Here is a 144,179-nt window from a genome sequence, read left to right on the forward strand (position 1 = left end):
TTTTCTGGATATGACATCAGGAAGTAGAAATGTCTGTAGTTATCCTAGAAGGTGGGTGATGAAGGATATCACCTCTTTGAAGAGGGAAACAATGAGAAAGGCCAGGAGTCCTGCGGGAACCTCAGTTGAAATGTGTAACAAATAAAGAACTAAATGTCTAGGCTCCTTCTTCTCTTTCCCTTTGATATTTCCAAGCCAGACTTCTTAAACAACTTATCTGGATTCATGAGAGAGACTTCAACCTGCATACTTACTGAAACTATTAAAGAGTAGGGATAGAGGGGTGGTTTTTGGAGGATGGTATCGTGGTACACAATGGTTGACAAGGAACTCTGGGTGGTAAATCTTAAGGGAAGGTTGATGCTTCTTGATTCCTTTGCCCTCACCATATTGGAATTCTAATGACAATGCCAAGTTGGAGGCTTCTGGATTTTATTTTTATTAGGAATGTGGCATTTCCCTCTATCAGCGATGATCGTGTTCTGTGGTTTCTCAGGGAATTTGGAGAATGTCTTGCTGTTATCCTTGTCCTGGGCAACTCTGATTTATAGAGCCATGAAAGCATTTGGAATAGCTGACCCAAGAGATGAAGAAAGAATAAAGTGCTTAGACATAACAGAGAAAACCCTCAGTCAACAAAACATAAATTTATTAGAAATCCCAATGAAGTACCATTTCATCTTAGTAATCCTAAAATACCACTCAAAATGGGGCCTCAGTAGGGGACAACCCTCTTTATACTGGTTCCAGAATAAACTCAAGCTCAGTAATTTCATGAGCATATTAGTCCTCAATGTTCTTTGCATTGCTTTTGTGTGTGACTGGTTTCCTCTCCATTCCCATCAATTACATTCACTCACCTGTGTATTCTATGCATCATTCTCTACAGGAAATCACAAAGAAAATAATTTTATGGACAAAACCTATGACCCATCCTGGATAGCTTTGTCCCCTGTCCTCCCTGCCAATAAACATTCTATAGCTACATTATCCTGACCTCCTTTCAATATCCAAGGAAGAGATACTCTAGCATTTGTTCTTGTTAAATTTTTTTTAATTTTATAGAGTAGTTCACAATATTTGATTACATTTACTATTAGAACACCAATCCCACCACCATTACAGCTTCCCACCACCATATTTCAGATGTTTCCATCCTGAACCCCAATCCCTGTCTCAAAGCAGAATTGAAATAATTTATTTCGTATTGTTTGTTATGAAAAACCACTGAAAATGCTACAGAAAAGTTTTCTTAGAGGAAAGAGTGTGAAGACTGTTGGATTTCATAGGGGCCATTAAGTCCCTCCATAAGAGATCACTAACATGTTGTTAAAGGTTGAAACTTGTGTGTTAATATATATATATGTATATGTGCATATATATACATATGTAATATATATAGAGAGACTGGAGTGATAGCACAGCGGGTAGGGCGTTTGCCTTGCACATGGCTGACCCAGGTTTAATTCCTCCATTCCTCTCAGAGAGCCCGGCAAGCTACCGAGAGTATCCCATGTGCATGGCAGAGCCTGGCAAGCAACTTGTAGCATATTCAATATGCCAAAAACAGTAACAACAAGTGTCAAAATGGAGATGGTGCTCACTCCAGCAAATCCATGAACAATGGGACGACAGTGCTACAGTGCTATGGTGCAGATAGATAGATAGATAGATAGATAGATAGATAGATAGATAGATAGATAGATAGAGAGATAGAGAGAGAGAGAGAGAGAGAGAGATCTTTAAAAAAATATTTCCCTCTAAGGTTGGTTGCGTCTTACTTTAAACCCCATGAAATGTTGTGCGGTACTCTTGGAGTATGGGTGCTGTGAGGTATGAGTTGCATTTGCTGCCCCGTGGTCCAGAAATAGGTTCACTCGTGAGTGAGACTCAGCTTGAGCATGTAGATAGCAGTGGTGGCAGTGGTGCTGGACCCGTGCCAGGCTGTTTCATTAGGGGTGCGCTGAAGGGGGCAGTGAGACCCCTCCTTGCCCCAAGGGACCCAACCTCAACAGCTGGAAACCTCCAGAACTCAACTGCTGCCATGCTCAAGGCTGCTCTCCACACGCTCAGGCTCAGCTTCACCCATGAGTGAATCCACAGAAAATCCAGGTGTGTGGGACTTTGTTACTGAAAACTCTTGGTTCAAAGTAACTGGGAACAGAGATCCTTCACTCGTATCCCCCAGCTTCTGGCAACTCAGGAGTCATGCCCATAAGCCACCTCTGGCTGAAGCTAGGTAATCTCGTCATGGGCCACGATCCAGAATCACATCACATGTCCTTCTCTCTCGGCAAGGAGCAAAACAGGACACGCCATAACACTGAGGCCGACCTGAGCCAGGTTGTTTCATTAGGGGAGCCCTGGAGGGTGCAGGTGAGACTCCAGCCCGCCCTAAAGGGCCCAGCCCCGGCAGCTGAAAATCTCCAGAACTCTAGTATTTGCTTTTGACATATACTTCCTTGGTGTTCTTTGATCCTTGCACATCAATGATGGTTCAAATCCTCCTCTACTAGATCTTTCTCCCATGTCTGAGAAACATGATTAGCTCCTAAATTGAATGACCTCTCCCATAGTTACACCTCTAAATCCCTATCTAGTGGGCATTGCTGTCTCCTTCAAAGATAAAAAGCTAGAAATAGATGGCACTTACATTCGATTCAGTGTACTTACTCTATCACTTACTTCTCAATTTAACCCTCTACATGCTCTCACCAAGAATACCTGTGAATTCCACATGGGGCAGCCCAATAAACGCTTTGTTTCTTTTGTGGGGGAGGGGGCTAATATTACATAAGCTAACTATTGTATAACATTATAATTCAACATCATACTTCTTCATGATCAGTATAATTTCCATCCACTATAAAAATACCTTTTCCACCTCAGCCCCACCTCCCACCCCCTACCATTTGCTTTTCACCAATATAACCCCTGTATCTTGATATTGTTTTTTTTTTATTTGTTTGCTTGCCTGTTTGGGGTTCTTAATATTCTATAATGAGTGTAAGCATATGTTACTTATTTCTGTCCATCTGCTTAGCATTAATACTATTAAAGTCCATTATGTTGTTGCAAATGAAAAGATTTAACTTTTCCCACCTTCTCTTCCCTCTGTTGATGCTGCTGCAACCAGGGGTTACACATACATTTGGTGTTTGTGTTGAAACATTTGGCTATGGGATCCAACAGTGGTCACAGTCTCAGTCATGCATGGGTCACCCTTCCTCAGTTCTGGTGCTTGCACATGTGCTCACATGTTTCCTACATGAGTTGTGGCACTCACACATGTATTCACAAGAGGGTCAATCAGAGGGCTTGAGAGAGAGTACAGCGGGTAAGGCATTTGCTTTGCATGCAGCGAAAGTGGATTTTATCCTTGATACCCCACATGTTCCCCCTAGCCCACCAGGAGTGATTCCTAAGCACAGGGCCAGGAGTAAGCCCTGAATTCTGTCAGGTGTGGCCCAAAAGCAAAAAAGGAAAGATCTACGGAGGTCACTCTGCTAACCAAAGGTGCTCACACAAAAATGTTTAGTTGAGTTCCTGCTGGACATCATCTAGTTCATTGCAGTGCCTTCCCCTACCTGGCTGCAGTGTGGCCAGAAGTCACTTGCAGCACCAGAGAGAGCACAGTCAGGAAAGATGACAGGCACTAAGAGCAGAACCACCAGGACTGTGCTTGGTACACGAAGGCAGCGCTAGGTATCAAACCCACAAACTCAGACTTACAAAGCGAGCACTTTAGCTACTGATCCACCTCCTGATCCTCACTGTTTTCCTTCATAGCTGAGTGGTATCCTATTGTACATAGATACAGCACATCTTCTTTGCCCATTCCTCCAGTGCTAATCATTGAAACTGTTTCTGTGTCTTATCTTTGTAAACAGCACGGCCACAAAAATAGCACTGTAGGGGTATATTTTTTAAATGAGTGTTTTCATGTACTCAGATAAATATACAGAAGTAGAATAAGGAGATCACATACTAGTTCTATTCTAGTTTATTAAAATAAGTCCCAAGCCATTTTCTATAATGGATGCACTGAAGATGGAGAGATTGTACAGCTGTCAAGATACCTGCTTTGTACATGCCACACATGGTACCCCATATGGTCCCCCAAACCTTCCAGGTGATTCCTAAGAGCAAATCCAGGAGCAAGCTCTGAGCACAAAAATCAAAATCAAACAAACTAAAAACAAATTATATGTTCATTTAACTTATTCACCAAAAGCATAGGGTTCTTGTTTTATACCGCCTTGCCAATACATCTTGTTTCCTGTCTTTTAAATAATAACATTATAACAGGTCCCAATGAGCACTTTTTAATCTTTATCCCTTTAATCCTCCCCATTTCTCCCAACACCACCACCAGTTCAATTATCAAAATACTTCTATTTATCCTTATGATATGGTTTAAGAATCACACTTTCTTTGACTCTTCCCAGGTCTCTTAAGCCAACAATGACTCCTGTCCCTTGACTTCCATGTCTAACTTCCATGTGTATCTTTCTACTGCACCTCTATTACATGATATTGTGTATGAATTTTTACAACTCTCTCCTCTCCTGACCTGCAAGCTCAGTATTTGGCATTTAGACTTATAGCGATCTTTAGAATTTATTTTAATATATTTTAAGGTATAAGTAGAAGTAAAATTTATTGTTGAAAAAAATCCTATGGAGTGATTTAAACTGGGATCAAGTATCTGTTTATTTTTTCTATAGATAGATATTAAATAAGAATAAAATTCAAGCATACATTTTAAACTAAAAAATGTTTTACATATTCTCGAAGCTGAAAGTAAAGTGACATGTTCTGATTCAAGTTGGTAGTAGTAACATGTCGTGGTCTGTGACCTCACCTGTGGCAGCACACTAATATTGATGGTAAGTCGAGAGTTGACTACTAAGAAAGAAAGATGATGCAACTAAAAGAATCTTAGATGAGTGAAAACGATAACTGTTTCCTGTTCTGTGCTGTTAACTCACTTGACTAGATTCCTTTCTCGGGTCACCTTGTCTAAATAATGGTGAGAGATTGAATTAGTTGATATCTAAGGATACTTCCTGCACTAAATGGTTAAAATTCTACTTTTGCTGAGGTTTAATGAATCTGATATATGGATGAAGGTCACAAATTTCAAGAGGCTGAAGAACTGTGAAACCAACCTGAAGCAAGAATATTGAAATCCCCAAGAAAGTCAAACATGAACAGGAGGTAAAGAAAGTCGTGACTCGCGTTAAAATGATTAATGAAGAAGAGAGCGTAATCTAAAAGTCAGCACATTTCCAAATGGAATCTGGTGAAGGAGAGTGTGGATGGAGCCACAGATGACAAAAGGCAAGGGCCCGGTAAGAAACTGTGAAGGGTAACAGCAAAGAAATAGAACAAAGACTGGGAAGAATTTTTCTGCATTCCATGAGACGATTAGGAAAGCAGGCAGAAAAATCTTCACAGGACAAAATTACAGAGACTGACTTTCTAAAGACAGTCAGTCTTCAGGTAAGTGGAGAAGTGTTTTTATTTTTATATGTGCAACACAGCAGAGAGTCTCTTGCCCACATGCCTGGCTGTATTCCCAGGGGCCCCTCGGAGGGGATGGGCTCCAGCTTCCCTCCCTGCCCCGAGCAGAGCTCCCAGCAGCGGAAGACCTCCAGAACCTAGCCACAACTATGCTCAAGGCCCCTCTCCACACGTTTGGACAAGCCTCATGCATGAAGGTACCGGCAGAGGAACCCAGGTGTGCATAATCCCATCAACGGCCAACATCCCGAGACTTAAAAGCAAGCTCCCAGAAGCAATATTTTATAATCTACTTCTCCCTCTGGGAGAAACTAGCAAGCTACTGAGAGTTTCCTGCCCACATGGGACAGCCTTGCAAGATTCCCATGGCGTATTCATATGCTAAAGCCAGTAACAAGCTGGATCTCTTTTCCCTGACCCTGAAAAAGCCTCCAATGCGGCATCCTTGGGAAGGTTGAGTGGAGAGAGGCTTCTAAAATCTCAGGGATAGGACGAATAGAGAGGTTACTGAGCCTGCTCGAGAAATCGACGACCAACGGGATTTCATGATTCGTGATGTGCAACACATATTCGAGGAACTTCTTCTGTAATCAGATGTTGTGTTGGTGCTGGGGAAGGTATACGAATTAGACAAATGTGGGTCCACATACTTGGTATTCTTTCTGTAACAGAGCTAATAACATTCACACTTTGAGCAGTGATGGAGGACAGCTTTGGTGAAATAAAGCATTTCAGGTTTATTCCTCTGAGGAAAATTTTTTCTGTATCCTAGAATAAAAACAGAGTTTGACATTTGGAGTCTTAAATTACTAGGACTATAGGGACTAAAGTTGATAAGGGACCAAAGTTGCCAATAAAACTCTAAGGAAATGTTCTTATTTTTAGTGATTGTTACAGAGTTTGTCTTCACACTGTGACAGTTCTTTTAGAAGTGAAATTTCACTCCACAACTCTTCTCCTCTTTGAACAAATTTGACTCCATATCCCAAACCCCAACTCTACCTGCTTCATTTTACCCAGAGACGTCCATGACCACCAAAAAAAAAGCCCTTTGGAATTCAGCGTTTTGTTCTTCATTCTCAGAATCAACATAAGGCTACTGAACTATGACTTCAGAATTTTCTCATTCTTCAAATTACACACATTTACTGAATAGTGACATGCACTAAGCATTGGGTTTGAGCAGATAATACCTAGGTCTGGCATAATTCTTGGATAGTCATTTGAGTATCAACAATATGCTCAAATAGGATGCAAACAGGACCCAAAGTCTAGTTAGAACAAAAGTAGCTCCCAAGAAATATAAGTTGGTTTATTAGTGTTTTCTGTGATTTAAAAAAAAAATGGCCTAAGACCTTCGTCCTTTATGACAACACACATTTTAATCTTGCCCTAATTTTATGATGGCTGATGGTTGGTTCTACTGGGCCTATCATAGCCTCAGCGTGCTTCCTGGTTCTTTTACTGGGATCCAGGTTCAGGGAACAATCACAGTTGAAAACATGCTGTCCTCATAGCAAAAGGTAGACCAAATTGCAGAACAAACCCCTGAAAATTCAGTTATAATTTCAGTTTAGAAATGGTTTATGTCACTGTCCAAAACAAGTTAGTTGACTGAGTTTGATATTCTATACATGAAAACATATCAGAGGAAAGGAACAAGGAATGGAGAACAAATTGTGCCATAAATATGAACAAATTATGCAGAGGTATAATAGGAAGAAAGGGGAATTTGGGGTCAGAAACACTTCAACTCAGGGCACTACTCTAATTATTTACTCTCCGAGCTATGAGCTTAGACACAATTTCACCTCTTTGATTTTCTTTCCCCTTGTCTTTCAGAGGGGGAAAATATGGTCATTTAAACTAATCCACATGGTTATTGTGCGGATCCATTTACCAGAAGTGTTTGAAAATGTAGTATCAGTTGTTAAGCCCTTTAAAAAGTTTTGTATTTTTAATAAGTCATTGATAATATAAGCCAGTTACAGGGAAGGAACTAGAGCAGAAATTTTTCTGGAACTCGAACATATAAATAAACAATCTAGTCTAAGAGTCGGTTTCCTTAAGTTCATCTATAGAAAATACTATATTTGTACTGAGGTTGCGGCTCTATGGCAGAGAGCATACCTTGTATGTGTGAAGCCCTAAGTTTAACCCCCAGCACCATATCCTCCCTCTCTCACACATACACACACATACACAGACACTTGCACACACATATGCACACAAATCTGAAAACTCATAAGAACTCATCATAACCATTATAAGGATAGTCTCTAAAAAACTATATTAACATTTGAAATGCATGCAAATTATGTCATTAAAATAACTTTAAAAAAGTAATCATGATGCACTTTATAATTTATAAAACACTCATGCTTTATTCATTGAAACCTTGCACACAGAGTTTAAGTAACTTGCCTAAGCTCTGTAGTCCGGTAATTCAGAAATGTCTAGGTTAGATTTTGGCAAATCAGGTTTCCCAGCTTCCTATGAAACTAGAAGGAAAATTTCTAAAACATACATAAATATATATGCATATACACACAAACAGATACACAGGATAAACTGAAATTTCTTATACTACACAGTTCACAAAACTAATTAGTATATGTATATAAAATTTTTGGTGTTTTTGAATGGAAAAACCTGGCAAAAAAAAAAAAACAGAGAAATGTAATCTTAATCACACAGCTGTATTTTAAAACTCATACCATGACTCCAACTGTGCAATCAGGAGGTTTTTCCAAGGCAGATGACAACCAAGGTTTAATTTTGCAAGCTGACACAACAGGTACTTGTGGACACAGGGAGAAAATGGGACATACACAACTGTCACTGTCACTTTCATCCTGTAGCTCATCGATTTGCTCGAGTGGGCACCAGTTATGTTTCCATGGTGAAATTTATTGTTACTGTTTTTGGCATATCAAATACGCCACAGGTAGCTTGCCAGGTTCTGCCGTGTGGGCAAGATACTCTCGGCAGCTTGCTGGGTTCTCCGAGAGGGGTAGAGGAATCAAACCTGGGTCAGCCATGTGCAAGGGAAACGCCCTACCCACTGTGCTATCGCTCCAGCCTGAGGACACACATTCACTCACATATAAACGCACATACACACAGAAGACTCCTAAACTCTCAGGCCCTCACCCTAGAAGCCCACAGGTGAAGTCCTCACAAATCAAAGGAAATGGCATTTGTCTGAATATTTTTCTTGGGATATGCAACTCACTTTTATTTCATCAATGTGACACTGAAAATTATTGCATTAAGGAGATTCTTTAATCATATCTGAGGCAAAAACTTCATGAATTGAGGGTAGGAACTTCTTAACCGCTGACTTTCACAGACTGATGAGTCTATCATTAAGAGGTACAGTTTGGGAGCTACAGCAAATAAGAAGATTCAGAGAGAGTCTCTCCCTCCTATCTCCCTTGGTCATAGATGGATAAAAAAGAATTTGCACTGGAAATAACCAGAAACTCCCTTTTAAGAAAAAAAATTTCCTAAAACACTGCACCAGCAAGCTACATGGAATGTGAGTTCTTGGTCTCAATTCTGTCCAGTCCATCTCTTAAATGACAACCACAGTACTTTTTGGAAAATGCCTATCTGATCATATTCAGAAAATGTACACACACACACACACACACACACATCAGAGAGAGCACTGGCTGCAATACTTCTGGGTGTTGTCCTGGAGGCTCTGAACAGCATCAGAGTAGCCTAAATACCCCCCAGTAATACGGAGTCCAAGCAGCAAATATTCTCAAGACCCTGCATTGAACCACCATCCTGATTGGCCTAGAATTGCTGGGAGGGATCCCTGGGCTCCTAAATACTGCTTAAATGACCCCCAAAGAATATTTTAACTGCTATTTCACATAATTATATACAAATAACCACTGCCACTGTCAGTCATCCCATTTTTCATCAATTTGCTCAAGCAGGCACCAGTAACGTCTCCATTGTGAGACTTGTTGTTACTGTTTTTGGCATATCGAATATACCACGGGTACCTTGCTAGGCTCTGCCATGTGGGCAAGATATTCTCAGTAGCTTGCTAGGCTCTCCCAGAGGGGCAGAGGAATCGAACCCAGGTCGGCTGTGTGCAAGGCAAATGCCCTACCCGCTGCACTATCGCTCCAGCCCATACAAATAATTAAATATATAAAATCATATAGATTTTACATAGTCTATATAGTTAACTACATAATTAAATACCATAAATCAATTGCCTACAGGACACATCTTTGAGAGCTGAATATAAAATTTTTCATCTCTTTGCTTCACCCTCAACTATGAATATCTTATTGTACGGTTGATTTCTGAACAAAGTTCCATAGGCAGGATATGCTCTCAGGCCCCCTTCTCGTGCTTTTATTTAAACCAGACTTTTTGTGTGAAATGCCCTTTTCCTTTGACCATTAGGCAAACTCTCATAACATTTCAAATCTCCAACTCAAATGTCACCTGGTCTAGACATCACCACTCTACCTCCAACCCCAAGAAAATTAGTTGCTGTGTCTGCAGTGTGCTCCTTCAGCCCATGCTGACCTTTTCCTTAACAATGTCCTTGATACATTACAATAGCCTTTTTTCTCATCTGTCACCTCAACTAGACTGTGATGACAGGGATTGTATCTTGTACACCTGTATATCCCCACGTATCAGGGTGGACTCAAGATACATGTCCAATGCTGATAAGCTGAAAAATGTCTATTGAGCACTTTTGAAGCTTTGTAAGTACACTTTTTAATGTATCAGGAAATAGATTTGTAATGGACTGCAATTCCTTTCTAATTAGCACAAGATTTTCTTTTCTTTAAAAGTGTGAATAAGATTTCATTATAGAGAAAGATATATTTTCTTTATTAATTTATTCATTAGTATGATTTTGAGGAAAACTATCAAAATAACTCCCAAACCTCTTAAAATGGTGTGTAAGTGTATTTCCCTTACATCAGTATGAATGTTGATCCTTATTATAATATTGATGTTGAAGATAACAATCACCATTAAATACCAGTTGAACAAATTGTTAGAGTGGTAAAGTAATGTCGCCTACTTACTTGTAGATAGTGACCATTTCCCACATCTAATTTCCAAGTTCTTACTAGTTTATAATAAAATAAGAGCAAGGTAGTATAGTGAACTTTTTCACAATTATTCCCATCTTCCTTTCTGTTAAGAGATCTTTATTTTAATGAGGTCAATGGAGGAGTAGAAAAGAGAAATTTGGTTTATGTTGGTCTTTATAACAGTCAGGACTCAGCAAGAAACAGAATTCACCCCAGATTGTTCAAAGAAAGTTAAATGAAAGGGCCCCTCACAGAACCGGAAGAACTGGGAGAATTAACAAGGACAGAGAAATACATAGAAGGGTTACAGGAAGAAATAGTGTCACCGTAGCCTGGTGGGAGCCAGAGCCAAAGAGAAAGACACCAAGAAGAAGTTATAACTTTGGATGGGCTTTACTATTCCTGACAATCCAACACAGAAAGAACATTTCTTCCCTTGCCACCCCTCATTCTCCTTGCCAGGGATTCTTTGGTCATTCTCACTGGAAGCCAGCCAACAAGAACATCGAGTGATGTAGCAAGTGGGCATTAGCCTTTTGGGCACAGACTCTACTGAGGGAAGAGAAAAACTGAAGAATGAATTGGAATGAGCACAGATACTCTCAATTTTAAGCAAGCCTATGAAAACTAAACTTTATTTACCACTTATCTAATGAACTGACAACCCAAGAGGCAAAAAAGAATTCTGGAATCTAGATTAATCCTTTCTGGTTATCAAGAAAATTGCATCACCTCTCTGAATTGCATTTTCTTCAACAGTAAAATAAGAATAATAATCTCTATCCTACCAATCCCCCAGGAGTGTTAAAAGTTTTGAGAGAGGCAATGCATATGAAAGAACTCACAAACTGCAAAGTACTCTACAGTTTGATTTAACCAGCTTGCATACATCAGCCAGAATAGCCAAACAGGGAGACTCTGGTGGCATTCTCTCATGATTTTCTCATGGCAAGATCTACACCAATATTGTACTAAATACAGAATCTTGTGTGGTGCTCCAAGATACAGAAAGCAAGAGAAGGACACAAGGAAACTGAGATATCCACCCCAGGATGGGAACACACAGAAACAAAATATTCAGCCCTGAAACAACAAGCAGCAATTCAGCAAATCAGAAGAGAAAAAGACTAAAGAGGTGCACAGCTCTTCTAGTGGAAAGCCTGGAGAAAGCCTGAAGGTTAGACAGAGATGACTAAAATGCTAAGGGATGATGAATTTTGTCCCAGAAAAAACTGGAGAATTAAGTCAAAACCCAGTATCCCAGCCCAATAATTCAATCTCTTAGAACAGAACTGGGATCCAGAGTTGAAAGATTTACTGACACGTGAGTGAATAGCAGCAAACTTCACCACAAAGTTCCTGCAGGCTCTTGGAGATGGCATCCCTGATATCTCTTAGGCTAAATTCCTGAGGAGCGCTCCATTCATCCCAAATGATGTGAAGAACAAGGAGCTACGTGCCATTTTCTTATGTCCATCTAAACAAATCCAGCTCCTCCTCCCAGTTCATCTCTGACTGCTAGCAGGCAGACCACACACCTAGAGTCAGAAATCACCCAGACACCTCCCTAAATATGGCAGGCCAGTGGGGACACCACTGCCCTGCAGTGGCCCCCTTTAACCAGAAGGCATGCTCTGTGACTGAGGGCTCAGCCACTGTATAAATCAGCTATGCCCTCTGGGTTACTGGATAACCCACAGGCCTGTATGATCACAGCAGGGCAGCTTAGACACTGCCAGATACGACAGACATTGAACTTCTAGTTGTTACTCAGATCCCTGCAATACTGGTGCACAAGTACCGCAGAGCACTTGTAATACAAAGTCAAGGTCAAACCACAGCCCGGTGGAGCTAGTTGTGACTGTATATACCTGGTCATCGCCCAGACCAACTCGAATTTCATACCATAGTTGTTGCAAAGGATCCAAGTCATATGACAAAATGCTTCCCAGATGTGATTGAATGTGGCACTCCAGTTGCTGCCAGGCACTGACAAAAACAAATACCTTTGTCTCTGTTCATGTCCTCTACAGTTACTACTGGGCATTAAGGGCCATAAACCCAATCACTGCCCAAATGGCTGGACTTCGACACAATAACCATTCTCACACACCAATAGCTGTGAACTTTGAACCACAGCTCAGGGCTTGTATACCTTAGCACTATAGCAGGAATTGGGCACTAATGACCACAAATTTCCAGTGATGATCTAACTCAACAGAAACCCACAACTACAGTCTTTGTCTGAAATAAGCATGAATCTGGGTCTTCATTAGGGGCTGCTAGAATGCAAGCCCTCCATAACACCAGGCTCAATAAAGAAACAGAGTTCACAAGCATGGGTTGATGAAAACAGAAGCTGGGAAGTACCCCAAGGAATTCAGAACTTTCTAAACTCCCAGATGAAGATTTCTAAACAATAACTCTAAAAGTGCTCACTGAAATTAAAAAAATCAATAAATGAGAATTTTTAAAGAAAATATGGAAGTATGGAGGGAAATTCAAATAGAAATCACTGAGTTACAGAATACAGTAATCAAGTACTTAAAAAAATTAATAAAAGTGGCTCGATTCCTGGTCCAGGACCCTGAGGCGAGATCAGTGGCAGTGGCTGGAATCAAAGACCAGCTTGTCACTCGTGATTGCCATCTTGCTTCCTTGCTTCCAAGCCACAATTTTCTTACCTCTCCATAACTCATCATTAAGTTACAAAGACATCCTAACTTATGTAATCACCTAGCCACAGAAGGGCATTTGCCTTGCATGTGGCTGTCCTGGATTCGATTCCCAGCATCCCATATGGTCCCCAAGCACCACCAGGAGTAATTTCAGAGTGCAGAGCTAGGAGTAACCCCAGTGCATTGCCAGGTGTGACCCAAAAAGCCAAAAAATAAGGAAAAATTAAAAGAAGCAACTCCAACTGCAAATGCCATTATGGGTAAGCAATGCAGAACCCCACCACACTTAGAGAGTAAAAACATAGCCCAGAAGATTAAACTAGAAATAATGAGCTATATAACTTCTCTTGTAAGGAATTTAGAGAGGAATTATTGAGGATGCATAAGGAGCTCAAAGAAACAACGAATAGGTCACCAATAAAATTCAAGAGACCATGGGAACAGAAATGAGGAAACTACAAACAGAAGCGATGGGACTGAAAAACTTGGTAGGTGAAATGAAAAACTCACTGGAAGACTTCAGCAACAGAATAATAGCTGCTAAGGACAGAATTAGTAAGGCAAAATATGAGGTGCAGAAAACCTCCAGACAACAAGAGAAGATGGGAAAAAAACTCAAAATAAATGAACAGCTGATAAGAGAACTTTGGGATAAATTCAAGAGGAGCAACACAAGAGTCATCAGAGTTCCAGAGAACCAGGAAGGCAATACTGATGAGGAGCCACAGTCAAAGATATCATTGCCAAAAGTTCCCAGAGCTGAAGGTGCATGCACCCAGATCCGTGAGGTCCAAAGAGTACCAGCTAATCGAAATCCAAATAAAAATACTTCAAGACATACCCTTATTAGAATGACAAAACCCACAGATAGAATGCTGAAAGAGGAAGATCAAAGAAGAAAATTATATACAAAGAAGACTCCTTAAAATTTACTGTAGATTTATCAGATGAAACCCCCCAAGCCTGAAGACAGTGGTCAGAGATAGCAAAAAAATCAGATCTGAAGGATTAAATAACTCAGGAACTTCATAGACTCAAAACCATCATTGTAAGAACTTAAATGGGCTAGTTAAAAACAAGTTTTGCCCCACAAACATGCCAAATTCCTGCAGAAAGATGACAAAAAAACTTCATAACAATAATCTTTCTCAATATAAATGGGCTAAATGTACCAACTAGGAGAAACTGAGTGGCAGAATAGATTAGAAAATTGAATACAACATCCTGATGCATGCAAGAAACACATTTGAACAATCAGAGCAAATACAGACTCAAACTCAAAGGTTGGAAGACAATTATTCAAGCTAATGACCCCCTCAAAAAGGCTGGGGTGGTTATACTAGTATCAAATGACATAGACTTCATTCTGAAAGAGACAGTGTAGGCTATTTCTTAATGATCAAGGCATATGAACTTATACTCCAAAATGTATATGCAACTAATGAGGAACCAGCAAAATACTTAAAACAACTGTTAATAGGCTTGAAGAAAGATACTGATAGGAACACAAAAGTTAGAAACTTTCACACCACCCTGTCACTCTTGATAGATCAAATAGACTAAAGCTCAGTACAGAAATATTTGCTTTGAAGGAAGAAATAGGAAACAGGATTATATTATCTCATACAATAATATATATGTATATGTGTAAGAGGTTTTTAATCCTCAAAAAGCCAAAAACACATTATTATCCATGGCACATGAGACATTCTCCAGGACAGACACAAGCTGAGACACAAAAAATACCTCCACAAAGTCACAAGGATAGAAATTACATGAACTATATTCTCAAGGTGCACTGAAACTTGAAGTTAATCATAAATAGAAATGGAGAAACTACTCAAATAAAGGAAATTAAGTAGCCCATTACTGAACAAGTAGTGGGTCAGAAAGAAAATTAAAGAGGAAATTAAAAGATCCATGGAAATAAATGAAGATACTACGAACCAGAACTTGTGGAATGCAGCAAAGGCAGTATTAAGATGAAAGTTCATAGCAATCACTTATCAGGTAGGAAGAACGGGATCACATAAAAAAATTTGACTACCCAATTTGAGAAACTGGAAAATGACCAAGAAAAGAAACCCAAACAGGCAGGAGGAAGGAAATAATAAAACTTAGACAAGAAATTTACTGAAATCCAAAAAATGACCCGAAAGATCAATGACACTAAAAGCTGGTTCTTTGGCAAATAAACAAGATCAATAACCACTAGCAACACTATAAAGAGAGAGAGAGAGAGAGAGAGAGAGAGAGAACCTTAATAAACCAAATCAGAAATGGAAAAAGGGATATTATAACAGAACAAAAATTCAAAGGATCATAAGAGATTACTTTGAGAATATTTATGCCACAAAACAAGAGAACCTAGAAGCACTGGACAAATTCCTGGACTTCTATAACATCCAAAGGCTCAACCATTTCTTGGAATGCCTGATAAAAATCTATCAAGGAAATTGAAATAGTAGTCAAAAGTCTTCCCAATTACAAAAGCCCAGGCCCAGATAGATTAGCCAGTGAATTCTTTCAACTCTTTAAAAAAACCTACTGCCAATCCTTTTAAGGCTATTCCAGGAAACTGAGAAACACTCCTAAACAATTTCTATGAAGCAAACAACCCTTTCACCAAAAGCAGAGACACCCCAAAAAAGAGGACTATAGGAAAATATCTTTGATGAACATAGATACCAAGATTATCAACAAAATATTGGAATAAGATACAGCATGGGGCTGGAGCGATAGCACAGCAGGTAGGGCGTTTGCCTTGCACGTGGCCAACCTGGGTTCGATTCCCAGCATCCCATATGGTCCCCTGAGCACCGCCAGGGATAATTCCTGAGTGCAGAGCCAGGAGTGACCCCTGTGCATTGCCGGGTGTGACCCAAAAAAAAAGCAAAAAAAAAAAAAAGATACAGCAATTCATCCAAAAGTTCATACACCACGACCAAGTAGGACTAATACTGGGGATGCAAGGATAGTTTAACGTATGCAAGTCAATCAACATAATACAGTATACAATAAAAGAAAAAGTAAAAACCTTATGATCATACCAATGGATGCAAAGAAATCATTTGTCAAGATTCTGTACATATTCATAAAAAAAACTCTCAATAAAATAGAAATTTAAGGAATTTTCCCCAGTATAATCAAAGCCTACAACAAACTTTACGCCTACAACAAACATTATACTCGTTGGAGAAAAACTAAAAACCTTCCCTCTAAGATCAGGCTCAAACAAGGTTTCTCACTCTCATGACTTCTATTCAGTATAGTACTGGAAGTACTTGCCATAGCAATTAGGCAAGGAAAAATATTAAAAAACAATCCTGTTCACAATCGTGCCTCAGAAAATCAAGTACCTCAGAATTAGCTTAATTAAATAGGTAAATACCTTTACAAAAAATACTACAAAATATTACTTTAATAAATAAAAAAGGACACAAGGAAAATAAAAACATATCCCAGTTCATGGATTGGGAGATATAATATCATTAAAATGGGAATACTTCTCAATTAATTGTACATATTCAATACAGTCCCTATAAGAATGCACATGACACTTTTTAAGGAAATAGATAAACTCATCTGGAAAAATAAACACCCCTTAATAGCTAAAGCAATCCTTGGGAAAAAGAAAATGGCAAGCATCACTTTTCCAATTTTAACTGCACCACAAAACAGTAGCAGTTAAAACAGCATGGGATTGGAATAAAGACAGATCCACAGATTAATGGAAAACACTTGAGTATCCTGAGAAAGACTCTCAAGTATATGATCAGTTCGTTTCCAATAAAGAAGCAAAAAATATGAAATGGAGCAAGGAAAGCCTCATCAACAAGTGGTGATGGGAAAAGTGGGCAGCTGCATGCAAAAAAAAAAATAAATAAACTCAGACCTCCTTCTAATGCCATACACAAAAGTCAAACTAAAATAAGGAACTTGATATTACACCTGAATTCATAAGCTACAAACAGGAAAATACAGGCAAAACACTCCATGACACTGAAGCAAAAGACATCTTTAAGGATAAAATACTACTGAGCAAGCCAAAGGAAGTGAAGATAAATAAATGGGACTACATTAAACTAAGAAGCTTCTACAACACAAAGAAAATGGTGACCAAGATACAAATATTTCCCACAGAATGGGAAAAATTATTTAGTCAATAACCATCTGATAAGGGGTTAATATCAAAAATATGTAAGGTACTAATAAAACTTTATAAGACAAAAAAACACCCAACCAAATCAGAAAATGGGGAGAAGAGATTAACAGAAACTTCCTCAAAGAAGAAATACAAATAGTCAAAAAGACACAGAAAAAAATTCTCTATATCACTAATCACCAGGGAAATGAAAATCAAAACAATAAGATATCATCTCACACCACATAAACTGGTACACATCAAAAATAACAACCAGTGCTGGCTTAGATGCAGACAGAAAGGGAATCGCCTTCATCGTTGGTGGGAATGCTGACTGATCCGCCCTTTTTTGAAAACAATATGGACATTTTTAAAAAAATGAAAAATAGAAGTTGAGCTCTCATATAGTCCAGCAATACCACTTTTGGGAATAAACACTAAGGTCCTAATAACACAATGCAGAAAAGCCATGTGCACACCTACATTCATCACAACACTATTCACAATTGCCAAAATCTGGAATCAATCCAAGTTCCTGAGAACAAGATTACTAAAGAAACTATGGTACATCTACATAATGAAATAATATGCAGCCATTAGGAAAAATTAAGTCATGAATTTTTTTATACATGGATGATCAAGGAGAGCATCACGCTGTGTGAAATGAGTCAGAGGAAGGAAGAGGGACAAACAGAATGATCACACTCATGTGTTGGATTAAAAAAAAAGTTTGAGCCACAACAGCTAATTAGAGAGAGAGAACAGAAGGGAATGCCCTGCCACAGTGGCAGGGTGGGGTCGGGGGAGATGGGATTGGGGAGGGTGGGAGGGATGCTGGGTTTACTGGTGGTGGAGAATGGGCACTGGTGAAGGGATGGGTTCCCGAACTTTGTATGAGGGAAGCATAAGCACAGAAGTGCATAAATCTGTAACTGTACCCTCACGATGATTCACTAATTAAAAATAAATAAATTATAAATAAATAAATAAATAAATAGAAAGAAAGGAAGGAAGGAAGAAAGAAAGAAAGAAAGAAAGAAAGAAAGAAAGAAAGAAAGAAAGAAAGAAAGAAAGAAAGAAAGAAAGAAAGAAAGAAAGAAAGAAAGTAGAAAATGACAATTCTTGACTGATAAATGGATATATTGTAATAATTATTTGTTAATTAAACTCCTCGGTAAACTAGAAAAAAAAAGTTTGAGTTGGGGCTGGAGCAATAACATAGTGAGTAGGGCGTTTGCCTTGCACGCGACCAACCCGGGTTCGATTCCCAGCATCCCATATGATCCATAAGAGCACTGCCAGGAGTAATTACTGAGTGCAGACCCAGGATTAACCCCTGTGCATTGCTGGGTGTGACCCAAAAGCAAAAAAAAAAAAATTGAAAATAATTCCCAAAGACAGTAGAAATGAAGGCCAAAAAAGACTGTCCGTGGTAAGAATTTGTAAATGATCACTCTGGACAAAAACTGAGTGCTGAAAGGATGTAAAATGATATGCATGATACCCTTTCAGAGACAATATTGCAAACCACAGTGCACATACGGAAAATATGAGAGAGGAGAGAAAGAGAGAGAGAACGACAGAGAGAGAGAGAGGGAGAGAGAGAGAGAGAGAGAGAGAGAGAGAGAGAGAGAGAGAAGTACCATAGAGGGAGGCTGGGGGTGGGTGCAGGTGGTCGTGGGAAACTGGGACTTTGGTGGCTGGGAAAGTACACTGGTGAAAGGATGGGAGTTCAAACAATGAATGACTGAAACCTCATCATGAACAACTTTATAACTCTGTATCTCACAGTCATTCAATTTTTTTCTTAAAATAATGCAACTTAATAACAAAATACAAAAATCAGAAGATGGAATCAGTGAGCTCAAGGATGAGGTAGAGAAAAATAACAAAAAACAACCAGAAAAATAATTTTAATAGATGATAAAAACATAAGAGATTTATGGGATAGCATAAATAAATTTTATAAAAAATTATTGTAAGAGTTTCAGAAGAAGGGGAGCAGGGAGAGGGAAGAATCGGTGGTTGAAGAAATAATACCTGAGAATTTCCCCAATCTGAGAAGATACTCAGAGCCAGGAATCAGTCCCAAACAAGGAAAATACAAGATGAATACCAAGACACCAGGCCTTAAAATGACCAAAGTCAGGCAGAGCAATAGTACAGCAGGGAGGGCGCTGGTCTTGTACATGGCTGACCCAGGTTCAATCCCCAACAAAAGGTCCTGAGCACTGCCAGGAGTAATTCCTGAGTGCAGAACCAGGAGTAACCCCTGAGCATCACCTGGTGTGGTCCCCTGAAAAAATGAAATAAAACAAAATGGTCAATGCCAAAACTATAAACACTTAAAAGCAGGAAGAGAAATACATATAAAGAAACCACCACCAAATTTCTCAATTGAACTCCAGAAGATAATGGAAGGATACACCAAAAGTATTAAATGAAAAAGACATCCACCCCAAAATTTCTTATCGTATCATCAGCTTGTCATTCATATTTCTAGGAATAACAAAAATATTTTCAGAAAAATATTTTCAGAAAAATTAATTCAACAAAGAAAAAAAACCAGAAAGCTCATTCAGCAACACACAGCTTAGTAAACCCTCAGACAAAGACTTAACAACACAATGGTGACAATTTTCACAAATTTTCTTTTATTGAAGTACTTTTGATAATTTTATTGGCCATATAGCTGCAACAAGCGATATAAAATAAATTATTGTGTGCCTGCAAAGAAGGCAGGTTTGGGGGTAGTCGGGATAATAGGAACAATGATGAAGGGAAGGTCACTGGTGGTTGGATTGGTGTTGAACATCGAAAGCCTGCAACAACTGCATTGTGAACAACTTTGTAAACCACAAAGTTTAAATACTGTATTTAAAAAAAAAAAAAAAAAGAAAAAGAACTCAATAATTCTTAAGGAAATTAAGGACCTAGAAAAATAACCAAAAAAAAGAGAACCAGGGAAGTAAAGAAAGATAACAACAAATTCAATGTGTAATAAGGGAAATAATAAATATCAGAAGGGAAATAAGTGAAGTAGATAAATGCAACCAAAATCTTGCTCTTTGAAAGAATTAACAAGACTGACAAATCTTTGTTTAGACTCACAAAGAAACAAAATAGAGTAAAACCTAATAAATAGAGTCACAAATAAAAAGGGAGAAGTTACAAGAGACACCACAGGAATATGAAAGATCATGAGAGACAGCCAGGGAACATTTTATGCCACTAAATTAGATCTTAGATAAATATACAAACGTTTAGAATCTAATATACAAACTTTTAGAACCTAACGACTTCCCAAATTGAATCAGAAGGAAAACAAAAAGGTGAACATGCCAATTATAAGAAAATTTAAATAGTAATTAAGTCTCCCCCAAAGTTCCAGCTCCAAGCTAATTCTGACAAATATTAAAATATACCCTATTACCTCTCTTTCCAAAGCTCTTTCAAAAAATTGAATAAATAGAATTATTACAGTGTCTATGAGACTGATATTTCCCTGAAAGAAAAAACAGAGACACCAGAAAAAAATGGAACATTACAGATGAATATCCCTGATGAATACAGAGCAAAAATGCTCAATGAAATCTTAGTTAACTGAATCCAACAACACATTAAGTGGATCATACATCATGACCAGTGGGATTTATTCCAGAGATGCAAGGAGATTCCATATACAGAAGTCAATTAATGTGATGCATAACCTCAACAAATGGAAAGATTAAAAACCTCATGACTACATCATTAGATGCTGAGAAAGCTTTTGACATGGCTTAACATCAATTTATGTTTTAAAAAAAACTTTCAACAAAATGGGGATAAAAGGAATCTTCAATCTTCAATAGATAGAGACCCATAGCTTTAGTCCTAAGAAATAGTACAGTCTGTTAGGCCTTACATGTAGGCTGGAACAGGTTCAAACCCTGACACCTTACAAGGTCCCCTAAACACTGACAGATTTGACCAAAAACAACAAAAAAGACCATGAGAAGAAACATACTTAATAAAGAAACTCTAGAAAGACCAGGCACCAGACAAGGGTATCAACTTTTTTTTTCTTCAGTATTTTTTCACCACACTATTCAACATATTATTGAAACTCCTAACCACAGAAATCAGGCAAGAAAAAACTAAATGAAAGGGATTCAACTTGGAAAAGAAGTAAAACATCACTATATGCAGACATGATAATATATACAGAAAACCCTAAGGACACACAAAAATATACTGTAATCAACGAAGCAATACAGTAAAGTGGTAGTCTACAAAATCAATGACATCCAAGAGTCAAAGAGTTAGTAAATAATTAACACAGGAAGTGAAAAATTTATATAATGAAAATAAGTACATTAAAAGAAATCAAAGAATAAAATAGAAAAAATTCCATGTTTATGAATAAGGATATTAACCATATTAAAATTATCATCTTACACAAGCACTATACAGGGGATTTAATGCAATACCTACCAAAATACCAATAGAATTTTTCAAGGACACAGAACAGAAAATTTAAATGAAACCAGAAATTCCCTGAAATAGCCAAAGCAATTCTAAGGAAAAGAAGATGGGAGGTATCACATTCCCTAAATTTAAAATATACTACTGTGTCATCATATAGGTATCACTGTATCACTGTCATCCCATGGCTCATCTATTTGCTCGGAGGGCACCAGTAACATCTCCATTGTGAGACTTGCTGTTACTGTTTTTGGCATATCAAATATGCCACGGGTAGCTTGCCAGGCTCTGTCATGCAGGCGGGGTACTCTCAGTAGCTTGCCGGGCTCTCTGAGAGGGGTGGAGAAATCGAACCTGGGTCGGCCACATGCAAGGCAAACACCCTACCCGCTGTGCTATCACTCGAGCCCATTATAAATGTATAAAAATCAAAACAATGCAGTATTGAAATAAAAGCACATACTCATACCAGTAGAGTTGAGATAACATACATAAAACTTCACATACATGAACAGTTAATTATGCTCTTGATTAAATAGAACCAAGAGTATAAAATGGATAAAGAAAAACCTCCTCAACAGTAGGGTTAAGAAAATTGATGAGCAGCATGCAAAAGAATGAAATTGAACCACCACTATCTTTCATCATATACAAACTGTAGCACTGCACTGTAGCACTATCGTCCCGTTGTTCATCGATTTGCTCAGACGGCACCAGCAATGTCTCCATTGTAAGACTTGTTGCTGCTGTTTTTGGCATATTGAACACGCCATGGGTAGCTTGCCAGACTCTATCATGTGGGTGGGATACTCCCGGTCGCTTGCCGAGATCTCTAAAAGAATGGAGGAATGGAACCCGGGTTCACCATGTGCAAAGCAAACACCCTACCCGCTGTGCTATCACTCCAGTCCTTTGGGGAAACTCATATACAAACATTAACTCAAAATGTATTAAGACATATATGTATTAAGACATAATACAAAATGTATTAAGACATAAATTTTTCCCAAATACATAGAAAAAAAACAGGCAAAACACATATTGACTTCAAAGGCGGCTTTGATGATACAACTCCATTGGTAAGAAACACAAAAGCAAAATAAACAAATGGGATTAAATCAAACTAAAAAACCTGCATTATCAAGAAACAAAAAGACATCATACTGAACACAAAAAATATTTGTATATGGGACATCTGTCCAGGGGCTGGAGAGATAGCACAGTGATAGGGCATTCGCCTTTCACGCGGCTGACCCGGGTTCGATTCCTTCGCCCCTCTCGGAGAGCGTGACAAGCTACTGAGAGTATCGCACCCACATGGCAGAGTCTGGCAAGCTACCCGTGGTGTATTCAATATGCCAAAAACAGCAACAATGAGTCTCACAATGAGAGACATTACTGGTGCCCGCTCAAACAAATCAATGAGCAACAGGATGACAGTGACAGTGACATCTGTCCAAGGGCTAATATCCAAGATGTATCATCAACTCAAAAATTTAACTCAAAAAAAAAATCAAAGAAAGAAATCAGCCACATTTGTAAATGAGGAGTAGGGGGAGAGAAGTGAACAGACACATCTCCAAAACAGATCTACAGGTAGACAAAAGGCACATAAAATTAAAAAATACTCAGCATCTCTGATTGTCAAATAAATGCAAGTCAAAACAACAATGAGGCCAGTGTGCTCTCTGCCGAGATGTGACCCCAGTGGCCACACATTTGTGTGGCCGCCGGGGGCCAGCTAAACTACTTTGGTACCAGCAGCTGCTTGCAGAAATGTCTCTAGACTGTGAACTAAGCCATAGCCCCACGCTGGCCGAGGAGGGGAAAGGTCTTTCTTTCTCGGCTTTTTTTCCCTTTTCAAGGAAAGACAGCCTGGCATCTGCCATTTTATAATGACCATTAAGGAGGTATAAACTTGGAGGTGCGGGAAGGAAAAAAAAAAATAGGTATGAACTAGCAACAGCGGGATGCGTGTGTGATCTCAGGACGGGGGTGATATCGTCGCACTCTCCGCCGAGATTTGACGTGGGTGGCCACACGTTTGTGTGGATAGACCACAATCCAGAGGCCAGCTAGACTACTTTTGGTACCAGCAGCTGCTTGCAGAAATGTCTCTAGACTGTGAACTAAGCCATAGCCCCATGCTGCCCCAGGAAGGGAAATGAAGCAATTTCTAACATAAATCTCCCTGGACTCAGTTACTAAAATACTAAAATATAGAAATCCCAAACCACGCAGCTGCTATTGGGGCTGCGCAACTTCATATCTCTTCATTCTCAGCAATGGAAAACTAATTATCAAATGCTTCCTTTTCAGCAGGGCTGTTTTTTTTGGGGAAAACTCCAACAACAATGGTGAGTTTTGTGTTGAAACATGGAATGTAATCAAGGTAAAGAGAAAGTGAGGTGAAATTTATTACTACGCAGGCGGGGGTGGGGGCTGGGGGGGTCAGAGGTATACTTGGGTTTTTGGTGGTAGAATATGTGCACTGGTGAAGGGACAGGTGTTCAAGCATTGTATTACTGAGGCATAAGCCTGAAATCTTTGTAACTTTCCACAAAAATTCAACAAAATAAATAAATTTTAAAAAATGAGATGTCACCCTCACATCTGTGAGATAGACAACTGATAATAATGTAAACTGGCCCAGCCTCTATGGAAAACAGTACTAAGAATTCTTCTAAAAAAAGTTTTAACTACAACTATCATAGGATTCAGCAATTCCACTCCTAAGAATCTATCCTAAGAACACAAAACACTAATGAAACACAATTACTGACAGCTTTGTAACTACATACTCCTTGATGATTCAATTAAAATATTTTAAAAATGCAAAAACAAGGTTAATAAACAATAATAAAGAATATGTGCACACCTATGTTCACTTCAGTGTTATTTACAATAGCCACGATCTGAAAACAACTCAAGTACCCAAAGGCAGATGGATGAAAAGAGAAGTAGTATGGAATACTACTCAACTATAAGACAGGATGAAATTTTACTTTTAGCTATAACATGAATGGAACTGGAGGACATCATGATAAATGAAATGTCAGAAGAAAAAAGACACTTATTATCTCACTCGTAGGTGGTATATAAAGAAAGGAAGTGAGGGAATAGACCATGTCCAGTGAAATAAAACCTGAAGTTAATAATACAACTGAGGTTATCAGAGCAGGAGGAGTAGTGGAAGAAAAGGATTCTATGGACAACCATGGAGGGAACTGGCACTCTGGTGGTGAGACTTATAATTACATTATATACCTAAATATATGAAAGTATACTCTCAGAAAATATTTTTACCTTAATATTAAATATGCATGTACATATACATACATGTCTATATAAATGTTTTATTATCCCCAGTACATACCAAATATACCAAATCTGTTATAAGTTCTTCATAATAACTCAAAACTTTCCTGTGTTAAAGTAAAGTGAAATTTATAAGCTACACAAGCAGGGAGGGGGGTTAGGGGGTGGGGGGTGGAGGGGAGGTTTACTGTGGTTCTTGGTGGTGGAATATGTGCACCAGTGAAGGGATGGGTGTTTGAGCATTGTGTAACGGAGACTTAAGCCTGAAAGCTTTGTAACTTTCCACATGGTGATTCAATTAAAAAAATAGTTCTTGTGTTTTGTCCATATGTAATGGGGCACTTCTTTCCCTAAATATTATTCACTCTTTCAAAAGAATAAAATGCTGCCATTTTGATAAGCCTGAAGAACACTGTGCTAAGCTAAATAAGCAGACACAGAGACTCACAAATATATCTCAGAAGAGAACCACAAGTGGCACAGATGCCTCCACACCCTGCACTAGGAAGAGTCCATCTGGGACACCCTGAGGGTGTGAGGGACTGGTGAGACCACCACCCACCACAACAGAGCCCCAGCAGTCAAAAACCTCAGAACCCAATCAGTACCATGCTTATGGCCAATATCCACACGTTTGGGATGAACCTCACACAATAGAATGAATCTGCTGGGAAAAAAGCAGGTATGCAGGATTTATGACCAAAATTTCCAGGCTCGCATGGAGTCGGGGATGGGAGATCTCCCCCCATCTCCCTGTTCTTCTGGGAACCTGGCAGTCATGCCCATGAACTGCCTCTGGCACCATATAAGCTCATTAACAGGCATGATAAAGAGACTCACGAATAAATCTCAGAAGAGAGTAACAAGCTCCCAGGAATATAACACGTTTTTATGGCATTCCTTTAACTTGTTTTTCTAAACACTCAATATTAATGTTCCTGGACACCATAATTGTTTCCACGAACAACCAATAATCAGTGTGTTCTTTACCTGATCGTTGGCTAACCATGACCATATGCAGATATGTGCTAGGAGTTGTACTGGAAGAATTGTTTTCTCTAAGACTTCAGTCAAAAGAAGAGAGGCTCATGCCTCTTTGAGACTAGTGCCCTCATAAAACATGATCACAAATTATCACAGTTTGTGGCCAAAGAGATAATACAGCAGGTAAAACACTCACTTGCATACAACTAATCTGGGGTCAATCCCTTGCTTGATCCCATATGGTCACTCAGTCCACCAGGAGTGATCCGTTAGCACAGAGCCAGGAGTAAAACCTGGACACTGCCAGGTGTGACTCAAAGATGAACAACTAAAATATGAAATTACCATAGTCAAAGAACTTCTAGTAGGGATGTCGGTGGCTATGACTAGAGGTCAAAAGCTTCTGTAAGTAATAAAATGGTCATTATAGATTATTTTTCATACTAAAAATGTACAACATCCTACCTACGGTAAGGTAATAGAAAGATAAGTGCTGAAACTAGAGACTGAAATTAAAATTCCAACATTCCTTTTATGTCATGGTTATAGATACATATATGTGGGTAAATATATGTGCATACCTACACACATCAGGTCACCAAGTATCTATGATGATGATTAACATGACAAATGCCTGTAATGTCCCTAACCATAAAGGGTAATTATGGATGAGGACATCTAAAGTTGATGAATACAACATCTGGCTTTCTCTTCAGGCAGGAATCAACGTTGATCAATGCTCTTCAGTTGCAGAGGACAGCCAGCATTTATCTACCCAACACTCCCTTTTTCTAGGAACAGAATTCCCTTTGTTAAGAGCATGATTTTCCCCCTTCTCCATTCATCTACTCTAGAGGGACAGGACAATCCTACTCCATACCCCACCACAATTCACAAAGAAATCATGTGACTGATCTCCATTAATCAGAGTCCTTCACTAGGATTTTCCGAACTAAAACTAAAAGAAAAAATATTTCCTATGCTGGAATCAAAGTTAAAATGATCAGACCTAGAAATTGACTATGTCCATGGTTGGAATTCATTGATGAAAACAAACAGATATCAGCAAACAGACTGATAAGACTGGGATTCTATCTCAGGCAGGGGAGGTGGAACAGGGAGAGAAGAAAGTGGAGAAAGAGAGAGAGAGGTTTCTGTGGCTGGGGCATTTCTTCTATCTCTTAAGTCTGTCGGTGAACAACCATTCTAGAGTTTTTTTCTATGCCCCATGAAGGAGTCCAAGAGCATTAGCATTGCTCATACCTTAGTGTCTAAATATTGAAGGTAAATACGGAACTGTAATATAAGAAAATAATTTCATTAGTATATACAGTACATATATATGTACATATATATATATAGACTAAACAAACTAAAACATACCAATGAGCACATCTTTAGGGTGTGGGAGAGAGTACGCCGAGGAAAACCCACAGAGACACGGAGAAAACAAAAACTCAGAGTACCCCAAGAAAATCCAAGAGACATGGAAAGAACATAAAAACTCACATATGCAGACTCAGTCAGAAATCAATCTCATCAGCATTATAACCACATCGAAACAAAGCTACTTAAGGACCTGCCATTTATGGGCCAAGTATAGGAAACTTAAGGGATATCTTTCAGAACTTCACAAGAGAGTAAATTCAGACTTGAAAGCTGAGAATTTTCCAGATGGTGCTTTCTCAAAGTAAAAGACCAGTTTTGCTACTCTTTGTTCTTTTATTTCCAGTCCACTGCAGACTTGCCCATGATCCTACCTAGTATAGAGTTTGTTTCACTGTGTCTCATCACACAAGTTCAACAACACTTGAACAAGCCTGTGTCTTAAGGACGACAATCTGCAGATCAGGCTCTTGGAGACTAGAGCAATGTCAAGTTGTCATACAAGTTTCTGAATGCTCATTCTCAATCTCTGTACTTATCTTGTCATGAAGTGAAAACTAACAGTTCTCAGACAACCAGTAGATCCTAGAAGACTAGCACAAAGCAGGCTGAGACAGAGCATCTCAGGCAGCACCACGAGAGCCTCGAAAGTATCCTAAGGAAAATTAAGTTCCTTCTGGGAGTTAAACCATAAATACACATCTTGTTCCAGTCACTTTCACCATGCTTATGAGCTCATAAATGAAAGCAAGATTTCTCTTTACCATATTCGTGTTCCTTCAACCTTGAGGGGTGAAAAAAGGAGAAATCAAAAACAGATTCAGGGGTCAGAGCAATAGTATGGTGGATAAGGCCCTTGCCTTGCATGTGACCAACCCAGGTTTAATCCCGGGCACCCCATACGGTGCTCAAGCATTATCAGGAGCAATGCCTGAGTGCAGAGCCAGGAGTAACCCTTGAGCACTGCTGAGTACAGCCCCCAAACAAAATGAAATATATAAACAGTTCCATAAGAAAGGGAAATAAGGGGCTGGAGTGATAGAACAGCGGGTAGGGCATTTGCCTTGCATGTGGCCGACCCAGGTTTGATTCCCAGCATCCCATATGGTCCCCCGATCACCACCAGGAGTAATTCCTGAGTGCATGAGCCAGGAATAACCCCTGTGTATCGCTGGGTATGATCCCCCCGAAAAATTTTTTTAAAAAAGAAAGGGAAATAAGTGAGGGAGAGAAAGAAAGTGCCTGCCATAGAACCATCGAGGGAGGCAGGGGCAGGGGGAGGGTGACAGGAGGGAAACTGGAGTCATTGGTGGTGGGAAATGGACACTGATGGAGGGATGGGTGTTGGATCATTGTATGACTGAAATCTGAGCATGAACAGCTTTGTAACTGTGTATCTCAAGATGACTCAATTAAAAAAATACTTAAAATTAACAAAAGAAAGGAAAATATGGAAAAATGAAGGGTAGCATCCCGAGTACTTTCCTACACCTTGTTCTGATGCTGGTCCAGGATCTGGAACATACTAACAAGCAGGCTTCTTTGATGTACCTCTCTCTTTCTAACTAAGATTCCAGGTAATTATAAAGATCATACTTGGAATTTCACTGCTGGTATGTCTAACTTGAAATATTCCTATTGCACATAGTTGCATAAGAGTTAAAGGCCATGAACACAAGAATATTCCCTGTGTTCAAAGCCCTAGTGCAAGCTATGTTTGTCCTACAACACCCCATGAATGTCTATGAGAATAGAGATATTGAACTAGTCACTTGGCAGAATTGCTGAGTTTCACTCCATGTATAAATGAAGACCTGAGCATTCTGGTATGTTGGTTCACTGTCAATACTTACAAACTACCCTTAAGCTTACCAGCCTAAAACAAGCTGTGCTTATTGCTCACAAGTCCAAAAGTCAGCTGTGTGGTTCTGCTGATCTGAACCAGGCTTGTCTAATCTTGGCTGGGTTTGTTCATGTGGTCGGAAATCTGTTGACAGACCTCCTGAGGGTTGATCTAAGAGGGTCTCACTCACAGATGAGTGACTGACTGGTTTCTGAAATCTGATTGGCTGTTAGCTATGGTACCAGGACTGATTCCCCATGGAGCAATCTGGCCCAATTCATTCACATGATGGTAGCAAGGATCAGCAAGATAATGTCTCTGGGTCTCAGTTCAAACTGGAACACCGTCATTCCCACCGAATTCTACTTACCAATTAAGGTCACAGGATTAACTCAATTTTCAGATGTGAGGAGCTAGGTTCCAGCCCTTCATAGAAGGAGTTACAAGGGCATATTGCAGGGGCTGGAGCAATAGCACAGTGGGTAGAGCATTTGTCTTGCATGCAACTGACCCGGGTTTAATTCCAAGCATCCCATATGGTACCTTGAGCACCACCAGGAGTAATTCCTGAGTGCAGAACCAGGAGTAACCCCTGTGCATCGCCAGATGTAATCCCAAAAGCAAAAAAAAAAAATTATTTATTTATTTATTCATTTATTTATTCATTTTTTAAATACCAAGGTCATATTGCAAAGAACATGAATTTTGGTGAGTTGGGAATTGAAGTCATTTGCAAGCAGTCTACTTCTTCAGGATTATACTTCTGCATTTCATCTTGGTGAGCTTCTGAACCCTCAGAGTCAAGTGATTTTATTTTATTTTATTTTTTTAATAAAAATTTTATTTTATTAAATCACCATGTGGAAGATTACAATGCTTTCAGGCTTAGGTCTCAGTTATACAATGCTGAAACAACCAACCCTTCACCAGCACCCATATACCACCACAAAAAAAAAACCACACAGTACACCTCCCATCCCGTCCCCCCCCGCCCTTGTAACAGATAAGTTTCATTTTACTTTCTGTTTACTTTGGTTAAATTCAATATTTCAACAAAAACCTCACTATTGTTGTTAGGAGTACCCCACTAGATTCAGACCTACTGTGAAGACAAATGAGGTTTTGAATTTCCGTACTTTAACAACTAAGTCCAGGGAGATTTCTTCCAGATATTGGATCATTGCAGGCTTGAAAATCCAATCTGTGGTCGTCATAATATGGTGGACACCTCGCCCTTCATCCCCGGAGAGAAAGAGGCGAGAGAGAGAAATACCTTTCCCCTCCTGGATGGGCACGGGGCCGAGGCTTAGTTTTCAGGCTAGAGACATTCTTCAAGGAGTTGCCCATACCGAAAGAGGTTTTGCTGGGTCTGGATTCACACTCATGCAGCTGCGGAGAGGTCGCACATGCGTGCGGCCCCCGGGATCACATCTCGGCGGTGGGAGGGGCCGGTGCCTCCCACCTTCCCAAGAGCACCCTCATGTCCTTTTGCTACAGTTTTTGTCGTAAATCCCATCTGTGGTCGTCTTAATATGGCGGACACCGCGCCCTTCATCCCCAGAGAGAAAGAGGCGAGAGAGAGAGAAATACCTTTCCCCTCCTGGGCGGGCATGGGGCCGAGGCTTAGTTCTCAGGCTGGAGACATTCTGCGAGGAGTTGCCCATGCCGAAAGAGGTTTTGCTGGGTCTAGTCAAGTGATTTTAAATGATAGAAAATGCTGAAAAGTGAATGCTACTCTCTGCAGCTTTGTTCAGCAGCAGCCACATCTCATAACTTGATTTCTTCAAAACTCCAACCAGTATCACTCTGAATATCCTTTTCTTTGTGGGAGGAGGACATGAGGAAATATGAAAATTAGCCAAAGGTTCATGAGAAATCCCAACATCCTTAACACATCAGAAAAAGACATACAAAGATAAGAGAATGATATAGTATACAACTCCATTCATTTAGTATCCATTCAACTAATAAAGTTTCTAAAAATGGAAAGTAAAATTGTATATACATATAATTTACACATTCAGAGTGCCCCTAAAGAAACACAATCTCATAATGATTGTTTGAAGTCTCTGTTATAACCCTAAAAGCTACAACTGTTTGTTTACCTGTCTCTTCTGGTGGCTCATGAACTCCTCAAAATCATGCACCTTTTTTTATCTGAATATACCACATATTAAGTGCTCAATGAATGTTTGTAGAAATAAAATTAAACATCTGAAAAATAAAGCTGACACATTTAATTTTAAACTCACACATACTTTACAGACACAGTGTTGTGATTTACCGCTACTCACTTTCAACTGAGTATAAAATATGTGCAAATCACACTTTTTATCCACTAAATAGCTACACTGTCCCCCCCCCAAAAAAAAAGGCTTAATGAGTTTTAAGTCAATAAAAAAAAGCATTTTTATTTTTCCTCTCTCCTTTGCCGGAGTGCTTGGAAGGAAGAAAGAAGATAAACAGCAGACTCTGATTGCTTTTGAAGCTGGGTATCAACAAAAGATCTTCTAAATCAATTCACCAGCAGAGACGGAATGCAGGCAGTGCTCAGAAATGTCTCACAAAGAAGGCTAGAGAAAGGCTCTCTGAAGGCGAAAGAGAATGTTTCCATCCTGAGGAGGAAAATGGAGTAGGGCCGTCGGGCCCACACATTCTTCTATGGGGTCAGCCCTGCCTTGCAGCTCAGCTGCCCTTGCAACACTGGCAATTCAAAAAGAGTCAAAACATTTTCTCCAGGTCATGGGGGGTGAGTGTTCGTTCTGGGGAGGAAAGTCTGATTTCCCTCCTCCCCTGCCCACACACTCTCCATTCATTCTGCTGCACCAGCCTGTCCTACAGTAGCTGCAGGTAGAGAACAAGGTTCAATGATGAGCACAAAGTTGAGCATGTGTCAGCACCTTCTGCAAACTCCAGACAGACCCCAGGAAAACAGAGGCCAACTAAAGCCCCCTGAGCCTAAAGAATAGAAGAGTAGAGGGAGACGGACACCGGCTGGACCTCCCCAGCCAGGGTCAGAGTCTAACCAGGCTCAGTGATTACCTGTCCGTCTCAGGGGTGAGGAGATGGCCCAGTGGGGTGGAGTATGTGCAGGAGGCCTGGGTTCAGTCCCCGCTACCGCATGATCCCCTGAGCACTGAGTCAGCTCTGACTTCTTAGCACCACCAATTGTGGTCCAAAATCATTAGCAAAAACATGACTTTGCCCATGTACCTAGAGAAATAAAGTTCTTAGAAACTAATATTCCAAGGGATTTTCTAAGAAACTGGGGGTAAAACGAACTGGTTTTATTTTGTTGTCCAAAAAAGGGCCCAGAAAGCTAGGGCTATTTCCAGTGATGCTTGAGAAACTATGCAGTGTCAGAGGTGGTGCCCAGGGTCAGGGACATCCGCAATGTGTGTCCCTAACGCCTGTGCTATCACTGGTCTCCTCAGGTCCATTTCTTATGAAGACAGTCAAGCTCAGTCATTCTGCACTTAATGTCTTTCTCAAGACACCTCACAAATTCTGAGCACCTCCTACCAGCACACCCGACAACCTGTCACAATGCCTCTAACATGAGTAATGTGAGGCATTTTGCTAACAATCTTCACAGGTTCCTATTCACCATTCCATTTCATTTTACCCCAGAGTGAGGCAGTTTCTCAAAGCTATCCTGGACTTCTGCCCACCTTAGACCCATCAATTCACACACTGGATTATCCTAGAAATCAGTCTTCTCTCTTCATCTGGATTGTGAGCTCTAAAAAAAGGTAGAAACTACATCTTTAAGACTGCATATGTGTATGCGTACTCATGTATGTGGATATACACACACTCACTGATACAGCAGCCTCTGTAAATTTGAAGGAAATAACAAAATATACCTCAAAGACACACTAGGTACCTTAAAGGAAACGATGGAGAAAATCTCCAGCATGGCCAGTCTGCTATTATTATATCAGTTATCTCTGGGTCTTAGTTCCTTTATTAATGCATGAACAAGGTAAGTACCTCATTGGATTTTGATAAATATGTGATACAATACATATAAGAATCTAACCTGGTGCCTGCCACATAGTAGGCTCTGTATAAATAGAGAAGGTAATACTAATATACTGAGTAGTTGTTATTTGCTTGAATTCCCAAGTGATTTTATACTTTGAAATGGAAAATAAATCACCAGTCTTCTGTTTCATGAAGATTATCTGTGCAGAAGAGTTAGTGAGTTGAATATTTAGTTCTTTCTTTAGTTCACAGGCAATACTAAGCACCTATTAAGTGAGAAGACATAAGTTGGTGGAGTGATGTATTTCTTTGTGGCAACAATTAGAAATATCAGTTCTATTTTTCTGTCTAGATTATTGTATCCAGATCATCAGAGAGTAGATCTAGTGAAGATTTTTCATGGGGGCCTAGGGAGGGTAGGATAAGAATAGGTAAAACTACTCAAAAGAAGTGACTAATCTCATAAATACAAGTGCCAGAGTAACATCATAAAAGCAAGTGGGAAAGAAGACTGGGGTCCCTGGTTTCCTCTAGTACTATGTCAAATGGCCACAAACTGGGTGACTGAAAATATCAGAATGTAGCTTTTTTTGTTGTTTTTCATATTTTGGAGCAGAGTCCAAAATACAGCTATCAGAAAAATCCCTCCAAAGGTGTCAGGGGAGAATCTCTTCTCATCTTCTCCAGTTCCAAGTGGTTGCCATTATCCTTTTCCATCATTCCACCTGCATGTACCTCTCTCTAATCTCTGTGTCTGTCCCCACAGGGCTTTCTTCCCCAAGTACACCCTATCCTTTCTCCATAAGGACGTCACTTGCTTGATTCACAGCCCACCACAGTCCGGTAACAATGGCATTCGAAGTAATTACTTGTGCAAGGAAAAGACTATGTTTCAGTCACAATACTGGGATTTCAATATACCTTTTAGAGAGCCCATACAGAGGGTTCTTCAGAGTCAAAGCAGCTGTGTGGTTGTATGATGATATTTTGGCACTTGGTCCTATTCCTTTCTTCACCTCCTCCTCTCTACTCACAGAGAAGGTAATTCTAAAAACAGGTGCTGGAGCAATAGCACAGGAACAACGGGTAGGGCATTTGTCTTGCACACGACCGACCTGGGTTCGATCCCCAGCAACCCATATGGTCCCCTGAACATCGCCAGGAGCAATTCCTGAGTGTAGAGCCAGGAGAAACCCCTGTGCATTGCTACATATGACCCAAAAAGCAAAAAATAAATAAAAACAGGTGCTACTCAGAGGTGGTTCTGGTGCAACAAATAAGGGTACTCTTCTTCCTGGGATCTCTAGGAACTCTCAGAGATGCTCTGTCCAGAGATGCCTTAGGAGCTATAGCAAGGTTCACCAAATCAGACAGTAGCCTCAGCAGCCCTGCCTCAGAGGTCTTGTGTGTGAGCAGGAGGGAGGGAGCTATCACTGATGAATCCTGTGGAGAGGTGACACAGCACATTCTCCTGGGATCTGTGAATTTTGAAGTCAGGGCAATGAGAAAACTGCTGGAGAGCCTCCCAGAAATTTCTTTTTTCCCTCTGACCCTCTATCCATCCTTGCACTCATTCTTCTATTCATTCATGCCATGGAGTCTCTCCATTCCTTCCCAGTTGCACCCTGACTCCACCGCAAAGAAACAAATTCCCTAAGTCTCAATCTTCCCTCTCTTAAATGGGAATAACATTCGTAATGTCACCAGCTCACTTCACAGGAGACAAACAATCCCTGAGTATAGGGTCTAGTCCAGGGGAGAAATCAATATAAATTAGCAATTCTTATGATAAAGAGAGTGTTGATGATGATCATATGATGAAGAAAGCTTGCACGTAGGTGGGGGATAGATGTGCTGAAACCCAACTGCAAAGAGTGCAAGGCAGTAACACCATCAAAATCAATACTGTCTCATCTAGGAAAGGTTACTACTACTACTGGGTTATTTTAAGATCTGCTGGGTCTTCAAAACCATGGTGCTACATCCCTTCTAGCTCCCAACATCCATGGGTCAGCTGGACTCTTGAATTAAACCTTAAAGGGAGCCAGGAGGCCCTCATTTTCAACAGCTTATTATTTTTCCTTTTCAGCATCTTTTCCCTGGTTTATTCCCTCAGTCTCTTGTCAATGTGTCACTTCCCTTCAACCTTCTTTCTAATGCATTCACTAGAAAACAATTTCCAAACTCTCCTTGTTACCAGGAGAGATGCAGAGAAAGAATGAAAAGCGGGAGCTAGAAAAGCTATAGACACTCTTTGAAGAGTCAAAGATTCTAGCATTTCGCTTTCTTGATGCTCTGCCTTTGACTGACATTGGGGCCTGCTTATAAATCTTTAACATAAGCCAGTGATCCTTCTCCCAAACCTCAAACTGCAGACCAGCATCAACCTTTGAATTGATTACAGTGAATTTGTTTTGGTTGCACATTCTCAGGAGTTTTAATGAGCAGTCTTTTACAAAGTGAAGAAATAGTACAAGTGTTAAGGAACATGTCTTGCATTCGGGCAATCTCCAGAATGGCATGTGGTTCCCTGAGGAAGGTCAGAGGTTAGCCAGCAGCATAGAGCACAGGGTGTAGCAAGCTCTGCTCCCCCAAGAGAACAGGAATTGCCAGTGAAGGAATGGATCGTAGGAGAGGAAGGATGTGAGGAGCTGAGGATTTTCTAGCCTCTTGAGCCCAGTCCTGCATTCCTACCTGGTCTCCTTTCTTTCTCCACTTTTGAAGCTACCCCAGTTCACTCCCTCCTCACTCTCTGCCCAGGTCAAGTTCTGCTTCTGCTTGAGCCAAGTGACATTTTGAGTAGATAAAACTTGAAAAGGGAAGGGGCTAGAGTGATAGCACAGCAGGTAGGGTGTTTGCCTTGCACGCAGCCGACCTGGGTTCGATTCCCAGCATCCCATATGGTCCCCTGAGCACCATATGAGGGCCAGGGGTAATTCCTGAGTGCAGAGCCAGGAGTGACCCCTGAGCATCGCTGGGTGTGACCCAAAAAGAAAAAAAACAAACTTGAAAAGGGAAGGATCATGAAGAACAGACTCAAAATCCTTCAGTGAGCCTTGAAAATTTTGTTCTGCAAAATTAGCAGAATACTGACATAATGGGTACTTGGGGGTGGGGGTGGAATTTGAAAAAAAAAAAAGACTTCATGCAGGTTGGCATATATACTTCCGATGGCTTCTTGACTCACACTGGAAATGAGTAAAAACTATCAGATGCAAAATTACTGAAATAACAGAAACTCAAGGTGGTTACAGCTCCTCACAGTGCCAGATAATAACCGGATCTCTAATAAGATGCAGCCACAAACATCGGGTCTTGAGCCTGCTGGGCTCTCAGCAGCTCATCCTGTTCAGCAAGGCCTTCGCAGCTTGAGGGTGACAGAGTCTACAACTGCAAGGGCAAGGTCAGCGCCAGCGGTCACCCTGGCCCCCTCCAATCACTAAGCTCAGACCTGGCCTCTTTCTGTGGAGACAAGAAACTAGAGAAATCTTTCCACTTGGTCACACCCAGGGGATGTGATCTCGCAACAAAAAATGTGCTCAGAGACATGCCAGCCAGACAAATTAACTAACAAGCACAGAGAGCAAAGGCCAGGGCCACCTACGTAGGCAACCTGTGATTACGCAGGCTCCTGACACATCTGAGCAGAGGGAGCATGGCCCAAGGGGCAGGACCACGAGCACTCTTAGACCAGAATTTGCCCTGTCGGCCCACAGCCTGGGCGAGGCCTCTGCTCCCACTAGCTTAAGCAGAGCTGAGGGAATCGCAGACACCTTCACCCACTGCTGGGAGTAATTGAGCAATAGCCTCCCAGCGGGCTGAATCCTGATGTGTTCCTTGGAAATTATATACTTTTAACCTCTAAAACAATATAATTTGAAGGTGAATGTACTTTTCCTCAATAGTTACAGGGCCTCTTATTTTCTCTAAAGATGTGAGGTGGGAGGTTATTTTGCTGCACCTACATATGTATTTAAAGAGACACTGACAATGAATTCACTTCAATTTAAACAGAAGTTCGGGTAGATAAGTATTTTAAATGCCCCTTTCATTTCCCATTAACCAATTGTGCAACCAAAGTATGTGTACCCACTCTGATTGTCCCTCAGTATTTCATCATGTGACAACAGAATCCTCCAGTCTGGTAAAAAAGATTTGAACTTGTCTCTGACTTATCACACATAACCCTCCAACTCGTTCCCCATAATTTCCTATTAAGTCATCCCATCAGTAAGCTAATGAAGCATCTAATATTAGTTAGAATGCTCCAGAAAATAATAGTATGTGTATGAATATTTAATCAGATAATATTTAGGTATTAAATATATTCTACATATAAATCGACATCAAGAAATTAGCTTATGTGTTTGGAAAATGCTGAGAAATACCACAATCTGCCATCTGCAAGTTTGAGATACATACCCATAAAAGTCAGTGCTTTAAGTTCCAGCCCATATTTGAAGTTCTGAAAACCAAGGTTGTCAATGTTATAGGTCCCAGTCTAAAGGCAGACGATCAATGCCCCAATTCAATCAGTCACACAAAAACCAAAGGCTCCATTCTTAAGACCTTTTAAAAATTTACATACCCATTCATATTGAGGAGACAAACCTAAACTAAGTCTACAAATTCAAATACTATTAATATCTTTGGGGCTGGAGCAATAGCACAGCAGGTAGGGCATTTGCCTTGCGTGTAGCCTACCCAGGTTTGATTCCTCTGCCCCTCTCGGAGAGCCTGGCAAGCTACCTAGAGTATTTCACCCACACAGCAGATCCTGGCAAGCTACCTGTGGCATATTCGATATGCCAAAAACAGAACAACAAGTCTCACAATGGAGATGTTACTGATGCCCGCTTGAGCAAATCGATGAGCCACGGTATGACAGTGCTACAGTGATCTTTGGGAAACACTCTCACACACTCAGAGATAATGTTTAACTAGATACTAGGGCACCTCAAGGCCAATTTTCTTGACACATAAAATTAACCATTACACATTTAATATGGTTTGATCCCACTAAAAGATCCATTCTTGTTTAGTTAGAATGTCCCAACATGACAGCAAGCAAAACTCTCTCATCCAATGCTAGAACCACTGTGTTCATTTCGGAGAAACCTCCTGGATTCCAGCATCTTAGCAGCATGTTTCTTAGCAGAAACCAGGATCTCCCTCTTTCAACACTACTCCTACTAGATCACTCCACTGCTCAAGTCTCCAGTGCCTTTAAATCACAGCAAGACATTCAGAGATAGCATTCTCTATGTCACCTTCCATATCATCCTACAAATAAGCCCCAACCTGTCTCTTCTACTCCATGCTAGCTATTCCCCAGCCCTGTCAAACCAATGTCTTTTGGGGAGATAAAACAAAAAAATCATTTATTCTTGGACATTCATACGTTGACTCATAAACATTCCCATCATTTGGAATTCTTTTCCACTTTCTCAATTTGTGTCTCAATTTTAACCATCCTCCAAAGTATAAGCCATTTATGAAAACTTTCTTGATTATATGCCTTTTTGCTCTCTCCCAAGTACATATGCCTATGTCAAACAAGGTACTTCACTGTAGACTGTAACTAGGTCACTGTTTCATGTTCTTTCAGTGTCCCAGTTTTTTAAATCTGCAAGAATGTGGATATCACTAGTCATCTGTATCATTTTGGGGACAAATTCTAGAACAGATTAGCAAGTAGTTTCTGCAAACTTGGAAAGAAATGACAGTTTCAGCAAGAACAGGGCATATGAGGCTAGCGAATTATTTTTTGTTCAGATATTTTAAAAGACAAAATGGCAAATGGAATAAATACAATGCTCCTATCTTTCATCAAATGTGTTTGCAATAAATTTAAGAGCAATCATAAGCCTGGTGAATGTCTGAAGTAGGGAATGTTTTTTCTGCCAAGGGTTCTTTGAATATCTATAACATCATTTGTGGACCATAGAATATAGGCACACAGGCAGCAGACAGTCAACAAAAATCATATATGCCTGTCGCTTCATGTACCAGGGTCAGGCCACATGATTTCATAGGCCTTACATGGCCCATTGACCAGATGTTCCTTGTCTCCATCTAGATGACCAAATGACTACTTCTAAATTTCATGGGTGTCAAATAGCAAGAAGGGTCCTAATCATGCACTCACAGGTCTATCTCAAGGACATTTGTGTTGACTGAAGGAAAACTGTAATCATGGCCCTCTAGAAAAAAAAATACACAACTTAGGGAAATACAACTCTAATTGGCAAAATAACTAGAAAATGAATAAAAACTAGCAATAAGGAATTTCATAGTGACAAACTCAAAGTGACTAAACCAGGCATAAATACAAGGTGTGCTAGGGGGCTGGCTCTGGGTGAACTGGCCTGAAGCAAGGGTGCTGCCCAAAAAACAAAAGCAACCGGTGTTGGCATGGATGTGGGGAGAAAGGGACTCTCCTTCACTGCTGGTGGGAATGCCGACTGGTTCAGCCCTTTTGGAAAACAATATGGACGATTCTCAAAAAGTTAGAAATTGAGCTCCCATTTGACCCAGCAATACCACTCCTGGGAATATATCCCGGAGAGGCAAAAAGGCATAGTAGAGATGACATCTGCATTTCCATGTTCATTGCCGCTCTGTTTACAATAGCCACAATATGGAAAAAAACAGAGTGCCCGAAAACAGATGATTGGCTAAAGAAACTCTGGTATATTTACACAATGGAATACTACGTAGCTGTCAGAAAACATGAATTCATGATATTTGCATATAAGTGGATCAACACGGAAAGTATCATGCTGAGTGAAATGAGTCAGAAAGAAAGAGACAGACATAGAAAGATCGCACTCATATGTGGAATATAAAGTAGCTGAGAGGTACAAGCTTACAATGTTGCGATTCCTGGCAGACATTTCTCTGGACTTAGTTACTAAAATACTAAAATACAGAAATCCAAAACTATGCTGCTGCTAGTGTGGCCTCCTGACCTCATATCTCTTCATTCTCAGCAATGGAAAACAAATTACCAAATGCTTTCTTTTCAGCAGATCGACTTTAGGGGGTAGAAACTCCAAATCAATAATAGTGAATTTTTTTTGTTTAAATATTGAATGTAATCAAAGTAAAGTGAAATTTACCAGTTACACATGCGGGGTGGGGGGCTGGAGAGGTGGGGGGAGGGGGGAGGTATATCGTGATTCTTAGTGGTGGAATATATGCACTGGTGAAGGGATGGGTGTTTGAGCATTGTATAACTGAGACTTCAACCTGAACGCTTTGTAACTTTCCACATGGTGAATTAATAAAAGAATTTTTTTTAAAAAAAGAAGAGTCAGAAATATTAGAGAACAAGCAGGGGGTCAGGAGGCTAACAGTCTCGTGGAATGAGAGCCCAGACTGTTCTCCTCTTCCAGTATTTATTGCTTAGAACCAGGAATCACAAAAAAGAGAACAACAACATTCCTTGGTCAAAAGCCTAACTATCTTAGACTTTTACAAGACCTAAGAGCCTTAATATATGGTAATCTTCATCTTTGTGAGGGGCTCCCAAAACAGGAAGTTCTTCCAAGGAAGGAGACAGAGTACAGATACAGGACCCCACCCCCCACCAGGGCAGCGTTCCACTTCCTGGCACCAGCCTTCTGGATTGAAAGGTCCCATAAACTGCCCTTCCTCTTCATTTCCTTTATCCACCTATCTAGTTCCCAACTTAGGTGATTCACCACCCAACAGAACAAGTGAGAAATCCCTGTCACTGAAGATATTTCAAAAGACACAACCATTTTATTCTTAAGATACTATACAGAAGATACAGGATTTAGGAGAGACAGGAGACATAAAAGTGTTAAAAAGCCAACTTTGATAATGTAATATTTTATGACTCAATATATCTATCTTGCACCTTCAGCTAGATTATAAATCCATTGGCATGGTATAGTGTAATGAAAAACAATTTGGAGTAAGCCGTATGTTCAAATAACATTTCTTTCCACTTGTAAGCGGGCATTACCTAAAACTATTTCTGTGCAAACCAGAAATTGCATGAGATGAAAGAATTAATTCAGATAAAGCTCCATTCAGATGGCTTCATCCAGGATCCAGGGCCTGGAACACAGATAATGCTGAATAAACACTGATTGTAAATGTTTTTCTATATCTAACATAGCTACTAAAGAATTAGGAAGAAATTCTGAAACTCTGGAAGACATCATTTGATTCCTTAATTTTTGAAGAATAGCTTGTAGAGCTTTTCTAATGAAACTGCATTAGAAAAATTTAGAAGACAGAAAATAGAAGAAAATATGTGAGGCAAGGGAATTTCAGGAGAAAAGGCAAGAATAGAGGTAAGAATAATCAGGAAATGACAAGTGCTGAAAATGGTAAAGACTCTGAGTCACAAGAAGTAGAGACAAGGTTAGACTGGTTGTATGGGCCAGATGATATACAACCTTAAGTACCTTTTAACTAATTTCTAAAAAAAAAATAGATATCTCATGATGCTAATATGATAACCCAGTCCTCTCTTGGGCAGGTTTCAAGAGGATTAAACAATTGCTAGAATCAAGAATTTTTCTCATTGTCTCAGAGCAATAGCATGTCAAATAGAGTTCATAACAGTTACCTCTTCTGGCAGCAAGCAAAACGGCTTCATATTCATTTCTCTGGTTTTCTTTCAAGCATCAAGGTTTTGCTGATTTGATCCAGGGTGCCCTCTTGTACTTATGTAGCTGCTCTAGCTGGCAGGGGCTTTGAAATTCTGTTTCCCCCATTCTATTCTTTTTCTAACACTAGCACATTTGACAGGAATCTGAGTAGGTGGAAAACATAATGTTTCCAATTGAAGTTTAGTAGCAAGCCTCTCGTAGACCTTTCAGAGATTAAAAAGAAAGGATCATTTGGACACATGAATTTGAATGTAATTTATAGATTACTTCCAGAAACTTTATAGTTGCTTATCTCTCACACAGCTGTGAGAACTGACAGAAGTCATGTAGGAGGTTTGCAGCCCAGAGAACAAGAGAAAAAAAAAATTAAGACTTAAAGTGGCTGATGCAGCAACTAATTATCAACCTTCCTGTGCAAGAAAGAAAAGAGTAATATTACAGAGATGTTGGATTCCAGTGAATATGTGATATCAGACTTTGTGGGGGGAAAGAGTGGAGCTAATTATGTATCACAAATCCCAAACCCCTCAGGCACTAATGGGCTATTCTGAAGTGTTTTAGAAAATCATTGAGACTAAAAAACTTTGTTTTCACAAGATTTCAGTAGCACAATTCTAGCACATTCCTTAAGTAAAGTTATGGAAGGAAAAAAAAGGTACAATCAAGCTCTTAGGAGAATAGGTTTTCATTTTTTTTACCAATTTATTAGAAAGTGTTCAGTAAACAGGCGCTGTGGGGCTAGGAAGGCATAATCTTTCATCTTCTATACCCTACCCCTTCTCCCAGTACATACTTTCATATAAATAACAAGAACAAAGATATGTGATCCAATGCTGGGAAAGATTTTACCATCAGTCTAGGGATAGAGAACAAAAGACAAAAGACATTAAAATGTTGTATTCATTCACCCCTCTGGTCCTCATTTGAGACACTTTTGGAGTTCCTTAAATAAAAACTCTTGAGTGAGCTGGAGAAGTCAAAGGAAGTCTCAGAAAATGCTATGGCATCTGGGCTTTTGATGTAGACAGAAATAGAGGACAAGCCTATAGAGAAATGAGGAAGTTGTGTGTTTGGCCAAAAGAAAAAGGTAATTTAAATAAAACACAGCCATTTTTAAGCTCATCAGGCTCCCTTGTACCCCTACTCATAGTTTTATAGAAATTCTATCCTGTCCATCAGTTCACTGATAAACCAAGCACATGCCTGACTTCCCTATCTACTGAGGTCATAGTGATAGATAGAAATGATCACAGTATCACAGTATCACAGTCATACTGTTGCTCATCGATTTGCTCAAGCGAGCACTAGGAACGCCTCCATTGTGAAAGTTGTTGTTACTGTTTTTGACATACCAAATACACCACGGGGAGTGTGCCAGGCTCTGCCGTGCAGGCGAGATACTCTTGGTAGCTTGCTGGGCCCTCTGAGAGGGCCAGAGGAATTGAACCCATGTCAGCCATGTGCAAGGCAAATATCCTACCCGCTGTGCTCCAGCTCCTAGATAGAAATAATAGCGAAATGATTGTTTTTCATGATCAAACCAAATATAGGAAAGGAATCCAGATGTCACCAGAAATATTGAGGAAATTCCAAAAACCATAGAACTGTTTTGATAAGATCAACCAAGAATCCGAGTTAGGAAAAACCAAAGCCCAAAAGACAATTAAAGTTGACCTTCCCAAGTGTGCAACACATCCTGAAAGGGCAAAGTTCATGATCATAGTGATAGGTTACAAAACTATAACAGAAATCAGAGGCTAATCTTGCAGAGTGCCAATCTTACAGAGATTATGAGACTATCGGCAACTTGTTCTGCCTCTATCATAATGCACAACTTTTCTATGGAAAACACAGGGATGTGACTTGGAAAGGGAATATAGGAAATACGGCCTCAAAGAGTTTAAATAAATGGCTCTAGACTCACACACTAGACCAGGTGAATGGGGAGGTACAGAATTTAGTCCTCTACAAGTGAAATAAAATTCTATTACATTTAAAATTCGGGGGGGGGGCATATCCTATCCTACATACCTCTTCCTTGTGCAAGGACCCTCTAAAAATATCTGACCATCCTTTCATAAGATTTCCCAATCAAAGAGAAATTCTGTTGAAAAGAAAGGTTTTTATAGGACTGAGATAGAAAACCCGAGCAGACTAACAGTAAGGAATTTGAAACAGTAATTTAAAAAATCTCCCCAGGTACAGTAGTCCTGGTTCAGGTAGGCTCACTAGTGAGACTCACCAAACCTTCAAAGAAAATTACCTACATTCCTCAAACTATACCCAAATACCAAAGAAACAGGAATCCTTCCTCATAGCATATGTGAAGTCTAATACCAAAAGTAGAGAGAGAGATTAAAACTAATTACAGGCCAATATTTCTGATAAACACCAGTATAAATCTTCTCAACAAAATATTAGCAATCTGAGACCAACAACATGAGCAAGTGGGAATCATTCCAGGGATGCAAGGATGGTTGGTTATATGCAAATCCATTAATACAGCATATCAACAAAAGGAAAGACAATAATCATATCAGAGCAATAGATGCAAAGAAGAATTTGACAAAATTCAACATTTATATCACAAAAATATCACAAAATTCAACATTTATTTATAATAAAAAATCTTCAACAAAATAAATATAGCAATATGCCTCAAGATAGTAGTGGCCATATACAACAAGTCCACAGTCAATATCATGTAGTGGTGAAATATGAGATGAGGCTCCACACAATAATATCCACTTTCTAAAGTGAAAGTAAAGTGAAATTTACCAGTTACACATGCGGGGTGGGGGGCTGAGGAGGCAGGAGGGAGGGGGGAGGTATACTGTGATTCTTGGTGGTGGAATATGTGCAGTGGTGAAGGGATGGGTGTTTGAGCATTGTATAACTGAGACTTAAACCTGAAAGCTTTGTAACTTTCCACATGGTGATTCAATAAAAGAATAAAATTAAAAAATATATAAAAATAAAAATAATTTTAAAAAAAAGAATATCCACTTTCTCCACTTCTTTTTAACAAAGTTTTGGGAACACAGGAATCAGATGAGAAAAAAAGAAATGGCATCAACTTGGAAAGAAAGCCATACTATTGTTATTTGAGAATGACATGATATACAGAGAAAACTCTCAAAACTCTGCAAAATAGAAAAAAATATGTTGAAAAGAAATTAACCAATACCAAAAAATAGCAGATTACAAAAATCAATAAATAAAAATCTGTTGCATTTCTATATGCGAATATGAACTAAAATATGAACATAAGAAGAATATGAAAAGGACAGTACTACTTAAAATACTATCCCATAAACAACAAATATCTAGGAAACAGCTTAACCCAGTTTATGAAAGACTTGTATATCAAAAACTAAGCCACTATTGAAAAACTTAAAAAGAAACTATGAAATAGGAAAACATTGTATGTTTATGGATTAGAATAATTGTCAAAATGACCATCTACCAAAGCAATAAACAAATTTAGAGCAATTCCTATCAAAATGCCCACTAACATTCTTCAAGGACTTAGAAGAAATGTTACTAAAATTTGTGTGGAAACATAAAATTCCTTGAATAGTCAAAGCCATTCTGAGAGAGAAGAAAAAAGATGCAGAGTAGTACATTCCCTGGTTTTAAGTCATACTATAAAGCTACAGTAAATAAAACAGTGAGGTATTGGATTAGGGATTCTCAGACCCATAGAATAAAATTCAAAGTATAAAAATAAGTCATAATATATAGACAGTTATCTTTCAAAAAGGATGCATAAAGTGAAGCCAGGAAAGTCTCTTCAACAAATAATTCTGGGAAAACTGGGTAGCTACATGCAAAAGGAAAAGAAAAGAAAAGAAAATTATATTTGTAGTTCACCCCATATATAAATCAATTTAAAATTGATTAAATACTTCAAGATTAGATTAGAATCCATGAAATACACTGAGGAGTTACATAGAACTGTTAACGATATATACCTCAGCAGACTCTTCAATAATTTGACTCCATAGTCAAGGAAAACAAAAACAAAAACAAATGACTGGGACTACATCAAATTTAAAGGTTTAGGTACAGCAAAAGAATATCAAATTAAAATAAATACAACCCACTGAAAAAAAGAAAATACCTCCACACCACAGAAAGGATAAAGGGCTTATATCTAAAGTATATAAAGAATTCACAAAGCTCAATAAGAATAAAATAAACTAATAGTTCCAACAAAGACTAGGCAGGAGAAATTAACAGATACTTCCCAAAAGAGGATATATGGACAGCCAGTAGGGATAGGAAAAAGAGTGTATTGTCATTATTATCAGAAAATGAAAATCAAAACAGCAATGAAAAACAAATTAAAAATCAAAACAGCAATGAGAAATTATCTCACACCATATGACAGCAATCATTCCAGTGAAAATGTATATCAAAAACACTACAAATAACTGGTGAGAGTGGAAATGCAGGTGTTTTGTTTTGTTTTGTTTTTTACAGTGTCCCTCTTTCACTGCTGTCAAGAATGTCCTCTGGTTCAGATGATACAAAAAACAATATGGAGACTTCTCAACAAAATAAAATGAGAACTTCTATGAACCTAGTGATGCCACTTCCTGGCATCTAAACAAATAAAAATATTAACTCAAAAGACATATACACATCTATGATTATTGCAGCATTAAGTACAACAGGAAGAATATGGAAACAATCCAAATGTCTGATGACAAATCAAAGAATAAAGGGATGTGTGTGTGAATACAATGAAATATATGCACTATGTACACACTAGAATATTATGTAGCTATTAAAAAAAGATGAAATCTTGAAGTTTGTTGCAATTTGAATGGAACTGGATAGGATTATTTTAGGCAAAATAAGTCAGAGGGAAGACAAGTTTCAAAGGATATTACTCATCTATGTATATATAATAAAGGAATAGACAAGATCAAATTATAACAAATCCTTAGCCATTGATTACATAACAATTAGTGGGAACAGGGAGCAAGGAGTGAACTATAATTGAAATAAGGACATTGGTGGAGGATATTGAGTACTTTGGTGGTGGTATGATACAGTAATTTATACATCAAAACCATAAATGTTAAACTTGTTATACCCATGTTATATTAACACAAGAGGCCAAAGGAAGGAGATAAGACCCCACATAAGCTACCTATGAATCAAATTACTCCTTAATTTATAATAAGGATCATAGAATATTTGATAAAACTACCTTTGTTTAAAAATATACATCTAATGTTACAGTAAAATAAATGATAAATAAACATGAAAACAAATTTTTAATAACCTCAGATATAACTTTAGGTCTAACATAACTTATTTCAGAAATTCCCCCTGAAATATCAAGAGGTTGTTGATGATAAATCAAATTTAATTAATCAAAATTTCTGAAATTAAATATTTATAGCATTTAAAAAATTCTGGAAGTTAAAAATTTGATTTGCAATGTTTTTTAAAATCCACTTATAGACTAGTTCAATACATTGAGGAAGTTTGGGAACTGGATAGAATCTCCATTTAAAAGAACAAAAATTAAAAGATAAATATAAGATTGCATAAGACAGAACAAAGAAAGTCAGCATATGTCTTTGAAGCAAAAAAAAAATCTATAACAAAGGAGAGAAAATAATCAAAGCAGTATTGGGGTCATATCCCAGAGGTAAATAAAGAGAAAATCAATTATATTAAAAACACCAAAACAGGGGCTGGAGTGATAGCACAGCTGATAGGGCATTTGCCTTGCACGCGACCCACCCAGGTTCGATTCCCAGCATCCCATATGGTCCCCTGAGCACCGCCAGGAGTGATTTCTGAGTGCAGAGCCAGGAGTAACCCCTGAGCATTGCCAGGTGTGACCCAAAAAGCAAAAAAAAAAAAAAATTTAAAATAAAACACCAAAACAAAGCGAATATAGAACTGCACATACATATACAAATTTTAGTGAAATATCAGAATTCCAAGGGCAAAGTTAAGCTCCTAAAAGTTATCATAGAGATATCACCTACAAAGTAACAGTATCAATGTGACACCATAGTTCTTACCAGAAATTCCTTCATATTTCTGAAGGAAAATGTTTGATATCAGGAATCTATACCCAGCCAAATTATCAATTAAAAGTGAAGTTAGAAAACATAAAGTTCTTGGGATCAGAGAGACAGTACAGTGGGTAAGGTGTTTGCCAACCCATGATTGATCCCTGACTTCCCATATGGTCCCCTGAGCACTGTCAGGAGCAATTCTTAAATGCAGAGCCAAGAGTAACTCCTGAGCATTGTTTCTGGCCCCCCAAAAAAACACCATAAATTTCTATTATTTGAAATATCAACTGTATCCACACGAAAACTATGAAATTTTAAAGAAATGATATTGGGATTCATAAAGGAAGTCTATCAGACTTTTACTTTTCTTCTTCTGAAAAGGCATGTGTAAAAATAAAGAAAGCATCACCATCACTAACCAACTCCAGGCACATTACTCACTTATTTTACACTTACAATCACTCACTCCTTTCATTCATTCAACAGTCACACAGAAAATATAAGCAGGTTCTCTGTCTTCAAAGACTTCAAAAATCTGGGGAGTGAGTATAGCTGGTGGGGTGCTTACTTGGTTGGCGCAGGTTCAATCATCAGCATCCCATATGGTCCACTGAACCCACCAGGAGTGCAAAGCCAGGAATAAGCTGTGGGCACCTCCAGGTGTAGCCCACCAAAAAAGTTTATTTTATCTACCTTGAGCAAAAGCAATAGTTGAAAAGAAATAATTTTCAAAATACAGATTAAGTGTGAGAAGAAAGATCAGCATCAGTCCACAAATCGGGTAACAAATATACTGGGTCTTGAAGAATGAGTAATAAATGAAGGAATGTATGCTTAGTTCACTTTTCCTTATCATACTTTTTTTGGGAAGTCACAACCAGAAGTGCTCAGGGGTTACTCCTGGCTCTGCACTCAGGAATACTACTGATGGTGCTCAGGGGACCATATGGGATGTCAGGAATTGAACCTGTGTTGTCCGCATGTAAGGCAAACCCCTTACCTGCTGTACTATCTCTCCAGGTCCACATACCTTTATTTTAGTTTCAAGCCACTCTTTGAGATTTTGAGGAAAAGGGGTAGTGTATAGGCCTTTTGCAAGCCAGAATTAAGAATTCATAAATTCCAAATAGAGCAGGCAATGATTCCATGTCGGGGGTGTGGGGTGAGCAAGACTTTCTTCAACCACAGAGTTCATTAACCCACTGTGATCATTCTTTAAGCTGGGTCTGGGTCTTCCCACAGGTGAGCAACTGTTCTGCACAGGATGACCAACTGTCCCAGTTTCACCAGGATTGCCCCATCTGGAACTGACAGTCCTATTTGCTGTTGTTGTTTGTGGTGGTGGTGATGGTTTTTATCTTGGGAGGTGTTGGGGTTTACTTTTTCACTGTTATTACTCTTACCGCTTTAAATATAGATACTATAAAAAAGAGAGCAGAAAGCTGGGAGGGGGCGGGGAAATACAGGAAGAAAGAAGAGTGTCAAAATTAGTGAAATATACCAATAAAAGGAATGAAAGGAAGGAAAGAGAGAACAGGAAGAGGTAGAGGAGCATAGTGGGAAAGACAACAGATAAATGAACAATGACAGCAAGGAAAGTCATGGCAAGCTCAATTAATTACTTATTGTCCGTTTCTTTGAGAGACCTCTACCAACTCTGTCCTTTTCAGTGACAGGGAATCTTTTCGAATTCTTTGTAAAAGGATATTAAGGCTTCAGCAACCCACCATCATGGAGCAGGGAAATAGATGGCGGCAGGCCCCAGAGGTGACACCAGAAGGCTGCTTGGGTGCTCAAGTCACCCTTCCTACAGAGACACGTCTCCAGCCCACAGACTGTCAACCCTCTCTCCTCCACAGGTACAGGAGGAGGCTGACATTTAACACCCTAAGGATATAGACGTTAGAAGGTTGGTTATTGTAACAAAGGAAGCCATCCAAACTCTGCAAGACCAAATGGATCAGATAAAGCTGACACAGAGATAAATCTGTTTTACATCCATTCATGCACAAGTTTTGCTAATCTATGTCGTTACAGCTTCCCCACTGAAGGGGAAGAAAATAACCCACCGCATGTCAGCAAGTCCACATCGTGTTCGTATTTTTAATCTCCGATGTATAACACTTGAGGTAAAGACCATTTTTATGCTGACTTTTGTGTGAACTCCATTAACGAAGGATGACACAGGAAGAAAATGAGGAAGGAGGATAAGAGAGAGGAGGAGGGAGAGAGAAAGCAAAAGGGGGAGAGGATTTCCTCTTGAATGGCTGTATAAATGCAGATTTATTTTTTAAATGAATGAATTCTGCTCCATCATTGACACAGGATCGCTTCTCTCCCAGTCACTCAGACACCTACTCTTCATTAGCCAGTATTTATGCTGCCAGATTGGACTTTCATATGGGAGCCTGAAGCACGAATGGTACAGATGGCAGGAAAGCTCTCATGAGATTGATAACGATGAAGAAAGATGCCACATTAAGTCAGAAGGTGCCACTGTTAACATCCCAGCTCCGAGGAGAATATTTCTAGCTAGCACCCCCCCACCCTCCCACCCACCTCCTTCCAAGGGCTGTTTTTCTTCTGCCTTCAAGTAAAATTCATTCCCCTGCCCGAAAGCCCTCTACCCCATCCTCTTGCCAGCAAGTGACTGATTTGTTCTCCTCTTTTTTGCGTGTCAACTGATTTTTGCCTCAGATACTTAACCTTCACTTTCCAAAGGTGGTGGAGATCTTGGCAGTGCAGGGGATCTAAGGTGTGTTGTGTGTGTGTGTGTGTGTGTGTGTGTGTGTGTGTGTGTGTGTGTGTGTGTGTGGCAGCAGGGAGACAGGGAGATGGCATTTTAGACCCCAGTTTCCCTTAACAAAGGCACCACTATAAGAAGTTCAGGGCAAGAAACCTGAATGGTATTTATTGTTTCCATTCAGGCCCTCATTGCATCTGCTGCCTTTCAGAGACAAACACTGCGTTCATAACACCAGGGCCCTATCTCCAAGGCCCTGGAGACAGCGCGGTCTCCAGGGCAGAGGCTGAGGGCTGAAACGGGAAGGCAACACTCCTAGAAGATGTGCTGAGCGAGCCTGGGGCCTCTCCCTGCCCCTTCACAAGGGAGAGCTGTGATTCATTTGTACTTTCAGCTGCTGGCTTACAACAGTGGATTCCTCACTCAAAGAAACCACAGATCCTCATCTACCAAGTTCAAGCTTTTCCACAGCAAAGGAAAAGAAAATAAAGAATCACTATATTTCATCAGAAGAAGATGAAGAAAAAGGCAACATCTTGCCCCAATTTTTCAGTCACCCTGGTCCTGGTCACTAATTTTATCTGGCCAGAAATAAAAAAGTATCTTTGGCATCAAAGCGGATGGGAATGGGTACTCTCCCTCCTTCTGCCTTCCCAGCATGGCAAACTGACACCAGACCAGGCAAGGAAGGGGAGAAGCAGGGGGCTCTTCTCTCTCGCCTTAAACACAATCAGAGAAGAGAAGCCGTTCCCTTTTTTTTTTTTTTCTCAGAAAGTTACCCAGAAACCAAACCCAAAGACAAAGTGGTGCATAATGAGACTTGCACACTAAGCACGTTTGGAAAATCTGGCCGCTCTCACCCAACCTGAGTGATATATGATCGGAGTCCGATATAGAAAGTGCAGGCTAGGGAACAAAGGGAGGCTGCAACCAGGGCCCCTGCGCAGCAATCACAAATTCACGTCAGTGTGTAAGCGTTTAATTAGCTTCCCAGGTTTACAGGAACTCCAGTCAATTTAAGACACGGTAGGCAGCTCCTCCCGGACCACACCAACTCTCTCGTAAGCTTGGACCTAGAAAGTCTACCGCCTGGGAAGGGGATTTGAAAAGTCTTAATTGAAGGGGATTCCTATTTTTATGTCTACATGATGTACCATCAGCACTTCCTCCCCCACAAAAATACACAGAGGGGCAACTAGTCCAAATAACGGGTTTGAATCTGTAAATTACAGCACTGCTTCAAGGAACTTTTAAGGTCGTTTTGTGTCTACAGAAAAGTTAGATGGCACCATAAAATTTTTAGAGCTAATGTAATCTTTGTGCAGTGGACTCATCTCTCCTGATGCGAGGTTTCTGAGATGCCACCCTGCTTTCCCTTTCCTTGCATATCCTGATCCCTGAGAGAGAATTACCCCTGCGACTGCATTTTTTCCATGCCCTAGATACCTGGTCTGAGGACACAAGGTCTTTAATCTGTCCCCCTCTGCACCAGGAGAGACTGCTAAATATGGTTAATAATTTTCTGAGTTGGTTACATTTCTGCTGTGGCATCTAATCCTATCTTACATCTCCTATGTGTATTTTTTTTTTCTAGGCGCTTTGGTCTTTAGTGACCTTCTCATACTGTTTCATTAAATGCCCTCCGCCTTGGTAAATTACAGTACTTTGAAGCTTTGGAGTTTAGCATATAAAAAAGCAAGAGCCTCTGTATACTGCCCTGGGATAAGGTGTGATGAAAATCCCATACAAGCTGAACTGTACTTCCTAATCAAATGGGTGTAACAGATGGCTGCTGGAGCAAACCATCACAATGGAAATATCTGCAGTTCTCATGGTAACGGAATCTGCCAGGTCTGAGGGATTTGCTGTTTTTCAGGACATCTGAGCTGCAATCTCTTTCGAGCTGTCTAGCAGTCTCCGTCTCGCTCTCTCTCACTCTCTCAGCATGATGGAGATAGAGTTGAAAGGTGGAGCCCGATTTTGCATTCCAGCTGTGATTAAAGACACAGGCACACATCCTGGGAGATAATGTGCTGCATATTCATTATGCTATCTAGAACCTCTTTAGCTACGGGACCCAACTGTCATACAATTACAATATGCCTTCTTCAGGAGCAAAGGGGGGTTGGGATGAAGAGAAGGTCGGAGAACAACAGAGAATGAGACTATGAAGAATTAAGATGCATGAGACAGACGTACCTTGTAATAAAGATATGGGGCAATATTAAAACTAGCAGTTGTTTCCATTTCATGGCAACATGTCAAGATGACTTAACATAGCAGGATAAAACATCTGGCCTGAGGGGAAAAATACATGATGTTGAATTTCCAAGTCATAATGTAGACTCGTGGAAGAAAACAACGAATAAGCAACTGTGTACCTTCCCAGTAAGTGAAAGCATGCGAATGACTGCTTTACGCTACTCTGCATTTGGAAGGAGCACTATCTCCTAAGTGGGAGGTTAATATGTAGACAATAAGCTTTCATTACAAATCTGAGGTTTGGGTCTAAAGCCACAGAACTACATTAGGAAATATTTTATTGTCATTATTATTATTATTATGCCATCCATACCACCTGATTTTATAGCAGTGCTCAGAAAGATGGAAACAATCAGTCACAATTCTATTTTATCAAAGTCTTTTTCTGCAAATGCCTATCAATTTAAAGAAATAAAGACATGCATACTGTCTTCTTTGCTATAGTACCTGCCAGCAAATAATACACACACACACACACACACACACACACACACACACTTGATTCACAGCTGCCTGGTCCCTTGGGTATTTGAGCTTGAAGATCAGACAACATATAAGAATTCAGCCATGACTCAAAATGGAAACAAAGAAGACCATTCTTAGCAAACCTCAGCAATGTGAAATGAAAAACTACAGCCTGTAGGCTGGAGCCCCTAGCACGCTTCCCTACCCCATTGTCCTTGAGGGCACTACTGTTAAATACATATGACAGCCAAAGAGATGAGGAGAATGGTTTCCCGAAAGCAATGATTGGATCTCCCTTTTCATGGGGTAGAATAGGCAGGACTATGTAAGCCTCTAAGTAGCTCTTGAGAACAGGTCCTGTAAGGCAGCATTGTCTCCCTCTCATATGGCTACAAGAAGAACATATTATATTATATAACCTTCTGACAAGCCTGCCTGCTCTGAGAACCTCTTCCTTTAGAAGCCCCCTAACAGCAACTTGTGGATGACAATCTCCATCTTAACAAATCGGATTACTTAGCGTAAAGCAATCAACTGAGGCCATTTGTGCAGATGCTAATCAAAAAAAAAAGAAAAAAAGAAAAAAGGAGTAGGGGGGAGGGGGCAAATAATGAAAGCCCCCAAGTGCCTCCTGTCTTGTAAGTACAATATAGATAAAGAGGAGGGTGTCCCAGTGCCACATCTGTGAGCTGACCCCTAAGGCATACAAAAGATTTGGGGGCTGTGGGGTTATGAAAGGAGGGAAGAGGGTTTGCTTCAGGAACAGACAACAGGGGTCCGGGGAGGAAGCGTCTGAAGCTTTTTTTTTACTTCAAAATTGTGCCTTAGTTATCGCTCAGGAGGTTTTTTTTTAAATGTACTTTTATTTATTTTATTTTTTTCATTTTCATGGATACTCTCCCAACTCACAGCACAGAATCAGGCACTTAATAGAGATGTACGCAGTAAATGTTTGATGGATGAAGGGAAGACCAAAGGAGGAGATATCTAATGCTGAGATATCTGAAACAAACAAATCCCACCGATATGTAATCACCCTCTCTCTCTCCTTGCTTGCCATAGCAAGGACATAGAGTGGCATTAAACATAATAGTCAGCACATTTGGAGAAAAATCCTCTATGTCTTCAGAGATCAATGGCCAGATTGATTATTAACATTCAACTATGACTGGCACTTTAAAATATACACACAAAAAAGAAAGCTATTCAGCGGATGAATCAAACACAGAATCACTCAGAAAATTTAAGCCCATTAGAAGAAAAAATAATCTGTCATTTCATCAGCTTCTCTGACAGGTCGCTTTTTTTTTTCTGTATCACTACGAGGAAACTGACTCATGAAGGAAGGAATGTTTAGTTTCCTTTAAAATAGTCTGTGAATAACATAATATACACTCTATTACACATTGGATCTGAGTATGTAATAAATATGAGAGAAAAACAAATGGTGAGAGAGAACACTAGTTCTTACATTCCAGAGACTGTGCAAGGTGTGTGCACACACACATGCACACATATGCCCATGTGCACACACACACATATACACAGAGAGAGAAAGAGAGAGAGAGAGATTCTCTGGCTTCTTCTATTTTAACTGCCCTTCTGAGCACATGTTCTGTTTTAAGAATTCTCTGTTTGCTGGAACCTCCTAAGAAGCCCAGGATGTGCTGCCAAGATCATCTCGTTAGATGATATTCAACTGCCCAAGTCAGAGAATAATAGTCTGATAAGCGAAATCATTCTAAAGAAATAAAAGCAGGGGTAAGAAATACAGTGTATAGGTTAAGCACTTATCTTGGTCAAGCTCAGCTGGATTCCTGACACCACACCTGGTGCCCCAAGCACTGCCAGGAGTGAACTCTGAGCGCAGAGCCAAGAATGAGACCTGAGCATTGTCAAGTGTGACCCAGTCCCCTGACCTGCCCCACCATCATACACATACCAAAAAATAGCATAAAACAAAAGTTACTTCTCCAGGAGATAGCCATTTCCAGCATGGATCACAAAAAGAAAACAAACAAACAAAACCATTTTTGAACAAGATGACAGTCAAGCTCAAAAAAAGATATGAACAGAAATTAGACCAAAATGTTCCCTCATCAATTTGTAGTGATTTTTTCAATATCTTAAGAAAATTAGGTCCTGCATATATATTCAACCCATTCTACACCTCATCCACAGTAATCTTTTGGGTTCATTGCCCATGAGTCTGGTTTTTCTCATGTCCCAGTCACCTAGAGCTAAGAACTGGGATTTCCTGGTATCAATACAGCCAATAAGTCTTAGGAGTAAGACAGGCTGGTTCTTTTAGGGGAGATTCCTTATTACCGACCTTTTCTAGAACAGATCTTCGAGAAGTATAATGGAAAATTTTAGTTCCACTTAGTTAAAGGGGGTTGAGCAAGACAGCAACAGTACAAAACATTTTACCATGCAGGACTCTGAGGTGGCCTATGAACATGAGCCAGCACCCTCTCGTCCTCAAGGAGTTTTTGAGTTATTGAGCCGGGGCAGTTAAGACAAGATGAAAAAACATTGCAATAGAAAGCAGAGTCACATAATGCCACAAAAGAAGTATAATCTAAGCACTCTACAGAATCAAAGGAGGGCTTACAAAAGGCTCTATGAAAAATGGAAAATTTGATGAGCCTTGAAGTTTCTGCATAAGATTTCAACTGACTGAGGCATGGAGGAGGCTATTCCAAATTCAAGGAATGACATGAGCATTGATGCAGAAAAGTGTTGGGACCAGTTTGGACACCCTGAGGAGACTTGTTTGTCTGAAAGAGGAATGCAGAAGAAAAGGAGGATGGAGAAGATAATATCTGATTCCAGGAGCACTCAGGCATGGTTGACTGTTCTTAAGCAAATGAGTGCTTTGACTACAAGCTGCAGCTTCCTTAAGTTCACAAATCATCTTAGTTTGTGAGTTTTCCAAGGAAGCTCAAAGTAACAGTTCCCAGGGTCTCTTACCAAAAGAAAGTTAGGGGAGTAAGGACACAATCTACCTAAAGCACCCCAATTCCCATAGAATATACTTTCTGAAAGTACAAACCTTTAAGATTCAAAACAGCAAGCTGCAAAACCTGTCCTATTCTGTGTGTCTCCAGAAATAAATAAACCTTTCTATTTCAATATTTGGCATCATGACAAGACCTAAGAGGAACTAGAGAGATAATTAATAAGGGCATGAGGGGAAAGTGCAATTAAAAATGGCAAAGACTACTCCATAAATAAGTGCTTCATACTGAGAAAGATTATTACTGCGATCTCCAGCTTCAAACCTAAAATCAAATCACCCTGAATGGATAATTTGAGCCTTATTTGCATGGTGTGGGGAGAGTAGGGGAATCATGGTTCCTAGCCTCTAAATTATAGGAGAAACAAGATTTTATTCTGACCTCACCTTTTTGTCACTTTAAATCAATAAAAATAATCACAGTTTAGTTCCAGTTGCCACAACTCTTCCATAACCTCAAGTTTTAATATTGTCCTTTGAGTTTCTTTCTTTCTTTTTTTTTTTTGCTTTTCTTTTGGGGGGTCACACATGGTAATAATCAGGGCTGACTCCTGGCTCTGCATCAGGGATCATTCCTGGCAGTGGTCGGGGGACCATATGGGATGCCAGGGCTGGAATCCCTGTTGGTCACGTGCAAGGCAAATGCCCTACCTGCTGTACTATTGCTCTGGCACCTGTCCTTTAGTTTCTTAACCCAAAAATGGTATTAGATCAAGAATACACCTTAAGAAGAGTTGTTTGTTTTTTTTTTTAATTTCCAGGGAACTTAGGGGGAAAGGAGAGAAGCTTCCTAGAAAACAAGATAGTTAAGCTCTTTTATCTGAATAAGGGCCTTTTTACAGATATCAAATTAGCTGAAGCAAATCTGAAAGCTTAAACCCCACCAGGCCTAGAAATACCTGAACCTCTGACTCAGAGCAAAGGGCCTTCCTAAAGATGTTTCCCATCTAAAATACAGCCCACATATTTGTCACTCATAACTTTTGGCTTCTGCTTTTTAAATGGAATTATTCAAAACTGAATCATTTCCTGCAATTTAATATCATAACTGATGCAAAGTGGAGGAAGATAAGGTCACAGGGATGCAGATCTATCTCCAGAAAGTGATCACACTCCCTGGGCTGCCGTAAGTGGGGATTTAATTGGACACAGTAGGTTGTGCTATCATCGTGACATGGAAATAAATTATTTTTTTAAATGGCCAATGGCCGTGGCCAACTCAGCAGGCACAGTGGTCAGGAAAAAAAAAAATTGACTTCCAATTATGGCTTGAGATGGAAACAGTTGCTCACACTGATTCCAAATGGTAGTCAATAGTTTTGTTATTTTATAATTATCATCATCATCACAATCAGCACTATCATTGTCATCATCATCCCTATCCTGCTTTAAATTTGTCCAGTAATCTTAGAATGGGAAAAGGAGAGGAAACTGTTGTTCATGCTCTCTTTACCTTGGGTTCAGGAGTTCTGTGGGGGGAAAGAAAATGGGTTGAGCACCTTCCATTATCCCAGCTCAAAATATATGAGTCATTACCCTTGAAATCATGGGCTGGCAAATTACACCCACAGTCTAAACTGGTTTTGCTGTGTTCACAAATAAAACTTTACTGGAATGGGGCCATGCTCATTCATTTACATGTTGTTTGTGATTATAACTACCTTTGCATTATAATGAAGGTGTTCAGTCATTCATTAAACAATGTGGCCTGCAAAGTTTAATATTATTTACTAGCTTGTCCCTCCCTTTACCAATTCCTGCTTAGAGACTGGTAATGATTTATCACTATCATTATCATCATTATTCCACTCATTTGCAGAGGACAACGAGTGTCAGAGGATATTAACACATTTCTTTTGATAATCTCTTTCTGAAATATAAAGACAAAGATAATTGCAGTACCTGGAAACACCTCAACTCCATGTCACTTTTCCGTGGAAGATTCAGGTGTGGTACTGCCCTTATCATGTGGTACTACAGGAGGATATCAATTTTGTGTGGAGAGAGGAATGGCCAGAGCTTCTAGTTTTCATTAAGAATGAGGAGCAAGCAATAGGCTTGAACCATTGATTGAGGTGATTCATCAGGAAATTATGGTGAGTGTTGTTAAACTTGGAAATTGATTATTAAACTACCACATGTTAATACATTTATAACTATACATAGTCTCATCCATCTGGAGTGAAAATATGTAAATGGGAAGTCATCAAAACTGAGAACATGAGCCTAATTGGACTTTTGGAAAATGCAATAGTAGAAAAATAAAATAAAAATAATTTAGAAGCTTAAACTCAAACTTGAGTTCAAATCTAGATACCCATTCTCTGTATATCTTCAAGCAAATTTCTTTCTCTCTCGATTTCTTCATTGCAAATTTTAAGTGCTAATAAATAACACCTAATGTCTAAGGTTACTGTGAGAATAGCATGAAATTGTTTCTGAAAATGTCTGGAACTTGAACAATAAATGCTCATGAAATGGCAAAGGCTAAGATAATGGAACCAGTATCTCAAAACACTAGGGCAGGGATTGTATAGTACCTATGCAACTGTAAAACAACTTCAATAATACTATAAACTCAATTTTAAAATATCAATAAAAAAAGTGAAAAAAGAAATGGCAAAGGTAATAGCTATTATTTTGTTTGGTATCAACTACAAAGGCAGAATTACTTCTTAAGAATGGCTGGTTTAAATATTCTCAGTAAATTAGGCTAATCGCCCCCAAATGATTTTATTTTGCACTCACATTCTAATCTTATGCTTAAAATGTGATATAGCCTTGTGTAATATTCCCTCTTGAATCCACTGAATTCCAACTTAGGGTATGTAATCCATTTTCTTTACTTTATGAAGTCTCTCTCTCATTCTCTCTCTCTCTGCTCAATCGCCTCTCTCCTCTCTCTTTTCTTACTTTCTAAATAAAATTACTTCCCAAAAAATTTTAACGTGTACTTCACATTGCTTCTACTTCCAAAGTAAAATCATCATCATCATCATCATCATCCCGTTAATCGTTGATTTTCTCGAGCCGTCTCAGTAATGTGTCCATTAGTCTTACCCCTGAGATTTTAGAAGCCTCTCTTTACTCGTCCTTCCCAACGGTGCCACATTGGAGGCTCTTTCAGGGTTATGGGGAATGAGATCCATCATTGTTACTGGTTTTGGCATATGAATACGTATGGGGAGTTTGTCAGGCTCTCCCATGCGGGCAGGAAACTCTAGGTAGTTTGCAAGGTTCTCTGAGATGGAGACTAGGCTATAAGATGTTACTCCTGGAAACTTGGTCTTATAGTCTCTGGATGTTCGCCGTTGGTGGGATTACACGGTGCCAGGGGCAGTCCCTGAGTGTGACCGCCTAGCTACTGGAAAATGGGGGATCTGAGCAGAAGAGGCCCAGTCCCAATCCGAGCAGACTTGGAGATCTCGGCCCCGGGTCTCACACACCTGGTTTCCTCTGCCGGTTCCTTCATGTGTGAGGCTCATCCGAACGTATGGAGAGGGGCCTTGAGCATGGCTGTCCAAAGTAAAGTAAACCAAAGTAACTTTACTTTTCAAGTAACGCAGTATCTTGGTGTATAAAGTATGGTAGAAGGGACAGTTTATTTTCCCATTTTACAGATTAAAGGGAAAAAAACTCTAATTAGAGTCCTAGAGTCCGCGAGTTAAATGATATCCTGTGCCACCACTTTATGACTCGGAAAACATCATAAGCTGACCTGTATATAAAGGCCAGTTATCCATAATATTCAAGAGAAGGTAGGCATTCCAATTTGAAGACTATGGTGGAAGAAATGAGAGTAAGGGCAAAAGACACTGGGAAGACAGCAAGACACTCAAGTAAGAATCAAACAGAAGAATGATGCTTCAGGACGCAGACAAATGCAGTATGCCTTTAAAAGGGACCATGTCTACACTGCTATACTTCTTACTATCTGAAGCTAAGCCAGAGGGATGTACATAGTGAGATCTTTGTCTCATTTCAGGAAGGATACAGGATAAAGATTCTGTGCCAGTAATCTTCCTTGGATTAATGGTTTCTCTTTTATCTGCCGTATTTCTGCTCAGATGTCTTTTCTCTGAATGAGTCAGAGGAATGCAAATGCTGGGTGCAGTCCGCCTGAAATATTTAAATCTAGTTTTGCAATGTTTTGCAGGTTTAAGGAGGAAATTATACACACACAAACACACACACACACACACACACAAACACAAACACCAGGAAGGAATGGCAGATGAGAATTACAGATAGATAAGTCAGCAATACAAAAACGTGGTATTTCAATTTGACAACAAACTCATTTTATTCTTTTCACTTCTTTGTTTCTCCAGATCAACATTTGGATGCTTGATGGGAGTGGAAGGAATCCGCAACATTCTTTTGTGAGACTCTGAATCTCATCAAGAATGTATCTGAATACATGGAAAACAGATTTTATTTTGGCTCCTAAATGACAAGCCTTAATTATGCAATGAGCATGTCCCTCAAGAAAGCATTCTCCACGCACTGAGAGAGACAAGGTGGGACATGGGGTTGGGTGGTGGGGCACAGTTTGTGCACATTTTCCCAATCCCTCCGTTTACTCACACACTCTGAACTTTTTTATTTCCATGTTCAGCCATAGACTTACAGGCAGTGTCTCACTATGAGGGCACTTCTAAAGGAAAATCTGAATGGCATTAATATTCAAATCCCCTAGTTAGTGCTGCAGTAGCATGATGGAGCTTGCAACCAGCTCCTGGACTGCGAGGGAATAAACCTTGGGAGACAGAGATGAGCAAACTGGGATTTCGCTTCTGTCCCCATATGAGATTCTTATAAGGGAAAGTCTTATCCAAAGGTGGTTATTGCTGCAAGGAGAGTTCCTACCAAAGAAGGACCCAAGGACAGAAAAACGCTTCCTCATTATCCTTCCTACCTCATGTGAAAAAATAATCTCATGCCATCAGAACAAAAGTTCCTTCAAACAACAAAGCGAAATGCTTTCAGTGTCCATGGGTATCTCCCACCACCAACGAGATTGCTACTCACACACAGATTTCTTTCAAAAGAGGGTGGGAGAATGTTGGGCATGAACAATTGGTCAATACAGCATTACCCTTGAAAACTAGAAAGCCAGGTTTTGACATGTGAAACATCTCCCACTCCTATTAAATTAGGATTGATGAGTTCCCAGGGATGTTCAACTTCCTTTGACTTTACTTAAATGATTTATAACCCTTCTTCATAGCATGGTTTCTGAATTTTCTCCAAGCATATATCAGAACTGAGGCCGGGGAAAGCTTGGCACAAGAGCACAAAATCATACTTCTTTTTCTCAAAATATTTTCGTAACTTGGTCTGTGGAATTCAATTCAGCATTCACTAAAGACCTACAGTGTGCCAGGTGCAGAGCTAGATACTGAGACAGAGGGAATGATGAAACAGGGTTCTTGCTCCTAGTGAGTTGTATCTAGTAGAGAGAGAAAGCCCAGTCTCTAGAATATGATACGAGTGCTAGAAGAGATAAATAAGGAGAGACCACCCAGGAGAGCAGCTATTTTTTTTTAAAAAAAAATAATGGGGCTGGAGCAATAGCACAGCGGGTAGGGCGTTTGCCTTGCATGCGGCCAACCCAGGTTCAATTCCCAGCATCCCATATGGTCCCCTGAGCACTGCCAGGGGTAATTCCTGAGTGCAGAGCCAGGAGTAACCCTTGTGTATTGCTGGATGTGACCCCCCAAAATAATAATAATAATAATAATAATAATAATAATAATGTCTTCTGAATGAAGGCTTAAGATATTAATCACTGAAAGATAGATAAAAGAAAAAGAGATCTAGAGTGAAAGTATAATACAAGAAGTACATATGTGCTTGAAATATAACTACCTCCAGAAACACAAAAATATAACTGCTTAACTAGATTTCTTAGCTTTCTATGATCCATTCTCCCTACTGTGATAAATGTCACCCAAGGGCCTACTTCTGAAGGTGACATGATCAGACTTCCATTTAAATAGCTGAGACTTTAGGGTCCCGGTTTCTGTCTTGAAGTCACTATCTCCCTCTCTAGAAAAAAAAAAAAACACTGAAAATATGAAACACTTTGAGGTCTCTGACAAGTGCAGAAATGAATACAGGTCTTCTTTGGACACTACTCAGTGTGCCAGGAGATTATCTCAATACAAAGTAAGAAGCATGGAGTGGAATCCAGGCCACAGGAAGTAAAACCCTTTCTCAGAGAAAGACCTACCACCAAAGTACCCTCATATCCTGGGGCTACATCCTGCATGGAACAAGAATAAAAACCACCCTATGAAGCCACTGGCCATTTATCTTATCTTGTCTACTGTCCAGAACTGAATGATGATCAAGGTATGTATCAACTGTCTCTAATGTATACATATATTAGAATTCCAGCTTCAGTGGCTCCAAACTACCCACAGTATCCTCTTAGTGAGTCAAAGCATGGTTTGCCAAAGTGCCTTTGCTTTCTAGATACAGAAATTCAAACCATTAGGTATGCCCACAAAGAGAGGGATTTTTATGTCTGTAGCTACATCCCAGCCCACCAAATTAACCTTCTTTGGCTAGGGGAGCATGTCACTGAGAGAGGTTTTCAGAAAGCTCATTTAAATGAGATGAAAGCTAATTTACTCTCTTAAATGCTACTGGAGCACTGATGGCACAATGTGAAAAATGACTAAGTCCGCTCATGCATCAGACAGGATAATTCTGGCAAAGTTGGTGCTGACAGCATTAAAAAACAATGATGGAAGAGGCTGGCCTTGTTGTTGTCATTTTAATTGTCACTATGAGTGACAAAAAATACATTTCTTTCTCCAGCATACTTATCTCTCGGCTTTGTATTACCTTAACTGGGCCCATGTCACTTAAAAAAAAGAAAACGAAAAAAGAAATGAGTGTGTGTGTGTGTGTGTGAGAGAGAGAGAGAGAGAGAGAGAGAGAGAGAGAGAGAGAAAGAGAGTGTAATGTGAGTGAAAAGAGAGGGGTGAGAGAAGAGGAGAAAGGAGGATGAGGAAAGGAGACCAGGAAGCAATAGAATCAGAGAAAGACAATGAGACAAAGACAGAGAGGGAAGAAACAATAAACAAACAGAGAATTGTTGGGGATGACTCTTCCTGAATCACAAACAAAGAGTGCAGTTAGCAATCTCATGGAAAAGTCTAGCTTTTGCAAATCAAGAAACCTTCACTGTTTCCAAGATCCACTTTGAGTTTTCAGGCAAGACAGCCTAGAATTTCTTGTTAAAAGCTTAAGGGCTCAATTTATGCTAAGCATTCAAGGAAATGTCTCCTCCAAACAGGATATCGTTTTTCATATTAAAGAAGCAAACCATTCTCAGAGCATAAATGTTATTATTCACAGTGGCAAAGGAAAGGCGCATTTACTTTCTCTTCCTTCACAGGAAGGGAAGAAGGCTCTTTCTCTCTGGGAAAGAAGAGAACTTACAGAAAAAAGAGAACTCAGAAATGCTGTTTCTACTCCTCAGAGAAACACATTTCTTTCTCTCACCCCCAGTATGTAAGTCCATGGATCTCCTCCATCGTGCAGATTCCTGTGATGGGTCAGAGTACAGCATGTGCATGTTGCTTTTCAACATACGTTTAGGAGAAAGAGTCAAAGCTAATTTCAGTGTGTGAAAAGCTAGCAGATTCCATTACTGATTGTAACTTAACTGCAAAGTGATAAGGCTGCTGGATGCAGGTTCTCAGAACTGAATGTCCAGACGGGAATTTATGATGTAGAACTTCAGTTTTATCAACCAGAGGCTTTGACACACATAAAAAAGAAGAAACACATATTTTCCCTAGCAGAAATGTTATAGTTAACCCAGAGAGTCAGATGTACATTTTTTTCTCATCTCCACCTCCATAGAATTTTTTTCCTCTTCAAAACATTTTAAAGAAGAAAAGGGGATGATTTGGATCATAGTTTCTGGTTTTCACACTGTTATATCAGAAAGAATCCACATAACGTGAGCTCATAATTCCTGTTCCACAAACAACTTAGCAAAATCCCAGTGGTAATTCAAATGGTAGTAGACCAACAGTCCAATTCTTTGGATTGGGTTTATAATATTTATATATAGCGATATTCTTGGTTATCTTGATCCCAAACCCCAGAAATTCATCTCCCATCTTCATGGAGGGCACATCCAACTAAGAATTGGTCAATAACACTTCATGGCTGTTACTACTACTAAGATGCATTCAACCCACAAAAGTCCATAAATAGGGCTCAAAGGAGGTAGTGAGAGAATGGTATATACTGCTACATTCTATTAAAATGAAGCACAGTTTATTACAAAGTTTGTTCTAAAACATCCTTTGGAGTTTACACATATAAAATTGGGGGTTCTCTAATGATACTTTTTATAAGATAAGATTTACAGTACTTAGGATATGAAGAGTTGAGAGATGAAACAGGAAGGAAGGAAGGAAGGAAGGGAGGAAGGAAGGAAGGAAGGAAGGAAGGAAGGAAGGAAGGAAGGAAGGAAGGAAGGAAGGAAGGAAGGAAGGAAGGAAGGAAGGAAGGAAGGAAGGAAGGAAGGAAGGAAGGAAGGAGAGAGAAAAAAGAAACCAGTTAGCATTTGTGTCAACTTAACTTGATCACAAGCAGGTTATAATATCTTCTTTATTCCAAGTCCAGGAAAAGGAAAACAGAATTGCCATCAATGATACTGCAACCCTCCTGTGATTTGGGGATAAGTTTCTTCAGTTTTTGTTTGCTGTGTGTTCAGGCACAAATTACTACAATCAGTAGAAGAAATGTAAAGACAGAGTGAAGAAAAACAAAACTAGTGCTAACTGTTTATTATGGATGTGCCATGCATAGCTGCCAATTCTTTTTACAATTTTACTTATAAAGCAGATAATCCAATACCTATTTTATAAATGATAAAGGTGTTGAGAGTTACCCATAATCTTCCACCTGGTATAGACCATACTTATTATAAACTCAATCCCAATCTGTATGGTTACAAAGTCCATATTCCAAAGATTCTAAAGCAATATTTTTTATTTCTTTTTTTTAAAAAAAACTCCATTCATCTGTTTTAGTACTTCTCAAATATTGGCTTGAAATTTTAAACATAGTTAATATAGCTAAATATAGAAAAAATGTTTAAAATAGTCTAAAAATTCACTTCAGAATTAAAATTTTTTTAAAAATAATGAGTATTTTCAAGTATTATATACTCTGTCTTAATCTTTTTGAGACTACCAGAAAATTAACTAATTTTCCCACTGGCTGATTTGTTATTGGGGAGGCCACACCCACAGTGCGAGGGGCTTACTTCTGGCTCTGCATCCAAGGGTCACTCCTGGTGGGCTTGCGGGACCATATGGCATTCTGGGGGTCGAACCTGAGTTGGCCGCAGGCAAAGTACACATCTGACCCACTGTACTATCGCTCTGGCCCCAGTCATTGGCTGACCTAGTGACAGAACAATGTTCACAAATAAAATCTCATACTTCAAGTATACACACTAGATCTCATCATCGGCCACCATCCAGATCACATGTCCTTCTCTCCCGGAAGGGAGCATAACATGACATTCGCCATAACCATGCTGCCGACCCTGTGCCAGACTGTTTCACTTGGGACACCCTGGAGGGGGGTGGGTGAGACCCCTCCCCACCCCAAGGGACGCAGCCCCAGCAGCCAAAAATCTCTAGAACTCAACCATCTACATGCTTCTGGCCGCTCTCCACTTGCTCCACCTGAGCCTCACCCACATGTGAACCTATTCCTCAACCACGCAGCCAACACTTCTTACCACACACCCTACACATGGTCCAAGAGTAGCACCACATTTGATGGGGTTCAAAGTAGGAGGCAACTAATATTAGAGGGAAATTTTTTTTACATATATATATATATATAAAAGCACAAAAGGCTCAACCTTTAACAACATGTTAGTGATCTCTTACAGGACTTAATGGCTCCTAGATAAAATACAACAATCTTTACACTCTTTCCTCTAGGATACTTTTTTTGTAGCATTTTCAGTGGTTTTTCATAACAAACAATACAAAATATATAATTTCTATTCTGCTTTGGGGCAGGGATTGGAGTTCAGGATGGAAACATCCGAAATATGGTGGTGAGAAGGTGTAATGGTGGTGGAATTGGTGTTTGAATATTAAATATAATCAAATACTCTGAACTACTTTATAAAATAATTTTTAAAAAAATTAAAAATAAAGTATACACACTACTAAAATGCTGCTTTTATCAAACTTCTATGTTGAATTTTTCATTGAATTTGCATAGATTAATTAAACATGTTTGAAAATCACAGCTCTAAGATATGTTCTCCCTAGGGGGAGTGGGCAAGGGGCAATATTACCCTCAACAAGATAAAATTTTGCTCTTTGAGGACCCCAAACTCTCGGATATCACAAAAGTTTATTCCCGAAGTATATTATATAAACTGTCAAATAACATTTCTGTCACGATAGAATTTCATGTGGAGATTAAAATTCCAGGAGGGGAAATATGTTTATGAAGACCTTTATGAGGGAGATAACCAAATATAGATGAAATGTGGTCTGAGATATTAAGAATTTCAGAAATCTTGAAGCTGAGGAAAAGGTTAGTCTTGTACTCATTCAACCTGAGTGGCTCACATAACTTGACTGTAATCTTTTTTTTTTTATTTTTACTAGTAAATCACCGTGAAGTACAGTTACAAACTTAGGAACTTTTGTGTTTGCATTTCAGTCAGTGATCGTTTACCCATCCCTCCACCAGTGCCAATTCTCCTCCCCTAATGTTTCCAGTATCCCTCCCACTACCCCCACCCCTCTGCGGAAGGGCATTCCCTTTTGTTCTCTCTCCTTTTGGGTGTTGTAGTATACAATAGAGGTATTGAGTGGCCATCATGTTCAGTCTATAGTCTACTTTCAGCATGCATCTTTCAACCCCAATGGGAAGTTCTTCTTGGAGAATCAACCTGGCTTGTTTGCAAATTTCTCTTTGCATCAGATTTTCTCTCATAAAAACCTTTCACAAATTCTACTGTCATTACATCTGAAAGGAGATTTAGCAACCTGAGGTAGGACCCTAATTTTACAAAAAGAAAAACTGAGGTACAGAGAAGCAAAGGGCTTTTGTGTTTGTAAGCATGTAGAACTATTTATGGCATCCAGAACTTTGTCCCAGAAATGTACCCTATCCAGTATAGGAACTCAAGAAAGTGCTTTGTTAAAAGATGAACGAAGGGATAAATGATTTTTCAATAGTAAATAGGTACATTGGAAAGATCAGGTATAAGAAATTTAGGACCAGATCATTAAAATGACTGAAGGACCCTAGAGTTGACTTTTCCCTTCATAGGCTCAGCTAAAACACAACCATGGCCAGACACAACATAAGAAATTTATTTTTCTAGTGGAACCAACCACATCACACATCTTTACTTTGTTTGTTTCATTTCTTTAAAGCTCTTACAATACTCCTAGCATTGTACCATCTGCTGAAGCGGGATGAACAGGTAGCTTTAAAATGATGACAGCTCTGGGAAATGATAATCACTAGGTCATAGAAAGCTGCACTGCAGTGTATAAATAAGATAAGTAAAAGTGCTGAGGACTGCATGTTTGCTTTAATAAAATGTGTTTTCCCTTTTTGTGGAGAATGCCTTTCTTGAACGCCTGGGGAGAGAAGCTGAACTATAGACCAGAATTGCGCAAACGGTTCCAGAATCTGGCAATGAGGGTGGGATCAGAGGGGAGAGGGATGAAATATTACTTACGGAGACACAAAAGGAAAAGAGTTGGACCAGAGCCTTTGTGTTGAATTGCTGAACTGATGGAATGAAATCAGAACTTCCAGGTCTAATTCCAAAGCTCCCTTTGGAAGAGGCAATAAGCGGCAGTGAAAAGAGCAAGGGTTGGGTTACAGTACAGCTCTCCACTATGTGACCTTGGGAAACCCAATCTCTCTGAATCGTTATGTTCTCACATGTAAAAATGCAGTGGTATCTCACAGGGATCTCTGAAGGTTTAAGTCAGAGACACTGTGTGAAGCACAAACCACAGTGTGTGATAAATGTTTGCTGTTTAATACATGGTAGTGCTGATGAAGATATAAATGCTGAAGATGTTGATGATAAGCCACTGGACTTCTCCTTAGAAAGCAGTTCTACATACATTTCAAGCTCCAGAGAGACTTATAAGTCACCCTGTCCTGTAAGGTAAAGCTTAATTCATAAACCATAAAATACCTTTGCAAAAAAAGTTTTAGAGAGCATGGTTGGTTTTTTTTTAATATCTCATCTTACTTGGGATTTCTACAAATACGAAGCATCTCCATAGACTTGCTCTTATTTTCTCCCTATAGCAGCAATGTGAAATTGTCAGAGTATGATGACAAATTCTAAAGATGAGAAATTCTAAAGCTTTAGACATTCAATCTTTTCTTTTTGGGTGAACCTCCCAAGCAGTGCTCTGGGATCCCAAGTGCCATTTCCTGTGGTTTTCAACCAATAGCATCTAAGAAGTCAGTGCTGGGACTCAAAGATGCAGTGACCACCAGGGACACCTAACAGGGCTCAGAAGACCCCCGGGGTTACACCAGCGGTGTCAGGAGTCATGTCACCGGTCCACAGGGAGCAAACTTGGACCCTGCACATGCAAATCACACACCCTTGACCTCCTATTATCTCCCTGGACCTAGTGTCTTTTCTTTACTAGCCCAGTAGTGTATAAAGAGGTGCCAATGGACCAAAAGCCAGACTGTTTCCTTCCCTAATGGTACACTAGGTCAACTATTTCAGACTTCTACCTGGAAATAAGGGTGGAAGTTGTGCAGATCAAATTGAGTCCTCCCTGCACACAAATGTGTACTCCTCATTTGATCCCTTCCAACCGATTCAGCATGGCATTGTCATGGCTGTGTAGTTTAGAGGGAAGCAAGAGGGAGAAAGCTCTGGAAGGCTTAGAAAAGCCAGGCTTATAGAATATCTAGTAGACTGAATTAAGTTGGACTCAGTCTGCAAGGTGTCAACCCTGATGGAGATGCTCTCTTTATTGATATGCAAACACAATTCTGAACTTAAGAATGATGTATCCTCTTCCTTACAACAACACTACAGGAAAATTAGGCAGCAGCCCCTTTTTCACTTAGGTAAACTGAAGAATCACTATTTGAGCATCAGATGCAGGAGCATGCAACTTGCTACTTGGAAAGCTGGGTCTTAAACACAGATTTCCTTACTTCTATAACAAATTGCTATGTGTATTAGTTAGAAATATTTCAGTGACAAGGGCAGAAAATCCAGTTCAAATTTTCTTAAATAAAGAGAGTAATAAAGAGAGTAATATTTCTTCTTTTTTTTTGGTCTTACATAAAGAGTATGGTGACTTGCCACCAGCAAGTCAACCTGTACCTGTGGGGCGAGTGCATCAGCAGCCTGATGGTGCCTTCAGACTTCCAGATACCTCAAAATTGCAGCTGTGCCTTTAGCCAGACCCCAACAACTTGGGGCCAAGTTTACCAAGAAATTAAATGGTCAAAAATGGCCAAAAATTAGGTATGTGGAGACATACCCACAAACCACCTCTGGCTCAGCTTTAGATTGGAGGCATGATGGCACCGATGCCACCCCAACCCTTCACGCTCTCCCGAACTCAGCTCATCATCTCACCTAGACAGTGCATGGCTCAGCACGCCAGGCATGGAACTCTATGCGTAATCCCTGCTGGAACTCTATGCATGATTCCTGATGGACACCACCAGATGTTTTGACAGAATGGCATCAGCTGGGCACAGAGGAACCACGTTGTTGGCCACAGCGTCGCCGCCCACCTGGCCGGGCCGAGTCACAGCGCCTTTGGACATAGAGCCGTGGCTGCAGTGCACATAGTGGCTCATCTACTGTGGGGTGCTGTCAGCCAAACACCGGGTGACCTGGGACTCATCGCAGATGTTCATTCAACCTGGCACAGACCCTCTGCGATAGGGTACTGCTCTGCCAGCTGCACAACAACCTCTGGGCACACTCCATCAACCCCAAGGAAATCAACCTGAGGCCCCAGATGTCCCTGTGCTGCCCAGAGATGCAGCAGGTGCATATTTGTAAGTATGCAGTTCAGTACAACATGCCAGTCAACCAAAAGCTTACATTCGGTAGACCGGGAATGTAAAGGTGATTCGAGGCTGCCCCCAAAGCCTCCGTCCCTCTCAGAGAGCCCAGCAAGCAGAGCCTGGAAAGCTACCCATGGCGTACTCGATATGTCGAAAACAGTAAAAACAACAGTCCTCATTTCCCTGATCCTGAAAGAGACCCCAATACGCTATTGGGCTACACTAGTCCACAACTAATGGAGATGTTACTTGTGCCCGCTAGAGCAAATGATGAACAACAGGATGACAGTGATACAGTGATACAGTGATAGATAAACAGTTTCAGATCCCAGGTTTAAGTTTGAATTAGCTCCACCTTTAAGTTCCACATAAAGTAACAATGATGGGCTCTTCTCCACTCATGTAAGATAGGGACAATCCCAAGCCTGACATCTGACATGACCCGCTTCCACTGGCAAGAAACACTTATGAGTCTGAATTTCTATCCCCAAGTGATGGGCTTCACTCTTAAAGAACTAGCTTCTATCGTGCACTATTCCTGAGCCAATCATAATTTGAACAGAAAGAATAACTTGAACAATTTTAGGCTGATTAGACTTTATTCTTTATTAGAGCATCAGTAGTGGGAGACAAGTATGACTATAGTAAGGAGGAACTTTCTCAAAGGAAACTGGAGGGCTATTATGAAGGAGAAGAAATAGAAACTGGACAGGAACTCCACAATAATAACCTTTCTAATCCTTTTTAATTCTGCCCACAGCCTTTGAATTCCTGGTGTTTACCACCTGCATTACCAGGCAGGAGGTAACTTTTAAAAAGAGCCAGGGCAATGTCTGCCCACAAGGAACTCAGCTGAGCATATCTGGACCCACTGGAAGGAAGTAGGTGCCTTCACAGCTGATGTTATCTTCAACTACATCCCACAGTAGCCTCCCAATTCACCCAAACTGTTCTTTGGTACAGGATGACTCTGAGTTTGAAACATTTTTTTGATTTGAAGACAACTTGCTTCTTAGAATTGTGGCTTAGGCAATGGAAAAGTCAGAACCATGTAGCAGTTTATAGGACAGTCTCTGAAGTCAGACTGAGTTTGAAACTTGAGTCAGTTTCTCTCTAGCTGCATGACCTTGAGTAAATTGTTGGACCCATCTGTGCTTCAGGTGGGTCTTATAAAATTGAGATGCTCTGAGATATTAATGAATAGTACATTGGTCAGAGAACTTTTTCTATAAAGGAAAGACAGTAAATGTTAGGCACAGTGAGTTTGCAGTACCTGTGGCAATTATTATATGATGCCATTATACTATAAAAGCATCACTAAGGAAAGATACATTAACACATTGCTCCAATTGTGATCCAATAAAACTTTATTTACAAAAATGGGTGGTGAACCAGATTCACCTCACACCAAGTAAAGGTTCAACAGAGCAGCTATTGTTATAAATTGATTGCAAATAGCATTTAACTAGGTTTATTATTCTTTTTCACACTTTTATCTCTCTCGATGGGCTCTCCCCTACCCTCCTTCAACTATGCTGACTGCCCATTTATTATTTCACATATATACACATTACCCCTTTCTTTTTATTTGTTGACTTAGAGACACAGAAGACCAAGAGAACTCCCTTTACCTCTATAATTGGATTACCCTTCCCCTGCTTAAACTATCTTGTTCATATTACTTAAAAAGGAAGCACTCAGCAAAAAATACTGGCATGTTGTACACGACCCAGTACTGGGGTGACTCTAAGTGAGGAAAAATAATAACTGTTATTATTTGCTATAAATAAGCTCTGAGCCTCATTAGTGAATGTTCACTTACAGACATTTACTCCCATCAAAACGATTTCCTTATGTTACAAGCCACCCATCAAGTTTCCTTCTCTGCAACCGCACTCCAGGTCCAGAAATCACTGCTCCGATTCCATGGTGCTCAGTCATGCTGAGATGTCTCAAGAGACACAAAAACAACACTAGAGTTAAAAGTTAATTCTTCCTGCTGAGTTAATAATTAGGTAAAAACCAGTTTGAAGCAAGGGGAAATCAGTGTGTCTGGAGTTCAGAATGAATTAGAGAGGAATGAGACAAAATAAGGAATTACAGAAGAGGAATACAACTGCCAAGAACTCCACCTTCTGCTGTGTGGGAAAAGGGGATGACAGAAAACCCATTCATGAGCCTTAACTTATAATCAGCAAGGAATCCCCAAACTTAGAATCGGAGCCCTGTCTGACTGGTTGGCCAGTCGAAATGAATAACATTGTTGTTTGTTGGTGAGACAGAGACAAATACTTGCAACTGGATAAATTATAAAATGTCACCCCCCTTCCTTAGCACTTCTGCTGGCAAGCGACATTACTTTGACTTTATTTTGTACCAGGCATTTTCTCCTTAATTCAGTAGCTTTCCACATGTCCAATTTGTGTAATAAAAAAATAAACTCAACATTTCATTTGTCCATTCACTTGGAATGACTGCAACCTCCAATCACTGTGCACCTACCAATAGGTTGACCAGAATGTCAAGTGATAGCCCTGGAAACACAAGGAGGAAAAGAAAAGCTGACTACTTCTTTGCTTATTGGCACAAACACACACTGCCTTAGTTTATGTCTTTCCGTAGAGAGGTACATGAGAGAGCCCATTCATGGCCCATGATTTTGTCACTTGGGGGGAAAAAAAAATCAGTGGAGCAGGAATGCTCTATATATCCGGGAAATACTGTCTCAAAATTCCTAGGAATAAAATTACACCCATGCATTACACTGCCGTGAAAAGCAAAAGCATTTACCCAAAAGCATTCAGTGCAGTTGATCTCAAATAGACCAGAGCCAAGAGTGAGTTTTAAAGTATAAAAGGCCACATATATGTTGGGCATGCTGCTGGTGCCCCCTGAAGCCTATTAACCTGGGAGATGAGCATTTAATTAACCGTGGGATCCTGAGCGTCTCTAATTTTTTTTTTCCTTCATAAAGAGCTCTTGGCATCATCCAAACACATACAGATTCTCCCTTCTCTGCTTTACCCCCAGGCTGGGGATGAGAATTTCAGTGGAAGTAAGCTAAGAAATTATAAAAGTGGTTGAACTTTCAAGGTAACCTCACTACCTGCAGGGAACGGTCTATGCCTTGTTTCTTTACCTGCATCCAGAGTTGCTGCAAGACTTACGGAAAACATGGTAAGTGGTTAATATATATTAGGACCTCAACAGGAAGTAAATTTCCTGGAACTACAGTCCCTCTTTGTCTGATGTGTTATTTCTCCAGCCTTGTCTGCCACTCCCTATGTTGGTTTATCTTTTGATCATTTCAGAATCATAGGAGAGGACAGTATCCAGAACAGTGTTTCCCAAAGTGGGGAACATCATTCCTGGGAAGTGCTGGAATGATCTGGGAAGGGGGTGATAGCAGCTTCAGCTTCTGGTGCAATTGGAAAAGAACTTTCTGTTCATTCAGTTAACAAAGGTACATTTCCAGGGACACTGAGTACAGTTGTTTTGTTGGTTTTTTTTTTTTTTAAATGAAAGGGTGGGACTCCAAACCAGGCTGTTTTCACTTGGGGCGCCCCAGACTGGGGCGGGTGAGAATCCTCCCTGCCCCAAGGGACCTAGCTCCCGACAGCCGACTTCCACTACCCAACTGCCACCATGCTCCAAGCTGCTTTCTGAAAGCTCCAGCCAAGCCTCACGCATAAATGAAGTCCCACAGAACCCAGATAATGTGGAACTTTGTGACCTTGGACTCTGGACACATTATAAGACACTTTTTACTCATTTTCCATAATTATAACACCATATTTGATGGAGTTCAGACAGTAGGCAACAAATCATAGAGTTATATATATATGTATATATGTACATATGTACATATATATGTATATATGTATATATATATATACCTCTTAGAGACCCTGGCTACAGAGAGTATCCAGAGTATCCCACCTGTATGGACAGAGCCTGGCAAGCTACCCATGGTGTATTCGATATGCCAAAAATAGTAACGATAGGTTTCATTCCCCTGACCCTGAAAAAGCCCCCAATTGTTGGGAAAGACGAGTAAGGAGAGGCTGCTAAAATCTCAGGGCTAGGAGGAATAGAGACGTTTCTGGTGCCCGTTCGAGTAAATCGATGAACAAGGGGATGACAGTGATACGGTGACAGTGAAAAAAGGGTTGAAGGTCAGATATGTTTTGGAAACTCTGGTTCAGAAAATAGGAGAAAGAGGAGGGAGAGGATAATGAAGGAGAAGATTAAAAGAGAAGAAGGAAAAGGAAAAGTAGAAAGCAGGGACCAACAGGTGCTTTTTAATACCTATAAAGTACCAGACATTGTTAGAGGCCATACATATTAACTAATTTATTTGGTATTCACAGAAACTTTTTAAAGCTGGTACCATAGTTATGGCCATTGTACAGATAAGAAAACTGTACAGCAGAGTAGGGAATATGTGATTTACCCAAAGCTATATTACTAGTAAGTATTAGAGTCAAAAAGCAATACTTATATTATTAAGACCCAAATGAAGAAGTGCTATCGAATCAGTTGAAGATATTAGCAAATCTTGGGGGAAGGCACTCATTTTTTCTAGGGGTACTAGACTGTCTTTCTGAATATTAAATAGGAGACTTTGGGGCTTGAGGAATTCTTGCCATGAAGAATGCAGAAAGGGGTGTCTTGGTGTATGCTTAGTTCAGTACAAGAAGTTTGTATCTACTATAGTCTCTGTCTCTTTAGATCCATGATGCCAAGTGATTGAGGGGGGGAAAAGTGTAGCAGCACATCAGTTTTTGCCTTCTCTCCCATGTCCTCATTTACATCAATCAGATATGAAGCTGAAGGTCCTTATTGAGTGAGTGGTAGTTTTTTATTTTAATGTAGACAAAAGTCACCACTATTGATACAGTTCTAGAGCTTAAATTGATTAGATAACAAAGCTCCAATATTAAAATCAATAAGTTTAAAAATAATTTTTATGTGAAAATTGTTATATTTCACCACAGGGTTGTTAAGTCCTTGTCTAAGGTTTTACCAAGCTATTTGTTGCTAGATGAACTTTCTATGTTATTGTTTTTTGCTTGTTGAGTTTAGTTCGCTTCTGTGTTATTTTCCCATCAAATCTGTTGTGCTCCTACTGGAGTCTCTCATCAACCTGGCAAGCTACCCATAGTGTATTTGATATGCTAAAAACAGTAACGATAGGTTTCATTCCCCTGACCCTGATAAAGCCTCCAATTGTTGGGAAAGACAAGTAAGGAGAGGCTGCTAAAATCTCAGGGCTGGGAAGAATAGAGATGTTACTGGTGCCCGTTTGAGTAAATAGACGAACAAGGGGATGATAGTGATACAGTGAATCATGCTAACTCACACTCTGGTCTGTTCTACCAACTAGCAACTAAATCTCCAAGGAGATGCAAGCCAAGCAGTTAAAATTCATGGACAGCCTGGAAACTCTGTAGCTGAAAACTCAAGGGCACCCTGGGGTGGGGGAGGTCAGTCCCTGTCCTGCTGAAGCCCCAGCAGCTGCATCTACACCCCATCACTGCAGCCACGACAAATGCTAAACTCCACTGCTTCACTAATACTCTCCACAGAGACACTAAACTGTGAAAAATTTCAGGTCCCCTGGTGCCCAGACTGAGAACTCTGGAGACTACTTGGAGTGGGTTGGGAAGCCTCAAAATGCCCCCTCCTCATACTTCTGGAAGGCCTGATAGCCACACCTTCCCCCCACACCTACCGCAGTGTCAACTCATTGGCCTAGGTCATAAAGAAGTGAGTGAGACATTTAAATATTGAAGAAGTACTGAAGGGACAGTTTAGAGCATCATTCTCTAATTCTCAAGAGTGAAAAACAGAGGCAACATCCTGACAAAAACCCAGGGGATACTTGGTTCCAGAAGTCAGATTCCAGGGGCTGGAGCGATAGCACAGCGGGTAGGGCGTTTACCTTGCACACGGATGACCCAGGTTCGATTCCCAGCATCCCATATGGTCCCCTGAGCACTGCCAGGAGTAACCCCTAAGCATCGCCAGGTGTGACCCAAAAAGAAAAAAAAAAGTCAGGTTCCAGAGAGAATTCGTGGCTTCTTCTGCCTCTGGTGGTGGAGGGGGGTTAAAAGTAAGCATGTGCCCATGTTTTCAGCAATTCCAAAATGTGAAAAATACCGCAGAATTTACATAGACTTTAACATTCTCAAACTAAGCTTCACCATGCCGGATTCGATGCTAAGATTTTATTAAGACATAAATCATCTGAATCTAAAAAATACAGAAGCAGAGAAGAAAAAAAGCTCTGGAGCTGGCACAGCCAGGGTTACCTGCCAGGAGTCAAGCATATACCCAAGTAACAACAAAATGAATGGAAAAGTGTTTGCTGCATTATGTGTGTGTGTGTGTATATGTGTGTGTGGGGGGGGGGGTGGTGGTGGTGGTGGTGGTGGTGAACGTGTGTGTCTGGGGGAGGGGGTTGTTTACCGCATAATTACTCAGAGGAAAGAAGTATTTGAATAAACAAAACAGACCGGAATCAAGCCAGTTATTCTCCTCTGAAACCTCCCTTTCTCCTGTACCCTCTGGGGTTTTCAAAAAGTTCAAACTGGAGTTTCAGAACAGTATTTAGCCAAAGCCTGATATTTGGGATTTTTGTGTATCTCCAAATTTATCTCAGAACTGTTCAGCTGCCCTATGTCAAAGGTTAAGGTAGTTATGCTGAGGTATCTCTCACTATAATGTGACCAAGAGCTATGAAAGCTAAGTAAGCACATCAGTCCTTCAGAGTTCAGACCGCTGGCAATTCAAAGCCAGTTGCTAAAGGCAGCATAAGAAAGATTAGCTTGTGTGAACTCAGTATAACCACTTTATTCTCCCTTCTCCCCTCTCCCTTTCTCATCACTTGCTTAGGGGAAATTTGTGTTATGAGCAGCCCCACACACAACACAAGTGGCAAGAAACAGAAGCCTCCTGCAAACAGAGTAAACTTAGAAATGTATTTTCCTGACCAGTATGGTCTCACCTGACAGCCTGATTATGATAGCACAAAGAGTAGAGACTTGCCTTGCATGCAGTCAATCAGAGGTCAATCCCCTGCATTCCATAAGGTTCCTTGAGCCCGGCCAGGAGTGATCCTTGAGCACAAGGCCAGGAGTAAGCCCCTGAGCACCACCCAGCATGACCCAAAAACAAACAAAAAACTGTTCTCTTAAGTTATATACCTGAAATACAAGAATATATCTGTTTTCCAAACATATGCCTTGCCATTCATTGCACTTTCCTGCAAAGTCAAGATTAGTTCTACACTTTATAACTATCATCATCGTCATTATCATCATCATCATCATCATCATCACCATCATCATCACCACCACCATCCCATTGATCGTCAATTTTCTCAAGTGGTCTCAGTAATGTCTCCATTCATCCTAGCCCTGAGATTTTAGAAGCCTCTCTTTACTCATCCTCCCCAATGGTGCCGCATTGGAGGCTCTTTCAGGATCAGGGGAATGAGACGCATCATTGTTACTGGTTTCGGCATATGAATACACCACGGGGAGTTTGCGAGGCTCTCCCATGCAGGCAGGAAACTCTCAGTAGCTTGCCAGGTTCTCCTAGAGGGAGAACTAGGCTATAAGATGTCACTCGGCCAGTTCCTTCATGCGTGAGGCTCATCCAAACGTGTGGAGAGGTGCCTTGAGCATGGCTGTGGCTGGGTCCCGGAGGACTTCGGCTGCAGGGGCTCTGCTCAGGAGAGGGAGGGAAACTCAACCCACCATCTCTGAGGGGCCCCGGTGAAGACACCAGGGCACAGGGGCAAGAGATTCTGTTTTCTAACTAATGGCCACTATTATTATTTCCTATCCTACCATCTTCTTCAGCATATAAGTTTCAGATTAGCCATCTGTGGGTTGTATGTTGCATGTCTGATTTTTAAAATCACTATTATCTCCTCCTTCCACAGAAACATAAGTGCTTAACTGCATCAAGTAAGTACAAAAGCCCTCTAATAGTTCTTCACCATCACCATTATGTGTATGTGTTAACATCAATTCTGTGAATTAAACATAAACTAAATTACTATTTCTTTGAAAATTATTAATGATATTGATATTTAAGGAGAAATCTTTTTTTGGTTCTGTTAAGTGGTTGAATTTAGACAGAAGTAAAATATGTGATGACAGGTTCTGAGGAGAAAGCATTGGGGTTAGCAGCATGTGTTTTGCATGTACCTGACCCTGGCTAGTTCCCCAGCACCACATGGTCCCCTGAGCATTGCCAGGAATGGTACTGAAAGCCCCCAAGTCCTGTCAACTTTAGCCTTGTGTCCCTGAACAATGCCAGGTTTGCCCTGGTGTTCCACACACAGCTGAGCATGAGAAGCTGTGCATTCTCAGGATTTTGCACTGAACCACTGTCCTGAATGGCCAAGTACCAAACTCCCAGGAGTTACCTGAGCACTGCTTGGGATTAATAAATGCCGAAAGACAATAGCAATGAAGAACTGCTCTTCGTAGGAAGCTTGCCATGGGAAGGGGGTTGGGAGAGAACAATGGTGGGAGAAAGTTGTTCACTGGAAGGAGGAGTAGGTACTGAAAAATGGTAAATTGTTATGCATGAATCCCTGTCAGTGCCAAAAATTTATTTTAAAATAAATAGAAAGGTATTGTATAGGAACCTGGGAACACTGATGAAGGGATTGGTGTGTTATATGCCTGCCTGAAACCCAATCATGAATAGTGTGGCAAATAAAAAAATATTTTTTAAAACTTTGGGGCCGGAGCGATAGCACAGCGGGTAGGGCGTTTGCCTTGCACGCGGCCGACCCGGGTTCAATCCCCGGCATCCCATATGGTCCCCCAAGAACTGCCAGGAGTAATTCCTGAGTGCAAAGCCAGGAGTAACCCCTGAGCATCGCTGGGTGTGACCCAAAAAGAAAAAAAAATTAATGATGACAATGTAGCAGTCTTCACTACCAGGTAGTAAAACATCTAAATTTACAAGGAAAATAAATCAGTCTAATCAGTTTTGCAATATAGATTTACTTTTAATAATCATAATGGTGTTTAAAGACCTCTTCACTAATGTTTAATGAAGTTTTGGCTTCAGAGAGAAAGTACTCAGCCAAACAAAAATTGCATCTTAGTAACAAACATGCAGTGTACTGCAATAAACCAAAAAAGTATTTTAAACTTAAAAATCTTCAAATCAAGAAGAACAATGCTTTGAGAATTGTGTTACTCTAAATGAAAGGTATTTACTTGCATCTTAGGAATCTTCTTATTTAATTTCAAAAACAAAAAGCCCTGTGTTACAGAAGATCTCATGTTACCTACTGCTATTAAAATGTCAGAAATAATTTTCAGGGAGAAGTATAGCGACGAAATTTGTAAAGTTCCTTTATCAAATAATACGGTTTTCAAAAGAACTTCTGAAGTTAGAAATGACCGATTCCAGCAGCGTCTTACCAGGCTTAAAGGGCAGTCCAAAGTTAAGATGAAACAACTGATATTTCTAATATATATTTTTGGAGTTAGCATACATGGGGAATTATTGTTGTATGATCCTTTGGAAAGCCACACAACAGGAAAAGATAAATATTTTGAAAATCAATGAAATCTTTGCCAAATAAAGGTTTACAATGGAAAAGTTGTGCTGGAGTCTTTAAAGAGAGTGCTGCAGCAGTGATGGGGAAGAATGTTGGATTTGTAGCAAGTTAAATCTGGTGTCAATGAGCATACCATTTTCACTCACTGCATGATCCATTGGGAGGTACTCATAGTCAAAAATATAACACCAGAGTTAGATGTTGTGCTTTACGATCTATCAAAATCATTAACTTCATTAAAAGGCATGCCCTTAACAGTCCTTAGTTGTCAAGTCTTTGAAAGACATGGACTCTGATTGCAAAAGCTTATTACCACATGCAGAGGTAACATGGCTCTGAAGAGGTCAGGATATAAACAGATAACTGAAATTTAAAGATGAAGTTGTTATATTTGGACTGAGCAGAAATCCAATTTTGTTAACGTTTTTCATAATGACTTATAACTTTCAAAACTGTGCTATTTGTGGGATAATTTTGAAAAACTAAATGATGCAAATGTACACATTCAAGGTAAAAAGTGTATCATTTATGTCAAAATGTAAATCTGGAAATTTTACTACAAATTTAACACATGTATAAAAAGGGAGGAAATGGCTCTTTAGAAAACTTTATAGCTCAGGTGGTTTTATAATTAAAAATACCTTTCCTAAAGATTTAATCATATGAGCAACAAAACCTGAAATGCATGGAGTCACAGCTTCAGAAATTCTTTAAATTTTGGTTCAAAATATAAAGTTGTGTTGACAAACCATAACTCAGTTGAAATAAAGATGATATCAGTCATCTGCTATTAAAAGTATTTACCCAATACCCATCTGATAAAGGGTTGATATCAAGGATATACAAGCTCTGGTTGAACTCTACAAGAAGAAAACATCCAACCACATCAGAAAATGGGGCGATAAAATGAACAGAAACTTTCTCGAAGAACAAATCCTAATGGCAAAAAGGCACATGAAAAAATGCTCTTCATCGCTAATCATCAGGGAGATGCAGATCAAAACAACGAGATATCATCTCACAACACAGAGATGGGCACACATCCAAAAGAACAAAAAAAACTGGTGTTGGTGAGGATGTCGGGAGAAAGGGACTCTCCTTCACTGCTGGTGGGAATGCCGGCTGGTTCAGCCCTTTTGGAAAACAGTATGGATGCTTCTCAAAAAATTAGAAATTGAGCTTCCATTTGATCCAGCAATACCACTTCTGGGAATATATCCAGGAGATACAAAAAAGTATAGTAGAAATGACATCCACACTATGTTTATTGCAGCACTGTTTGCAACAACCAAAATCTGGAAAAAACCCGAGAGCCCAATAACAGATGACTGGTTAAAGAAATTTTTGTATAGCTACACAATGGAATACTATGCAGCTTCTAGAAAAGATAAAGTCATGAAATTTGCATATAATGGATCAACATGAAAAGTATCATGTTAAGTGAAATGAGTCAGAAAAGAGAGATAGACATAGAAATATTGCACTATCTGTGGAATATAAAGTTAACAGAATAGGAGACTAACACCCAAGAATAGTAGAGATAAGGACCAAGAGGTTTTTTGGGTTTTTTCTAAATGTAGGAGCACTGCTATTTATTCAGCCATTGATTAAGCTGATTGAATTGGGCATTAACTTCACATTATTATTTTTAAAATTTTTTAATTTTATAAGTTAGTTCACAATGTTTGATTACCTTCAATATTCAAACACCAATCCCACCACCATTACACCTTCCCACCACCAAATTCGGGATGTTCTATCCCAAGCCCCAATCTCTGTCCCAAAACACAACCAAAATAGTATATTTTGTATTGTCTGTTATGAAGAACTGCTTAACATGCTTACAAAAAAGTGTTCATATAGGAAACAGTGTGGAGATTGTTCTATTTTGACAGGAACCATTGAGACATCCTATATGACATCACTAACATGTTGTTAAAGTTTGGGTGATGTGAGCTTTGGTATATATATCTGAAAATACTAATATATGCATATATTATATATTTCCCTCTATGATTTGTTGCCTACCATCTGAAGCCCATCAAATGTGGTGTGGTAATTATGGAGAATGGGTAGAGAGTGTTTTATGATGTGTCGCATGGCTGCAAAAGCAGCCGCATGGTCCAGGAAAATGTTTACTCATATGTGAGGCTCAGCCCAAGTGCATGGGGTACAGCCTTGAGCATGGTGGCAGTTGGGTTGTGGGGGTTTTGGGCTTCGGGGGCTGGGTCCCTTAGGGCAGGGAGGGCTCTCATGCCCCCCTCTGGGGTGCCCCATGTAAAACAGCTTGGCACAGAGTCCGGTGGCATTGTTATGGGGGGCCTAATGTTATGCTCCCTTTTGGGAGAAGCAGACATGGGATCTGGACAGTGACCGCTGATGAAATTATCTGGTGCCAGCAGGAGGTGGCATATGGGCATGACCCCTGGGTCACTGGAGACTGGGGAAAGCGGGCAGATAATCTCCACTCCTGGTCCCATTAAGTCCAGAGTCCAAGGTTGAAAAGTTCCGCATTACTTGGGTTCTGTAGGACTTTACTCATGCATGAGGCTCCGCCTGAGCACGTGGGGAGCTGCCTTGAGTGTGACGGCGGTTGGGTTGTGGAGGTTTTTGACTGCCAGGGCTGGGTAACTTGGTGCAGGGAGCGCTCTCACCCTCCCCTATCTGGGGCACCCTGTGTGAAGCAGCCTGGTGCAGAGTCTGGTGGCATGGTTATGGGGGGGGGGGGGGGGCTCGTGTTATGCCTTTTTGGGAGAAGAAGCCATGTGATCTGGATAGTGGCCGATGATGAAATTATCTGGCGCCAGCAGAAGGTGGCTTATGGGCATGATCCCTGGGTCACTGGAGACTGGGGAAAGTGAATCTCCGCTCCTAGGGCCAGGAAGTTTGCCCCATGGCTTGGAAGCCAGCCTCACATGCTGGGGGGAAAGGCAGCTCAGATAGAGAAGGGAACACCAAGTAAAGGGTGTTGGGAGGACCTGCTCGGATTGGGAGATGTATGCCAAAAGTAGACTATTTGATGGCCACTCGATACTTCTATTGCAAACCACAACACCAAAAAGGAAAGAGAGAACAAAAGGGAATTCCCTGCCATAGAGGCGGGGTGGTGGTGGGGGGGGTTGTGAGGAATGGAGTGGGGGTGGTGAGAGGGATCCTGGGATCATTGGTGGTGGAGAATAGGCACTGGTGGAGAAATGAGTACTTGATCATTGTATGACTAAAATACAAACAGGAAAGTTTGTAAGTATGTAACTGTAGCTCACGGTGATTCACTAATTTAAAAAAATTAAAAATAAATAAATTTTATTTATTGTCACTGTCACTGTCATCCTGTTGTTCATCGATTTGCTCGAGCGAGCACCAGTAACATCTTCATTTGTCCCTGTCGAGTGCTAGCATAGCCCAATGGCATCTGCTTGCTCTTACATGAAGAGCAAATTGTTGTTACTGTTTTTGGCATATTACATATGTCACAAGTAGCTTTCCAAACTACCGTGCAGGGGAAAAAATTAATAAATAAATAAATAAATAAAAATAAAGAGGTCGCTCCAGGAAAATTCGTGTCGCTCTATTCTGGGAACTTTGTTTTATAGTCTCTGGACCTTGGTCATTGATGAGATTACATGGCATTGGGGGGAGTTTGTGAGTAAGTGACAGCCAAACTACTGGAAAACTGTGGATCTGGGTGCAGAAGGCCCAGTCCTGATCTGAGCAGGCTAGGAGATCTCAGCCACAGGTCCCATATGCCTGGGTTCCTCTGTTCGTCCTTTCATGGGTGAGGCTCGTTCGAGCATGTGGAGAGTGACCCAGAGCATGGCTGTGGCTGGGTTCTGGAGGTTTTCAGCTGCTGGGGCTCTGCTTGGGGTAGGGAGGGAAACTCAACCCGCCACCTCTGAGGGGTCCCGGTAAAGACAGCCTGGCACAGGGGCAGGAGGTTCTATGGGAAATAAATAAATAAATAAATAAATAAATAAATAAATAAATAAATAAAGTAAGATGAAGTTTGTTGAGTTATCAAACACTACAGGTTTAAAACTCGAATTTTCTAAAAACTTCTTAAATAATTTTGGCTTGGGATTAAGACAGGTTTTCCAAAACTCCCTAACCTTACCTTCCACTGCCAGAATCCTCCAACTTCATTCTGAAGATACAATACTCCTGTGAAAGTCCACAATCTTAGGGTACCTCTAAGGCCTCTAGAGCTTAATCAGTAAGTATATCCTCAAGGGAGTTGAAGTATGAAAATTCAACCCAAAGAAATGCAAACATAATGGTGAAATTGTAAAAGCCCACCATAGCCAAGAATTACAAAGAATAGCTCAGAAGACTCTATCAACATCAACTAGCTTTACAACCTTCAGATAAAGACTTTAGGGAAACCTTAAGTGCCTATGATACATATATTTAATGAGCTGAAAGAAACAATAGTAAAGATACAAGAAAGTCAACAGCGCAGAAATAAGAAAATTAAGATCAGAAGTGACAAAACTGAAGAGTCTGTTAGGTAAAATAAAAATTTCAATGGAAGGCCTAAAGAGCAGAGGAAAAATTTAATGAGTTACAGGATGGAATGCAGGAGATGGTTATAAATCAACAAAATCACTGTATCACTGTGATCCCTTTGCTCATCGATTTGCTCGAGTGGGCACCAGTAACGTCTCCATTGTAAGACTTACTGTTACTGTTTTTGGCATATTGAATAAGCCATGGGTAACTTGGCTCTACCAGGCTCTGCTGTGTGGGCGGGATACTCTTGGTAGTTTGTCAGGCTCTCCGAGAGGGACGGAGGAATTGAACCTGGGTCAGCCGCATGCAAGACAAATGCCCTACCCGCTGTGCTATCACTCCAGCCCGCAATCTATAAGGCAAACTAAACAATTTTGCATGTTATTTCCACTTAAGTACGATATAGAGAAATTTGACTGATGTCAATATGAAAGAAACACTGAAAAGAAATGAACAGTACACCAGAGAACCAGGGAATTAGTTCAAGAGAAAGAATCTTGATGAAAAGGTGGACTGAAATTAGCATCCTCATATTTTGTAATAGTTAAATATGTTATATATTTTCTCTAGAAATAATTTTGTAACAATATATCAATTGTGTAATATATGATACTGGCAATTATATTCAAGTGATTCTGTCCTGAAGACTCCTTTAAAAATACCAGTAATAAGGATAAGGATTGAACTATATTTTCTATTCACATATAAGAGGAATTGCGTGAATACAAGCATATAACATGACTAGGAAAAAAGTCAAGGAAGGGCTTTAAAATGTTTACATTCTATTTCTCTTGGGCTGATATATAGCTTTTGTTCATTCTTTTTTATATTTTAAATTTTCTACTATGAACATTATTTTTATTATCTGAGAAAACAATGAAAAATTTTCAATTTTTAAAAATTTTGTAAAGTATTTCACAATATTTGATTCCATTTAATATTTGAACACCATTAAATATTACATTTAATATTCCCACCACCTTTTTTTTCCTCTTCAGGGGAGAAGCAGTGTGGCGTCTGCCATATTATGAGGATTATAAGTAGGTATGAACTTGGTGGCACGGGAAGGAGAAAAAAAAAGAGAGTTATGTACTTGGAACAGCGGGATGCTTGGGCAGTCTCGGGCCGGGGCCAATACCCGCTCGTGCTCCACCGAGACTCGACCCAAGTGGCCACACACTTTGGTGCGGCCGCTTTGCTGCTGATTGACCACGATCCAGAGGCCAGCTAGACACTTTTGGTCCCAGAAACTGCTTGCAGCCATGTCTCTAGACTGTGAACTAAGCCATTGCCCCATACTGCCCCAGGAAGGGAAATTATGCAATTTCTAACATAAATCTCCCTGGACTTAATTACTAAAATACTAAAATACAGAAATCCTAAACCACGCAGCCACTACTGTGGCCGCACAACTTCATATCTCTCCATTCTCAGCAATGGAAAACTAATTATCAAATGCTTCCTTGTCAGTAGGGCTATTTTTTTCAGGGGGAATCTCCAACAACAATAGTGAGTTTTGTGTTGAAATATGGAATGTAACCAAGGTAAAGAGAAAATGAAGTGAAATTTGTCAGTTATGCAGGCGAGGGTGGAGGGGTGGGGGGTGAGAGGTATACTGGGGTTTTTGGTGGTGGAATATGGGCACTGGTGAAGGGTCGGGTGTTTGAGCATTGTATAACTGAGACATAAGCCTGAGAACTTTGTAACTTTCCACATGGTGATTCAATAAAATAAGTTTAAAAAAAAAAGTGGGGACAGTTTGTGTTGGTTAGGATGTGGTAAAAAAGGAACTCTCGCCCACTGCTAGAGGGAGAAAAAGACAGAAACCAAGAAATCAAGGATGGGAGGAAGAAGACGAGAATGGGAAGTCTTCAGGAACGGGGCCTGCAGCTTTGCTTATCTGGTCATGGGAGAGTGGTTTAGGTGCACCCAAAACACAGACTCAACAACACTGAACCATGAGATCTAAGCTGCAAGAACCATTCTGTGGGATGTGTCTGTCCAGGTGGTAGGCAGGAGTGAGGGGGGCGGGCTGGGGATGGAGCATGGAGACACTGGTGGAGGAAACTTGACTCTGGTGGTGGGATGAGTGTTGATATTTTATATCCTAAAACTCAATTGTCAAAAGAAATTCTGATTCTTATTATGTTTACTTCACTTCTATTGTTATTGCCACTGAGCTTTGTTATTTATGGATAAGATGTATTATGTTGATTTTTTTTATATTTTGAAACAACTTACAAGTCTGGAATAAACTGCATGTCATCACACACACAAAAAAATATTCCCACCACCATTACACCTTCCCACCACCATATTTCATATGTTTCCATCCTGAACCCCAACCTCTGCCCCAAAGCAGAACTGAAATAATTTATTTTGTAACAATGAAATTTTTTAAATGTAATTTTGGATAGGGGGGTGTCACACCCAACACACTCAGGACTTACTCATGATTCCATGCTCAGGGATCACTCCTGGCAGGGCTCAGGGGATTATATGCAGTACCTGGGATTGAATCCAGATCACTCACATGCAAGGCAAGCACATCACCCACTCTCCTACCTCTCTAACCCAAATGATATAATTTTTAAGCCACATAACTTCTTATTTTAGCTCTGTAATCCAGAGCTCCTGAGAGTATCAAGGTAATCTGCTGCCATCTCCTGCTTCAGGATTCAAGAACTCCAGGACAAAGATTGATTCAAGTACCTGCACTTACACCCAGTTGCTGGCACATGAGACCAGTGGAATTTCTACAAGAGTTTTTATTTGATAGTTGGCATTAAAACTGTTTCCTCTTTACTCCTGTGACCTGGCTCACAGAATGCTTGCATTGCTATATCCGTGGCTTTTACCTTTTTTCCTTCTTTCTTTATTCCAGTAGAACTAAGCCAATTTCCTCATCCTAAGAACTCTCCCACTATTTAGCCAACCCATACTGCCTCAACCATAAATTCCACATCTTACGGTTGCTTATTTTTATCTATAGAAAGATTTGAAGACTCAATTGAAGATTTGATTTGATTTGAAGATTTGAAGGTGTTGTTGCATCACCTTCAGTAGCCTTATCAACTTTGTGGTAAACTTACTACTCAATACCATCAGATTCATTTTTTACCACTACCCTGATTATGCCTCACTTCCTCCCCTGCATGTGTCCTTGTACCATTCCCCCTGCCTGGCCCAACCCTGTGCTTTTTCTCTTGCTGCCCACACCTTTGATATCCCCTTAGATTCTAATTCTGTGTTCCTCCATTAATTTTCCCCTACACAATTTGGCTTCTGATTCCCTAAATCTCTATTTGTATGTTACCAACACTGTCTTACAATGTCACCTATGAATAGCAAATCTACCAATGTCTAAGCCAGCATCAATTTGCACCAACAAAAAGTCCTAGAATTTAACATAACAGACCTATCATTACAAAGTGACATTTCTACTACCATCTGGGAAACCAGAGTTAAGACATTTCATGCCATTTGAGACTACATTTGACATCTGTAAAATGGGATTTCTTATTCAAAAGTAATATACAAATTAAAAGAAAGAATATATATGTGTGTATATATATATGTGTGTGTGTATATATATATATATATAAGAACGGAACACTACTCTAACATCATTGTTACCACTATTACATCGTCTCTTCTGAAAAAAAAAGTTTCTTAATGCCAGCACATTTTTGTCTATTTCCCAAATTGTCTCACCCACTTTTGTTACCCACACAATACACCATAATGGAAGTCAAAAGACAGACCTTATTACTATGACCTAGAGCAAATAACTTGTCTGGGTTTCCCTGTCTGTCCAATAAGACTCATGTTATTATATCTCTTTTACTTATTTCACCCCATTTTAGGGGCAACAAATATATGATCATACCTAGAAGTTAATTATAGGCCATATAATATGTAAAAGGCTCCTATCTCCTATGCAGTATGACTTTAAGCCTTTGTTATTATCAAATATACTCAACAAATACATATTGACTTGGACTACTCTTCCTCAGCCTCTTCCACATTTTTGTGCTTTAGAAAATGATAGCCTTTGACGTTTGAGAAAATAACAATTCAGCCAAACAAAAACAATCATTTGGTAGTTGTGACTACTAATAAATACAAGACATAATCAGAATCTCTCATAATTGGAAATTTTTTTTTGTTCTTTTTTGTAAATTTTTTTATTATTAATTCACCGTGAGATACAGTAACAAAAATTTCACATTTGAACTTCGATCATACAGTCATCCAACACCCATCCCTTCACCAGTTAAATATTTTCCACCACCAAAATGCCCATAATTGGAAATATTTTTACAGCCTGGGAATCCATGAATTCATCACCTATAGGAGCAAATGTATGAAAAAGCAAACTTATTCTCTTTTTAAAAATGTGGTGTACTTGAAGGAGGTGAAAAGCAACCAGCACTGCAATCTATGTGCTTCCAAAGGTAGCTGAGTGCAAGACATTAACCGCATCAGCATCCTTTAAGAATCTCATTCCACAGACCCTTCTAGACTTCTGTGTGAAACTACAGACAAGTCCACTCTTCACGATCACATGGCGTGGAATTTAGACATAATTGTATCGGACAAAATCCTACCACAATAGAACTAGAATAGAATAGAACAGAACTAGAAACTCCAAAACGTCCTACATTTAACAAAACTTTGAGAGGTATGACCAGAGAAAGAAATAGAACAGAGGCATAAAAGAGGGATAACAGATCAGCCCTGAGACTCAATCCGACCTTGTATAAGGTTACATTCTTTCTAAGGTTACTTCACCAGGCTTGGAGTTAGGCAACTAACTTCTGCATTCTCCAATTATTTGCTGAGTGTCACTCAAAAACTGAGGAGATGTGTTCTTTGTACCTTTAGAAGTTAATAATATCAAGATTCAAGATTTATTAAGACACATTGTAATTTTTCAGCAGATCACTTGACTTTCAGTACCTAATCATTAAAATTAGTCTAGTTAAATCCAGTCCACAGTGCTAATCAGTATGTGAAAATACAGAACAGAGTAGTTACATGTAGTAGATACTCAATAAACAGTAACTATTTTAGAAAAAAAAGTTTGACTTTGCTTTTCATACAATAATATTTTTCTTCCAGAATCCTACTGACAGCCTGTTAATGACACTTCTTGAATTTTCTGCTACTCTAATGAATACTGTTTTATCATACATTTTTATTAAGAGTACTTAGAAGTTAGGAATCTTATCTTCTTATTATATCTGAGCCATAAAAACAAAACAGCAAAGAATGAAAAAAATAGAATGTACCTTAGTAAACCTCTAGTTTCAAAATCACCTATTTTCAAGACTGGAAAGAACAGAGTTCCTTATTTTTGCAAAAAATAAGTTTCAATGAATAAACGAAAACTCCAGAAGTGAACCCAGTGTTCCAGTATCCAAGGCCATTTCTCTTTCCACAATTCAGACCATTATCATCTTTACCCAAGGAAGCTTACTAAATATTTGACCATGATGATGGCAAATGCAGACACACACACACACACACACATACACACACACACACACACACACACACACACACACACACATCCTAGAGGAAACATTCCCAAGTCATTTCTCATTCATCCTTTCGGCCAGGAATCCAGATTAGCTTTTGTCACTGCCCTATCATCAAGACAGCTTCACTCAAGACCCACTTATTGTCTGCAAATGTTGCTATAATTAAATCCAAGTGGCCGCTGTGAGTTATCATCACGTACCCTCTCCAGCCATTAGTCAGATTTCCAGGGCTGCAGTTCTTTCTAAAGAGGTCACACGCTCTTTCCTTCCCCCTTGGCTATCCCAGCAGGTTTCTTCTTTCCATTTCTTGGGCGAAGAACTTTTAAACCAAACTCATTTTCAGGCAAAGGGCCAACCTTCCCATTTATCCCAGTGACTTTACAACAGCCAGAAAGAAAAAAAAGTCTCTTGCCAGCATCACTGCTGAGCCAGGGAGTTGGGGTGGGGGTTGAGGGGGACACAAAGGGAAGAGCTTTGAGCAGTCTGAGAACAGCTGACTGGGGACTGTTTCTGAGAGTGTCAGATCACCCATCGTCACTGTCACCATGAGAATCAGAAACCCTCGTGTTTGTGGGGTCTAACTCCTCTCTCGAGAAGCTTACAATAAACCTCCTACCTAGGGTCAAGAAAATTGTAGATTTTTTTTTTTTGGCTTCTTTGGTCCACACCTGGTGATGCTCAGTGGTCACTCCTGGCTCTGCACTCAGGTATATACTCTTTCTGGTGTCTCAGGGACCATATGGGATGCTAAGGTTCAAACCCAGGTTGTCCGGGTGCAGGGCACTGCTATACTATCTATGGCTCTGGTCTGAAAATTGTAGAACCTTTAAACTGGAAAAGATCATATGATCAGAATCACTGAGACCAAACTCCTCATCTTGCAAATAAGGAATCTTTACCTTCATGGGGCGGGGGGGAGGGGCGGGGGTGTGAGGAGGGCGGGAGGAAGAAGAAAAAATGCAGGGCGTTTGCCTTTCACTTGGCCGACTCGTGTTAGATTCCTCCGCCCCTCTCTCAGAGAGCCCGGCAAGCTAAGCTACCGAGAGTATAGCACCCGCACGGCAGAGCCTGGCAAGCTACCCGTGGTGTATTGGATATGCCAAAAATAGTAACAATAAGTTTCACAATGAGAGACGTTACTGGTGCCCCCTCAAACAAATCCATGAGCAATGGGATGGCAGTGACAGTAACAGTCCATTTATAGAGCAAATGACAGAGAATTACTCTGACTCTCAGTTCTCTTAGGTCTCCGGTTAGGAAGCGGCTCACTCTTTGCTCCAAGGATCCCAGAAGACCAATAAGCAACAGTGATGAAATCTGTCTTGAGAATTTTCTGTGAGAAACCAGCCTGCCCCCATTTCTCGCCGAATGATTCACATGGGACTGGCCTCCCTTCTCAGTTCTAGGGATAAGTACATGGCCCAGGCCTGGATCTTCTGGCCTCAGTCACTGGATCAGGGATCATTATATGACCTAAGGGAGGCCAAGGAAAATCACACCCAAGATTTTGCTGGCGCTTTTAGAAAAGAATCTACTCTGCGCTCTCTGGGATTGTAAATAGCAAGGAACTATAAAAGCCTTAAATTGCTAGAGGCCATCTTTGCCACCAGTTCGATAAAGCTTCCTTAGAAAGATTCCAGCAGAAAAACACATTATTTGAGCACTTGGGTTCAAGCACGCCTGAAGACCTAGACTTTTCAATTACATGTGTCAATAACTTTTTTCCTTCTTAAAAAAAGAACTCGTCTGAGTTGTACTGTAGTCATTTGTACCCAAATGAATCTAGACTAACACACCAACTTTTCTCAATTACTTTCAATCATGAATGAAATTTTAAAACTCCCTTGGTACAACACAGCTTTTAACATGATCACTGACAACATGAGCACCCCTTCCCCTATCCACTTACACACCTATACCCAATGGACCCCCTAAATGGAATTGCTCCCTGAGTCTTCCATAGAAATAATCACATTAATAAATTATGACCAGGCACTACTTTTTGCATTATCTCAGACTATATTGCCATTAAATTCTTTTAAAGCCCCCATCAGGAAAAAATATATATAAATGAAACAAGAGAGCTTTTAGGCCCACTTAATGTAAAATGGCCCAATTGTAAGAAAGTAAGCATCTATAGTTCATCATACTATTGACTTGGTACCTACCCACCTCTAGCAAAAAGAAGCACAGATTTGCTATCAGACAGAACAGCCCTTTACCACAAAGTCACTAAAAAAAGTAACGCCTGGCTTTTTTGTTTTCTTTTTTTTTTTTAACTCAATAAAAGAGATGCTCTGAAGAAAACAAAGTGTTATTATTAAAATGATCTTAGCAGTCACCTTGACCGTTTCCAAGAAACCTGTCTTCTAGGAGATGGAAAAGATTCTCAGAGGAGTTAATAAATTTTCAGAGTCACCAATGTTCACTACATGCTGTGGCGTGGAAGGTAAAATTGTAACCAAACAAAATAATTATTATTTAATGTCATGGTAATTAGAATTACCACCAATTGACAGAATCACGTATTTAAAAGACAAAAAGCCCAGCACAAGGATTTTGTTTTTTAATACAAAACATATGATAAATGTGATCTGTGGAAACTAGGAAAGTAGAATCTGGCTATTAAAATAGATGAGGCAAAGATATTGTCCTTCCCAATAGATACAAGGGCCAGGAGGATTGTCCCATAGCTGAAAGCCTGCTTCATGAGTGGAGGGGAGAAGGCAGATGGAATAGAGAAGGGATCACTAAGAAAATGATGGCTTGAGGAATCAGTCAGGATAGGAGACGTGTGCTGAAAGTAGGTAATGCGCCAAACATGATGACCTCTCAGTGTCTGTGTTGCAAGCCATAATACCCCAAAGTAGAGAGAGAGTATGGGGAATATTGTCTGCCATGGAGGCAGGAGAGGGTGGGAAAGGGGGGTATACCAGGGATATTGGTGGTGGGGAATATGCACTGGTGGAGGGATGGGTGTTTGATCATTGCGTGATTATAACTCAAATATGAAAGCATGTAACTATCTCACAGTGATTCAATAAAATTTTTAAAGAAGATATTCTCCTTCCTATTATAAACATAGTTATAAACATAATTTCTCTGTATACCCTGATGTATCAAATGCCATTACCAAAGCATTATTTTTAAACTTTGAATCAGAATCCAAACTATGCTAGATGAATAAATAGCTAAAAATAGATTCTTCTTCTAAATTCATTTCACCTCCAAATAATATTCATCCTTTTGCCATCACACCTCTGAGAAACTTGGGTATGTGGTATGTTCTAGAAAAAGATCAATCCTTAACTTAAGAACACATTTGTCATCTCAAAATGCAGCATATGGAAAAAAGCTGAAAAGTTTTAATATCAGAAGAAATGCATGTTAGAGGAAAACAGAAAATAGATTATAAAAATTGAGTACAAAAATAATCCATGAATATGACTAGAGAATCCACACCTATGTGAGTTAATTTCTGCTATGGAACTGCCTAATTTCTACTATGGAAGTTGTATTCATTCATTTGCTTGTTGGTTTTTGTTTTGGGGACACATCCAGATGTATGCAGGGGTTACTCCTGGCTCTACACTCAGAAATTACTCCTGGAAGTGCTCAGATGACCATATGGGATGCCAGGGATCGAAGACAGATCAGCCACAATCAAGGCAACCACCTATCCACTGCATTATCACTCTAACTCTGATTCTTTAAATAAATTGTATTGTATCAAGTTTCCTCTGTGTGACAAGAGTAGGCTAAGTGTTTGAAAACACTATGTAAACAAACCAGGGATGGTTCCTATTGTCCTTGCAATAGATATTAATAATAAACATTGAGGATTGTTGCAATTGTCTCTTATCGGATAATAGGATGTTCCAAAGCATAATGGTTTAATGCATCAACCACTGTATTATCTCTTACAATTTTGAGGCCCAGGAATTCAAGCAGTTGTGAAACAGGACATTATGCATTCCATGCCTTGGCAAGAATGGCTGGAAAACTGGGTTCACTTAAGACAGTTGACAGAGATTAGAGAGAGAGAAGAGGTAAGGCCTTGCACTCAACTGACCCAGCATTGCAAAAGATCCTCTGATGGGGCTGGAGTGATAGCACAGCGGGTAGGGCATTTGCCTTGCACGCGGCCAACCCGGGTTCAAATCCCAGTATCCCATATGGTCCCCTGAGCACCGCCAGGGGTAATTCCTGAGTGCAGAGCCAGGAGTAACCCCTGTGCATCTCTGGGTGTGACCCAAAAAGAAAACAAACAAACAAAAAAAAAATCCTCTGAGCCCTGCCAGGAGTGATTCCTGAGTGCAGTGGGGTGTGGTCCCAAATCCAAAAATCAAAAACCAAGGGGATAAGATTAAAAAAATAAACGATAGTTGGCATAGTGTCTATGGAGAGGCCCTAGTGTAACAGGCATTTTACTTTGTGGTTTGGAACCCCAAAAGTATGCCAAAAGACAAGACACAGAAGCTACCAGTACTGAGGTCTGAGCCTAGAACCTCTCAAACCATCATACCAAGATTCAATGGAAGAGCACGAAGATCTGATCTCTTCCAGATGGAAGAAATAAGAAAGAATTTGCTGCCATATTTGATCTAACACAAATATGTAGCCCATGCTTACTAAAAATATATGAAGGATGGAAACAGGGTGCCATGAGGGAGACTAAGAGAAGAAATCTAATTTATACTGGGTGAGCAGTTGCCAATAAGGGTACTCTCTAGCTTTGCAGAATAAGTAATCATCAGCCTTAGAGTACAGTTTTTCTTCATCATGAACACATCCCATATTCAACATTAAATTTCCCTCTGAAAGAAAGCTATCTTTATTAGTGGAAAAAAATGCCAATAAGGTATTTTGTGTTTTTCTCACTACCTCGAAGACAGGCTCATACTTCAAAACCACTGAATCCCTTTTATTCTCTGAGGAGTAAAATAAATTTTATCCCTGAGAATTTATTTAATGATGTGGAATAGCAAATTCCACTCTAATATCAAATACAACATCTGTAATAATATAATAAAATAATAAGCAATCAAGTAGAAAACTTTTTATCAAAAATGAGCACGGGGAAAAAACAATTTGTCATCATTACATACAGAACATTAGGTGCTTCAACACTGCCATAACTTGCATTCACTTTGTTATGAAAGTAAACAATGTAACTTGAAACTTTAAGGTGTATGTATTTATTGTAAAAATCATGCAGCTGGCATATGTGATGGATACCTATAAAAATTCTATTTTTATTATATAATCCATCTATATATTCAGCTTTCATTCATATAGTACCCATCTTTATACCCCCTTAGATAAAATATTCTGCAAATAACAGAATTATAGGATTTGTCCTCCTCTTTCCAAGCCTACCACTGCCCTAGTTCAAAACAGCCCCAGTTTTATTGGGACTAGTAGAGTGCCATCCTTCCAGTCTATTGTACTGGGGAGATCTAGTACATTCTCAAATGCCCCCTCCCATCAGAGCTGTTTGTAAATTTATCTGAGTGATAAACTAGATGCAATATCAGATAAATATTTATAATGGTGGATACCTAACACATAATATTAAAATGCAATAAAAGAAACACATTGGCACTACAGTAGAATATCAAAACTCAGAAAATAACATGCAAGTCATTGCCCGGTTACAACGGGTCACTCCCTGCAGTCATTCTACTTCCTAGTCACTCCAGGTGACCTATGCTCTTGTAGTTTTGTATATTTACCTGCACTAGTTTTCCCCATTTTTGTGAGCTTATCCTCAATCCTCAGTTCAAAGTTCCCTCAGGCTTTTATTCTCAGTCCTGTCAAAACCTCAAAGTACATTCAATTGTCCATGCACTTGCCTGTCCATCCTCCACCTATTACAAGTTTCCTCTAGGGATCTGGTTGTGTCCTTCTTACCTTATTAATCCTACTGACCTGTCCCAGTGTCTGTCCTACAAACATTGCTGAATGTCTACTCTTTCATGACCCTTGAAGCTTTCTAAAAGGTTGATTTTGCAGGTTGAGAATATTGTGTTTTTTCTGAAACACCCACAATCCAAGATGTCACTAGGTTATGAAAGAGGAATTCTTTCTCTTTGCTCATCTTTATTTTTTCTCATGCAGGAAAGTTCTATATCCATGCTCAGTTCTTCTCTGTGTTGGCATCTAAAGGGAATTTGACTGATTTGGTTTTTAAATTAGAAAGTTCGGTTGCTGGAAGTATGCCAAACCCAGCCAATGGTTATTTAACCCACTACATTGTCTTTTCAAACAGTCCCTGAATGTGACTCCTTCTGTGGCACCAGAAACTCACCAGTGAAGTGACAAAAAGTGGAGATGTCGGAAATTTCTCAAAAACATTGCCATTTCTGAACCCTGGGGTTGCAAGTAAACTCCTCCATTTCCTCATCAAAAGAATGTGAATTATGTGAAATTGATCTTCCATATAAACTGACCTTCCATATGACCCCACAATTCCACTTCTGGGAATATATCCCAAGAATGCAAAAAAGCACAATAGAAATGACATCTGTACCTCTATGTTCATTGCAGCACTGTTCACAATAGCCAAAATCTGGAAACAACCCAAGTGCCCAAGAACAGATGACTGTTAAAGAAACTTTGGTACATCTACACAATGGAATACTATGCAGCTGTTAGGAGAGATTAAGTCATGAAATTTTCTTTCAAATGGATAAACATGGAGAGTATCATGATAAGTGAAATGAGTCAGAAAGAGAGGGACAGACATTGAAGGACTGTACTCATTTGTGGAGTATAGAATAACATCCCATGAGGCTGACACCCAAGGACAGTAGATACAAGAGCCAGGAGGATTGCCCCATAGCTGAAAGACTGTTTCATGAGTGGAAGGGAGAAGGCAGATGGAATAGAGAAGGCATCACTAAGAAAATGATGGCTGGAGGAATCAATCAGGATCGGAAATGTGTGCTGAGAGTAGATAATGGACCAAATATGATGACTTCTCAGTGTCTGTGTTACAAGCCATAATGCCCAAAAGTAGAGAGAGAGTATGGGGAATATTGCCTGCCATGGAGACAGGGGGAGGGTGGGGGAAGTGTGGGGGTATACCGGGGATAATGGTGGTAGGGAATGTACACTGGTGGAGGGATGAGTGTTTGATCATTGTGTGATTGCAACCCAAACATAAAAGCTTGTAATTTTCTCACAGTGATTCAATAATTTTTTTTAAAAAGAGAGATAACAATAATAAATAAATAAATAAATAACTGTGAAATAATGCACACGGAGCACTTAGCACCAAAAAAAAAAAATAGTAGTCACCTGGCTTCCTCCATCCTGATACAAGTGCCAAGAGAGAGAAATCAGGCTGAACCTACAGGAGGCACTGTCATACACTGCATGATCTAGTCCACACTAAGGAACTTACTTCTCTGGCCTCTGTCACCATTGCAGAGCAAGTTCCTGGTCCAGAGGGAATAAGAAAGAGAAGCTGGGACTGTAATTACAGAAACCCTGTAACAACAGTTTGAACTATGCAACTACACCTGCTTGCAACAGAATATATATTTAAAAAAAAAAAAAACCTTGTATCTGCATTCACTAATTCAACCAATCTCGAATATCCTTTTTAGAATTCCCGAATTAGGGATGGGGTGAGAGATTATACAGTGGGTAGGACACTGGCTTTACTCTTGGCCAAGCAGGTTGTGTGTGACCGGATCGAGTTCAATTCCCAGCACTCCATAATGTTCTCTTAGCCCACCAGGAATGATCCCTGAGACCAGAGTCATAAGTAGCACCACCCCCCCCGCCCTGTGTTTCCCAGAAACACAAAAGAAAAAGAACAACAGGATGCAGAACCTGCTGATACAAAAGAATAAACACTAGGTTTTCAACTACTTAGGAGGCTCTGGATGGTACTCTTCCCAGAGTTTCCCCAAACACTTCCACCAGGTGCAATTTGTCTCCCCAAATGTTGCCAGCAGGTGCAATCCTTTAACACAACTCCAGAGTTTCCCAGCAGCAGAGAGACACCAGATCCACCTAAGTAAGTTTCAGGTGGCATCTCAATATAACGACTTAGTTAAACCAAGTTTTTTTTAATTAAAGTAAGCAATTATTTAAAATGGTAAAGGAGGCAAATAAGAGAACCTGGCTGGGGATAAAGTGTTTAAGAAAAAGAGTAGCAATGACACTCCCACACATTAAGATCTTGGGTCCAAAAGGGAACACTCCAGGTTGCTTCTGCTAAACTTATACCAAAGATACAGTTGTGGGGAAAATGAAAACAGAAATGTTCAGAGGACAGAGCTCACAGTTCAAATATCCTATGCAAAGGAATGACTTGTTCAGTCATAGAGCAAATTAGTGGCAGACATAGGAATAGAGACCAGAGTTGGGTTGTGGGTTTTTTTTTCCCACTTACCAACTTTATTGAAAAGAAGGTAAGCTTACCCCCATTCTCCACAACCTCAGCACAAAAACACAGGCACAGGCACTACAGCATTCCATGGGCAGAAGAGGGGACCGAGGTAGGGGTTGCTTAGGTCTGGGTTCCACTTCTTCACACTGGTAAGTTGAAGCCACCTTGGTTTTGGATGCCAAATCTAAGCCACCAGCAAAGTCACAGGTGATTCTTCAACCAATGCCAGGAGGCCCAGAGTTCTTAAGACCAACCACCAAATATTTTCCCAATGTGACATTGAAAAGGTTATGGATTATTAATTGTAGATAAGTGAGGAGTAGGGAGGGAGTCACCTCCCTGCATGCCACCTGCACAGCAGAGCCTGGAAAGCTACCCGTGGTGTATTCAATATGCCAAAAATAGTAAAAAAAAAAATGGACCTCATTTCCCTGCCCCTGGAATAGCCCCCAATATGGCAGCATTGAGAAAGATGAGCAAGGAGAGGCTGCTAAAATCTCAGGGTTGAACTAAGCTGCTGCACTTTTAATGCACATACGCTGTCAACAGAAGCATCCATCAAGGATCTGATGGTGCAAGCACAGGAGATCAAGTATGACATCATTGGATTGATGGAAATAAGAAGGCATTGATCACATCACTCTGTTTTTAACACTGGAGAAGAACTGTTCCTCGAAACATGCGACAATAGAGGCGTCAGTGGTGTCAGTGTCCTCGTCAACACAAACTTGACCATGAGCACTGAGTCATTCGAATATGTAAAACCCAAATCAGACAGTTATGTTTGAATATGATGTGGCTCATTGCCGGCAGTTTCTATCTTTGTCATCTGTGCACCAACATCCAACTACAACAAAAAAGAAATTGAGTTCTACATGGAGCTGGAGAAGTTCTATAAAGAAGAACACACTTTCTACAAGGTCATTGTCGGTGATTTTAACACCAAGATAGGACCAAAAAGGCCACCCAAAGAACTCCACATCAGGATCCATGGCCTAGAATGGAACGAACAGGGTGAAAGACTGTCTGAGTTCATCATGTTGACCAAGACCATGCTTGGTAACTCATAGTTCCAGAAGACCGAATCTAAACGTTGGACTTGGGAGTCTCCCAGTAGACAGTTCCACAATGAAATTGACCACATCATATTCAATCAACAATTTTGCCTGACTGATGTCACTATTGTCCCAAAATTCCAAATTGGATCAGATTACCATCTCCTTCATGCAAAATTCTACTTCACAGAGTAAGTAGAAAGGGCTGCAAAGTTTAAGAAGAGAACTTCGAGAACGACCACCAACTGGGAGCTCTTTGGCACTATTGCAGCAACGTGGGAAGATGCCATCATTGACAACATCGACAAGGAATACAAATGACTTGTTCAGCACCTCCATGACTGTGTGAGGAACACCGAGAGAGAGAAAGCCACAAAAAAAAGCCTGTTTTCAGAAACTCTCAAGCTCATTCGCCAACATGGTTTGGTGTGAGCCTCAGGCAATCACCAGCTAATGTCTAAGCTCAAAAATCTGTGCAGAGAAGCAATAAAGGAAGGCCTCAGAGAGAACAGCAGCAGTGTTGGCTGATATGGCAGAAGCCAGGAAAAGTATTCTCAATACCCAACTTTCCTTAGCCAACTATAAGACCACGATGACTTCCATCCGACATCTTGATGGATCTATCACATCTTCCAGAAGGACAATGGAAAAGGTTATCCACGACTTCTACTCAGATCTCTTTGACAGTCACGTCCACCTGCCCACATACCAAATTCCGCAGGATGGATATGTAATTCCCAGCATTCTCCCTTCCAAAATCCAACACACCATTTCGTCGGTAAAGAAGCATACAGCTCCCAGTCCAGACAAGGTCAGACCCAAACATCTGAAGAATCTGCCACCAGTACTCATCAATACACTGGCTCAGCTCTTCACACACTACCTGTCCGAATTCAAGGTTCTGTTCCAATGGAAAACCAGCAGGACCATCCTGTTGTACAAGAAGGGAGAGAGACATCCACGACATTGGCAACTATTGCCCGATCTGCCTGTTGTACATCATCTATAAGTTATTCACTTGAGTCATCCTGAATAGGATTGGCAGAACAGTAGATGAAGAACAACCATGCGAGCAAGCTGGGTTCTGAAAAGAATTCACACAATTGACCATATCTACATGGTGACCAAGCTCATTTAGGTTTCACGAGAGTTCAAGATGCCACTCTGTCTAATGTTCATTGATTTAAAGAAGGCCTTTGATTCTGTTGAGACTGAAGCTGTCATCGAAGCCAAACAGGGTGTTCAAACTCGGTACATCAGGATCCTCTGCAAGCTGTATTATGGGTTCACCACCAGGATCTCACCATTCTACAAGGAAGTGATCACTGACATAAAGAGAGGGGTTTGGCAGGGCGACACCATTGCACTGAAACTCTCAGTGCCACCCTCGAGAACGTCATATGACAACTGGAATGGGAAGGAATGGGAGTGAAGATAGATGGTTGGCAACTATCCACCTCTGCTTCGCCTATGACATCATTCTAATAACACCAAACACTAGCCAAGCGGCACAAATGCTGGCCAACTTCGACCGTGAGTGTGGAAAAGTCAGACTATAGCTGAATCTAATGAAGACAACGTTCAAGAGAAATAGACTAGTTCCTGATGTTCCATTTGCTCTCAATGGAATGAACATCTCCAAATGCAGCAGTTATGTGTGCCTATGTCAAGAACTCAACATGACAAATGACCTAGCACCTGAGCTGTGCAGTAGGAAGAGAGCCATGTGGAACGCCTTCAAGAGTGTCAAAAAAGTTGTTAAGAGGACAAAGAACCTCCGGCTCCACCATTATTCCTGCGCTAACACATGCCTCAGAGACCTGGACCTTACAAAAACAGGATAAGAATGTTATTCGGGTCTCCCAAGGAGGAATCGAAAGAGCTATGCTTGGAATATCACATTTCACTCAAGTGAGAGAAGGAATCTGGAATTCTGACCTCCGCCAATGATCGAGAATCAGGGACATTGTCTCATTTGCCACGGCATCAAAAAACAGATGGGCCGAGGGGCTGGAGAGATAGCACAGCGGGTAGGGCGTTTGCCTTGCACGTGGCCAACCCAGGTTCGAATCCCAGCATCCCATATGGTCCCCTGAGCTCCGCCAGGGGTAATTCCTGAGTGAAGAGCCAGGAGTAACCCTTGTGCATCGCTGGGTGTGACCCAAAAAGCAAAAAAATAAAAAAAACTTGATGGGCCTGGCACATAATGTGATTTGGAGATGACTGCTGGACTAGAGCTGTTACCGACTGGATTCCATGGAATGTCAAAAGAATGCGTGGCCGCCCACCTACGAGGTAGTCAGACTTATTCATCAAGACCCTAAATGAACAATTTGAGGCTCTTTGTGCTCCTTGAACAAGCAGACACCATTGGGCTACACTAGCACACGACAGGGACAAATGGGTACATGACTGGTGCCCGCTTGAGCAAATCAATGAGCAACGGAATGACAAGTGATACAAGTGATGGATTATTAAATATATTTAGTACTGTGTGGTAGAGAGCATAGAGGGATTACTGAGTAGGGATTCATTAATGCACCACTGGTTGGGTGAGCATCTTCCGTGTGTTGGGCACTGAAGGAGCAGCAAATAATGGGATAGATTGGGCTCCAACCCCGTTGTGCTTTACAGTCTCAGTAGCATGAGAAACGGGTGAGCAACAAGTGGGCAGCTATAACAAATAATTATAAGTTGTGACAAGCACCATGAACAAGTCAAACAAGGAAAGGAGAGCAAATAATACCCCAGAGGGAGTTGCTTTAAATAAGAGTGGTCTAAAAAAGTCTCCCCAAGAAAATCTTCCAAAGGAACCAGTTTTCAAACCAAAGTGTAAACGACACTGATCCTGGCAAATGAAAAGCATATTTGACAGAGAGGAGAAAAGAAGAACAAGAAGTAGGAGATAGTTTGTTCTTTTCTAGAAATAGTCAAATGTCTGTGTGGGAGTGAAGCTTGGAGAGCAAAGCAGAGCATGTAGGAGAGGAGATGAGAAAGACAAGCTGGGGCCAGATCACACCAGGTCTTAGAAGCCAAGGTAAGAAAGTCTACTTTATTCGACATACAATCGGAAATCTGCAGAGTACCAGGCAGTTTCTTGGGAGATCAAGCTGCCAATTCTGTGATGATGATGACAGAAAAACAATTGTAGAGGCAGGGAGATACCTAGAAACATGGAAGGGGGCAGGCTGCAGCTGATGGTGCCCTGTGACAACTGAAAGAAAAACATGGGCTTGGGATCAATTTTGGTAGAGACAGGAAAGGACTTTGCAGGTCATTAGAGTTAACTAGATGGGGTGATTAGATGCTTTATCCGAGTCATGGTGAAATTCAGAGAAAATCTAAAGATTTAGGATGATTTGCAAGTGATGAGTGGCAAACTCTGGTTCAGTGCAAGTAATCTGAAGTCTTAAAGTGTTGTAGACCTCTCTAGACCTTGCTTTCCTTATGTGGAAAGATGAGATAATAACACCGATATTGACCGGTGAGAATAAGAATTAAGGAGTATAGGGGTTGGCATATGGTAGCCCTAAATAAGTATTAGTTTCACTTTTAATAAAGTTACATATTTCCTTTGGGATTAGATACAATCCTCTCAAAGTCTTTCTTTTTAACTTAGCCCACTTTAAAGCCTTTAATATTCTAAATCACCATCACCGATTTGTTCGAGCAGGCACCAGTAACGTCTGTCAATTGTGAGACTTATTTGTTACTGTTTTGGGCACATCCAATATGCCATGGGTAGCTTGCCAGGCTCTCCAAGAGGGGCAGAGAAATCAAACACGGGTCGGTCATGATTGTATTAATGTAAAATAATGAGTATGTTATTATTTTGTCATTAGTAAAGTCCATAAATTCTTTTCCTTTCATTTGTACTTGTTTCTGGCACTCAAGTTAATCTCAGATTAGTGCGATTTAGTCTATAGAAAGTTTTTAAATTCTGTTATTGCCTCCTAAGTATGCCAACTTGATTAAATGAACTCAGGGCAACTGGAATTGTGATGAGTGGAATTTCTTGACCACTCATTTTGAGACATTTCAATTATGGGTCATCTGAATAATACTTTCAGTACTTTCAAAGCTGCTTGGTCAACAGAAACAAAACTAGTGCTCCATAGTTTGCAGAGAAGGATCTGCAAGGAAGCACAGTGGAATTGAAGAAGGTTTTAGAACAACTTATATTTACTAAATTCATTAGGAAACTCAGTATTGGTGGAGGAATTATTGTAGTAATTGCAACTGTAAAACAATAACTTTGATCATATTGTCAAATATATGTTGATTTTTTCAATTATTTTAAAAAATAATTCAGTGCTTTTTTCATGCTAAACTGTGAAAAGAAAGGAAGCAATCCTGGGACTGCCACTAAGACTCTAAGACAATAGGGAAGACTGTGTTTCTCATTCTGTGACAAATGGTTTCAGTGTTGAGACATGGAGTAGTCAAAACAGAGTAGTTATTTCTATTATAATCTAAGCTTCCACCCACATATAAACATACATTTGGAACATACATAAACTTCTATTCAAAACTGCTGAAACTTGGATAGAACTGGAAGGTACCATGGTAAATGAAATAAGTCCAAGTGAGAAAGATAAACTCAAATTATCTCACTTATCCCTGGTGAACAGAGAAACAAGAGAATAGATATTATCAAATGATGGCAAACCCTTCACTCTGGACTACTGAATTGAAAATACTAAGGAGAGAAGAAGGATGAGGAGGACTGGATGGTGCTGAGGGCAGAGGGTCTTGAACACTTTGGTGGTGGCAAAATGAGAGAGATGTACACATCAAAACCATAAACAATAACACTGATGTAAACATAGGACCTAAAACTATGATTAAATGAAAAATAATTTTTACATAAAGTTTTAACCCTTGGTTTTGGATTATGACGTATATGACAGAACAGCCAAGTTTATTTACAAAGAGAAGGTAATCACCATAATTTCTGGACTAACACATTTGATAAAGAAGGTCATTTGCCTTGTAGGGGAAAAAAAAACTTAATTTTTTTCAATTAAGCAAGTAATTTGGAGGTTATCAAGAGGATTTTTTCCCACTCTGCTTGACTATCAGTTTCATATTCATTTTGCCTAAATAAAAGCAGTGGCTATGTAGACAACTGCTCGGGAAGCATGTGGAACCGTAGAGGAGCACATCTCAAAAGTCACATATGCTTATTTGCTAGACTACTGAGCATTCCTATGAAAAGCGTGAATACTTCACTGCTGATAACCCAAGAACTTGCTATTCTAAGAGAAGGTGACAGTATAATATGTTTCTCAGGCTAAATATCTCCTCTCACAGTGACTGTCATTTAAATTCCTGCCTAGCAAAGGGATTTTTATGGAAGGTTAATGCCTCCTATAACATTTATCCTGGATGGTGGAGCTTTTCGCATAATTTTCTAGGCTTTATTCCTGCAGTGTTATGGAACTTTATCTTCTCTCTAATAGCTTACCAGCAAAGAGCCAGTGCATATAAAGGCAGTCGTTATTTCTCAGTTCAAGGCCTGATTTGATGAAATTCCAAATCTCTGCTAAAAGGAGGCTTGGGGTTAAGCTATGAACAGAAGAAGGAGAGCCAGTGGCAAGCAATCACCATCCTTCCTGGCTTCATGCTCTCGAAGGTGACACAGGACACAGAACTCTGGTCAGTGGGAACTGTTTGAGGCTGCCAAAGACAGCATAAGACCAGTGGACTGGGTGAAGCAGAACGTCACTGTTTTTGTACAAACTGGTCTTCGTGGTGAAAGCCGTCTCAAATAGCCCCTCTTCACATTTGTCTTTTCGTCATTTTACTAATTCTCCTTCACTGCTCTGACACTTCAGAGACCCTGGTATTTCAATAAATACCCCTCAGTCTTCCCATTTCCAAGTCACCCACTATTCCTTGTCTGTGCCTCATTAAGTTAGCAACTTGATAATAATCATGACAGACTGGGCCCAACAATATTTCTAGCCCTAACTTGTTCTGAAACCTTACCACTTCCCATAAAAAACAGAATCTATTGCACCTCCCCTTCACAGGACAGGACTTTGTTGTCACCTTCTTGGGTAAAACAAATGAAGCACATCTGCATGATTTATAAGATGAGGCAATAAAAATGAATATGACCTGTGGCTGGTTCTAGTCTTTAGAACTCAGTCTTCGTGCTGTGAGAAAGCCAAACCAGTCCATGTGGAAGAGACAGGATGGAGGGCCACCTGGAGAGACTGGGACACCTGTTTAACAGTCAATCTTGACCACCAGACTATAGGAGTTCCCAGATATCATTCCAGGCCTCAGCCTCTCACATCAGGAAACAAAATAGACCACTGTGTCTTGTCTGAATTCTTGACCCATGGAATTATGAGCATAATCAGGAGCTGTTTTATGTCATTTGGAGCTAATTTATTTCACAGTAATAGCAGCCAGAACACTGATGCACTATAATCATATCCTCTGAAAACAAAATCAATGTTTCTTACAAAGACCTTTCAACTGAAATCTCTTCAGGTAGACTCCATTTGGTCCCATCAGCCAATTTTTAGCCACCTACAACTCAAAGACAATAGTGAGAGAAGACCATGAAAAACTGAAGGCCCTGTGAGACTCCCAGACCTAGATTCTTTCTTGTGGATACAGCTACATTACTTCATTTCCCCTGAGTTTCACCATTTCATCTATCAAACAGTAAAAATAATGTCAACCTCAGGATACAAGGCATGTGAAACTCTTCAACTCATTTGAATCTCCTAACCCTATTGTCACTAGTTGGGAATTCTTCCCATTGCACAACTCATCCAGGAAATCCTTTCCAGTCAGAATACTTGCTCTCTGCTTCTCTGTAACATGTCTTTATACTCCACCTAGTGACATTTCTATGAGCATATTAACAAGACTTATATAAAAATATCATTTTACTGAGGACTGGGTGAGGGTGGCATACACTGATAAAGAAAAGTTAACACCGGTGATGGCACTGTGCTGGAATATTACTTGCCAACAACTCAAAAAAATGCCATTTTAACTGGGTCGTGGTCTAAAGATAAAATTCTACTGACCATTGTCAAGAGGTATTCATTGCCAAATGTATCCTTGACCACTTGGTATCCAACTTTCCACATATCTCTTTGCTTCCACAAATCCATTTACTGTAACTTAGGAACCTCATTGACTCTTATAAAAATAAAATTCTGAAATTTTTTCCTTCAGAAATCAATATCCAAGGATGTAAAATATATTTCTTTGGTAGGTCAAGGTGGCTGCAAAGTAGAAAAATACACAACACACTTGATAGAGCATCTCCTGTAAGAGAAATAGAACCAGAGTTATTAAGTGAAACCCAACACTGATTTATTTTGTTCTAGGTATATCATGTAGTAAATTGAGATCTTCATAGACCCAAGAAAGTCAGAAGCAGTTTATCAGGAAAATTAATTCCATGTGGGTACTAAGATCTGTATCTCTTGAGAGCTACACCAGTTGATGCTCAGGTACTAGTTTTGTCTAGTACTATGTTGTCTCATATTTTAGCTACTAATCAATGTGGCTACTATAACTGAAACTGTCTTATGAGTATAAAATACACACATAAAAATAAAATATATTTTAAAAAATTATATATACCAGGTTTTAGAGACCTTGTACATATGATTTCATTAATCTATATAGATTACATGTCAAAATATTTTAGATATACTGAATTAAAAGAACATATTATCAAAATTTATTTTTAACAATTTATATGCATCCTAGTGAGTATGGTTGAAGTTTTTAAATTACATATGGGGGAAATCCTGTATTTCTACTGAATGATGTCCCTCTAAAATATCTCTAACTCTCAGTGTCTGTGTTGCAAGCTATAATGCCCAAAAGTAGAAAGAGAGTATGGGGAATATTGTCTGTCATAGAGGCAGGGGGAGGGTGGGAAAGGGGGGGTATACCCAGGATATTGGTGGTGGGGAATGTGCACTGGTGGAGGGATGGGTGTTTGATCATTGTGTGACTGTAACCCAAACATGAAAGCTTGTAGCTATTTCATAGTGAATCAATAAATTTTTTAAAAAAATTTAAAAAATAAAATAAAATATCCCTAAGAGGGCATCAAAAAAATCTGCTTGGTTTGATTAAACATAGAGATATTTATCTACAAAGTGATAAAGTGCAAGTCCCTGAGGTGTAGGGGCAGCTACATCATAAATGCCCCGTGCTCAGCTTTCATCAAGAGTGGTCCTCCACCCAGTAGGCACAAAGGCCAGAATATTGCCCCACAGTTAGAAGCCTGTCTCATGAGCTAGGGGAAAAGACAGCTGGAAGAGAAGGGATCATTAAGAAAATGATGATTGGAGGAATCATTCGGGATGGGAGATGTGTAATGAAAGTAGATAAAGGACAAACATGATAACCTCTCAGTATCTGTATTGCAAACCATAATGCTCCAAAGTAGAGAGAGTATTTGGGAAATTGCCTGCCGTGGAGACAGGGAGAGGGTTGGAAAGGTGGTTGGGGGGATGGGGGTATACTGGGGATATTGGTGGTGGAGAATGTGCACTGGTGGAGGGATGGGTGTTTGGTCATTTTACAACTGAAATTCAAACATGAAAGCTTGTAACTGTATCTCATCGTGATCAATAAAAAAGAAGAAAAAATGGCAAAAGAAATGGTACAAAACAAAAAGAGTGGTCCTCCACTGTGGTGTGCTAAAGGCATCCAGGACTGAGACCTGGTAATCTGGAGATCCAGAGTTGACGAATTTCATCCCCAATGCTGCATCCTGGAGTTTCCTCCTTCTTCCCTCACAGGAAATAGAGGTAAGCATCAAACAAACAAACAAACAAAAACACATTAATCCATGAATTGAGGATTCTTAAAAATATTGGAGGAAAATAAAGCTCAGAAAAGGAAAAAAATTCCATCACAGACCTACGTTCAAAACTATAAAAATATGCATGTAAAAGCCACCCAGCTTCGTTTTATAGTCTTAGATTAGCAAAATCTCCTAATTTGGGTTACATTCTATTTTCCTTCTATTTACATATTCATCTCACATTATCATAGTTATCACTGAATGGTTTTGCTAGAATTCTGATGTCTATGTTGAATCATCACTAACCACCTAAAATGTAGGCATTATTATCTACATCTTACAGATAATAAAATAAGCTTAGAGACACTATATCTTGCTCAAATTCTAGTAAACAAATTCAGACTCAGATCTGTCTCATTTCAAATATCATGGTTTAAGTTTTTGAAAGTCAAGTTTTGGGGGCTGGAGCAATAGTACAGTGGTTAGGGATTTGCCTTGCACGGGCCGACCCAGGTTCAATCCCCATCATCCCATATGGTCCCCCAAGCATGGCTAGGAGTAATTCCTGAGAGCAGAGCCAGGAGTAACTCCTGAGCATTGCTGGGTGTGACCCAAAAGGGGGGGGGGTGAAAAGTCAAGTTTCTAATCAACAAAACAAATGGGTCATGATTTATTTCACTATCACTGTCACTATGATCCTGTTGATCCTCGATTTCCTCGAGCCATCCCAGTAACATCTCCATTCATCCTAGCCCTGAGATTTTAGCAGCATCTCTTTACTCATCCTTCCCAACAGTGCCGCATTAGAGGCTCTTTCAGGGTCAGGAGAATAAAACCCATCATTATTACTGTATTTGGCATATGAATGCGTAACAGGGAGCTTGCTATGCTCTCCCATGTGGGCAGAAAAACTCTTGGTAACTTGTCAGGTTCTCCAGAGGGAGAACTAGGCTGTAAGTTTCCAGAAGCTTGGTTTTATAGTCTCTGGATGTTGGCCGTTGATGGAATTACATGGCACCAGGGGCAGTTTGTTGGTGTGACCACCTAGCTACTGGAAAATGGGGGATCTGCGTGGAAGAGGCCCAGTCCTGATTCAAGCAACCTTGGAGCTCCCAGCCCTGGGTCCCGCACACCTGGGTTCCTCTGCCGGTTCCTTCATGCATGAGGCTCATCCGAAGGTGTGGAGAGGGTCCTTGAGCATATCTGCGGCTGGGTTCTGGGGGTCTTCAGCTGCTGGGTCTTTCTCTGCTAGGGGCGGGGAGGGAAACTCAACCCACCCCTCGGAGCCCCAGAGTAAATGTAAATTATTTATTTACATTTACTAAATGATTTAAACTTTCATAAACATATTATTTTACAAAATAATATATGTTAAAATAAATGGTGCCATAAAAAAGCCTATATAGAAAGCTCTGAACAGGCTTCCACTTTGAAAACTAAACTTCTTGACCCTCAGTTTCCTCTTCTGTTACAATGGTACCTATACTGCAGGATAACATGAGAGTGATAGATTAATTTCTCTTGAATCTGAGTCTACTTAATCTTGTTTAATCACTAGATCCTATGACCTTTGGATATAGGATCTTAACAAGCTAAAACAGTTGTTTGGTTATTCAAAAGTTATATAATAGAAATAATTTTGTCTTATTTTCATCTTCATTGTGACGGTAGTAGGGATCACTTTTAAACTGGTCATGAGACAATCAGATTTGCATTTTAGAAGGATCCCTTTGGGGTACTCACACATGCTAGTGGGAGTGTAAATTGATACAATCCTTTTGGAAAGCAATTCGGCTAAGTGTACTAAGAGCTTTAAAATGTTTGACACAGTAATATCACTTCTGTGACTACTATGAGGAGATAATCCTAAAACTAGAAAAAGCTTTATGCACAAAGCAGCCATTGCAGTTTTCTTCATTACAGCAGGAAAAATGGCAATCAACTTATACCCAACAGTAGGCTACACAAGGCTACACAAATTCCAATATATCCACTGGGTGGTACAATACAGTCATCTAAATAACATTCACAGCAAGTTACCAACAAAAACGATGATTTATTAGTGTTAATATTCATAATTGCACATTTTTATAATCACTATCACTATCATCCTGTTGATCCTTGATTTCCTCGAGCGGGCCCAGTAACGTCTCCACTCGTCCTAACCCTGAGATTTTAGCAGCCTCTCTTTACTTGCCCTTCCCAAAGGTGCCGCATTAGAGGTTCTTTCAGGGTCAGGAGAGTGAGACCCATCATTGTTACTGTATTCGGCATATGAATACACCACGGGGAACTTGCCAGGCTCTCCCATGCGGGCAGGAAAACTCTCGGTAGCTTGTCAGGTTCTCCGAGAGAGAGAGGCTATAAGATGTAGCTTCCAGGAACTACAATTAATTAATCCCTAATTAACAATTTTATTATTATATTAAACAAATTAATGAAGATTTAATCACTTGTATCACTTGTCATCCCATTGATCTTTGATTTGCTCGAGCAGGTGCCAGTAACGTCTCCATTTGTCCCTGTCACATGCAAGTGTAGCCCAATGATATCTGCTTTCTCCAGGAACAGGAAGAGCCTCAAATCGTTCATTCAGGGTTTGGACAAAGAAGTCTGACCATCTCATTGGTGATAATAAACTGTAAAAATGGGTCCAAGTTCTTCTTCTGACTATATCAATGCCTTGCAATATGACAGTACAGATAGTCTGGCCAAAAGGTAGGACTATTTCTCCCTTCCTTTAGTGCAAAGTAACCTTGTGACCTGCACTGGTCAATAAAATATTAGAAAACAAAATGTAAACTGAGGCTTAAAAAGCACATCTATTTAGAAATTTGCCTCTTACTGTACTTGAAACCCTTCCACCATCACAAGCAAAAGCTTAAGGAAAACCTGATAGATAATGAGATACTCACCAACTCTATCCTTCTTGTGGCCCCAGATGTCAACCAAACAAATTCCAAAAGTACAGATGTCTGACTAAGCAAGTTACCAAAGCAAGACAGGGGCCAAGACTTGCAGAAAACCAGACCTCTGAGCCCTGTCCAAATTACTCCTCCAGAGTATAATACACTAAAGCAGTGGTTGTTATTTTAAGACACTAAACTTTTAGGGCACTTGTTATGCTGATATAATGCTGATAATTTTTGAAACTGGTTGCTAATTACATGACATAGGGGGTTCATTTTAATCAACCCTTTTGTATTCTTTATAGTTTTCCATAATGAAAAACTAATATACATATATATACATATATATTTGGAGTAAAGGGAAAATAATTATAAAAATTACAGCCTTTAAATATGAAAATGTGCATGCATACAATTTACTACTATACAAAAGAAAATTTTCTATAGAAAGTACTAGAAAAAAAATAGGCCATTGATAGGTTACCTTTAGGTTCTGAGCCTATCTGTATTTTTTAAGTTGAGGCAATATTGGTTTAGAACAATTAATACATTTCAGGAGTATATCTTCATATCCTGACAAATATACATATGAATATGTCACACCCTATACTCACCAAAGATCTAGTTCCCATCCACCATCATCTAATTGACCCCCTCTACATGTTCACCCACGCCCCACTCCCTTGACCTCTGGATGTTATTAATCTGTATATATTTTCTACAACATCAGTTTTCAAAAAAAGCATGTCTTTTGTTCTGAAGCTACTTATAATTTTATTTACCTTACCTCACACCTCCAATAAAATTTCTTTCTATACAAGTGGAGCAATAGCACAGCGGTTGGGCGTTCGCATTTCACGCAGCCCGAGTTAGATTCCTCTGTCCCTCTCAAAGAGCCTGGCAAGCTCCCGAGAGTATCGAGCCCGCACGGCAGAGCCTGGCAAGCTACCCGTGCATATTGGATAGGCAAAAAACAGTAACAATAAGTCTCTCAATGAGAGACGTTACTGGTGCCCGATCGAGCAAATCAATGAGCAACGGGATGACAGTGACAAGTGAGAACTGATTAGAAAAGAGTGACAAATTAAAGGTAAAGGAAAAAAACAGAAGGTATTAAAATAGTCTAGGATAAAAGTGATAAATTCAAAACTGAGGCAATAAGAAAGGAAAAGAGGAAAAATACTGGATGTAGGGAAGAAATAGGGGAGAGATTGAGAGAGAACCTCATGGACCCTGGCAATGTCAACGTTGCTGAGCTAAGTCACATATTTTTCTAGTTGGTTCTTGCCAGTCTGAACCTTGGATGGAGAAAGCAAAGCTCTTGTATGATAGCACATCAGAGTATCAGAACCATGGATCCAACTAGAGGTTCTGATTTCCAAAATGCTTATGCAAAGCCACAATTTCCAATCATAGACTCAGCTACCAGAACAACCTAGTACCTGTCTCCTCTATAATCTCTTCTCTCCCCCTCCCTTCCCATTTTTGTTTTCCTTCACATGGGCCTCTTTTAAGTTCCTAGGAATGTGTCCACCCCTCCACAATTTCATTCTTGCATACACTGTTCCCCTTGAGTCTTTTTTTACTTCCCCGTCAACTAGTGGAACATATTGTTCAGATCTTAATCTCAGAGACTACTCTCCAGACCAACAAAATTGTATTGATAGAATTTCTCAGAGCGCTTTTACATAATTGAAATGCTGTATGTCTTTGAATTGTTGTTAGACGAATGTCTGCCGCCTCCACCACTACTAATTATAATAACCAATGTTACCTGAACGTTTACTATGTGCCAATCACATCGGAATTCCTTAAAGTGTACATATTCATTAATTTTATTAGCACAACAATCTCATGCGAAAAATGAGACATACAACACACACACAAGCACACACCTAGACTATGAGTCATTAATAAGAGACAGGATTAGGATATATCCCAGGCAACCCACAGCTGGATTTGCACTCACCTATGTATGTCTGTTTTCACTGACTATATACGCCCATGCCTAGCACAGAACTAAGGCTTAGAAGGACTCTGAGTAGATTGTCCTGTTTTTTTCAGTCTTCAAATAACTTAACCCATGAAATCCAGACTTGGGAACCACCTTACAAATAATCTTCACCAAACTCAACAGAGGACAAATATTAGAGCCGGAAAGGGAATAAGGTATTTTTAGGATCACTCATAACCATGACAACAAAACCTATCTCCCCATTATACCCCAGAGCTCTTTTAATCTCATTCAACTAAAACCCAAAACATTATTAAAATACTTAAATACCTTTAACAACCAGGTTAGAATAATGGCACAGCGGGTAGGGTATTTGCCTTGCACACAGCCCACCTGGGTTCAATTCCTCCGTCCCTCTCAGAGAGCCCGGCAAGCTACTGAGAGTATCTCGCCCGCACGGCAGAGCCTGGCAAGCTACCCATGGCATATTCGATATGCCAAAAACAGTAACAACAAGTCTCACAATGAAGACGTTACTGGTGTCCGCTCAAGCAAATCAATGAGCAATGGGATGACAGGGATATAGTGATACCTTTAACAACGAAAGGAGATTCAAACTTCCTTCCCTTGTCCTAACTTTGCTGTGGAATCAGAGGAAAGAAATATGGGTGGATGAGAAAGGAAAACAATTTCTTCAGTAATTTGTATTTGGAGAAAATCACCAGGATTATAGAAAATTGCTGTTTGTGCAAATTGCTCCCTTAAAATTTTTTTCCAATTTACTAGTGTTGAGCATCTTTTAACTCAAAATAACCTTGACTTAGCAAGTCTGTGTCTTAAAGTTGCAATTATTTGGATGTAGTCAACTGTCATCAATTTCTTTTGTTAGCTCAGTGGGAACCTGGCTTGTGCCGATCTCGCTTTATGGAGAGTTGCCCCACCACGAGGGTTTCTGTGGACTGCAGAAAGGCATTAGGACCGTAAGACAGACTTCATCATGGCTTGGGAGGCACTTTGAAAATAAACTCAAATAGCCATTGTTCTCCAGTGCTGATTTGTCAGTACTTAGGGATTGTTGGGGCTGGAGCGAAAGCACAGCAGGTAGGGCATCTGCCTTGCGCACGCGGCCAACCCTGACCCAGGTTCAATTCCTCTGTTCCTCTCAAGAGCCTAGCAAGTTACTGAGAGTATTCCGCCCACACGGCAGAGCCTGGCAAGCTACCTGTGGTGTATTCGATATGACAAACACAGTAACAACAAGTCTCACAGTGGAGACATTACTGATGTCCGCTCGAGCAAATTGATGAGCAATGGGTCAACAGTGCTACAGGGATTCTTGGGAGAAAAGTTATACTGACTGATGAGAGCACAGAGGTAGTGTCTGATTGTATAAATTCCAATCTCAGCTCCACCAATTACTAGCTATGTGCCCCTCAGCAACTACCCTTTCCCACCCTGCCTGATTTCCTCACTGGGGGAATTGTATATAGCCATAACCATAGTTATCCTTATCCTATATGACTCATATGGAGAGTAAAAAAAGTAACATAGCTCTAAAGATGTTATTAAGAAGTGTTAGTAAAAGATAGCTCTTTCTACTATGGTAGTTTGAAATTTGTTGCTAGCCATAGACCTAACGCTGGGTCATGTAACAATTTCAGTTCAATTAACTGTCTGGAATTGCATGCTATCACAAACATGCCTTTAACTCTTGTCATACACTGTTAAGAAAACATACGATCTACAACTTGTTTATAGTAGGGTTTCCTTATAGTTTTATTGTTTCTACTGAATTCATTTCTCATTTACATTGAAACTCAGGTATAATCATGCCTTATTTCAATTCATTTTATTGGTGTTTTTTGATGTATGCTTGAATTTTGAGTTATAACCAATGGGAAAAAATTACAATAACTTTTGTCATAGGGAGAAAGGAAAAAAAGAAACAGGGTCAGGTCAGAAAGATAGCACAGAGAGCAAGGGGTTTGCTCCCTAGGCAACAGAACTGGGTTCCATCCCCAACACTATATACCATCCCCTAGCACCACCAGGAGTGATCCCTGAGCACAAAGCCAGGAGCAATCTCTGAGCACAGCTGGGAATGCCCCCATCCCAAAAAAGAATAAGAAGAAGAAAAAGAAGCCATTGGATTGTCTCCTAACAGATGAGGATACTCAACCCAGATAAGTACGGTGAGTAGCCCAAGGCCACACAGCAAGTCCTGGATTATCTAACTCTGCATCAGTACTCCATGAGAAATACAAAACCAGGATATCCACAACATAGTCAAATTTCACTAGCCACAAGGTTAATACAAAAGACTCAGCAACAAGCTGGTGAGTTTTGAGCATCCAAATCAGAGGCTGACTTAGGTCCACCTTTGCAACCAAGAGCAGCAGTTCCACACAGAGCCCCTCCTCAGAGTCTGCACAGAGGCATCTGTCTTTTATTCTGACACTGCTTTTCCTAGCAATGACACCAAGGCTCAGTCATGACTTATGTTAATGCTCCGGATTTTTCAAATGACTTCTCCCTGAAAAGAGTTATGGAAAAAGTTCCTCATTTGCTCTTTGAGAAGCCTCCCTCTGTACCCAAAATAGATGCCTTCATCCGTAGATGTCACCAACAGAAGTCCACTGTCTCCTAGTAAAAGCTATAATCGTAAGATCTCTTTTAAGTGTTCAAGAAGTAAATAAAACCTGTAGTGAGAAGAGCACTGGTAGGAAGGAATGGATCTAGAGGAAGTCACAGAGACAAAGGAATGTTGGACACAGAACAGAAGCAATGGAAATCTGGGAGATGGTGAGACAGGAAGACTGCCACTAACATTTGAAGGGCCAGGTGTAGTTCAAGTGTCTCCAAGGGTCACAAAATCTTCAGGGTTGTCAATGCTGGTACAGGCTGAGCAGTTCAGGGATAAAAAGTAGAGGCTTTTTAAATCTTTTCCCTGCTATGTCTGGAAAACACAGTTTCCTCCAAATGTAAAATGATAGTGCACTAATAGTATCTATTGATTTAAGATCGTTGTGAACATTCAGTAAGATCATGAATCTTAAGGGTATATCACAAGACCTGCTACCTAGTATGTCCTTCACATCATGTCATCTGTTGTCCTTGATGTTTGGGGGAAGTGAGTTCTTTGTCCCTGGAGGTATTCAAGCAGCCACTGATGATCAATGAGCCGTGAGGTTTTGTAGGGAAAGCTATTAGACAAAGGGTAGGATTAGGTGACCTCTAAGTTTCCTTCCATTCTTGGCTTTCAATGTCTTTGTTTCACCGAAACCGGGGTTGAAGCGAAGTCTTCTATTAGACAGCTTCTGAGCTCCAACTTTAAGGGTTTTGTTTTTTCCATCTTTGTGCTTGCAAATCCTTGCTGTGGAGCAGATCTGGAGAGGGAGTCCAGGAGGCACAAACCAGGAAGGAAAGCTTCTTTTGCTTGGCAGCTGCATTCTTGGAATTCCCAAGATTCCAGTCCTTTTTCCCCCTCACATTGTAAACATGAGGTTCTTGTAGGGAGGACAGAAAGGTCATTTTCCAAACTGAATTTGCTCCCAGACTCTCAGATTTGAATAATTCAACTCATCCTTGATGAGAGCACCAGGCTCTGGGCTAATCTCAAGTCCTTTGAGAGGAATGGGGCCGGTTTAGGTGAACAAGAGGTCATTGTTGCTGCTGAAGAATGTATTCCCACTTCTTGGTGAGGGGAACCAGGTATGGGAACACAAAGCAAGCCCAACTGATATGTGACAGCTGAACTAGTGGCCCCCAAGTGCCTTCCCAAATTCCTTTCTTAACAGAACCAAGCCCTTGAAGAGGGGGAAGCACTTATTAGGGCTTGCTACAAATTCGGCATTACTGCCACTGCCTTTATAACCATAATATAAAGTAACTCCCACAACACAGTGAAGATAAGCTCTTTAAAGAAAATATAAAAGCATTAGCTTGGCAATTCACCCAAACCTCATCATGCACCATAGACATTTTTGAAGTTTAACAAAGAAAAGCACATCATTAAAGAATACTGCTCTATCACCATTCTTATGCAAATCCTTCCAGATAGTTGGGTGGAAAATTCCATCTAACACGCAGCAAGAAATAAATGTTGCAGGGTGGAAATTTCAGCTATACTGAGTGCATCTATCACTTGTATAATCCAAACTACTGTATGTGCACTGACTACAGAATTAGTATTGATCCATTCACCATGTAAACATCAAGTACTTTCTATTATTACTTGAAATAGCATGCTATCACAATTTCTATTTCCTCCTTCTATCTTAAATAGAAGTATTGCACATTAGCCCTTTCCTTCATGTACTTTTTTTGCACAGCTATCTAACTACAGTGTTCAGTGCAGTGCTGAGTTTCCTGCAGACATCTGCAGTATTAGCATTAAAGAACTTTATTTTCAAGTCATTTCTGATGGAAGACAATATAACTTTCATTTGGCCAGGAACCTGTTACCAGAGGTTTTCTTTAAAAAGGCACATTCTCTCTCTCTTTCTCTCTCTCTCTCTCTCTCTCTCTCTCTCTCTCTCACACACACACACACACACGCACACACACACACACACACAGAAACATACACACACATCATCATCACCTTCATCATCATCATCATCATCATCATCATCATCATCATCATCATCATCCTTTACTTGCTTCACTTGTCTAGATTGATACCACCTTCACTACTATGTACATCCAGTCCCTGTCCCCATTAGAACAGACCCACCAGGTCTCTGGATCTGAGACAGTGGGAAATATTTGCCAAGACTGAGAAAGATAAATTTAATTTCATAATTTCTTGATTGGAATGCTCAAAATGACTCTAAGCTGCATTGTTGAAATGTCTAGATGCATGAAGGAACATTACTCTGGAGACATTTGAAGGCATACGAAAACAGAGCAAGAGGAAAGTCTCTCTTCCTTTTCCTGCTTTCCACAGCATCTCAGCAGGAGGAAATTTGAACAGGGTTCCAGACCCTGGAGGGTCAATTTTTAGCTCACATAGTTTGGACATACCTGTGGCTTAATTCCTGTTCTCTGGTGCCTGTGGGATTTCCACATGCATCCTGACCCAGTACACAGTGCTTCTTTTTTATCCCTGCCATGCTATGAACAATATGCGCTGTCTGACTTGACTAGATTTCCGGTGTCTTCAGGGCCCTGCAGAGGCTCTAGTCAGAACACAATTTCACTTCTGTCAATGGGAATCTATACATTGCAACATGAACCTGCCACAGAGCCAACTTTTCACAGACATATGTAATTCCCCTCTCACACAACCTAAGACATTCAACACCCTTGTTCTCTCTAACCAACGTGTGGAACCTGCAAATTTTCATCTAAAAAACCCAAGCAAACAAAAAAGCTGTGGCTTTGTTTAATGAGAGAAAATCTCTGGAACCAGCTGAGCATTATTTAGCCACCATCTCTTGTCCTTCCAACAAATCTAAAAAATAATAATAATTAACAAATTAATTGAAATTCTTAATAGATGGCAGCTTTGTTTGTCTAGACTGCTATAAACAGATGAAATTCTGAAACTGAATAGTGTCTGTTTAGCTATTCCCAGAAGAGAAAGTCAGGAGGAAGTCATAAAGGAACGGTAAACCTACTTCTGCCTCAAATAAATCTTTGGTTTTATTTTTGACAACAACTATTCTGTCTCTCGAGCTCTCAGTTGTGTTTACCACAACAAATTTCCCTTCACCTCTCTCCAAAGCACCTCTTCCAGGGCAGAACCAAAACAAGTAAAAATAATTTTCTTCATGATTTAGAGTTCCTGGTACTATACTCAAATGTATCACAACTGATATAGGTAACTATTAGACCAATAGACCAACAATAACTAAGAATTATTATTACAGTCCATCATCCTTATAATACATTGACATATTTAAAGATAACCCTTGAGCCACTTCCTCTCTCACACCATCCAAGCTTCAGATACACATTCTGGCTCATGAAATGGGGACATTCATAGATTAGAGCGAACTCGGGTTCATGTTGCTTTGAATATAAGACACTAATGAATGTTACCACTGAGCACTTTCACTAAAGAAAGAATTAATTCCATGATGGCTTATTAACCAAAATCGCCTTGTGAACACGAGGGTACTCTGTGGAGCTTCCAATGGGCCTCCTAGTAAGAGCAGGAAAATCAACTACCATATTTTAATAAAGAAATAAATATATAAATAAAAAACATTCTTACAAGCCCCTGGAGCCTCACAACTTTTAGAAAATAAAGATCTCACTCTAGCAGTCTCCAAGATTGCCCAGGCATTGAAACGATGAGTTTCTTCAGAGAGATGCTAGCGCAGAAGCACTTCAGAGGGGTGGAAACTCTCCTCCCCTATATGGTCCTCAGCACATCCATGACTCCTGAGTCATTGCCTCTGAAAAATGAGGTCTCCCTTGAGTCATTTCAGAAATGAGCTGAACCAAGGGAAGGGGGCTATACAGTTTGGGGAAATAAGACCGTCTTTTAGTTAAGAAAACAATGGGAAATCCTAAAAGTTTATGTAAATCAAAAAAAAAAGAAGAAGAAAAGAAAAAATACTTTCTTTTGTAGGAAAGCAATAAAATCCATGGTAAAACACTCCATCAACACCAGTGGACTGGAAACAGTGAGGCAGTGAAAGATGCCTCTTAAGTCAAGGTCAAAATTCAACTGGCATACCCCAGAGAGGAGCACCAGAGAAAAAAGTAAAGGAAGAGAAAAAGACTACCCTAATGTAAGTTGAGACACCTGAAAGGAGACATTAGAAAAAGGTGATTTAAATAAGAGTTGTGATGTTCAAAAACGTAGTTAGGTCATGAACAATATTAAAACACAATAGACATCTTGGAGAAAAAATTTTTTCTTTTTTGTAAATATGTATAAATGACAATGCCTGAATATTCCTACTCTTGAATTTATAAATGAATTTAAGTTTTTTTTAAATGCTCAATGGATCTTTCTAAAACACAAAATGGTGAAACAATATGGGTGGACAAATCGGAGAAGAAGAAGAGGTGATTCAAATAAATCAAAAGATTTTCAACCTCACTCCAAATTAGGGAAAGACCAAATTAAACAATGAAATACCACTCTCTTCCCATTGTGTTTGCTAAAATGTTAAAGACATAATATCTAGGGTTGCAAATAAAGTAGAGAGATGGGTACTCTCACACATCTGATGGGAGTGTGAAATGGAACAGTTTTAGAGGATAATTTGGTAATGTCTGTCAAACTGAAAACACAATTCCATTTTAGAAGTCTGCCCTACAAATATATTTGCACGTGCTTGCAAAGATACAGCTATGCAGATATTCATTATACTATTGCTTATAATTGCAAACACACAAGGAACAATGTCCATTAATGAGGACCAGATTCTATTATATACATAAAATAGAGCCATGAATCAACATTAAAAACAATGAGAATCAGAGAGATATTCAAAGACCTGGAGTACATGCATTCCATACAGGAAGTCCAGGTTCAATCTCCAATGCCACATAGGTCCCCAAGTACCACCAGATGTATCCTCTGAACACCACCCCATATGCTTCTGAAGTATCTGGATACCTGGATTATTCTGAATACCACTAGACATGATCCAAAAACAAAATTTAAAAAATTAGGTTTATAAGTACCTATCTCGTAGTTTAGAAGCATCTTTTTTAAAATTTTTTAAATTTTATTGAATCATCTTGAGATAGTTACAAGCTTTCATGTTTGGGTTACAATTTCACAATGATCAAGCATCTTTTTACAAAGTGAATAAACCAGTATACAATTTCCATGAAATTCTAAGAGGCAATATATAGCCTCTAAAGTACACCTAATACAATTCCAGAAGCATAGTAAAGGCCCAATAAATATTTGGAGCAAACTATAGAAATAAATGCAGCCCATTGCTCATCGATTTGCTCGTGGGCACCAATAATGTCTCCATTGTGAGACTTGTTGTTATTGTTTTTGGCATATTGAATATGCCACGAGTAGCTTGTCAGGCTCCACTGTGCAGGCAGGATACTCTCGGTCAACATGGGTCGACCATGTGCAAGGTAAATACCCTACCTGCTGCGCTATCTCCCAGAGCTGTAATACAGCTGGTAAGCTGTTTGCCTTGATGCGGCCAACTCAGGTTTGATTCCCAGCATCCCAGGTGGCCTCCCAGCACTGCTAGGAGTAATTCCTGAGTGCAGAGCCAGGAGTAACCCAAAAAAGTCCAAAAATAAATAAATGACTGACAAACAAATGTGCATGTGAAAATTTTGTTTGAATTATATATATAAGATAATATGAGTTATATAAGTATATGATTATCTGACTATATTTGGAGGGAGAATCATTTTTATTTAACATATATTAAAAAGAAATTTTATGGGTATATATATTTTTATAATAATAGAAATAGAAAAATTAAATAAGTTAAGTATTTCTGTTTTTTATTGTTAACAAATAATACTGAAAGATAAAAAAATTGTAACAGATGTATTAACAATGTTAGCTACACAAAATATAAAAATACTATATTCATCAGTAAATGAACAATTCCCCACAAGAAACAACAAATGATGAGGTCTAGAGAAATAATATAGTGGGTAGGGTGCTTGCCTTGCACATGGCTTACCCAGGTTTGTTCCCTGGCACTCAATATGGTCCCCTGAGCCTGCCAAGAGTGATCCTCAGCATAGAGCCAGAAGTGAACTCTGAGCACAATCAGGTGTGATCCCGAACGATACCAGCAACATAAAAAAGCAAACAATATGTATTGAACACTTGAGTTTGTTTATATATTATTATTTCTTTGAAATTAGAAACCGTAGTAGGAGATAGAACTGCACTGTAACTATTTCCCAAAATAAAAGGTACAAATAACAACAACCAAAGAAAAACACCACATAAAAAGATGCTTAACTACATTAAAAGATGCATAATCAGAGAAACATAAATTAAAATAAAAGAAACCTATAGCACAAGTCACAGGAAAGGAAGTATATGATTACCCAGTCTTTTTTTTTTTTTTTGCTTTTTGGGTCACACCTGGCGATGCACAGGGGTTACTCCTGGCTCTGCACTCAGGAATTACCGCTGGCGGTGCTCAGGGGACCATATGGGATGCTGGGAATCGAACCTGGGTCGGCCAAATGCAAGGCAAATACCCTACCTGCTGTGCTATTGCTCCAGCCCCGATTACCCAGTCTTAATAAAGACATGGGTAAACACTTTCTTATTGAAAATGGTTGCAAAAATAAGTATAGAAATTTGGGAAATAATTGATAAATCTATCACATTTATGATGGTTTATGTTACATATAGAAATTTCTTTCATAGAAATCTATCCCATGGTATCCTTTACACAATTGCTCCAAGATATGATTCACTAGGTGGACTATTGGGCAGTGTGGGGTATATTGGGCAAAATTTGCTATGTGGAATATTAGGCAATAAATTACTATACCTATCAAAGTTTTTAATATGTCATATTGGACCTAGAAGTTCCATTTACAGAGGTGCAGAATCAATAACACAGCACGTAGGCTGCTTGCCTTGCATGAAGCTGACATGAGTTTGATCCCCAAATCTACCAGGACTGATTGCTGAGTGCAGAGACATTGGTAATTCCTGAGTCCTGAGCACCATTTGGTGTAGCCCAAAAAGGAAAATAAAATAAAAGAAAAAAATTCCACTTCCAGAGGTATGTCCCATAGAATCCTTTACGGAATATTCACTAGATGTACCCAAATGAATGCTGTGAAATAAGTGACAGGGAGGATAAATGCCGGATGATCTTACTCATCTATGGTATAGGGAGAGACAAAAAACCAAGGGAGGGGCTGGAGCAGTAGCACAGCGGGTAGGGCGTTTACCTTGCACGAGACCGACCCAGGTTCAATTCCCAGCATCCCATATGGTTCCCCTGAGCACCGCCAGGGGTAATTCCTGAGTGCAGAGCCAGGAGTAACCCCTGTGCATTGCCGGGTGTGACCCAAAAAGAAAAAAAAAAAGGGAACAGACAATAGCAAATGTCAAGGAATCTTGGCCCTGGGTTACATAAGGCATATTGCCAAGTAAGGGGAAGAGGAAGAGTAGATGAGTATGATGAAGCGCTCTAAAGGTAACATAAGAACACGAGTAAAGGGGCTGGAGCAATAGCACAGTGGGTAGGGCGTTTGCCTTGCACACCGTCGATCCGGGTTCAATTCCCAGCATCCCATGTGATCCCCTGAGCACTGCCAGGGTTAATTCCTGAGTGCAGAGTCAGGAGCAACCCCTGTGCATCACTGGGTGTGACCCAAAAAGGGAAAAAAAAATAACATGAGTAGAGAGTCTTGGAACCATGATGAAGTGTGCATCAAAATCACAAATGCTAACACTACATTTTTTAAATTTTATTTTTATTATTGAATCACTATGGGATACAATTACAAAGCTTCCATGATAGAGTTTCAGTCGTACAATGATGAAACACCATCCTCCATCAGTGTACATTTTCTACCACTAATGTCCCCAGTATCCTTCCCGCCACCTCCACCCCACCCCACCCCATGACTCTATAGCAGACAATTTCCTTCTTCTTTTTTTTTTTTTTTTTTTTTTTTGCTTTTTGGGTCATACCAGCAATAGACAGGATTTACTTCTGGTTCATGCACTCAGGACCTACTCCTGGCAGTGCTCAGGGAACCATATGGGATGCTGGGGATCGAACCTAGGTCTGCCAGGTGCAAGGCAAATGCCCTACTTGCTGTGCTATCGCTCCAGCCCCCAATTTCCTTCTTAGTCTCTCTCTACTTTTGGGCATTATGGTTTGCAATACAGTTACTGAGAAGCCATCATGTTTGGTCCTGTATCTACTTTCAGCATACATCTCCCATCCTGAGCGATCCCTCCAACCATCATTGACTTAATGGTCCCTTCTCCATCCCAACTGCCTTCCCCGCCTCCCCCCTACCCCCCGCCGCTCATGAGGCAGACTTCCAACCATGAAGCAGTCTTCCTGGCCCTTTTGTCTACTGTCCTTGGGTGTTAGTCTCATATTATGTTATTTTATATTCCACATGCTCGAGGCCCCTCTCCACACGTACCGGCAGAGGAACCCAGGTGTATGTAATCCCATCAACAGCCAACATCCAGAGAGAGACTTTAAAGCAAGCTCTCAGAATCGCGAGGCCACTGCGGCCGCGCGATATCTTGTAGCCTACTTCTCCCTCAGTGAGAAACTGGCAATCTTCTCAGAGTTTCCTGCCCACATGGGACAGCCTTGCAAGCTTCCCATGGTGTATTCATATGCTAAATCCAGTAACAAGCTGGATCTCATTCCCCTGACCCTGAAAGAGTCCCCAGTGCGACATCGTTGGGAGGGCCAAGTTGAAATAGACTTCTAAGATCTCAGGGAAAGGACGAGATGAGAGGTTACTGAGCCCGCCAGAGAAATCAGTGATTAACGAGATTTTGTGATCATGATATTCCACAAATGAATGCAGTCACTCTATGTGTGTCCCTCTCTTTCTGTCTCATTTCATTAGCGTGATACTCCCCATAACCATCCAGTTATAGCCAGATTTCATCAGAAGTAACTACACACAGCTTCACAGATAAACAACTGACAATACTTTAAACATGTGACCCATACTATAATAACCCAATTTTTAAAACGAATTCCACTAGAGGCATCAGAGATTTAATATAAGGGTTGAGGTGCATACCTGGCACATGGCTGGCTATATAACCTCCTCCACCCCATGATCCCCCAAGGTTCTTTAGCACTGCTGGGGTGGACTAGGGAATCCCCAGAGTAGAGAACCCAAACGGCACCACATCCTCAGCACCCCCTGCCCCTACCCCACTGAAAACAAAGAGCTGGTCAGCTGAGAATCACCAGGAGGGGTCTCCAGAGAGCACCAGAATATGCACCGGAAATTTGTTCTTCGGCAACCATCTGGAAACAATTGTATGTATGCATCAACCTCTTTAAAGAACTCTAGACAAGATCAATGCCCTTAAGAGCCCTTGATAGGACTTGGGGGTTGAGGAGATAAGGGAGGAGGGGGGCAAATGAGTACTGTAAAAGAAACCAAGCAGGGTGAGGACAGAGATGCTCAGAGAGGAGAGCAGAGGGAAGACTCTTGTCCATGGAGACGTTAGGAAGGGCAGACGCTGAGCTAAGACCCAAATGATACCAGAGAACTAGCCGAGAAAATGTGAGGTCCGCAGATACTAGAGAAGGGAAATAAAGGATGATGAATAGGGAGAAAGAAACAGGATGAGGCCAGAGAAGACACATTGACTCAATATCACTTAGGACTTGACCTACAGAACTGGAGCGATAGCACAGCGGGTAGGGCGCTTGCTTTGCACTCGGCCAACCCAGGTTAAATTCCTCTGTCCCGCTCAGAGAGCCCGCAAGCGACCGAGAGTATCCCGCCCGCATGGCAGAGCCTGGCAAGCTACCGTGGCATAATGGATATGCCAAAAACAGTAACAAGTCTCATAATGGAGACGTTTCAGGTGCCCACTCAAGCAAAGTGATGAGCAACGGGACGACAGTGCTACAGTGCTACTTGGCCTACATTCTGAAGCTGAAGAGTCTGGGAGGCCGTTGGAATAATAAGCAAAAGGAACAAAAGCATCAGGTTTTGCATTTTTAAAAGGTGACTTCAGCTGCTTCTGGAGAAAGAACTCTAGGATTCAGGGATAAATTGTAGGTCTCCGAAGAAGGAGGAGAAAAAAAGCACTTGGGAGGACTCAGCAAGCTGTCTGCTGCTTAGACCCTTGCCAGTGAAGGTGTGTGAAGGGTTTTGATGCAGGCAGGTGTGGGAGGGAGCCCCTACAGGACTCACCAGCAGGTTACACTTGCAGTGTGAGGGCAAGGAAGGCATCAGGGATATCTCTGTGCCTGTGGGTCTGACCCACAGGTGTGATCTTAGTGTTACTTATGGAGAAAACCTCAGGGAGGAAGAAGTTTGGTGGCGGAAAGCAAAGTCCATTTTGGACTTTGTTCGCTTGAACATCCCTGGAGCCAGGCAAGCAGAGATAAACTTGGAAATTAACATATATATTTGCTAATGCACAGACAAAAATCAGTGAGGTTTTGCACCTGATAAAGGGATTCTCTTCAGGAAGTAGAATTGGGGTGGGGGGGGGGAAGCTGATGAGGAAAGAAGCTGTCTTCGACTTTCTATACATGAATAAGATGTGATATGATTACAATGAATATACATCAACCCGTGAAATTGTAGATAAGTTTGTTTATGTTTTAAAAATCGTTTTCAATTTAGCCGTGAAATTACATTTATTCATGATTGGGTTTCAGGCATACAATGGTTTGACACCAATTCCTTCACTGGTGTCCACTTCCTTCCACAAATGCAGACCCCCCTCCCCAATTTGCTTTCTACCCACAAGTCTACTTGTAAGAGGCACTTTTTTACAACTGTTGATAGATTTCATACGTGACACTTGACCGTCTTCCAGCACCACCTCCTCCTCTCAATTGAATGCTTCCCTCCACCATCGATATTGGACCTTCCCTGTCCTTTCCCCCAGACCCCCGCCTCCCCTCCCCAACGTGGCATGTTTCCTACTGAATACAGTTCTCATGTTCTCTGTTTCCACTTTCTTTGGGTCTTGGTTATTCCACCAGTACGTTGCTTGATATCCTGCACCTGAGAGAGATCATTCTGAGTCAGTCTCTCTCCCTCTGACGGACTCCACTCAGCATGATACTCTCCAGGTCCCTCCAGGTAGCAGCAAATTGCATGAGTATCTTTTCTTATGGCCAAGTAGTATTCCATTGTTTATATGTACCATAGTTTCTTTATCCAGTCACCTCTTTTTGAACACTTGGATGGCTTCCGGATTTTGGTAATTTGTGAATAGTACAGCAAGGAACACGGGGGTACCAAGGTTTTTTCTCTATTCTGTTTTTGGGCCCTTGGGGTATATTCCAAACAACATGGTTGCTGGGTCAAACGGAAGCTGTTAAAACTGTCCATATTGACTTCAAAAATAATTCTTTATTTTATTTTATTTTATTGAATCACTGTGAGACAGTTACAAGCTTTCATGTTTGGGTTACAATCACACAATGATCAAACACCCATCCTCCCACCAGTGCACATTCCCCACCACCAATATCCCCAGTATACCCCCCCTGTCCCACCCTCCCTCTGCCTCCATGGCAGACAATATTCCCCATACTCTCTCTCTACTTTTGGGCATTATGGCTTGCAACACAGACACTGAGAGGTCATCATCTTCAAACAAATTCTTATCTAGAACAATCTCCCCCACTGTCACCATTCAGCCTCACCTCAGTCACGCCCTCCAAGAGATCTTCTTAACTGCAGGAACTGAACATAATCAGACTTCTTCCTTCCTCCAAGTCTCTCTCTTGCATACCCGGCCTGACTATGCTCATAGCTCTCATATCCCAAATCAAAGTTGCTGATTTTTCACCTGTCGGTCCTACTAGAGTATTATGGTCAGTGGAGCGCCTGTCCTATAACTCTTCTTCCCCAGAGACTGCTGGAATGAACAGTGAGCTGCCCGCACTAGGTAGCCAATAAATATTCCTTTGATAAAAATGAGCTTTATAATATCAAGCTGACTGCTCCGACTGAGTTGAGGCCAAGGGTCCAGGCTCCTGCGCTCTCTCTCCAAGCCCTTCCCATTCCCTCTGGCTGCTTTAGGTACGTCCTGGGAGGCCCCAAGCTCCTGCAAAAACCACAAGATTATCGCACAGCTGAGGTATTTTCCAGTTCACAGCCTGCAAAGGCCTGGCATGAGCCCTCCTCTTCAGAAGCCTACCTCCCTCCACTCCCTGCAACCCCGCTGGAGCAGAAAGATCCAGACTCAGCTCAAAGGCCCACCCATCACCTCCCACCCTCCTCCATCAGCCCTAATGCCCGGGCCTAGCAAGCCAAAAAAGCCTGGGAGGGGGGTCGGGAAGGGAGGGAGTGGAGGAGGGGGGCAGCGGCTAGTTTTTGCTCCAGCCTCCCGAATGGTCCCAAGGCCAGAGCGTCAGATGAAAGAGGCAACTGCGTACACCTCCGTTGCTATCTTTATGAATTACGGCTGAGGGCACGGCCCCACCTGCCCGAACTGGAAATGCATGTCTGTCTGCCTGCCTTGGCCTCGCTGCCCCTTCAAACAGAGGCTCACCGACAGCGCCGAGCACCGTTTCCGTCCCTTCCCTCCTCGGAGGGAACCAACCTCATGCACAGACCTGGCTCCTCGCCAGGCTCCGTCTGGAGCCAGCTGCCCACAGGATCCAGCCCAGCAGCTCCCAGCCAAAGCCCAGCCCAGAGCCAGGAGTCTCCAGGTGTGCCATGGGCAAGTCCCTGCCATTTCCAGTACCAGGCCACAGGGCCGACTTGTTCTCCTCACCCCGCAGGCCTCCCCCAGGCTATGGGAGCTGCTCTGCTTCTGGCTGGATTGTAGCAGGAACCGAGCCGGCTTTCTGTGCGGGGAGCGAGCGAGAGAAGGGGGTGAGGCCCTGAGCGGGGCTCCTGCAGCCCTCCACAGCCTGGATTCTCCAGAAACGCAAGCCGGCCCCTTCCCCAGAGCCCAGCACACGGTGCTCAGGGGCCACCTGCTGGCAGCCGGGGGCATGTGTGACTCGGGGGCACAGCTGCCGAGGCCCCGGGTGCCTGCAGAGACACACCCTGGCATATGGTTTGCACATGTGCACCCACACAGACACAAGCGCTCCTCCTGGTCCGGCGGGCGTGTGCATGCCCACGAGACCCGCATGTGCAGACAAGAGCAAGCATGCAAGTGTGTAGAAGTAACCCCGATCCGTGTATGCACGTGTGCATGAGTGTCAGTGCACCAGGTCGTAACACAATGATGGGCACGAAGCCTCCATCTCATTGCAGACTCCATTCGGGCGTCATGCCCTCGGGAGGAGGATGCCCTGGTGCCTCTCCCTCTGCCCCCGGGCTCTCAGGGGGCAGGCAGGGTTCAGGCGCCACGGCTCAGGGCTCTCACAGAATCCCAGCCCCTCAACACAGACTCCCCCTGACACACAACCAGCCTGCACGACTGGGAAGCGAGGCCCCTGGCAGTGAGCACAGTGTGGGCACAGCTGCCCACCCCGTCCCATGACCGTGAAGACCAGCATTTCTTAACCTTTTCCCAACTGTGGACCCCTCCCTCCAACCTTGTTTTCTTCCTTCCTCTGCCCCCTGTCTTTCAGTTGGCCCCACCCCCCAAGTTTCAGGCCACAGCACCACCCGCCAACACTTAGGTGATTTTGGAGTATTCTGCGCTGAGAAACACAGGTGCAGTTGACTGCAGCAGAAATATCGGACCCACAAACAGGACAGGCGATACCTGGGGGGGGCTGAAGCTGTGTCCAGCAGCTCTGAAGGGAAGGCTTACAAACCAATGGCCTCGGAAACTGAGGCTCGAGGGCGAGGCAATATTTCTTCAGTGTCCCCAGTGTGCAAGGTTGTCCCCATTGCTGTCTCATTCCGTGTTTCCTTCCCTGTAAGAGGGTGCTCAGTTGTGGCTGTTCCTGGCTGGCCGTCCCATTTCTCATTCTCTTCCTCATGAAACAGCCCTCAGATCTGCTCTCCGGCCTACCCATCTTCCATTATTAGCCCCGGCCTGAGCCACTGACAGTCTCCGCTCTCCTGACGGGCTCTTTACCCGCCTTTACCCAACTTCCCCTCCATGGTTCATTTTGTTGTTTGTTGACTTTAGGGGGCCATACCTGGCAGTGTTTAGGAATTACTCCTGGTTCTGTGCTCATGGATCACTCCTGCCAGAGCTCAGGGGACCAGAGACAGTGCAGGGATTGAGCACAAGTCCACTGCATGTGAGACAAATGTCCAGCCTGCTCTACTGTCTCTCTAGCCCCCAAACTGAACATTTTTTTTCCTTTTTGGGCCATACCCAGCTATGCTCAGGACTTACTCCTTGCTCTGTGCTCAGGATTCACTCCTAGAAGGGCTCAGGGGACCATATGGGGTGCTGGTTTGGACCTGAGTTGCCACGTTCAAGGAAAGTACCCTGCACACTGTACTATATCTACAGCCCCCAAAGTTGGACCTCTTTTTTTTTTTTTTTTTTTTTTTTTTTTTTGCTTTTTGAGTCACACCGGGTAATGCAACAGGGGTTACTCCTGGCTCTGCACTCAGGAATTACACCTGGCGGTGTTCGAGGGAATGTATGGGATACTGGGAATTGAACCCGGGTTGGCCGTGTGCAAGGCAAACACCCTACCAGCCCCCTAAAGTTGGACATTTTAAATGACTTCATTGACTTATTTTCCTGAGGACTGTTCATAAAATCCTTGTCTCTGCTTTGTAGCTTCACCTACATGTCCAGTTCCATTTATTACTTTTCCTCACTTTCACATTGGTTGTTTACTACACCTCAAATGGCCCCATGCTTCCTCCCACCTCACCTGCTCTTCCCTGTCCCCAGCACCAATCTATCCCCTTGCCCAACAGACTCTTCCACCACTGTCTCTTCGAACACGGGCCTCCTGGAGGCCTGCCTTGCTCCCTAGTCCTCTCTGCCTGTCAAATGCTCACGACTCCCCGTAGTGCTCTATCAGAATACACAGCAATGCTGGGAATTACTTATTTGTGCGGCTGTGTGATTACCTCCATCTGCTCGTCCCCCAGTGCCAAGCTATATGGGACTAGAAACCATGTCTCTTGCTCATTCTCTGGTGCGTAAGTTCCCATAAATTGGCCATGGTGGAGATGATGTTCAAACTTGCTTCCTCTGCCTCCAAACAGTGTGGCCTAATTCAACAAGTCTTTCTGTGCCCCACAGAACTCTAGGGGCAATGCCAGAAACAAGGACTAGTACACTCAGAATCACAGGTCCCTTGACCTCCTAGATGAGTCCCTGGCCTGAACCACTCTGTACAACCGACCCTTCCATTAGCCCCGGCATTCCACAGGCCAACCTTTGTTTTGTTCCCATTTTGGCAGGGGCTGTGCTATTGTCTGTCTGGCTTGCTGGCTTGCTTTTATTTTATGTTTTTGGTCTCCCAAGCAATGCTCTTGGGACACAGGGGACATTCCCAGCAATATTCAGACAGCCAGGCCAGCTGTTTCCAAGGGTGGGCCTGGCCATGTAGTGTTACTCGGTCCATCATGCTGGGACCCATGAGGGCCACATCTGGTGGAGTTTGGAGACCCTCCAGAGCTCCTCATGAGCAAGGCATTCACCTTTGACCCCTGAATGCTCTCCTAGGCCCTCAGGAGGCCTAATGGTAGAGGAGCAGTCCATGCCAAGCTGGAAAGGTAAGTGCCCCCGAGATCAGATGGGGTAGATGAGCTCCACCACAGATCCCAGGGGTGAACAGTGAGACACTAAAATGCAAACATTCCCTAAGGTCAGTTGCACACAAATGGCTTTACACTCTACAGACATTTGGATGCATTTGAAGTCGTGTCAGTGGAGGAGGAGTTGTTTTGTGATGTGGAACATTAGAGTTGATTTTTGCTTGTTTTAAATTCAAGAACTGTGATTTACAAAGTTGTTAATAATTTTGGGCATACAATATTCCAACTCCAGTCCCACCACCAGTAGACATCCTTCCACCAATGACCCCAGACTCCCCCCCCCAACCTGTTTCCTTAATAGACATATTTTGTGTCTACTTATTATAGTTTGGGTCCCTTGCTTACAGTAGTGATGGCTCCAGTGGTTTAGATAGACACTCAGAATCACCTCTGTGTCCCAGATGAGTTCAAGGGCCCTGAGTTTACGTTACCTTGCTCCTGTGTCACCTCCAGATCACCTCTTCTTGCTGCCATCCCACCCTTCATTGCTTCCTCAGCACTTTTGTTTCTGGAATCTAGGACTGAGGATGTGTCTATCTCTGATACATTCCATTCGCTCGATGCATTTTGTAGGAGGGAGCTAGAGAGAATCTGGCTAAAGAGGGTTTGCCCAGGTTACTGCAGGCTCTTTGGAGAAACAGACTTCCTCTCAAGGTTCCCTGCAGTCTTGTTCCAGCAAACTACATTCTTATATGGGAATTCTGATGGATGCAAAATTGCTTCCCTTAAAATCATCCCAGACACCCCTGCCTCCCCGTCGTCAAGTGGGATGGAAAGTTGGAGGCTTCTCCTCCTGAAGTCCTATACTGAAATGCCTTTGCCAAAGAAAAGGCCAGGAAAAAGATCAAAGTCATCATGGATAAAAATCACAGCCACCATCTCCTGTTGCTAAACTGAACTAAGCGCTGTGTTATAATTCAATTTACTGTCTGTGAGTTTCCTAAAGTATCTTTACCATGTCTTAAAACTCTAAGATGGTAGATTGTGCTTTAATGCAATGCTTAGATACACTTACCAAACCAGAGTCTAGAGGGGGAACGTTTTTGTTTAACATCACACAGCTTGTTGTTGGTAGAACAAGAATTCAAACCCAAACAGACTGACATCAGAATCTGTGTTCTTAGCTAGTACATTGTGTCCCTTCCCTCCACTCCTCAGACAGAACAGAGCGCAAGCTGAACTCCCAAGCCTCCCCTATTCATTTGTATGCTATTTGGGTTTTAATTCCAAAGGTATTTGCAAATGTCAAGGTATTACATCATTCTTTCAAGGAAGCTGCTCCCTCTGATTAAGACTTTGGGTTTATGGGCTGGAGACATAGAACAGCTGGTAGGACGTTTGCCTTGCACGCTGCCAACCCAGGTTCAATTCCCAGCATCCCATATGGTTCCCTGAGAACCGCCAGGAGTAATTTCTGAGTGCAAAGCCAGGAGTAACCCCTGTTCATCGCCAGGTGTGACCCAAAAAGCAAAAAATAAATAAATAAATAAATAAATAAATAAATAAATAAATAAATAAATAAATAAATAAATAAAAAGACTTTGGGTTTAAGATTGGGACCTAAATTCAAATTTAGCTCTGCCTTTTGCCAAGCTGGGGACCTTGGACAAATAACTTCAGTGTCTGTACTTCCTTCATCTGTGAAACAGAATAAAGCACCTTTATTTTAGAATTGTATCAAATAAAAGTAATGAATGTAAAACTCTTGGCACAGGACTAGGCCCAGTGTAAGCAATTAATACAGGTTTAGTTATATACTTCTTTTAATGCTCTCATCATCATTTCACCCATACAGTATAAGACAGCACTGCAGAATTTTGGGGGGGAAAAACACAAAACTTGGAGACACAAAAATTTGGATTAAAATCACTGTATCACTGTCATCCCATTGTGCATGTATTTGCTCAAGCGGGAACCAGTAACTTCTCCATTGTGAGACTTGTTGTTACTGGTTTTGGCATATCAAATACTCCATGGCTAGTTTGCCAGGCTCAGGCAGGATACTCTCAGTAGTTTGCTGGGCTCTCTGAGATAGATGGAGGAATCAAACTTGGGTCGGCCTTGTACAAGGCAAATGCCCTACCTGTTGTGCTATCACTCCATATAAATTGCTCACAATATAGCCTCGAATGTTTCCCATCTAAACAATTTTCTCCACTGTGAACAGAAACTACAAGAAGAGCTTCTTCTCCCAGGCATTTGTCAGAACCACATATGCATATCTATGTTGAAAAGACTCAATTATCCCTGAGAGACCTACAGACTGAGGATGCAGATAGATGCCATCATTTCATGGAGGGAAAAGCAATGGAGTTTTCTCAAGAAACTGAAGATAGAGTCACCGTACAGTCCAGCAATCCCAGTCTGGGAATCCATCGGAAGAATATAAAACCATGAATAGGGAAAGTTAGGTCACTCCAAAGTTTATGGTGGCATTATTTCCAATAGTTAAATATGGAAGCCACAAAAGTACGGATCAATAGATTACTGGATAACTATATGGCATATTACTACAATGCAGTACTATTTAGATATAAATAAAGAGGCATTTTTTCATTTGCAACAAAAATGGAAGGGATCAGGTGGAACTGTGTAAAGCAAAAAAAAAAAATCTAAGGAAAAATATCAGAAGATAAAAGATAAATCTTGGGTGATTTGGATCATGTGTGTAGTAGTGTAGTACAATGTTATTAATTTGATGAGCAGACAATGCCAAGGAAAAATACAAGCCAAGGGGCATTGATAATACAATTAAGATACATGAGGATAAGTGAGTAGGAATGGGAGATAGGAGAGAAATAGAGACAAGGCTAGAGGCTATGGAAGCTGGAGAGAGAGACAGACAGACAGACACACACACACACACACACACACAGAGACAGAGACAGACAGACAGACAGACAGACAGACAGACAGAGAAAATAACTAGACCATTAAGTTAAAAAGCAGATTACACCTTCACTGTCACTGTTACTGCCATCCATTGATCATCAATTTGCTCAAGCAGATGCCAGTAACGTCTCCATTCATCCTAGCCCTGAGATTTTAGCAGCCTCTCTACTCGTCCTTCCCAATGGTGCCGCATTGGAGGCTCTTTCAGGGTAAGGGGAATAAGACCCATCATTGTTACTGTTTTGGGCACAGGTAGCTTGCCAGGCTATCCCATGTGGGCAGGAAACTCTTGGTAGCTTGCCAGGTTCTCCGAGATGGAGAACTAGGCTATTAGAGGAACTTATAGGAGCTTCCAGGAGCTTTGTTTTATAGTCTCTGGATCTTGGCTGTTGATGGGATCATACAGTGATGGGGGCTGCCAAGCTACTAGAAAATGGGGGATCTGGGAGGAGGAGGCCCAGTCCCCGATATAAGCAGGGTTGGAGATCTCAGCCCCAGGTCTCGCACACCTGGATTCCTTTGCCGGTTCCTTCATGCATGTGGCTCATCCGAACATGTGGAGAGGGGCCTTGAAATTGGCTTTGGCTGGGTTCCAGAGGTCTTTGGCTGCCGGGGCTCCACTTGGGGCAGGGAGGGAAACTCAACCCACCCTGCTCCGAGGGGCCCCAGTGAAGACAGCCAGGTACAGGGGCAAGAGACTCAGATTACACCTTAAAGGAAATTAATATAAAACTGAGGTAATATCAGTCACCCAACTTACACATACACACATACACAAGTGTTAGTCATCACTTATGTTATGTAAATATGATGGTCTAGAATAAGTTGAAGAATGACCCACCCAAAAACAAAATGTGCATAGAACTCAACTCCCAGAGTGAAGTGACCTTGTTTAGAAAAAGAGCCCCTTTTTTAGTGATTATGTCAAGATTCTCCAGACAGGATTATCCTTGATTATCCTAAATTGATGGAAAACAGGAAGTGAGCCTGACAAGGAAGAACTGCCTGAGAACTTGGAAGGGGACAGAGCCATTAAGACTATGGAAACTCTGGCATAGTCAAACCTGTGCCTGAAGGAGGAATCCTGGTACAGGACGGGGAGGCCAGAAAGAGAGTGGTGCTGCCTCTTCCAACAAGTACAACAGTTCTAGGGATTAGAGTCACACTCTTATACCCTTCCTTACCCTCCATTGCTTCCAGAAAGGGCTTGCCTCCAAATATAATCCAAACGGGAACTGAGACTTCAACAGATAAACTGGAGGATACACGAGATAAACAGAGGTCATGGGAGAATGCATTTGAATATGAAAAAAAAAAAAGAGTAAAACTCCATTCTGACAAATATCAATGTTCTAAGAACAAGTCCTTGTCTTGGGACGGGGCTCCTCAATTTTCCCTGGCAATGTTCCAACAATGGGGGGCAGCAAAGAGAGGACTAGAAAGAAAACTTTTGTCTTTTCTCAAGTTGGCCCTGCCTGCAATTTCTACCCAACCACTGCCATTCCCCTTTATTTTACTACTAAAGTGGTTCGTCTCTCCATGGGGAAACAGTCGCCAGATTTCATTTTTGAAAAGTGAATTCTTTGAAATGTCTCCAAACAGTGTCTGAATCCTTTCAAACTCTGCAAGAGGGTCTTAGACAAGTGAACATCTGGAGAGATCCAGGTTTTTGAACAGCAAAGACGGATAGAGTCATTTTACTATAAAAGAGTGAAAAGTAGTTCACCCCCGGTGGATGGGAATATACATCAAATCCAAAGTGCAGAACAAGCAGACAGGATCTGGGGTAACATTGCACAATCATCCAGAGTAACTTCTCTAAACTTTGAAAAGTTTCGGCATGTTCAATTAAGTCCTCTGGCATCTTTTAAAAACCTCCAGAAACTGGTCTTATGTTTCTCTAGCAGCTTAGGTTTTGGTGAAAGCAAACAATGCAAGCCTTTAAAAACACTCAAACTTGGAAAAATGAAAGGTGATTAGCATCCATTCTCTAAGAGCCTTTTCCCCTGAAGGTTTATAATTTAAGCAATAAATATTCATTCAGTGCCTACTCTGCCCCAGACATATTGAGAATGCAAATTTAAGCACAAATAAGGCCAGTGAGGCAGTACAAAAGCTAAGGTGTGTGTCCAGTAGCTACTGCTGCTACTCTAGTTCAAATTTCAGTGCCACAGCACCAATGGGTATTGTCCCCCCCACTCCCAAAACTTGCTAAAACTCTGGTGCCAAGAAGGTTACAGGATTAAGGCTCTTGCTTTGCATGCAGTCAACCACAGTTCAATCTCTGGCACCCAATATGATCCTCAGATTCTATGCAGTGATCTCTGAGTTCAGAACCAGGAATACACCCTGAGCATTGCCAATGTGGCCCTTCCACCCTCAACATGCCCAGACGGAAAGCAAGAACACAGATGCTTTGGTGGGGTTGGGGATGAACTAGAGGAGAGGAACAGGAAGTCAGCCCTCAGACAGAGGGCCCCCCCTACACAGAAACTTGAAAGAGGACCGGAACACAACATGCTCCTTACCCTGAGAGACGCCTACAGACATCAGATATCAGCAACAGAGGCCCTCCTTTCTTCCCCTCTCCCTGGCCCTGCAGACACCTGCATCCCTCAGATGCTCGCTGACTCCAGAGTAAAATCCTCGATTTCCAAAATCAGCCTGTGGGGTTGGCAAAATGATTGCACTTGAGTGGCCTGAGTTAGTGGCCTGATAGAGAACTATCCCGGCTCCCATAGGATGGCAGCCCCTGCAGAAGCCCCTGCGTTTCAAAAGCTACCAAGGAGTCCCAGTGAGGAGCCAGGAGAAGACGGTGCTCACCTTAGAGAAAGGAAACTACAGCCACAGAGGGGCGGGACCATCCCCAAATCACACAGCTGTCCTCAAGCAGGATCCCTCGGGTATCCCACTGGAATAGTTGATTCTACCTCAGGAACCTGGCCTGAGGCCAAAGTTATAAGGCCAACGGTAGAAGACCCAAGTTTATGAGTGCCTGACCCATCCCAGAGGCAAGGAAATCAATCAGCCATTTGAACCATAACATCCATATTTTAAAACACACTCAACATAATATAGGACCTATGGTAGTTGCTTCATTGAAGACTGATAATACTCAATTTTGGAAAAGTTATACGGATATTGATTCACATCCACACTGCTCAGAACAATTGAAAGCTACAGGATACTTTGCAAGCCAATGCAATGTGGTAAATGCAGGGCAGCGGGCTGGGTCCTTTTCTGCGCATTTACTTTTGACTGGACGCATGTCAGAGAAAAGAAAGAGCTCAACTATGACAGGGATGGGTGTTAGAACATTGTATGACTGCAACCCAATTGTGAAAGGCTTTGTAATGCTCACGGTGACTCAATAAAATTTTAAAAATTTAAAAATACACTGCCTTAGATGTCCCTCGCATGAGACAGAATGGTGAATATCTGTTTCAACATGGAACGTGATCAGACCATCTAAGGAGGGTCTCCTCATCCAACCCAGATGCTCAGAAGGTTTCTGAGAAGGCTGATGGCTTAGTGGAATCCAGAAGAATGAACAAGCATTAACCAGTGAGGGCGGGCATAGAGCAGAGAGACAAAAGCCAACAGGGAGACCAACCCTGGTCTGAGGCCCCAGCCCAAGCAGGGCACAGATGCCAGAGGCCTCCATGGAGTAATCGGGGTGACGGGGAGAAGAGGGAAAGAAGAGAGGTCAGGAGTCCTCCACGTGTTCTAACCATCCAGCCACCAGCTCTGCATCATTCTCTGTGGAGATATAAGGCAAGGAGAAGAACTGAGCATCATCTTAAGGCACAGCTGGCATGGGCCCTCACCAGGGGTTTGTCATGTCCTGACTGTGACTGTATGCAGCAGGGTAGCCCACGGAGGGGACCCTGTGAGAGGACAGAAAACCAGTGTACAAGTCAAGAAGAGGGAACCAATGGTGGAAAGAGGGTCTAGGCAGGGAGGAGTCAAGCTCCCACACTCCAAGGACAATTTTGTGATTCCCAGAATGCTCAAATCCCCATCAATTCCTTATTTATACTCATTCATTCATTCATTCATTCATTTTTCTTTTTGGGTCATTCTGGGCAGTACTGAGGCCTCCATGCTCAGGGATCACTCCTGGCAGGCTCAGGGCACCATATGGGGTGCTGGGGAGTGAACCGGGGCCAGCTGCTCGCAAAGCAAATGCCTCACAGGCTGTATTATTGCTCTACACGGTCTCTGACTATGGCCCCATGGCGCCAGAAGGACTGGCATGGAGCAATCTTTCATCCAGGATCCCCCCAGCACCCTGAAAATGACCTACCCACCCAGCACAAGCATTGCAAAAACATCATGTTTTTCCCTCAAAACACTGATCTCCAGCCATTAAAACAATCCAGGGAACTTTTCAGTGATACGGGAAAAAAAAGAAAAGAAATCATCAGGAAATATTCCATTTGGCAGAGGAAAAGAAAAAAAAAGAAGAAGAAAAAGTATGCCAGGAAACATCTACCTGATTTGCCTGACAATAAAAATGGTCCGCACCCTGGTAGGCCGTTGGCAGAACATAAGACCACTGGCTTTTATGACCGAGAGAGCATGGGTGGTTTTTAATTCCGGTTATCATAGTTTGTCATAACGACTTTTTTCCAGTCTTGACCATCTCCCCACAGAGGAAGCGTGATGCGCTCATCCCGGCGCGGGGCTGGCAGACATTCTATTTCATTTCACACTTACAGTGACAGCTGTGTGCAGCCCACACGGCAGGCAGGCCTCCAAGCCTGCTCCGAGATTGCTCAGGGGCAGCCATTAGCGATGTCTCTGAGCTAAAGGGGTTCAAAAGTTGGCGATCGGGGAAATATTTTCAGGATGGAAGAGAGGACGGCCTCTCTTTCATGCCTCCCCCACCCAACCACTCGAGAGCGGGACATTAAAGGAGGCAGGGTTGCCATCAACATTAAGGAAAATGCCATCACAACTGGACGGGCTGTTTCTCGTAAGCCTGTGAGATTCAGGCCAATGTTCATAGATCATTGGTTGAGAACGCTGTAGCCGGTTCTCAGGGGTCAGAGATGCTTACGTCAAATCGTTTCATCAGAAGAATCTGAGAGGCAGTGATAAAAAGAAGTCTATAATTTTTTTTTAAAAAAGGCACAAAATCAAGAATTAGATTCCGGTCATCACAACATCAACAATAATAATAATAATACGAATTCAAAAGTTAACTCAAGGAAGACTGCGGAGGTAGCAACAGGGTCAGAGTCAGACATTCAAGGGGTTCCTATACAGGACAGTGGGGTAGGTGGTTCCCGAGGGGCCCAAGGCCAAAGGCTTGAGAGTCTTTGAGTCCCCTCCAGTGTCCTCTTGGGGAAGATCCTCTGTTCTGCATTTGAACTGCATGACACCCTAAACTTTTCAAGGCTGAGTCAGTTGAGAAGCCACAAACTCAATAGAGTTTCTGGAATTATGGTGAAGAAAACTCCCAATGTTAACCAAGTAGCCCTAAATTCAGCCATCCTTCCATAAAACCTCTTCTTAAAAAAAAAAAATTATATTAAGTTTAACAGCCTGGCTAATGGCATGGGAATGTGAACTGGCAATACATTTTCATTTAAAATTGTCAAATTGGGGGCTGGAGCAATAGTATAGTGGCTAGGGCATTTGCCTTGAGCACAGCCGGCCCAGGCTCAATTCCCTGCATCCCAAATGGTGCCTCAAACACTGCCAGGAGTAATTCCTGAGTGCAGAGCCAGGAGTAACCTCTGAGCATCTCTGGGTGTGACCCAAAAAGCGCAAAACAAAAAAAAATTGTCAAGTGATCCTAAATTCCTAAAATCACCCACAATCCTCAAAAAACTAAGCCAGAAGCAAGAGGTGAGAGTGAGAGTGAGAGCAAGAAACAGAGAGGGTGAGCCAGCGAGGTGCGAAAAGTAAAATTACATACTAGGGCTGAGAGTGTCCAAGGAGGCAGCATAGAGAACAATCTGTGGGATTCTGTGATCCTTACCACGAGGTGCCATCTCACCTGCAAGGGGAGAGTTTCTCGAACTGCTCCACATGGAGAAGGTGGCTCAGGGTATGCCAGGAGCTGATATTTGCAGAGGAAGGTAGAAAGGGTGAGTTAGCAGCAGGCTCAGGTGCACAGAGAGGTAAGTCTGGAGCGGCGAGGAGGGCACAGATCTGAAAGGTTTTGTACACCATGCCAATGAGTTTGGTTTGCTCTTGTGAGTCATGGAGAGATCTGACACTTGTCAAGCAAGGATCCAATTCATTGTGTTGTGGATTTGTTTATTTGCTTGTCTGCTTTAGCCTTCTTGGGGAGTTGAGCGGAAAGAACAGAAAGGTGGGATGGACAGCAGGACACTATGATCTGTTCAAGTTGAGTCTGTCTCATTTAATCTTGATGGCTAACAAGATGACCTGTCCTTCACCTGAGAGTGATCCCATGATTTTGGTCTGATTCTGTGTGGGAAATCGGGGAGCCGCCTAATAACAACAATATCAAATGAAAAAAAAAGTTGTGTTATTCCCCTTAAGTAAAATAGTTCAGGTCTTAGAATAAAAGGATTTGCAAATGTGCTCCCAGAGAAGAATAGAATAGATGACAAATATCTGTGCCAGGCAAGCATAGAATATAACTGTTTGGGGCATTTTTTAGGTGTAGGGGCAGCATGGGCATAAACAGAATAGGAAACAGCCAAGATTTTATATTTTAAGGGTCCTTCCTTCTGACAGCTATGTAAAAATACCACAGCCTCTGCTCTTTGCATACCTGGATCACTGGATACTGATGTGCTTATAAACAGTCGCTTTCAACAATGGCTCCCCTGTTAGGAGTCCCATGGGCCTGGGGGAGCTATATGATATAGGATGACTGCCCAGGCGACCTAAAATTTGGATGGTCCAAAAGTAGAGAGAGAGTATGGGGGAAATTGTCTGCCATAGAGGCAGGGGGAGGGCTAGAAAGGGGGGGTATACTGGGGACATTGGTGCTGGAAAATGTGCACTGGTGGAGGGACAAGTGTTTGATCACTGTATGGCTGAAACTCAAACATGAAAGCCTTGTAACTGTATCTCATGGTGACTCAAAAAAAAAAAATCTGGACTGTCCGTGTGTGTGTGTGTGTGTGTGTGTGTGTGTGTGTGTGTGATTCTCTGTGACCAACCCCCATTGGATAAAGATCAAAGAGGCCTAGACAGAGATGCTCCAGGTTAGAATTGTGGTTCTCTTACCCACCAGCTGTGTAACCTTGGAAAAACTAACTCTCACCTTTCTGATTCCTAGCTCTCTAAGCTCCAAGGAAGCGTCGTCTGCCTGCTAGGAATGTCATGAGACTATGAAACAGGGATGTGAAGCCTCTGTGGAAATGCTGGTTCCATTGTTGTGTAGCTACTCTGGGGAAAAAAGTGAAGGTTAACACCCTGTCCCTGGCCTTAACTTTGTAAGGAGGGTCCTCTAATATCTGGATTCTGTTTTTTTATTGTATCAGGAGTCTCTGTTATGTCTCTTTGGACAAAACTGTACTAAATTGTCCCCAAGCTATAGAGGTTGTGTCAAACCACACTCTGCCACTAGAGGGAGCTCATTCTTCAGCGTCAATCAAGCCATTTCAGCCTAACCGCACAAAATAGAAGTCATCTTCTAGGGCAGACAGCTAGGGAGAGTTAGTTGGTTAGTTGTTATTATGGGTGGTGCTGGTGGTGGAGTGTGTGTTTGTGTGCCTCTGCGAGTGTATATGTGTGTGTAAATAAATGTATGTCTGTGTGTTGGGGTTCTTCTAATTACTGTTCATTAGTCTAAGTAAAATATCTTAGATTTTCCAATGCTACCATTCCCTGGAATGAACTTGAGCAAGAGTTGCAGCTTCCTGCCCTGAGTTTCTTCATCGTGTCTACCCTCTGGAGAAGATGGTGAGATATTAGACACCGAGCATCCAGCAAATGCCCAGTGCAGGATAGGAGCTCCATAAATGTTAGATTCAGTTTCTTTTCCCATTCTGTTACAAATGACAACAGTAATTGAGAAATCCATCTCAGTGAGACTGAAGGCAAAGAAAGAGACGAGAGCGGAGAGAGGCACAAAGGGGTGGTGAATGAATTTGGTGTTCGAAGTGGTCATCCCTCATCCTCACATCTGCTAAGTGAAGGCATCCATAGATGTGGATGGTGCTTTATAAGCCCCATGGCTAGGCTAGGCAGTCATGAACAGATGGGCAGCGAGGAGTAACTGCAAAACGAAGCGGGCATATGGATCACAAATGATGGCTCTCTCTCCTTCTGTTGGAACCATTCCCCTCCATTCTGGAGCCGTTGCCCAGTGGTGGGAGGGCAAACGCTCTTTAACCTATTTCATGCCATCAGATCTTATATGTCTACAATCACCAGATCAAACTCTGCCTCCCATTTCCACAGAGTCATTTCCTTTATCAAGCAGCACAGACAGAGGCTGTGGCCAAACCATGCCAATACAACTGGGTAAAAATAGAAAAAAGAAAAAGAAAAAGAAGAGTGAAAGACCAAAGACTCTGACTGAATTCCAAACATCAGATGGAGGGGGTGGGGTATCTTTTCCTCTCTGAATTAACCTTTTTTTTTGTTTTACTAAACCAATCATCAATTGTATCTTTTCATTTTTCTTAGACAAGGAGAAGAAGAAATTCATATTTGTTTTTTTTCTTTTTGGGTCACACCTGGTGATGCACAGGGGGTACTCCTGGCTCATGCACTCAGGAATCACTCCTGGCGGTGCTCAGGTAGAGGTAAGTTAGTTGGTGCTGGAACATATGGGATGCTGGGAATCGAACCCAGGTCAACCGCATGCAAGACAAACGCCCTACCTGTTGTGCTATCGCTCCAGCCCCCGAAATTCATATTTGTTAATCAGGCTCTGTGCCAGGCAGCTTTATAACACTCTTTTTTTTCCCCTATATACTGTGTTTGGTTTTTTTTAATTAATTAATTTATTTATTTTTTAATTAGTGAATCATCGTGAGGGTACAGTTACAGATTTACACATTTTCATGCTTATGTTTCCCTCATACAATGTTTGAGAACCCATCCCTTCACCAGTGCCCATTCTCCACCACCAATGAACCCAGTATCCCTCCCACCCCCAATCACATCCCCCCACCTCACCCCGCTCTGTGGCAGGGCATTTCCTTTTGTTTATAACACTCTTTTGTGTGCTAACCACCCTAAAATGGAGTTTTGATGCTCAGGGAGGCTGAGTAACTTGCCTGGAGATCACACAGCCATTCCCTCTTACCTCACCCATTCTACTCAATACCAACACCCTCCGCCAATTCAATATCTAAGAATTTTTATTTGGGGAGGAAGGAAGGAGGAAACTTGGGGACACTGGAGGTAAATTAGTTGGAGCTGGAACATACTATGCCTAAAATTCAACTATGAATATCTTTGTAAATCAGTGTCTTGATTTTTTTCAAGAGTTGCTATTTTACCTACAGCTGATGCTAATCTCTTGTCCACTTTTTCCTTTTAGCACTGGAATCCTTGGGTTTTGACTGAGCACCAG

Source organism: Sorex araneus, chromosome 1 (genome assembly GCF_027595985.1).
Source record: "Sorex araneus isolate mSorAra2 chromosome 1, mSorAra2.pri, whole genome shotgun sequence".
In the NCBI taxonomy this organism is placed as follows: Eukaryota; Metazoa; Chordata; class Mammalia; order Eulipotyphla; family Soricidae; genus Sorex; species Sorex araneus.